General features: G+C 41.8%; 2 protein-coding genes and 1 long non-coding RNA gene across 4 annotated transcripts in view; 2 read left to right on the plus strand and 1 right to left on the minus strand.

Moving 5' to 3' along the window:
- LOC133265202 (uncharacterized) overlaps positions 1-4626 on the plus strand; it is a 7323-nt gene extending 2697 nt beyond the window's left edge. The window contains exon 3 of the long non-coding RNA XR_009741885.1: positions 4452-4626. This is a non-coding gene — a long non-coding RNA (uncharacterized LOC133265202). The remainder of the gene's footprint in view (positions 1-4451) is intronic.
- An 18552-nt stretch (positions 4627-23178) lies between these two features.
- On the plus strand, positions 23179-120935 carry ZDHHC15 (zinc finger DHHC-type palmitoyltransferase 15). 2 transcript variants are annotated; one of them, XM_061445769.1, is made up of 12 exons: positions 23179-23303; positions 110161-110187; positions 111927-112021; positions 113102-113222; positions 114051-114120; positions 114732-114764; positions 115835-115955; positions 116746-116878; positions 117393-117519; positions 118434-118543; positions 119283-119365; positions 120477-120935. In XM_061445769.1, exons 1-11 carry the CDS (start codon positions 23225-23227, stop codon positions 119324-119326), a joined length of 960 nt encoding a protein of 319 aa, XP_061301753.1. In that variant the 5' UTR covers positions 23179-23224; the 3' UTR covers positions 119327-119365; positions 120477-120935. The 2 variants fall into 2 exon arrangements, with proteins under 2 accessions (XP_061301753.1, XP_061301752.1); XM_061445768.1 differs by lacking the exon at positions 23179-23303 and adding an exon at positions 105947-106151.
- Positions 120936-125982: 5047 nt separating this feature from the next.
- The window catches only part of UPRT (uracil phosphoribosyltransferase homolog), an 11640-nt gene continuing 7237 nt past the window's right edge, over positions 125983-130385 (minus strand). The window contains exons 3-7 of the mRNA XM_061445770.1: positions 129647-129716; positions 128909-128971; positions 128030-128191; positions 127160-127258; positions 125983-126395 (exon numbers count right to left, since the gene is read on the minus strand). Of these exons, the coding sequence (XP_061301754.1) occupies positions 126289-126395; positions 127160-127258; positions 128030-128191; positions 128909-128971; positions 129647-129716 (501 nt within the window). The 3' untranslated portion in view covers positions 125983-126288. The remainder of the gene's footprint in view (positions 126396-127159; positions 127259-128029; positions 128192-128908; positions 128972-129646; positions 129717-130385) is intronic.

Below are 130385 nucleotides of genomic sequence, written 5' to 3' on the forward strand. Positions count from 1 at the left end.
ATTCCTAGGGAGAAGCTTGCCAGCTGAACTAGAGAGTCTTGGTTCCTGCTGGTATGGCTCAGCCTTCCTAGGAAGACACTTCAATGTGTGTTTGATTAAGAAGAAAAATGGGCAGAACAAGTGGAAAGTAACAGTACATCTCAAAGAAAATTCCAGTGGGCAAGAGCTGTTAGTTGGCTTCAGATAGAAAGGCTGGGCTGAGCTTTTTAGAGGTAAGTGAAAGGGGTACAAGTGTACACTTCAGGGTAGGAGAAATTAAAGGACGGCACAGCTGCTAAAAAATTAAAGTTGATGTATTTGCCTCTATAAATTCAGCGTGTTTGCCAGAGCTCTGCACTTGGATTAAACTCAAAGCATATGTTCTCTGACTTGAGGATTATCCCACACTGGGCTGCATCCATTCCTTCTGCTCTCTCCTCAGGGAAACAGCTCACGTTCTATAAACTAGCAGAATCCCAGAACTAAAGTCCAGCAATCCTTGCACCACTTTCAGTTTGCTCCTTAAGCTTTCTTTTCCCCTTTGTCCACTTGTTTCCCTATAGAGATGCTTCCTGATTTCTTCCTTTCCGTGGTATCTTCATTTCTAATGTTTCTTCCTTTTTATTTTACCCCTCTTTTGGTGCTGAGATATGAGTGTGTCACTTGTTCAGTGCATTTCCAGGTAAAGTACCTTTATGTTCTCACTTTTGCTCCTTTTATGTTTTAGAGAAGCTTCTTAGAAGCATCCCAGAATAAATCCAGCTTCCGTCTTTCACATGCACAAAAAGTCAACAGCAATAGGCTTCTAGTTTATTGGGCTTGTTTCTGCTTATCGTGGTCAGTACTTTTTCAGTGTTTCCCTGCTATTTTTAATCTTGTTTAGTTCGTAAATAATTTTGCTCAGTGACCTACCTTTTTATTACAATTACTGAAAAACTAGGCTGGTTAGATCCTGGCTCATTCATAAGGCTCCTAATGAATCCTCAGCTGTTGATAACAAAGGAATTCAGCAGAGTGAAATTCTTCTCCCTGTACAGGGTGCTTGCTGCAGTCAGTGTGCACCCCTAGAAAAGATTAATGCTGTCCAATGGAACATATCACATACTGATGACTTCAGGTTGTCCACTAATCTTTGTAATTGGCATGAAATCCAGGGTGGCTGGGAGTCAAAATCCTGTCTTCTTGGCTTTGTGTGTGTTCTGCTGATTACCTGCCTAATGAAGTAAGTAGGCAGAGCAGTGTCTGTGTCATCCTGCAGCCACGTCAAGTAACTCACTAAACCTCTCCCTGGGAAAGCAGTTTGGAAACTTAGGTGAAGATTTTTGTTTCAGTATAAATTTGCTGCTTTGTAGAAACCTAAGGATGTTATGGGAGGAGATCAGTGTCAATGAACTTACTAGCTTTAAAAAAATGTGGAGGGGAAAAAAAGTCCATGATCATTCTAGCTGTTTCCAGAATGAAAGACTCCAGGCTTTTCTCTTGAAAGTGGTATTAGTTGCAGATACCATCTGCAACTCTCCTGAGCATACTTCAGAAAGCCCTTATGGTAAACAGGTTGCATGTCTCAGTTCCGGGAGGGTTTGCTGCCACACAGAAATTCCAGATTGTGTGCTGGTAATTCCAGATCTTCATAATCCAATGATCCAGATACCCTGTGCTGTGTTTAGAGTAGGATGCTGAGTGCTGTTTTACCAGGAACATGACTGGGGTTCGCTCTCATGTGTGTTTGCTCTCAGCATGGGGTTTTTGCCTTTATAAAAGTTACAGTTAATCAGCCCGGAGTCTTGGGAGTTGAGTTCCTTGGGGATTGATGGCCAGGGGCAGGGTGTGAATGGCAGGGTTCTGCCTCCATAAGGTGGAAAGAAACCAGAAAGCAGCAGAATGCTGTGAGAAGAAGTCAAGAGCATGGCCCAGAAAGGTAATGGTAAAAGGAATCAATGAGATGCAGAGCAGAAAGCAAAACTGAAAATCATGCATGATTCATCTACTTGCTGTTTTCTCATTGTGTTTTGGAAACTTGACTTTACAAGCTGAATTGCACCAAACAAATATCTGTTTTGTGTTATCAGTCTTGTCTCCATGTGGAAAAAAGGTCAGATCAAACATCAAGATATTTTATTCTTTTAAGTGCTGTCATGTTTTGCTACATATTTTGATATCCCTCATAACCATTTTCTTTTTATTCATTACAAATGGTTAATTCACTAGGCACTCTGCTTCCCTTGAGCATTGCAGGGTTCTAAATGGCTTGTTTTGCCAAAAAGTGTTTGTTACTGGATCGGAGAAGCTTGATGGCAAGTAAGGAGGGAATGCTTCCTAATAAATATTCCTTTTGGATATAGTGTGCCTCTACATTGGAAGAAGAATATTATGAGAAGTGTTCTAACAGTGTTTGTGCTTACTCTTGAAGTTGGAATTGTAAGAAGCACTTTGCCATTCCAGCCTTGTGAAGATGTTCTAAAGGACAAGAACGAATTTTAATCTGAAGAATATTTATGGGGTCTTTTTTGATAGAGAAGGAAATCTTATAGTGCATGACATTACAGAGAAACTCAGCTCTAGAATTCTCACTTTATACAGATACGATATCAGTGTTGCAGATTGACGGACTTCTGAGGTGTTTCTGGACTGTCATCTCTGCCTAGAGAAAGGGAAAGACTTTCTGTTCTTTGTCGATATAATTATATGGCTCTCAAAGGATTTGCTCCTGTTCTCAGCAGTCAGGAGAGAAGCAGTGGACTCATAATACACCAGAAGTAAATTCCACTTCCTGCCTTCAGATCTCCCAGTCAGATAAATGAAGAAAGACAATGGAGAAAAGCACTTAAACAAAAGAGTGAAAGTCATGTTTGGTCTTTTGGGGGGGGGGGGAATGAGAATGGAGCTGCTCTGATAAGGGCTGTAATAAGAGTCGTTTCAAAGGGGAGGGGTGGCAGGAGGTGGGACCTTCACTCTGCCAGAGCTGGATTGAAACTTGCACACAATGGCAGGGCACCTGTTGGGAGCTGAAAGCTTTTCTAGAGAGCTTGGTGCTAATTGTCGCCTCGCAGCTGGAGGATTATGTGTAACCTGAGCATTTAGCAGCGAAGCTCTTACAGCAGCCTTGACAAGTAGTGAAGGGAAAAGTTCCTCTTTTTTTTCTACAGTTAATACCACAAAATGGTGTTTTATAAAGTTTGTCTTTAATCTTACCTTGCTGTGATGCCCTTTCAAGAAAGAGGACTATAGTCTGCAAATAAAGCCGCTGTAAATGCAAGGATGTTGTTTTAACTTCAAAAGTAACTCTAATGCTACTAAATATTATAACATCTACAGAGCGGAACCAAATCCCCCATTCTCTGTGCAATTGGCTCATATGTTGGGTTTTTTTTTTCCTCTCTGTATTTTAAAAGTACCTTCCATTGTATAAACATCCTTAATCTAAATTGATCCTCAGTTGCCTGGAATATCTGAACTAATAGAACAAATAAGAGTTCATTTTATGCCTATGCAAGACTCCATTTATTTCACGGGCGTACTGGGATCAGTGTATTTGAATATGATGTGAATTCATGCTTTATTTTCTTGTCACAAGAAAATAGAAAGCTGGCTTAATGGTGTCAGCCTTTCATCAGTCATCTGAAGACAAGCAACAGAAAATATCACTGAAGTAATTGTAACTGGATGAGTTGCAGAAAGAAGAGCTGCAAATCGTGGAAATAAACTCTTAAAACCTTGTTCTTCATTTACTCATAACCTGAAGTAACTGTGGAAGTTTCTTGAGGCTTTCATTAAAACGTGGGTGCAGATAACAAATTAATTCAGTGCATACTTGGGGTTCTTATTTTATTATTGCCTAGAGTGTATGACTTTTTATTTAATTAATAAAATCCATTAATTTTAATTATTAATGGCTTTAAATATTTCTTACATGAGCACTGCAGTGTGTTCTTGGAGAACACTAGATGCGAGCTGCTTTATAGGCAAAGCAAGAGTTGCATTCATCAACAGTCCTCCTTTTTCCTAATGTAATCAATCTGTATGAAAATAATTATTGTGGAAGCTCTGAGAAAAATAACTGAAGAATATTGTTGCCTCCAAAGCTCTGTCTTTAAATGCTACTGCACACATATACACTATAAAAATATTTCTTAGGAGTATGCATTGCATTGGACTACCTGGTCTCTGCCTTTGATGCAACTAGATTGTTCTCTAAGGTTGCTTTATTTCCTGTACCGTACCAAGTACTTCACATTTAGATCTGTGACTGGTTCAGCTGCTGTCCAAAACAATCTGAATTTCACTAGTATCTCTGTTCATTTTCTTAAGAAGTACAAGAGGAACTTACAGCATTCTTAAATCAAAGAAACAGCATTGGGTTGCATATATAACTCTTAACTCCTAGCTTGAGCAACCTGCAGTTTTTATTCTTTTCCAAATGGCAATTATCCCAGCCTTTACAGCATTAGCTAATACTGGGTTATCTTATTTAGGTTCAAACCTAGTAACGAAGACACAACTTCTGCAGTGAGAAGCTTGACTTCAGAAAACTTGCTGATGGGAGAAAGTAGCGACACCTGAGAGCAATGAGTACTGAAGAGCTGTGTGTTTCAGCTTCTGCAAAGGTAAGATGTAAAACCCTGATCAGAATTGGAAAAGGAAAGAGCTTATCTTGAGGATTTCAGTGAAAGAACCATAATTTCTGCAACTAATTTAGCAGGGTTTTGTTGTTTGTTCTGTTTGGAAGAGTGGGATGCGTTGCTTGTAATTGTCCTCCAGTAAGCTTTAAACAGCTTCCTTGGCAATGAAAGTTTTCTTGTTTGACTGATTGATCTTATAACTCATGTTTAGTAATTTCCAGAGGGGTTACCTGCAGCTTGCTAAATGGACCCCCATAGTTTCACTGTTCACATCAAACGGAGTATTCTTCAGCGGTACAGTGATAAATCAAAAGGAAAAATCCCATTTCAGTGTGGTAATTGCATTGACTTGTATTATTTTAGCTCAGCACAGTTGCAAATGTAAATCTACTAAAAAGAACCAGACAAAAAGATATATATAGACACGACATTTTTAAAAGGCACAGTCACTTGCTTGTGTTAAAAGCTGCTAACCTATAGGCCTGGAATTACTTAGAACTTTGGTAGTTTTGAGTGACTGACTAACTAAAGAAAGAATAAGAAACGAAAAAGAGTGGTGAAAGGAAATCTTCTTGTTGAAGAAATGTAAAAGCAACATTTTTGGCAGCCCGCTTTGGGTGATGTCATTCTACAGAATGTGCTAAAGTCTGTTATTTTACAGCAGGAACTGATTTCTCAAGGCAGGCAGAGTCTATGGGCACTTAGTGTTGCTCTCAACTTAGGCCAGGCAAGATCTGTGCTTTTTTACACCTCATTTGATGGTAATAAATCATGTAGACTTTTAAATATGGGGCTCAAAGGCTGCTTTTCATATTTATACACATATATGTATCTAGATATGTTTGGAATCCTTTGCACACTTTCTTGTGTGGGTTTATCTCTTGGCTGAAGATACGCTTGTTGCTAGTATTGAGTATTCGTTGCCTTCTGTACTGGGTTCTGGCAGATGAGAACACTGAGAGTGGAACTGCATTTGGGAAGGCAGGGAGAACTCCCCCCGCTCCCTTACTGCCAGTTCACTCCGAGGTGACAATTCCTTGCTGTTTCTCCCCAGTTGCTTGCTAATACTCAGTCTATAGGATATCAGAGTAGCTACAGTTCAGTGTATGTTCGCTTTGTCATGAGTGAAAATAGGTCTCAGCTCTGAACCACAGTAAGTTGAGTGCAGACTTGTGGTAAAATGCAAAGAGCTTTACTGTATTCAAAGCATTAAGTAGTAAAAGGATTAGGTTCTGTTGAAATTATCCAAGAGGGAGCATGAATCAGGTGGTCTTTGGAAGGTTTAAGGATTGTCCTGTTAAGGACCAATAAATGTAGTTCACTTGCTAACATAAGGGAGTATTTGTGTTTGTTACATTTTATGTGGCCCATCAATTTGGACCATGAGCCTAGTCATGTAGTAAAGGTACTTTAAAGCAGAATTGTAAAGATTACTGCTAGAAGCAGAGAATACTCAGGGCCTGATTCTGCAGAAATTTTGTGGACTGCTAATGGAATAACGTGTCACTTGGGATAAATTAGACTGGCCTTATGATTATTACATCTGAAAGAAAAAAATGCTGAATACCTTTCACTTGCATTCCTTTCCTTTCGCATTTTACTTCTAGTGAGACACACCACTGTGACAGAGTTAAAGTTTTGTTTCTAGGTGTATATTAAATAATGCTTGATTAATCAAGATTGCAGTGTCTTCTGTCCTCTGACCAGGGTTATTTCTCCTGCTTGTTTACTTGCATGAAAGTGTTGATTTGGTACTTAGTGATACAGGGACTTTCTACATGCACTAGGGAAAATCTATTTGATTAATGTCTGGAAAGCCTCTGAAGTTTTATGAAGTCTCACTGCTGATAACAAAATGCATATATTTGATCTCAGCTTGGTGGGTACTTCTTACTTTAAAAATGACATCATATGAAGTTGTGTATTCCGAAGATCAGTTGATCCTAATACATACAACAATATTCTGGAAGAGTTTTGTCTGTAGGCAAATTATATTAACTCTTTGACTGTGGAATCTCGAAAGAACAGTAACTTTATTACAGGTGCACCTGGCTCAGCTGCCTATTATTAAGTTTGCCCAACACATACCATCAGAAGATGTTTTCAATTGCTCAAAACATTTCCAAATATGAACCATTTGCATTGAAATTCTCCATGCTAGTTGGAAAGCTGTGCTTGTTGCAGCTCTTAGAATTGATGGACAAGCCTGACAGGGTGCAGAGCGGGGCTCATCTCTTGGTAGCATAGATGAATGCTGTCCTGGAGAAATTAATTCTGTGCTGATGCCTACCTTGGCTATTAGAACCAAAGCAGAAATTTGGAGCTTTGTGCCTGGTGTTGTCCAAATACATTTAAATGTAATGAATTTTGGCAAGTCTGAATTAACAGAATGCCAAAGCGTTGTTTGTTATGTCCATGTTTGTTATGTTATTTGTTATTCTAATAACAAATCCAGGTATGTTTGAAATAGAAAAGGCTTAGCACCTAATTGCAAATGGTAGTAGTTAGTATAATGGTAGCTTCTGTCACTATTTCATATGTTTCTTTTCACATGTGTATGTCCAGCTCTGTTTGCATGTTTAAATGCATTCTTGAAATATACTCTGCCTTCTGCACATGATCTCAGTAGCAGCTGCTGCCTGTCACACAGGCCAGGCATGGTGGGGTAGAGGAGGATTCTTTCCCCTTCTCCACGAGGCATAGCTTGATCAGGCTGTATTGTAAATCATAAGGATGCCTGCTAAGTGTGCTCTGTGGTTATGCTTTTCTTTGGTTATTGCTGCACAGAACTAGGAATTTTTTGCTTTAAAGTTAAAGCTTTCAGAGCTCAACTGTACTGTCTATTAGTATGTGACAAAATGGTAGTCAGAAGGAATATTAGTACTGATTTCCTGAAAATACCTATCAATTGCTATCTAACAAAGACCCAGTTAAACACAGGAGTGTCTCGTGACAGCCTTGTGGGTTTGTAGGTTATTACACTAAAAGCAGGGAAGTGGACACACCTTCATCTGGAGTTAAAGCTAGAATCTACTGCTCAGGGGAATAGTGTGAAAACATCTGAACAGAGTTACTGAGTAAGGCAGCTCATCTTCTGTGGGGAGAAAGCATGCACAGGGACTATTAGGCTAATGCAGCTCTGGGCAGCTCTTACTCCTTGTAGGAGTGTGTCTGTATCTTTATCACATTGTGTAACTCGCATTATCCCTTTCCATTATAGGACTAACTTGGTTCCACAGGATTTAGTCTTTCTGGGAGTCTTGTTTTAATTTTACAATGTCAGGTATTTCAGGGGCAGAGACCGTGTCTTATTTATTACTTTTATGAGTCATTTAGTTCATTTTTGGATGCTTGACAGATAATGTGTTTGATTGCATCATGTGGTACACCAGGTCTGTAGGAAAACAGACTTTCAACTCTGTAATGAAGTCTTAAGTTTGATTTACTGTTTACTCATTCGACAGCAGATGCTAGCCAGAATTCAGTTCATTTAAATTCTATGAACTGACTAAGCCAAAGGCAATATAAAATCAAGTATCATCAGTGTACATCTAATAGTTCACACGATGTAACGCTGTCTAGATTTTCATCATTAATGTTCCTGGACTAAACATGGAGCACTGGGTAGAAGAAAACCTGGACAGATTCCAGCTGGAAAATATTCATAATATCTAAATGTTCTATAGAATAACATGTTAATGGTTGTCATGTTGCAATAGTTCTTGTACAATCCATGTTTCCCAATTGTTGAACCCTACTGTAATTAATCTGAAAAAAACCCAGACCTTCTTTTTCCCCTTTCTCCCACCCCACCCCATGTAATTTGTTCTTCTGTGGGCTTTGGAAACCTGTAGTTGTGGCAACATTAACAAATTAATTCCTAACAGAGCTAATTGAGTTGACAGCTAAAGAGATGCTCACTTTTGCAGGCAGTTAAAAATAATCTTTTTAATTTTTATTCTTCCATTATTAATTTTCCCATTGAGTGAAGCTGAGTCTACTGTGGGAAGTTGGACCCTGCTGGGACGCTCTTGGCCAGACCTGGGGACATGATGTTCCATCTAAAGAGCAGAGGGAGGAGTACTATACTATTTGTCCTCCTTGGGGACCTGACAGTATAGTTCATGCAAAATGTGGTTCTTGGGCACATGCTAAGCCAAGTAAACTTGATCAAGTTGTTGCTTGTCATATGAGAAATGAACTCAATGACGTCCATGGATGTAGAGTGTCAGAAATGCAAGGTATGCAATGCCTTTGGTTAAACTCTTGTGCAAGATCTGTGAGTTAACATTTTGTCTCACTGTTGTAATGGAGTTGCCACAGCTTAATCAACTGAAATAGATGCTTGGAGACTGAAGTCTCCAGTCATTAGTTTCAAACACCAAAAGACCGTCCCACTGCTTACCTTGGTTCCTGTGGACTAATGCTGCAGTGACAAAAGGAAATGTTCAAGTTGGTGCTAACCAGTGCTACTGCTACTTCCGGAAGAAGAGAAGACCAAGGACAGAGCTTCACTCTCTCAGATCAGGAATATAATTGGCTAATGGTAGCTACTAGCCTCCTGTGAGCTGGCTGAGCTGTGGTGAGGGAACATGAGCATGCTCGAAGGGTGTCCAGGTGGACGTTAGAGTGTATGGGGATGGCTCTCAGCAGGAGAGCTTGCTCGTGAAACCAAATGGGAGAAGCAGAGCATTAGAAACCTCCCCTCTAAGCACAGGCCTGGAAAGCAAATGTGTGTGAAATGCAGATGGGGTAGCAGAATGTCATTGTTTGAAGGTGAAAGTGGGAAGAAAGGGGGTGAGAGAAGTGGCGGAAGGGAAACAGCAGTCACAGGAGCTCTGATAGGTGGGAAAGCGGGGAAGGAAGGAGTGCTTGGGAGTCAGTGCTAGCTAGAAAGAGGCTGGAGCTGGTGAACACACAACTACTCTTGATTCCTGCTGCATGTAGGAATATACAACTTTATGAGATCTTTGCGAATGGGAAGGGCGTGCAGTAAAGATACTTGGCTCTATCAACTATTTCCTGTCTTGATTCATTCAGATGTCTGACCCCAAAGTCTGCCAACTTATTTAGGTCACAAAGAAGAAATGATAATCAGGATGCTTGAGCAGCTCAAAAATTTCCAGAAAGTGCTATGACTAAACTGGGAGGGTTCATGAGAAGTGGAATAATGAGTAAAGGTTTCCTAAAAAGGACCAAGGAGTGCTTGTTATAGGGTCTGGGTAGATGGTGAAATGCAGCAGTGTGAAATGCAGGGACAGATCTGTGGTGGCTCTTGTCAGGAAGGAAGTTCAGTGGAACACAGGAGACCAGGGAAGCTCTGAGATCTGAGATGTCTCATCAGAGGTTGGCTGTGGCAGAGGATTGAGGCAGTAAAAGAACTTGAGTGGGATGGAACGTTTATTGAACTTTCTTGGTAATGGGTGAGTTCCAAAGGGAGAGCTCAAATGGGTCAAGTTCAAGTAATGCAAAACCAGCAATGTATATGAGTCTAATCTGTATTGTGTCTCAGCTGGCCACCATCAGCCAAGCAAAGCAATGCTGCATGGAAAGCAAATGTGTGTGAAATGCAGATGGGGTAGCAGAATGTCGTTGTTTGAAGGTGAAAGTGGGAAGAAAGGGGATGAGAGAAGTGGCGGAAGTTTACTCTCTGTAAAAAGGCTTGTGCCAGGAGATGCAGGCACTAGGTATGGGTTTGGGAATCACTCATCAGTTTCAACATAGCTAAATACTAGTGGGAGACCATCTGGTTAGTTCTGATTCAGTATCTTGCAGCTTGAAAACTTCCCATCTCATCACCTACCTTTCCAAGGAATAGGTGTCCAGGTGCTGTTGCTCAGTTGCATTTGGATTTCCAGAGCAAGATCAGGAAAAGGAGACCGAAGGTGCCCCCAGGAGACCATAGCATTTGCTGCCGAATCTTAGGCAGTCCTTGGAGAAAAGAAATGGTCATTAATACCTGAATCGAGCCTATGACACGTGTAAAGATTTGCAGAAACAAGGAAAAATATCAGTGATGCAAACAATGGAGGGGAACAGGTCATTAGGTACTGGTCCTGTGAGGGAAAAATGGATGACTAGAACAAGGACTTCTGCAAGTACAGAGTGAGGCAGAACAAAGTGTCATATGTATGCAGCCCTCTCCCAAGGGCTCAGCAACAGTTACTGGGCTGGGGTATCTGATACAACTAAAGAGAAGTTCCAAAAATGAGTTGTATAATCAGTATCAGATAAGGGCACTGTCTGGAGACTTGTGCCCATCCAAAACTTGAGCTGCTTTCCAAAATGGATTTCTGGAATTTAAAAAGCTATGAAAACGAATAAACGAACTGGTATTTTATTATGACTAATATCTACATTAAAATGCCAGACATATTCAGGCATTAAAATCTTTAATAACGTGTCTCAGATGAAGGAGATGATTTGTAGGTGACTGGGGTTTTGGGTTGTATTTTCTGATAAATTGCTGTGTTTCAAAGGCCACAAGGCAGAATAGCACTAGGGCTGTCACTTTGGAGAGAAGATAAAGGGAATATCTGAAACTTATTTTGAAATCTGGAATCAGAGCTGTGGTAGTTCAAATATTTTCCATTCTAACTGAAAGAACTCAAACTTCCAAATTTCAACTCAGTTCTTGGATCAATATCAGGCAGTAATATTCTGGTTGAGTTATCAGAAGGCTTGTTCCAGAGTTATTTAGTTATATTAGACACAGTCCCAAACTTACAGAAGTAATTTTTCATTCCAGTAAGTACTACTGCTAGTATCCAAAACATTACATGTATGAGAAAAAACTTTTATAGGGTAATCTAGGAAGACTCAGATAACTCTTGCACTTGTCATAATTGTTTATGTCGTGTGTCAAAATTCCCTGGAGACTGCTGGAAACTTTATCCATATATCTGTGTATACACTCAACCTGCTCTTCACTTTTCCTTTCTAACTACTTAAGTATTTCTTGCTGTTACAACAGCATATAGACCTTAGATCATCACAAGCACCAGGATAATGTTCTCCATATGTCAAGATGTTTGTAGAGAAACAGTTTGAGTTAAAGCACGCTGTCAGACCAACAGTTGCTGAAACGTGTTGCATTGCAACCATACAAAATGGCCAGGACACTTCTTGAAGCATTTGGAATAAGTAGTTTCTAAGAAACAAGCCCAGAAAGAGCAGGCAAAATTGTGTTTTGACCAAAGCCTGTGATAGGGTTTACAACTTTTTAAGCAGGGTCGGTATTTCTTCTTGCTTAATGGTAGTATCTTGATTTGTAACTCCTGCCAGGACTTGGTCTCATGTAGTTTCTGACCACATCTGTTCAAAGCCAGAGGTCTAGCTGGCAAAGGAGCAGGAATTCTTTCAACAGCTCTTTCAGTAAGGATCAGCTACTTTTAATTTACCATGGGATGCAAACATTTGCATGGCGTTACCACAGCACAGGTGATGTACCCTAAAGGTTCATAATCCACTTTGCCCTGTGCTAACTTGTTCACATATCCGTGTTGTAATTTTACGGTAGCTGCTTTATTGTGTGAATCAGCTGTAATTAGCATGAACAATATGTTTATGTCATGTCAGGGAAACAAATCCTATTTTAGGAAAATTTTCTTTAGATTAAGTATCATTATGGTGAAACACACAGTTCTGTAACTTCCTCTGAATGCTCAGCAAACAGCATTGCTAATTAAACAAGTTCTGCTTGCCCTGTGTTCCTCTTTGTATTACACAAATGGTTGGAGCAGAAAATGGTTATTAAAGCCAGGAGTGTGCCTAATAACTGCTGTGATAGGAAAGCAAATTGGTAGCTCAGTACCTTTTTAAAACAGTTGTAAAGTTTTTACTTGGTAGCAGAAGTCAATTGATTTTTTCCTTTCTTCCCCACTTTGCTTTTGGTCTGAAGGCTGAGGATATTTTTTTTCCTGCCACAGCTGTCTGCAAAGGAGCCAGGTTCTGCTGCTCACACCTGTGTAAGCATTTGAGGTAGGATGGTGTGAATTAGCCAAAAGTTGCTCAGCTAAAACTGTGATACATGGAGGTGGCTGAGGAGGGAGCTGCTACCAGGAAGGGGTCCTGCCATAGAAACTAAAAGGGTTATTTTAAACCTAGGTCTCTCTTTGACAGCATTGTCAAATGAGAGGGCTTTTTCTAGAGAGACGTGTGGTATTTTTATTATCACATCTAATTAGTTTTGTTGCATTTATATATTCTTGTATTGAACCAGTGCAAGATCATAGAATCATATCGTAGAATGACAGGATAGTTTGGATTGGGAGGGGCTTTAAAGCTCACGCAGTTCCGACCTTCTGCCACAGGCAGGAGCACCTTTCACTAGACCAGAGATCATGAACAACTGTGAACCTGAAATAAGAAATGAACTTTCCAGAATGGGATTGTCCATTCTTATTGTTGCAAGTTTTACTTTCAGGTAGATCCAAAGATGTCTTGACTTTTCACTTGGAAACATTTCTGAAATGCACTGTCTATGCTCACTTAGGGCCACAGAAAATCACGTTTCAATGTCCAACCTGCTCAATCCACAAATTGCATATTGTTATTTCCAGATATTCCGTGTTTTCCTTCTTTAGGGAAGATTATTAAATGGGAACAGAGTGATGATGTTGTAAATGCACAGAAAAAACATCTTGATTCTGTGGCCAGCTTCAGGTTCTATTTGTTATTTATTCATTCCTTGTGTTTGTAGCTATAGGAATAGAACTAGTCTCTTTCTGCTTTGCAGTCCAAGTCATCTACCTTAGGCTTTCCTCTTCCTGCAAAGTTGCTAGAGGCATGGAGCCTACAAGACAAAAATAGCCAGCAAAATCCACCCTATTAGTACAGACTACTCAGTGTATTAATACATTAGTTAAAGGGAAATTCCAAGTGTCTTACTGGTGTTTGTCAAACACCTTTTTCTGAGATCTTTGAAACAGAAGCAAACTCTAGTGATATGAAGACCAAAACCTGTGAGTTAAGGACCCAAAACATAGCTGGAGAGGTTGTCATGTTTATCTAGAGGTTCACAGGAACTTTCTTGAATAGAAGCTATTCTGTATAGTCCACATGAGGAGCATAGAGCGTTACTAGAATATGTAAGATGTAGCTAAACTGGTACATTCATTAAACACTTTAAACCATGGCTGTGCATGTTTTTATATTAGTAGCTATATGTGTATGAGCTCCATTGCATGGAAGTCAATGTCCTCCTCTGGAGAGTAAATTGTTTTGGTTCTTTCCCTGCCTGAATGCATGGGAAGGGGTAGAGTTGAAGCAGGTAGCTGCTGAGAAAGGTGGTTATTACTTACTATATTTGAGCACCACCTTGGCCTCGGAGTGAGAATTGCTGCTGGGGAGAAGGGCTGCTTTGGCAAAAGGAGAAAAACTGTTTCCTGGGATTAATAGCAACTACTGCAGCTACTGTTATCTGGCTTTTGTATTTTTGCTGGCAAAAAGTTACGGTCCTGCTTTATTTAATTCCAGTCGGCCAGTCTCATTTAATTCTGTGCTGTAGTGGAGTCCCGTTATTTAGGGCTGATAATTGTCAAATAGAACAATTCATGAAGCTCCTGTATCAGTGGATTCCTTCTTATTTCCCTTATTTCAGTCTTGTGTGTTCCTTTATTGTTATCTTAAAGATCTCATAACCACCTGCTCATTTTTCTACTACCTTATGTGTTACTGAAGACCTTATTTTTCAGTGTCTGTTTTGGCTGGAAGTTTGAAGCATGGGAGAAAAGTTACTTGGAAAAACCCCGTCTCAATACTAAATGGTTTTAAAGGGATAGGCCATAGTTCAGGAGCACTTCAATTATTGAATGTGACAGCCTGTATTAATACATGATGTTATATTGGTCTTAGGAGTTGGATGTAAATTTTCCTTATTGACATGTGGCTGATTATCTGGGAGTTTGCACTGTCATGGATAACTATAATATTTTATGTTAATAAATCAAGGATGCTCCCAGGTTGGGTCACTAGTCAGCTAAGCTGGGACAGTCACTTGAGTGGGAGAATATTCTGTTTTTACAGTACTTTGACTTAGTCTAGATCAAAAGTTATAGACCCAGTTCAGCAATGTGCACCGTTATTATGGGTCAAAACCAAGCTATATCCTATATAAAGAAAAAAAACACCCCCCCCAACAAAAAAAAAAACAAAATAACCAAAAATAACCAAACCTACAACTACATAATGTAAATACACTCTCAGCAAATATATATCCTCTGCCATATCACTGCCTTTGCTGCAGATGCACAGTGTGACTCAGTAGTGCTGGTTCTAGTGCCTGCAATGATTCAGTCGCTATTTCTTTTCTTTCCTTTCTCTCTTTTTTTGTTTTTTCAGCCTGAATGTGGCACTTGCAGAAGTCAAAGAGAAAAAAACATTTGGCTTTGGCAAGCATAATGTGGGCAGAGTATAAAGTTCCATCCACAGCTGTGCCAGTGTGCTTCAATCCTGACTTACAACATTTCCTGCTATTGCCGAGCTGGCCCTGTCTTAGCGAGGTTGCCAGTCATGACGGTTTTTATGGTGGTTTTGTGCTGTGCACAAATGGGGACTCTTATGAAAGCAGCAGACTAATTTTAGTTCATGATCTGAAGTTTTGAATCCAGGTCTGCAGAAGTGAAAGATTAGTGTGCATTAGCTCACTGAAAATTTGAGCCCATTCTCCAGCTGGACTGTCTTGACCACCTGCTGACTTGTTGATATGGTGAGAGATTAGGTTCTTTGGGTCCAATTCTGACCTCATGTAGCCTGGTGTAACTGAAGTGGCTTTTGTAAAATCCATTTCAATCATCTGAATTAGACTTTAGCAAGGCCTAGAGCTGCCTGCTTTTTATTATTCCAACTAATACTGTAGCACATTTGTTGTTACATAATTTTTTTCCTTCGAGTTTCTCTGCTTCCTAAGCCATTCTTTACCTACTAGTCTTGTTTTCCATTATACCACCCTGAAATAGCCTTCTCAGTTGTCTGCCTGCTGTGGCCCTTTATTCTTTCAGTGTTACAGAAACTATGTAGAATTCCATGCTCATCTTCTTGGTGATCTTTCTCTGCCATGATCAAGTTTCACGGCAATCATTCAGAGACAAGATAGAACATCCTGGTTTGTCCTTGCTTCAGAAAAGGAGAATATCTGTTGTATGAGATACTTTTGAAAAGGGCGCCATGACTCAGGTACCTATTTCAAGTCCTTGATGCTCTGTGTAAGGCCTGACCGGAATTTGCCTGTTACCAGTTTGACACGCACTTTAAGCAAGTCCCAAGACTTGCTGGGAGCAAGAGCGACTGCCTCTGGTAAGTCCCTGACCTGGAATGGCTTCACTTCCTTGCTCTGACATGGATTTCCTCTGTGCTTTTGACCGTATCATTTAATTGCTCAAAGCCTGAATTTTCTTATCGGTGTGCTGTCTAGAGATAACAGTGCCTCCTTGCATCCAAATAGCACTGGAAATAGGTGCATGCCAGCACACAAAGACCTTGTTGATTCAGGATGATTAATCTTTGCATACCATCAACTCCACTGACTTGTCCAGCATTTACAGGGGCACTCAGGTGGATTTTCAGAAATGAATTGCCACGTTTTCTGGGCTGTTTAGTGGCAAGAAGAAAAGAAACATGTCAACGTGATATTTCTCTATAAAGGCTGCTTTTATACTGCTTGCAGTGATGGGATTGCTTATTTCTAATTGGTTTTTAATTTGGAAGAACTAAGATGTGTTCATGTAGAACAGAATAAAGATTGAAATTCCTTTATCTGTAATCTGGTACTATTAAATCAGATGGTATTTCCTAGACACATTCCCATGTAGAGACTTAAAAACCCTCGTTCTTGACCTGAATATAATGCAGGTACCTGTCTTGTTTTCAAGCTTGGGTGAGAAAAGGGCTGTAAAAGCCTCTCAGGCGCTGAATGCGAGGGTGCCATCTAGTGCTTCATTAATCACCACATTCACTGCAACCTCTCCAGCTTCCTCCTGTGTGCCTGGTCTCAAAGGGCTTCCTTGGAAAAGCTTATTGCAAGTTCCAAAGCTAATAAATTGGTGGTGAATGAGCAGCCTTCTGATGACTCAAAGTGCTGAGGAATGGCGCGGAATAGGAAGATGAAACAACTTTCCCCCAGACTTTACATGATTTGAGTGAATTCCTGTGAAATCCTGGACTTGAGTTGCAAGGAGAACGTTACATATATAAAGATGAGAAGTCACAACAGGTTGAACTTAAAGGGTACCTCATGCATGAACATAAAGTATAATAAAGGATAAAAACTAAGAGATTGAGATACATGTACTGATGCAAAGGCAGTGTGAGTAAAAAGAGAATAAAGCTATCAAACCTCAATTAAAATGAGGATCCAGGAGCTTGGGAGCTAATTTAAACTAGAGGAATCTCTCGAGTCTTCAGTGTAATCTGGAATTACAAGTTTTGCAGTCTCTCTGTGTTTTGATTCTGTCCATGGGGAAAGAAAAGAAACCTGCTGAATTGGGAGGGGAAAAAGTAGCGGATTTGTTGTATTTAAACTCTGAGCACATCACAGGTTGATGTGAATTTAGCAGCTCTTTATGTTTGTAAACACTGCTTTTTCTTGGGGGGATGTGGGGAAGTGAGTGGCTAAATATAATTTAATGGTACTACATAAATAGCTGGAGTGAAATACAGAGATGCCAGGTTTGATCTTCGTCACATGTGTTGTCACTGCACTCTGATAATACTGATTATGAAGAACTTTGGACTTTTAAAAATGAGCACTCCTGGGGGTGGTGTTGGATCTGGGGGTGATGATGTGCATTAAAGCAGAATCTTGTAAACAGCTTTATAAATATGGGTACAACCCTTTTGTGCTGTACGATGATGTTGATTGTGTTCTTTTTGAAAGGAAATTAAGATGCAAGAAAGCTCTGTAAGTCCCTGTGACATCTCTGATGTATTTTTACACCTTTTTAACAAACTTAAAGGAATCCAAAACTGCTTTTCCTTCCCCTATTGAACAAGTGGCCTCTGAACTCCAGATTGAAAGCGTCCCTCTGATCCAATATCGCATTTCTGTCTGTTCGCTCTTTGGCTGTGCTGTTCACATGCTAAATTTTCTCCTTCTTATCCTCAAGGAAGTGGTTTCAAATAATGAAGTAAAAGCCCTTGCTTAAGTGAACTGATCATCAGCCCAATTAAAGAGGAGCCTCCCCTACCTCATCCTGGCGAGCAGAGTGTTTTTCTGGCATAGCAGCTCCCCAGTCATGCCAGATAACCACTGTGGGATTTCTATGGGTTTGAAAAAACCCATACAGTATGTGAGCCATTAAAGTACTGGCTCTAGAACTGTTTCCCAAGTAGATCTGTGTGGAAGCAAATGGCATGTGTTACATTTTGACAGCCTTAAAGCCTTTACTTTAATCTCTTGTGCTGCTTAGAAATTTCCTATTACGGGATCTCAAAGTATCTTATAAGCACTAGTGAATTAAGCCCTGTAGCTTGGCAGAATCTCTCTTTGTACTTACTGAGTAGTTACAAGTGAATCACTTTTCACAAATGAAAAATAGGAATTAAAGCACTTGGATGATAATTTATTTGGCACAAGTCTATCTTTTGTTCTATTCTGCAAGAACTAGCACAGCAGGGGCACAAATCTAGACTCGGTCCCTAACTGCTACCACAACCCACTTACTGCACTGAAAGTGGTGCTGCTGCCTTTATCAGCGGTGGAATGGGACTTTGTACTCTGATATCGTGACAGAGAATCATAAAAATTAATTGGAATAGCATAAAATAATGCATATCAGGTAGTTTTGGTTTAAACTTTTACTGTAGAAGATCTTGCATACTTTAAATTGAAGGACGCTTCTGCTCTGTGGTGGTGAATGTATTGCAGATAGTTACGATTTGTTTAACATCCTGTCCCCAACAAATAGGCAGAATTCCTCGTCTGTTTGAATCACTTGTGGCATTGCATAACCCTTGAGAAGTACATGGATACTGTTTTCAGATAACAGTTCTTTTGGAGCAAGTTACTGGAAGTTATGAAACTCAAGGTTGAACCAAGGTTCATTCTCAGGAGTGGAGATTCTCATCATAAGAAGGGAAATGAAGGAGACACTGAATGAGTGAGGACTTTGGAGCACTGCTCAACAATTTGGCTCTTAACTTAGGTCAAAAGGATTTATTTTTTTTAACGTTTAACCTATGTATGAGATTGTCTTCAGTGCCCGTCCCTGTTACATGGAGCACTCACTGTGTAGCTAAGAGATAAGAGGTCTAGTGAAGACTGGGGCATTAAATCTTTCTTCAGTCTGCGTATGACAGAGGAGATCTTGATGTGTAAGAAGAACTTACTAGTTAACTTCATTAAATGTAGTCTTTGAGCTGTATCATCAGGTCATTCACAGCCCTGTGGGGAAGAAGAATGCTATGAAGAAGATGGAGCAACTGAATGTCAAGTGTATTGTGAATGGTTCAAGTCAGGCCAGAGATGATGGTGCAGTAGCTCTCTGTGATAGGGTTTGTGATGTGTTATAAGCCATACAAGCATTTGTATGCTTTGGCCTGGGCTCCTTCTATACATAACGAGAAGCATTTATAGCCTTTCAGTACTTGTTTCAGGATGGGATTGATGAATAGAATATTCCTGCTTACAGGGAATGGAAACCCCATCTGTTTTTTCTTGGAAGTTCGTATGATGCGTTCTGTCCTTCAAGGAAAGACTACTCTTCTATCTTGTCTTCATCTTTGCTCAAACCCAAGACTCTGCTTGTTTAAAATTTCATGATGACAAACACCAAATCTCCTTTCTTTCTCTTTATGAATTCAATTCCTGTGCTAAAAGATTTTCATGGGAGACAGGAAATGGTGAATTTTGGTTTACACAACTTTCTGTTGAAAGTTGCTGTATATATCGACACTTGTTCTTGGTTGTATGTTGCTTTTTTGGAAGAAAAATAATTGCTTTTTTCCATCTCTGGAAAACCACATTCTATGAAAGAGTTATGTGCCTATCAGGGAATACTTTTTACTTTACTCTTGCAGGTGAGACATTATCACCACTAGTTAGAAAGGAAGTGCCCATAGATTTTAAAGAGATAGCATCCAAGTGTGACTAATGTCTTGTAGAGGATTCTGAGAGCAGCTAAACTTAGATGAGATATTGTGTTGCCTCATTTTGGTGGATTAATAAAGAGACAGGGGGGTTAGAAGGAAATCGTATCTCACACAGATTGTTTAATGCTGAAAAATCCCACGGTGCTTTGTGGCAGCTGTTGAACACTCATGAAAACTGCCCAACTTTTAACTGCAAGAATCAAAGATGCCATGAAAGGGAAAAGTTGCCTAATTTGAAATGGTGTGGGGCTTTCACATTTATGGACCTGGGGGTTTGCTCTGCTTATGCATTTTGCTATTGGAGAGAATACTGCTTATTTCAAAGCCTTACTGATGGTGGTAGAGGTGATAAGATGGATGGAGCAAAGAATGCCATCTGCAGATAGCATGAGATTTATTTTTAAGTCTAATGATATTACCTTTAACACCACAGCATTCTTAGAGCTATGCTAGGGCACTGGGTGAGCACTGAGTTGGAAGAGAAACTGCAGGGCATCACATAGATAAAGAAGAGGCTGGAACAACATGAGAGCTGCTCTGGGAAAGGATTTCAGCTAAAGCCAATAACATAAAGCCAGTTCTAGATTATGGCAAGCAGCCCTAGTGTAATAAGATTCAAGCATGGGGGAGATCCCGTATTTTAAACTGCTTAACTCCAGAGGGTACATCAGGAGTGTGTGTCCTTGCAAGAACAACTAAAGTGGTTGAATCAGCAGCAGTGAAGTGATGCCACATTATAACAAAGAATCATCAGTGACCTATTTAGCTTGTCCTGTTCTGAACTTCTGCAGTTTGGTGGGTTCTTCTTTGTGTGTCTTATTTTCTTGAATTGAAAAGAAAGGGTAGATAAGGAAATAATCAGATATACTGTCCTGAGAGTGCTCCCTAATCGCACTTGACTGTATGGTCCCTGCAGCTGCAGACATTACCAAGCTCGGTATTGTCTAGTTGCTCAGAATGGTGTTTTTTCACTGCTAGTACAGTTTACTTTGGCTTGCTGATGAGTTGATATCTATGGAAAGCCACGGTGCCCAGCCAAAGGCCTATTTTTGTCCTGAATCAATATAGCTTTGCAAGTGCAGGTCCAGGATCAACAGAGATTCATGGAAACTTTTGCTGTGTGCTTAGCAGCAAGGGCTTTGTGCTCTCCAGAAATTGCTTTGTCTTTCTAATCTGTGCCCTGTGAGTAAAGCACAAACCAGTAAAGGGGGAAGTGGTGGGGAATGAGACGTTCTGGCACCTACAGTCTAATCCCTATTGAACTTTCCCCCACTTGAGCTCAAGCACAGGTGTGCAGTCAAGACACAGCTGCTACCAGATGGCTTTACATTTTCAGAGCTGTTATAGAAGAATCCAGAAAAACACAGGGAGAAAAGACACCCACCCGCTTTCATAGCTGCAGAGAAAAGACGATGTGTTAGGATTGCAACATTCTTCTGCTTTAATGCACAACTGCTTTAGAATAAAGGTGAAAACTTACCCCACTGGGGAAAGGTAGACATGAAGAACTGGCTTGTCTTGTAAGGCACAGAACCATTGGGATTCACTTGGGAAGGCAACCCAGGCATTCCGTGGCCTTTCTGTAATCACCAGCAGACAACTGTCCAGCCTGATTCTCACAGGCTGATAAAGCAGGCTGGTCCAACCAGTCAGCTGAATCCCAAAGCATCTTCCAGGCTGCTTTGCTGGTTTGTGGATGGAAACAGCATAGGCTGGCACAGGAGGTCTTGCATTTATCTGTCTTGGTACTGACACTGGAATTATTAATTACTCCAGATAAGGTGTAAAGCCTTATAGCATAGGACCTTGTTCTGTCCAGTGAAAAGCAAATGCCTAGGGAAAAACACTGCAATATTATTTTAGGTTTGCTTTCTCAAACGTTCTGGCAAGAATTTGAGGATTCAAGAACTGCTCAGTTCAAGAACTGAGCTCAAGAACAGCAGTTCAAGAACTGCTTCAGACAGATTGTACTTTACAACCCTCTGAATTTCTTAGGTTAACTTGTCTGATCTTCCTTTCAACCGCTGTAAACTTTAAGCACAGACGGTGTCTTGTTGCAGTGTTTGTTTAACTGTAACTGCTTAACTATAGCTTTTGTACTGTTGAAACCAAGGAGCTGTATAAAACTGAGACCTACCAATATTTTTAACAGGAGCCTAAAGTCCTGGTGTTGAGCATGATGGAAGAACTTTCTGGCAAGAAAGCATGAGCTGTCTTGGGAGCCATCAACCAAGTGTTCTGAGATCTTCTTATTTTAACTTATAGCCATGCTGAGAGTACACTTGTAAGAGTTTAACCATGGACAAAATGCTTTGTTAACCCTTGTATCTTCCTAATAAGTAAACCAGGAAAAGCATCTGTTCGTCCCTTTTATGCACGGGATATGGGAAAAGTGAGAGGGCAGCTTCTCACCTGTTGAAGCTGCTCCACTTTGCATAAAAGCTGAAGGTCTTGGTGTTGTGTAAAGGCTGAGTGAGTGAGGCTCTGCTTTGGTCACTGGGCTCTCACGTGAGGCGAGATGGGCATTTCTGCCCCTGCCAGCAGCACCATTTGGGTTTAGTTACAAGGCTGGTTTGACTGCCTCAGGGGTAGGAGAGAGGGATTCAAAACCTTCTGTGACAGCTTCCTGTACAACTATTTGAACAGGAAAAAAAGAGATGTGTGTGTGCAGTGGGAAGGGGAATTGCAAATGACTTTCTTTTGAAATAAAGCAATGAACCTCTGAGGACTCTTGGAAATTTTGTATCAGGATGTGTTTTTCTAGTAGCAAGCAGATTTGAATGTCCTCCTCTAATAATCTTTGGAATAATTCGTTGTAATAACATCCTAAAAATAAACTCAAATGACCCCACATGAAACTGGTCCTTCAAATTCCAAGCCTATGTCACAGTGTATAGGGTTATGTGCCATAATAATTTGTTATGAGAGAGAAAACATGGATTATGACAGATTTAAGAAAGACTTTGAGACTGACCTAGCAATGAAATGTCTGATGCAATTCAGAGTGAATAAATGCTGCATGAAATTATGCATGTGGGGAAATGATAATGCTACCTGCACATATAAAACGGAAGGAAACAGAAAATAGAGGATATTTGGACAGTGGCACCAAGGGGTTCAAGTGTTTATTACCTCTCTTAATACAAGGACTAAGGCATATTTTGTGAAGCTAATAGGGACCCATTCAAATAGGAGAAAAGGATATTCTTTAGATGATGGGTAGCAGACTTGCAAAGGAACCTTGTGGATGGAGGTTATGGAGATTTTGAAAGAGACAGATCAAACTTGTGAAAGAGAAACCTACTGAGGTTTAGTAACTTGGAGTTGAAAACAAGTTGGGGCTGCGTAGAGAAGTGTCCTATACTTACCTTAATTTCATTCCTCATTAGATAGCCAGTTAAGACAATTATTTGAGATCAGCTGGATGGGCCTTTAAGCTGATCAAATGTGCCATTTCACATGTGTTTCTCATCTAGTTTCTTCCTGTGTCATTGTGTACAGCTGTGTAGAATGGATAAAAACCCTGCTTTAGCCTAATCATGATAGTTGTTCTGTCTGGACAGATGCTAAAGCAATGCCCAACTGTCTGCTGCACCACAGGCCACCACGGGCAGGTAGGTAAGTAGAACACATCTAGAAGAGATACCTATAACATAGTCTTCCTATGCCAGATGTTATTTAGATCTGGCTTTTTCAGGATCAGAGGAAAAATGCAGATCTTTGCTGGTTGTTTTTACTCTTAGAGGGATGCTTTCTACACAGCAGAATCTAAAGGCTTACAATGGGGAGGAAACAAGAGCATTTTCTTAACTCTTTGGCCTCCTTGCTCTCTCTGCCATTAGAGATTAACATTATCAATGTTTTCTCAGTAATTCTGTTAAACAGCGTTTCCAACAAAACTCCTACTTGGCATTTCCTACAGATTTTGCCAGAGCTGACTCAATGTGGCTCAGGTTTCGTGCAGTGCAACTTACGGCATGGTGGATTTTTGTTATTTTTTTCCTAGAGAACTTAAAATTAGTCAGGCAAGGGAACACTTACTCTTTTTTGAAAGAAACAGTGATACTTAAAGTTTCTCAGTTGACTGTTTGGGCATGTCATCTGTTCAAAATCGCTTAGTCTGAAGAGGCCTGGTTTGTCTTGGTTGGATGATTCTGTCAGGAACCTTCACTAGTTGGGTCTTCAGCCTGGATTGGTTTCAGTTTTGAGCTTGCTACCTACTTCTGTTATCAAAATGGAGATTATAAACTCAAAGTTGCCATCATGGAGGAAAGAGAGGTGGAGAAGAACACTGAGAAGCAGGGCCAAGCCAGCAGGTGAAGAATGGGCAATCTGGGGCTGTGTTATTTGATAGATTTGTCTATGGGGAGCAGAGCACACTTTGGAGTATCTCAGACTGCCATGGCTGGTGAAGGCTGTCTGGAACTAGCATGTCGGGAGGTGCTTTTTCAGTCAAATCATATTCTCTTTCCAAGTCACCAAAATCAGAAGAGTTCTTCTGGAATGGCTGCTGCTGCTGCAGTTATACATGTGAATATGTATTTGCATGTGTAAGCATACATTCAATATATAGTCACATACATAAACATGGGCATGTGAGTATACAGGGGGTTAGGGAACTTCAAGCAGAAACCCAAAGTTTAAAATAAATTATATCCCTAGAGATGGAGTTGATCTAAAGAGCATAAGATATAAGAACGTACATATTCCAGACTCCTTTGCTGCCCTAGTATGTGAAGCTGGATCTGACTCATTGAAAACCACTACACTTTTCATATTCTTTGTCAAGGCTGTGCTTAGCAGCATCAGCTTCATTTATGTGAAAAATGAAATGGGTTGGCATTTTGGAAGGTTGGTGAGAAACAGACATAGACCAGAAAGTCCTCGCTGTCAGTTATGGTGCATTTTCTTTTCAGCTGGTGCTTGGTTTTGTTTGAGTGGCTTTTCTGTGGTGCTGTTGGGGGAGGTTTTAATTGTTGTTGGCCATTTGGTTTGCTTTGTTTAAATCTCCAGTTGGGAGGTCTGTGCATTTAAAGTCAAAGTTGTTCCAGTGCTTCTGGAGAATGTTTGTTTGTTTTATTGGGGTATTGGAGCATTCACCCCTGTGTTAGTACTTTGACTAAAGTGTTTCTGTGAGCGCTTTGCTGCTTCTCTGGAACTGGCTAGTCTCTGGAATTGAGCTTTACGAGCTGATTGTATTGATTCGCACTGAGCAGGGGAAAACTAGACCCAAGTTTAGAAGTAAAATAAAATAAAATTAGCTTCTGTTGCCTTTTTGTTGTGGCTCTGACAGCTCTTCCAAACCTCTGTAATGGGGGGAAAGCATCTTCAGTTGGACGATACGGGGCGGGGGGGGGGGGAAACCTGAATTCTTATACAATGTAGTTGCTTTCTCCCCCAAACCCCAGTGGGAATGCATCAAATCACTTCTCATATCTGAAATTATTGCTCTTCACCCCTGTTACTGGAGATGAGTAGGAACGTTCTGTTTCTTGGTGCCCAGCTCTCTGGGTTTTCATGGAAAGAGGGCAAATGCTTTCACTTTTCCAATTTATAAAGTTTTTTTGGACATAGGACCTGGCAGAAATTGTCTTTTCATATGAGTATTTGATTTGGCATGGAATGCTCTGGCTGGAATTGCTTTGTATTAGAAGTATTCTTCCAAAGAGATATAAACATGTGATTTATTAATCACTGGTATTTTATTTTAAGAGATAAATTTCTGCCTTTCCTCCTTCTTGTTCAGCATGTGGACAAGCTTTATGTATTGTCACTGTTGAGGCTGGAATTAATATGATTAAATATGGAATTAGCTCAGGCTTGGGTGGATTTTGAAGCTGGACTGATCCAGATGTTAACAGTAACCAGTATTGTAATAGTTCCAAAATTTGGAAGTCAATCCTGTTCATATATAGTTAGATTTTAACTAATTCCTGGAATCCCAATGATGCAGAACTGCAGGAACCAGAGAAAATTCAGCGCTGGTACTAATTCATCACAACTTTAATCTGATGCATATAGTTAACAGATCTGACCACTGTTACACTTCATGGGGGGAACTGGTGCCTGTGGCTTTACGTTAAACATGTAAGCTTGTTCTCCTACCTGATTACTCCTGCCTAATATTCTGTATGCGGGAAAGAGATCCCTCTAAGCTACTACGGATTGGGTTTTTTGTTTGAGATTTTTCTCCTTTCTGGGTCGGTCTGAAAAAGTCAGATTTGTTCCTCTTATTCCATTATGTTTGAAAAGTATGTTATCCAGATATCATGTATCCAGCTAGTTTCAAAGTGTTTGGAAGGAGTTCTTCTGGGATGATTCGCTCACTGCATGTAAAAAGAAATATGTATATGGGGAAATTTTAGGTGTCCCTGGCTTTCTACTGGAGTTACTGATTTCTGGCCCTGCTATAGGTCTTGCATATCTTTGGAATAAGGTTTGGCTTTATCTTAACAATGAAAGCTTAAATGTTATGTTCTTAAATCAGAAAGTTTGGCTTCTTGTAGCACATAGGCCTGATACCTTAGTGGAAGCAAATACTTGCTTTGAGCTCTACCTCATCCTCCTTGTGTTGGGTGAACAGCCCTGGCAGAATGTGGAGGAGCCCTTCTGCTCTTCAGCCAGACATTGGTCTTCTGCTTGTGCGGGGACTGACAGCTTGAAAGCCATCAGAAAGGTGTTTCTTAGTGGCACTTCACAATTAATTTTCTTTAGGAAACTGAGCCAGTGCTCCAAAGCCCTCTCACTAGTCTGAGAATCCCATGGGAAATAACCCGTTCTTCTGTGGACCAGCATCTTGCTGTGTACATCTTGGTGCATTTTACATTAGTTGTATTTGTGGAAAAAAAGGGAGTAAAATGTATCTTTACAATTCGTTAAACATTTCCAAATATACAGTGTGCAGGTAGATAGATACCTTTTAGTGCCCAAGACCAGCACAGATCCTGTTTGAATTCAGGTGTTCCCACCACTCACAAAGAAGGCATCAAAGAGGTGGAAAAAAAGCAAGATACTTACATTTACTGAAGAGATAAAGCAACATAATCCTGATGAGGAGCTTTGGGTAAAGCTTGCCTTCAGTTCAGCTGGAATTTGGGGCCATGAGTTGAGCTTCCCACACTTCCCATTCTTGCCCATCATGTATTTCATCTTACATTTTATGCTTTTACTTGGATCGGTGGGACTTGGGTACCATTTTATGAACTGGCAGGTAAAATGCATCCAAACCTTCCAGCTTTTATTAATGTTCTTTCAGTTTGGTGGCATGGTTTTTTCTTTCTAGCTCTCTTTCCAGAATACCAGCCTTGATGGCAACTTTATGGTAGTTCTTGCTGCGTTAAGCTGTGAGATTGTTACAGAACGCTACCTGCACTGCATGGTGCATCCATGTGACTTCCATAAGGGCTTTGCATTTACAAAATATCCCCTTTTTTTTTTCCTTTCAGTCATTCAACCCTGCTCTGAGACAGGAGGGGTTTTATTGGTAAGAAAATGTAAACAGGAAAGCAAAATAATTCTTGTCCAAGGTGAGAACAGTAGTTTATGATCAAAACCTCACGCTTTTCCAAATCCCATTCTACTGTATTGCACTTTGTTTTGCTTGTGCTGCTGTGGCAGCAACATGTGCTGGGACAGCCTAGTCCTTAATTGATTTCATTCTGAAATGGTCTGTGGTGACATCCTTTTATGGACTGAAAGTATTCCCTGAGTTGGGATGCACTGACTGTCCAACTAACACTGATAATGTATATTATTACTATTAAAAGCCACTGAGTTAAGATAATGGAAGTGACTCATGTGGAATGTTTTTTCTTACTGGCAGAAGCGTGCTGCTGCCTTGGGCCTAAGAAAACTCTTGACCTGGACATTCACTGACCAGCTTTTGAGGCTTCAGTACAGGGTCTTTCATGACATTTTGGGTGTACCTCGCATTCTTGCCAAACCCTTTGGAACGGTTCAAAAGAGCGCTGATTGTGTGCAGTCCTCTGCAGCAAGAGGCGCCAGAAATATAAAGGTCTCTCTTAATATTTTCCACAATGTTACGCAAGTATTAATGTAAATTACAAAAAGATTTTTTGGTTATCAAGGCAAGCTACAAGGAGGGAAAATGTGGTGTAATCCATATAAATCAGTTGACTAAGCCATGCACAATAAATCCAGTGTTGGTGAAGCTGAGTTCCTCGGGCTGGCACCACAGTTTGCTCTTTACAATAAACGTTTACTGCCCTCATTTGACAGTCGGTGTTTGCCGTGGACCCTCTTCACCCTTGCTCACACCCTTGTGATCTGTGGCTGTGCAGCCTTTTGGCTTTGGCATTATAAAAATCCAAACTAAAAAGCAGGAAGCTGCCACAGAAACAGTTAAATATTTGACCCTGTTTACTGCCAGCTTAGATAAAAATCAGATTTATTTCCCTGTGAAGAAAAATTCTTCAGCACATTCTATGTGCCCTGACAGTCGTAGGTTTATTGCAGCCCATTGGAATAAAGGATTTCACATGTGTTGCAGTGGAGGGAACATTTTAACCATTTGCTTCTGTTTGCCATCTGTTTTCTTTACCAACTCGGTGCTCGTGTAAATTTCACAGCTGCAGATGGTATTTCCTAGGCCAGAAAGAACACAGGCATCTCTGCCTCCTTCCATATGTCCAAATTAGTTACAGCAGAGAGATGCAAGGTGTTTGCTCCTGCGCTGGTTGCTCTCCATGGCAAGTGAGAAGGGCTCAGCCCCATCCTTCCTCAAACAGAAGACCGAATTGACTGGGAATGAGGTACCTGGTGTGGCAGTGGGCTGTGTTACTGCTACACCATGGCAGCAGTTGAAATGTCTACTTCTTGTACAGCTTATAGAAACCTTTTGGCTTTTCTTGTAAAAACCTTCTGTTATTACAGATGTACACCTGTCTTTCACTGCCATCTAAGCATATGATTTAGGATTCTCCTAATATAAATACTCTTTAAGACTTAAGGGCTTTATTTATGTGCTCTCTTAGATGGGAATAGGTCAGTTCCTGGGAGTGTTTCTTTGATCCAGTGCTGATTAAGAGTTGGATGGTCATGTCTGCTTTGGTGAAACAGTCCTTCTGCCTATAGGACTGTACTTTGTTCTCTTTCCTCCAGTGGGATAGCTGAGAGAAGAACATAGAGTTCGTAGATGTGATTGAGCACTCTGGGTGCAGTTTGAATTTTAAGAGCTCTAGTGACTTCTGTATTGCTTCAGTTGGGAACTGAAGAATGCAAAACACCAGTTGGAGGCAGGTGTATCCGGTTTACAAGACCAACTCCTGGACTGAAATGGGGACAGATGACTTGTAAATAAGGACCTATGCACTGTGCTAATTAAAGGCATGATTTATTTGATACTTTTATTGAAGAATCTTAGGATAAAAGGTGCTATACAAGTACTACTGTTCTAGTTTGTTGTGTACATGCTTAGCTGTCATTTGTTTGAGATCTTCCCTCTCTGGAAATACTGGTCCTTGAAGCAGCAGCAGAAATGGAGGTGATGTCACTTTGGAATGTACCACTTTCAAGAGACAGCATATGTGAGAGTGTAGAGACAGTGGCCTTTGCCCTTGGGATCACTACAGGTGGATCTGCTGGCTCTTCTGGCCTGCACCTGACTCTTTCTCACTTTGCTACTTATAGCCATCCAGGATTTTGAGTGATGATACTTAAAAACACAGACAGTGCTTAGTGTGTCAAGCTGCCTGGCAGAGAAAAATGAGAGGGTCAGTCTGCGTGTAGAAGGCTCAAAGAATTGCTTTTATTTTCCTTTCAGGGCAGTCCAGGCTCCCCATCCATCCTAAGCTTACCTTGTAACTTCAGAAGTTACCTGCTGATGCCATATACGTAGTTTTGAGCTTGCTCTGTCTCTCACCCCTCATCCCAGCATCAAACCTAACTAACAATAGCTGCGTAGCACTAGTGTGTGTAATTAATAGCTGTTAATATATATATCAGTATAATGAGAAAATTCCTATATTCACATCTATGCAGGAATGTTTTGTTCCCTACCTGTAATGTCCTTAGGAAAACCTGAAACAAATTGAGCACTTGTATAGGATAAATGTGTTATCCTTTCAAGAGTTAGGTATTTTTTTCCCATCTGTTTTCAGTTCTTGAATGTTTCAGCATGATCCCATGCTGTTGATGGAAGAGCAGAGTAAGTTGACTGTTAAAGCTTTATCCTGCACAGTGCTGTTGCTTGACACATGCCACTGCCCTGTGATACCAGCTGAAGGATTTTGGCAGTGAATCAATGCAGTGAAAGTGATTGTAGTTTTCATAGAGGAGGTCTAATGTATCAGTTATGGTTGATTAATGATATTACAAAACATCAGTAGGTGACTCACAGATGCTTCAGAGTTCTGTTTCAGAAAAGTGCTCATAAATCTGACAAAAGATCATAGAAGCATAGAATGGAAGTGGAACACCTTCCACTAGACAATTCAAAGACTGTCCAGGCCTCTTGGAAGTAGAAAACTGGGTTAGGAGGAGAACATTTTTCATATGACTTTGGATTCAGAGTACTGTGAACCTTGCCTGTGGTCACACATAGATAATAGTGAGAAGTCTGCAGGTCATGGTCACCAACAGCCATGGATCCAGAGCAGTGCGGATACATTGTCAGTGGTCTTGATGAGCAAAGCCTCTGCAACCCTATTTTGATGAAAGATGATGCCGACTTGGTTAAAGCTTTCTGGTGGGGATCAAAGGGCACTGTGGTCAGAGCTGTATCTATGACTTAAAATTTGACTTAAGAAAATAAGATTGTCAGAATCTTTATCTGGAGTTGCTGTAATCTCCACTGAGGAAGCAACCTTTAGATGAAGTTATTCGTCATTCTAGCTATAGTATATGTGGGTATTTACAGTCAGGTGTTGCTGTGCAGTGCAGGATATGAATACAACATCTCTTTATGGTTTGGCTTGCATATGCTACAGCACTGATGCTAATTGGTAGTGATTGGTTTAGTTTGTGGCTTAATGAATGGCCTTTTATCTGCTCCCAAAATGCCATGTGACAGAATGCTCTTTAGCATTAATGTACACAGCCCAGGTATGAGGCTTGTGTTTGCATCACCCTGATCAGCCTCTGTTTGCTCTCTGTGCTGTCAGTGAACTGCTGGATGCAGGTGCAAGCTGGTGTTGAATTTTCCAGTTCATTGTCTGATTCCAGAGCCACCTCTCCATCTCGCTCCACAGGCAGCTGCTCTTCAACAGGGGCCCAGGGAAGGAACACCAGCATTTGACAGACAAGAAGTGAGACGTATTGGCAGAGCTGTGCTGGAATTGAAGAGTGTTTACAGATTGAGAGTGAGTGGATTGACATCACTGTGTACAGGGAAAATTGCCCTTTCTCTCTCTGCCTGGCCTTAACTAGTCCATCATTTTTTTATGCTGAGGCTGGTAAAGGCTGTGTGTTTGGTAGTAGAAGAACAAGGGCTGAGACTGACAGCCAGGAGTGTTAATGATTTTAATCCTGTTGCACTGACTCACTCGGTGACCTCAGGTTAATCATTTGACCTTCTCTTGCTAGTTAGCTACAGCTGTGGAAATGGGCAAAAGCAATACTGCTTCAGCCTCCAGATGCTGAACTGGAGCTGAGTGTTCTTGGGGAAGCAGCTCATACGGAATATTCATTTCTATCATAAGTTAAAAGAAAAATGGGCAAAGGTGGCTCATTAACCTGCTGGCAGTTTGGTAGGGACTAGTTTCCATCTGAATATGATATTGATGTCATTGCAATGTATAATTATAAAGTGAATTTTCAACTTGCAGTTTATTTTGCTGACTGTAATGTTTTAAAAAGCACTACTTGAGGTTCCTTACATCCAAACCCTCTCCAAAGTATCTAGAACAAAAACATATAAAGCGCTTGCATTTGACAGCTACATGTATGTCCCCTGTTAGAGCACTTGAACTATAATAGATCCTTGTATGAAAGACTGTGGTTTATTTATAGGTATTTGAAATTAGCTACCCATGTGTTATGGGGGACAAGGAATACTGAGGGCTTCAGGCCAATATAAGAACTTTGTGTAGTGCGAACGAAGGCTGTTTTGTTTTGGTTCCAAAGTATTTTTTGAATAATTGTGGTTTAGAAAAGCAAATACACATTGAGTCCATTGCAGTGTTTCAGCTGTGGACTTGATTTTCAGATGAGAGCACATAAATTGGCACGTGGCCTCTGGCATTTAAATGATTAAGTAGTCCTTTCAGAGAGCTAAGATGCTAGATGAAGGCAACTTGAATGTAGGTTTAAAAGTTAATGTATACATTGGGATGAAGGCATATGCTGAAAACCAGAGTTAAGGTGTAAAATAACCAGCATTCATCGAACCATAGAATGGTTTGGGGGTTGGAACGGACCTTAAAGCTCATCCAGTTCCACCCCCTGCCAGGGGCAGGGACACCTTCCACTAGAGCAGCTTGCTCCAAGCCCCATCCAACCTGGCCCTGAGCACTGCCAGGGATGGGGCAGCCACAGCTTCTCTGGGCACCCTGTGCCAGTGCCTCAGTACCCTCATAGTAAGGAATTTCTTCCTAAGATCTCATCTCCATCTCCCCTGGGTCAGTTCTGTCTATGAAGCTGTACCCAGCGCTGTCCAGTGGTGTGGCTTCTTCTTACAGAGGATTTTTTACCTGGTACGTAATTCTTGTTAAGGGTCACATGATATCCACCCAGTTGTAAGAGTGCAACTCGGGGCTCTCCCCTCAGGCAGCCTTCATTTAAACACTCTGCTTTGTGCCAGATTTTGAGGCATTTTTCTCTTCTAATGAATGCATGTGTTTGAGAGCAGGGACCTTTCCAGCCCTTCTCTCCCCTTCCCCCAGTCATGCACCTCTTTCTGCTGTGTATTTCAGGGGGGTTTTACTCAAATGTTGCTCTGAAGAGTTTCAGAAAACCTGTCAAAATGATTAAGAGTCTGAAATTCTATATTACATTAATGTTTTTAAAGCATTTTATTCAACAGACAATATAATATGAAATCTAGCAAAAAAACCCGCTCCAATGCTGGCTCTTACATAGCACTTCTTGAGGGGCTGCTGTCACTTTGCTGAAAGCAAGTATTTTGAGGAGTGTGTCTATTTGTGCAGTGCGAGGGGGGAAAATTGAAATGGTCTGTGCTGGTGTCAAATCATTTTTTAATAAACTTGAGAGCATTTATAGTTTTCAGCCTCCACCAGGAGCTTTTCTTGGGCAGATTTGCCTGTAAACTCATGCAGTTTATTTCAAAAGGACTTTGGGACCATCTGGGATTTTGAAGTTCGGGGTTTTAAAGTATTTCGTTCCTTGCTCTGATGAGCAAGAAACTTCTTTGGAAGAGCTTCATGTTGGTTAAGCTGGCAAAGCCATGTAGCTCTTAAAGGGAAAGTGATTCATTTAGTGCTTTTTATCCAAGTGGGGAGAAAAAACACAGTACTAGTGAAGTGACAAATGCAGTCCCTGCCTAAATATTTAATGTCTTGGGGGAAGATAGGACAATGATGAATTAAGTTCTGAATAAAGAATATAAGACATGAACCGAGCTGATTTTCAGGACCTATTTATAATTGATTGTTTTCTTCCCATCAGCTTTAGGGTTTTAACCTTTTCATTTGGGGTCAGAGCTAAAGATGTTGAACCCCTGAGAATCCCTGTGGTGAGACCTGTGTTCTTTTTTTCCCCCTTTATGCTTGAATTCACAGTCCACCAGAGGTGACGACAGGGTTTGGTTCATTTTGTTTGGCTCACTGATGATTTTTGCAGATACATTCATGCTATGTCTCGTGGTGGATTTATACTCTGCTTTTCTGTGTATCCTGTTCTCCTAATGCCAACTGCATCTCAGAAAATAAGGATGGATGGGTTCTTAAGGCATCTTGCCCACCAAGTAAGCAGAACCTACACCTGGTTTCCTTCCAGCACTTTCAACTCACCTGTTCTTGAAAGCCCCATGATACCATTCCAACCTTCTATCGGCAATTTAGTTAATTAAGCTGGAAATGTTGGATCATTTCTTACATGTCTAATCTAAATATTTTGTGATGAAATTCATTCCTCTCTCTTCTTGTCTTACTCACTGAAGACTCATCCTTTTTCCAGCAGCCCAGTGATGTATCAGAAGACAGTTTTCCTATCTCCCTCCACCCCTCTCTCTAGACAGGATGATATCATATAGAATCATAGAATAGTTAGGGTTGGAAAGGACCATAAGATCATCTAATTCCGACCCCCTGACATATATTCTCTTTCAGCTTGGTACCTCAAGGGAATTAAGTTTCTGTAAGCTTTGTGGGAAAGAGGAATTGAATAAAGGACAAGATGTGTGAGCTGGTGCTCTTACAAACAGACGTGTAGGCGGAATTCAAATGTTACCCACTCTGAGGCATTATCTTTCCAACTAGCTGGCTCACAATTACTGCCTGATCAGCCAGTATAAATGTCGTACCTGCTGCCTGTTACCCAGACAGATAGGAAAGCAGCATGGCTGGGAGCTGGAGAGCCTGGGAGATGTGAGTGTGGGAAGGAAGGAAAAGGGATGCTGAAACAAGGGCTATCTTAGAGAAAACAAATGCTGAGATTAGTGTGGTGGAGGGAAGAGGACTGAAGGAGAACAGAATTTTCTAGTTTCAATGTTGACTGAACTGCTGATGTTAAAACTTGTTTTGAGCAGGCGTGGGAGTCTGGTACACATCCTAGGACCCAAAATTCCTGAACTTTCCTTAAGGTTATTTTGTAGTCTGAGCCAGTCTGATTATTCTATAATGGGATGTAAATTATTTGGAGAGTGAATTGAACTACGCATTCAGACTCACAAGGTTTGTTCCATGTTCTAGTGCTGGAATGAGAAAAAAGAGAACTTTGTATCACGATTTTCATTATTAAATTGGTGATAATTATCTGCATTTTGAAATATATAAGTGAAGAACGCTATACACATACTGAGTTATCAGTCTGTATCTTTTATCAGAGGAGGGAAAAATGCTGAATATCCTACAGAAGCATTATATAAAGAAAAAATCGGTGCAATTTGCCTAACCAAAAATACCCCATCTCTACAACTGACATCTTGGTACCTTGCTCTTACGTGAGATAACATGCCAATTTATGCATTTTAGCAAGTATATGATTTATACTTGGGGGTTTGTGCTGGAAAAGTATGGTGATCTGCAGAGGAATATCAGGCTCTTATAAACTGATTTCAGCACAACAGTCAGTCAAGATAAAATTAGAGACGTTTCAATAGAACTTCTTCCTAAGTGACTCTAAGCTCCAGTTTGGGTTTAGCTAATGTTACTTAGCATAGAGGTTGTCAGGATGTCACGAGCCATGAGTATTGCCATGCTTTCATGATATCACTGCCTGCACTGTATTTGATGGTCCCTTTCAAAGTTGTCATTTAATCTGTTATAATCTCTCCACTATTTGTGCATGAGGAATAACAGGGGTTGTTGATTTATTACACTAAATCCATGTGAAAGAGCTTGGTACACGGAGACTCTTCTTTCCTCAGTCAAAAGCAGTGCTGTCTTGTCTTTTATTCTTTCACGATTTTGTGGCTTCTGAAGGAGCTGTTCTGAAACTCTAAAATGAAGGCTAACATCATTGGAAAAACAGAACATGCTTGAGATGCTTCTTAACACTCTATCGTTGTCACTTTTTTTGGATTGACCAGATTGGATGCAAAGAGTTTTAATTGGAAGAATGTTCAGGAGTTCTTAAAAGCTGGGAGAAATACAGTGACAGCTAAAAAAAGGCAAGTGTGGCATTTGAGTTGTATGTAGACAGTCTTCAAAGTGATGTTTCAACAAAAGCTTCTGGAAAGATTCTTTTCAATAAAGCAGTCTGCATGACTCCGTGGAAATAATGACACGTAGGCTTGTGCCAGAGCAGATTGATAGTGGAAGGGTGGAAAAAGTTTAGGAAACTTTGTTCTTGTTAAATGCTAAATGAAATTGTGTTGCTTGCCTGTTAAATAGCAGACATACCTGCTGGGAATAGTTCCATGAGGAGGGCCACAGTCAGGAATCACAAGCTCAAAGAGTATTTCCTTCCAAGTTTTTCACAAATGGTTGTGTAAGAAGCCCAGCGCAGCTCAATAATTGACCAAGAGGAACTCACTTTGTGCTGCAACAGCCTTTTCCACCAGTGAATTTAAGCCTTTAGGAGTAGGTAATGCAGCTTCCAAAATCATTATTTTTCACGTTTTTCACAGGCAAGGAAAGAATGTGCAAAATGTGTTTCTAAATGACTTCAGCAAACAATCCCAAGAAACCCTATCCATGGCAATCAGAGACATGGCTGCAGTCAGGAGCCATGCTTCCTTGTTCTGAGTTTTCCCTTTAAAACACTAAACCACACTCCTGCAGAAAGCTAACAAGTAATATGTTAGACTTCTGTATTCTGGATTGTAGGAAGCACAGTGTAAATCCATTTCTGATATAAGGAACAGCAACAGATGAACCAAGCATATTAAATCTGGAATTTTTCCAACGGGGAAACAATTTTCTATGAGGTTTTGGAAAGCTCTAGACCTATTTGAAAGGGGCATATGTGCATGTATAAGAGAGCAAGTGTGTGGCGAGCAGTTTCCTGCCCTAGAGCTTCCCAGTTTAATCTGGGAGTCTGCATGCCAAAACATCTTCCATGTTATTTTAACTAAGCAGGATACTGTCCATCCAGCCCTGTGATCACTGAGATAGTCAGAGCACAGAGATGACACGGACTGCACTGTGCTCATGAAATGATTCAGGAGCTTGTGATCTATTGGAAAGTGAGCACTGGAAAGACTGAGAGTCCTGGGTATAAATACCAGCAGTTACACTGAGAACTTCTGCCATTCTGCTAATCATTCACACACTTGCTCGCTGGTCCCATTCCTGTTTGTTTCTTCCCTTGCCTATCAGTTAGCATCCAGTCTGTACTGGGGTAGGTGAGCTTTTGGTCTGAATGGTTAGAGCTTCCCTCTTTCCCCCCTTCCCCTTTTGTCCTTCACTTTCTGTATGTATCTACTTGCCAACCAGTTGACCATGGTGGCTAAAGACTGATTAGACAGGATTGTTGTGAATGTGAAAAAGTATCTAAAGTGCTAGTAAATAATTCTTACAAGATTTTTGACTCTCAGTGGTATAGCATATATCGTGCTTCATATACAAGCACTCCCTCCAGTAGAAGTCCAGTCTGCAAATCCTATGGCTTCACTCAAATAAATGTACAAATAAAACCCATACGTGGTCTTCGTACTACAAGCTCTGAACATCAGGTATCCTCTGAAATTGCGATTCCATCAGCGTGTTTTGGAGCATCTGCAGGTGGCCTGTGGAAGTAAATTTTTTTGAAAATAAGTTGTGTTTTGAGTAAAAAAACGGAATATTTTTACATGGCAATTCTGGAACCTGATGTCTTTTTCTTGAAAGTGGTTACTAATAACAAAAATCTGAGGCTCTCAGTCTTGTAAGAATGTTGCTCATTAAAAGCAACGTTCAGGTGTTTATGTACCTTGTAGTAAATAGAAGGGCATTGTGTAATTCATGTGTGGGGACTGAGGGAATGCACAAACCCAAATTCAGCTGAATTCTGACGGTATTTGAGAAAACGTGGTGGAGAATCAAAGTGATGCTGTAAACCCCTGACTTTTGGAACTCTGCTAGTCTCTATTAGCTTGCCCAGACATTTCAATACACCAGATACGGATTCCAGGATCTAATTGTAGTGGTTGCTCAAGAAGAAGGTTTGATTCTCACTTTGCCTCTGCAGCTGTGTAATTTCACTCGCTTCACCAGGCTTTGCTACTGGTTAGCAGTTGTTTCTAATGGCAGTTATTTCCAGAACTGAAGTGGAAATTGTGGACTAATGGAAGCTGAAGGAGTAAAGGGGCAATTGTGATAGGAGCTCTCCTGCTGAACAATCTTATTTATGGAGCTGCAAAAAGGCAACAGTGCTCCATTCCCTGTGATGATAAACCTAATGTGACACACCAAAGATAGTGACTGTTCTTTCCTGTTCCTCACAGGGGGAACAAAATGAAACCGAAGCCCTTAAGTCTTAGTGTTAACAGTCTGAACCCAAAAAGGGGAAGAGCAAGCTGTGTCTTACAGATAATTCATCTTTCCAGCAATTCACATTTTTCTTTTAATTTTCCATTTATAAAAGCCTGCTCCTGCTCCACTGTGAGGCTTTTCTCTGAACATTTGGAAATATTTTAATGCCCTTAAACCTGCAGATTTCTATTAACAGGCTGTGCTTTCCTTTTGCTTTGGTATCCTCACACCTGTTTTGCCTTTGGCACTAGGCAGTGGATAATGAGGTTACCTAATATGTTGACTGTTGGCTCCAAGCTCTTTAATAGTCCAGCAGGATGCCTTTCTTACACTTGTTTGGTGGGTTTTTGGTGGGCACAGGGATGAGGTGACATGTCAGGAGTCCTTCCCTCTGGAAGTGTTATTATGTTGGTGTTTTGAGCTAAGTTTCTGATAAATCATGAATTGGTTGAGATGTGTCTGCTTTCAGTAGGAAAAAGTGCATGGCTTGGCTTTGACATGACACAGGACTTTTTTATGGGAGGAGTTGTGCTCCACGTCTCATCAGTTTTCCTACCAATAGCAAACCTTGCTCTTGGAGACAGTTCAGCTCCCTGATGGAAGTGGTCATGGCTGCTTCTATGGTAGCTTGTGAAACTGGCTGCAGAATTAAGTCCTATCATCAGGCTTTCTTAGGTGTTGCACCTGAGGTACAGAAGGAAGTATATGAAAAGACCTGCAAACCAAACGTTGCTATTTTAAAGTTCTTTCTCTCATTCCCACAAATTTGACAGTGGTTTAAATGGCCATCATATGGTCTCGGTCCATTTGCTTCTGGTCACCTGTCCTATATTAAGGTGTTATTTTTTGTCTTACATTGTGAGTACAAAGGGACAACCCACTGTATATGCAGCGCTACAACCGTCTCTGGAATTTACCGTCTTCCTTGATGCACGTTCTAAGACAAATCTGCCTGTGATACACCTCATTGCCATCAACGAAGTAACAGTTGTGTGAATTTGGGCTCTTTGGCAGCATCCTGCCCACTGCAGGTAGACTGACTTCAATCCAGGCTTTTTGTGAGTGTTCTACAAAGGGTACAAGTTAGGGTCATTCTGTTAAGTCTCCACATGATGCATCTTACAGAGCACTTCAGTCCGAGACCTGAAATGCTCACCTCTAACTTGTAGTGCTCACCAAGTGAAATTCACCTTTTGTTTCCATCAGTGTTGATAAACTTGATGCAAATGGAGGAAACCAAAAAATGCCAGTGTGCACATACAGAGGGATATATTGTTCACATACGCATGCTTTAGTGAAGTCTGTGAAAGTATTGGTTTGGTGCTTAGCAGGGCAGTCATCAAAACCACAAATGGCATGTTAACAATTGTGTAAGGAAGAGAGAAAACTGTATGGTTAGAAAGATAAGATATTTAGAATGGGGGGATCCTCCTTGTCGAAGTGCAGAGGTTTCCTGTTGAAGAGTCAAAGTTTTTTGACAAATTATCTCAAAGGTCCAATAAGGGATCAATTTTTAGACTTACAGTCATAGCAGCTTAAATTCTTGAACTTCATTTCACACTTCAACAGCATAACTGGCAGCAGAAGTGGGCTTTATCTATATTTCATAATAAGGGCATGTTCTTCAAATAAAAAGGCTGTTACCTTTTCTAAAGGTTCTGCAATTACGTGAAAAAGCTTGTAAATAAATCAAGCCTATGGAAGGTTTTGCAACTGTTGTTCAACTGTTCTGAATATCTCTCGCCCGTTGCAGCATTCAGAACCCTGATTCTTCTAGGCAAGATTTGGAATTACAGTTTTGTGCCGCCCTATAGCAAAACATTACTGTAGTCCTCAGAATTTGGCATAAAATACAGGGAAAATTAAACCCATATGCTCCCCCCCGAGGCAGACCTATATCCCCCCAGTTACCCTAAGCTCCTGAATTTCATAAACCACTTTTTTTCTTGTTAGAATTAATACCAGATTTAAGTTAGATAAGGTCACATGTTTAGTCCCTAGTGAAGATGTCAGAATTGAAAAGATTTACAGTAGAAATAGAATCATAGTGAGAGAATAACTGGGTTTTATTGCGGAATGGTGAGATGAGGCAGTTGATAACATCGAGATGTAATATAGTGAGTTATGTATAAGGAGATAACCCAGAGCTCTTTGATGTTGTTGATGCTTTATTCTGGATGGGCTCCCTCCTCTTTGAGGCTTTCCTCCTTTTCTGACACTCCTAAAATTATTATTTTACTGAGAAAAGGGTGTAATTGTCTAGAATGAATGAGCTTGGCAGCCAGGAGAGGTGCTTGGTGGATACTATGATCTAAGCTCCAGCAGGATTCCTGCCCAACCTGCCAGCTTGACCTGGGAAGGTCATCTCTAGAGTCAGAGCAGAATTCATGCAAAGGTTTCCTTACTGATGTTATGTATCATTTTAATCATAGGTCTGTTATTAGGAGAGCAGAGTGGGAGCAGAGATACCTGCTCCTTTTAATCAAATCATGAAGAAAGGCTCCTTTCTCACTGTTTTATATTGGATATGGATACATTGTCTAGGTGAAAATGAGCTTTGGGGTTCTTTAAACCTTTGCCTAGGATTTCCAGGCACTCCAAGTGGTGGCTCAGTCTAGGTTGCTGGATGTCTGGGAGTCCTGGATGCGCTCCCCATGCACACAGATCATCTCTACAGCCTACACACAGTGCAGCGCTCCTGGGAGGTACTCGCACTATTCCACATGGGCTAAATGAAAACTGTGCACTTGTCCGCTATGGCTGGTGTATGCTGGACCTCAGATCATGCCGCACATGTGTGTGTTTTGCTTTCGGGGAGCGGAGGGGGAGAAGCTATCCCAACACAACAAAAGCACAAGTAAGAATGTCATCAGCTCAGGATCAGAATCCTTTTATGTCTGACTCACTGGATTTCAACAATGTGGTTTAGACTCCTGTGCTTTTTCCCTTTGTATCTGTAGTCTGTTTACAATCTGGGATCTGGAGAAGGGTCTGTTCCTTCATATTGACACAATGCCTAGCACAAGGAGGGAGGCAGCAGAGAGAAAGTCTTGATCTTGGTTTGGCCCTCTGGGAAATTTTGTACTGTAAATAGAAGTAGTAAAAACTATCAGGTGATGACACTTTTTGGGCTGAATTTTTTTGAACTGGAGACCTAAAGGTGAAATCATCTGTATTGCATTACCCACCACTGTGCTGTCCAGACTCTCGTAACTTTCCATGCATTGACAGATGACTACTTGAGTAGCACATGCTGTATCGTGGAAAGACTGCTGCTTTGCCCGCAAACAAAGCTGAATGTGTTGCTTTGGAAAGCCGTTGTTGGGACACTCTTTTTCATGAGCTGCCACTAATCCTGGAGGATTTCTTAGGCATTTATTTTGGTCAAAAGGAAAAACTCATTCCTTAATTTGGATGCTGTAACATTTGTTACTGTGTTTAATTCCCAAGAAGCAGCAAGAATGCGGAGTAGTGTTTTTCACGGACATAATATTGAAAGCACAAAAAATCAACAGTCCCATGGAGCTGACAGCTGCTCAGAGTCAGCCCAGTGCTTATCTTTGGGAATCATCTAGATCGCTTCTTCTCATTCCTTCTCTTTTTCCTACTGTGTGTTCTCACATTTCCTTCATTCCGACTGTCATCCATTTTGCTTCATGTTGTGCCATCTCCTGTTCTTGTCGTCCTGTCCCTTTTTTGGCAGATATTTCTAGGATAGGATACATTGATAGGATAGCTTCTGTCAATATATCATAAGATGTATTTATAGCATAGCTTCAGCAATGAGTCATTGCTGTGCAGTCCCTACGTGGTAACGTTACTGTACATGTTTGTGATAATGTGCTTTGGCATATAGCATATAGCTCCTAATGTTCATTTAAATCTCAGGTAAGATGAAGCCCCCTTCTCTAGAACAACACTGTATTCTGCTGACTTGTATTGCTCTGGCAGCCTCAGCATTTTAAATCTGCTGCTGTGTCTCATCTCTTAGTTTAACAAATTAAAGCAGCTGTGCTGAGCCTGGTTCTCTTACACGTAGCACAGTCTCAGCAACCTCTTGATGATAATTCCTACATCGTTAAGTCCATGAATCTTTATTCAGATGCACAGCTATTTTAACTGTTTCTAGATACAGGGCTACAGTTAGAGGACACTGTCTGTTTACAATAATTGTAATAATACACACTTGAAAAGCTTGGGAGTTCAAGTTTGCTTATGGACAGGATGACCGATGAGCGATTCCATTTAGCTTCTGAAACATTTTACTCATTATGCAATCAAGAGGTCAAATGATACTTCCTGTGATGGGATTAGGCAGAAGCTCTTCCCTGTGAGGGTGCTGAGGCACTGGCACAGGGTGCCCAGAGAAGCTGTGGCTGCCCCATCCTTGGCAGTGTTCAAGGCCAGGGATTGGAACTGGATGAGATTTAAGGTCCCTTCCATCCCAAACCAGTCTGTGATGATTCTATGATTTTTGAGTGGTTTTGTTCCATTGAAGAGCATAACCAAATGGAAACTTAATGTTCTTTAGGGTTTTTTTCCACATGCATAAATTAAATATTTCATCATTAATTATCTTTCTTTCTGATAATGGTCCTCTAAGATAAAGTCTAGACTCTACTGATGGAAAGATGATGCAAAGAGAGGCGAGGCGATCCCTGAGTTTCTCTCTGCAGACTGAGCTATCTTTTCCATTCTAATAATCCCATGCCCAGGGCCATTGCTTCTGATAAAGTGGAATTTTGATTGGAAAAGCCTGACCCACGGGATGCTCTCAGTTAACTACACCTGTGCAATGCCAGGAGGAGCCAAGTTCTCTTTCCCGTAATTTCCAACTACAAAACACATAAATTCCTTGCCTTGACCTTTTTGTGCATTCCATACAATTTTGGCATAGGAACACAGTTGCCTGAAGCCCAGACTTGCATTGCAGTGTAGCAGACCATGGGCAGAACGATGCAAATGTTCTGTGCACTTGCACATTTATATCCCTTACTTTGGGGACCATAAAGCAGGATTTTGTGTGTTTTAATACACAACTTACCTATTTTCCCGTAAACGTGTAATTTCAAGGCCGTTTGTCTCAGGTGGTTATTCATGTCTCTGAACACGTGTAGTTGAATTGCATCTTGTTAACACTGGCCCTCTCATTTAAAGTCTGGAACCGCTATGCAAAAGGCTTGAACAGCAGCGGATCATGCAGGATATGAGACATATGGAACCTTATTCCTGCATCCTGTTTCTTAGCAATTAAGAGATTTTTGGCTTTTAGTTCATAAAATAATATGAAGATAGTTGAACCTACACATTACCTAAACAAGAATTAAGTTCTTTCCATTGAATAGAATTATACCACTTAAAGACAATTTCAACAATATATGATCAATGCCATTTTAAAATGGTGACTCGCAATATTTGGCCGGATAAGATGCTAATTCTTTAATTGCTTACATTAAAAGCCAAACCCTTCGAAATTCAAATATTAAATAGTAGTTTGGAGTCTTTTTTTCCTTTTCTTTTGAAGGATATAGTTATTTATGAAAATATGCTGCAACACTGATTGGGATAAATGGTTAAAGGAGGCAACTTAAAACTGTAACCCCTTTTAAAGAATTAATGGTGAGGTGGATTTTCTGTATCTTAACCTACTTCCCAACACAGCAGAACTGGCTGTTGAACTATGAACAAAATTGCTACCTGTACATCTGCATCTGTAAGGGTTCCCAAACAAAAGCTCTGAATTAGCATTTTATGAGTGGAGATCCCTGTGGTAGTCCTGCTGCAGTCCAGATGGGGATGTCCTATATAGCATGGTACTGAGTTGGTGTCAAAATTATTACTGTATTGACCCTGAAAATCATCTGGGGAGTGGTTTAGGATAGAAAAATTAGAATCTCCTTAGTAATAATATATCTTTATAAGCAATAGATCCACAGTTTATTCTTAGACAGCTGCATGGCTCTACTAGAGTCAGTGCATGATTTCTGTACTTGATGTGGGATCATATGAAACAAAGGTGAAAAGAATGAATACATCTCCTGGGAGTGGAGGAAAACCTGGCTGTAATTTTTGATCAGATTTCTGACAGGAAATGTGAAGCTGTAAATAAAGATCTGCTATTTTGGATAACCTCTAACCTGATAGTTCTTGGCTAAATAACATCTCATTCCACTTCTTCTAAGTAGTGTTTGCTTCATCTAAGTAACCTTAAAAAAGGCAGCTCAGCAAATCCTTACTGAGCAGATGTGTCATCAGAAGTTAACAGAGAAAATTCATAGCTGTTTGTGCATCTGTGATGTGTTTGTATCTGAAACATTCTTTATCTAAAGTGAGAGGCAAACAGATTTGAGCCTCAACATAATAGACTGATGACAAACTTGAATGACATTCTGTAAGTTCAAATTCTGTTTGGGCGGAAAGTATGGATTAAAATGAGGTGAACAGGAGCCTGTTATAGTCCCACTAAAAGAAACAGCATAAAAATATGTTGGGTTTTTTGTTTGCTTTGTTTTAAGTGCAATTGAAGCCTTCTGATATTATTCAGAATAGGAAATTTCCACTTCCAAAGCCAGAAACAAAACATATAGGGGAAAAAATGTGCAGATATCGGTGCACTTACCTGCATGTTGGTAATCTCTTGATACATGACAGCAGTGCAGATCCACCCTTCACTGCTCTCCAGACAACTGTGCATTGAAATGCACGTCAGCTGTAAAGTTTTGTAGTATCTTGTGATGAAAAAAGCTGCATAAATAGAGGAAAGGATTAGTGGTTTAAGTCTTTGTGGGGAGAAAAAGTAGTTTGGTATCCGATATCTCATGTTGTGGTTAAAAAATGATACCCATTTACTGTCAGCTGAACAGATTCCTTTGTTTGCTGGCAAAGAAAACAGTGCTGGCTTTCATTGGTGTCCTGAGACTCAAGTAAGATGCTGTTGCTTTATGCTGATCGGTGAAGAGGAAAGAGCATACTTGTGTATGGTAATCAGAGCTTCTTAAGTATCTTTAGGGTTTATGTGATCACAGATGTTCCTCAATTAAATTACAAGATCTTAAGGAAAACAAAGAAGACTGTGCAGGTTAAAAGGGTACAGGGAAGCAGCTTTGAAGGTAAAAATATTCTGTTTAATGTCCTGCCTCATGGCATCTATTTCTCTTCAGGGCATCACACCTAGACAGTATAGGTATGTAGGAAAGTTTGGCTTATCGTGCCATGCTCAATTACAAAAATCAGTTTAGTCTTATGTAACCCATTTGGACAGTGTGTGCACAGCACAAGCCACATCTTTCATCTTTTGCAAGTTGTTCAGGTTAGTGTTTTGTCCTCAATTTCTTTGAAATATTTCTCTTTGGATAAAGCTGGTACTTGCTATCAATGAACTCTATTCTTGGGTTTGCTGTCTTAGTTCTGGACTAATGTTAGTTTTAAGGTTTTTACATGTTTTTAAACGTCCTGAGTTCTTTGGTGCTCCTATCTGCCTCATATATATGTGTATTTGCTTTGCATGTACTTGCTTTGAATTTGACTTTTTCCCTGTAGGTATTACTGAAAGCATGATCTCAGTTATTTTGGCTCGTTCTGCTCATAGCATACCTGAATACTTGGCAACCCCCCATCATTCAGTGAATGCTGAACAACTCCAGGTTTCTCTGGGTAGCCAAAGGAAATATAAAATTAATTAGCAACATAATGTAGGTCTTTACCTGCCTTGTGAAAGTGCACAAATGTCTGTACTATTTAGAGGCTCCTGGCTAAGATCCTGTTCTCCTGTTTGTGGGTATCAAGTGATCAACCCTGAAATTCAGCTGAATTGCTGAAAAGTTGACAATTAGTATTGGAGATTCTCCTAAAGTCTTTCACTGTTTCACACATTCATCTGCAAATCAGATTGCTTCTGGAGTGAAGGAGCTACTTAAGAAGGAAAGCTGTTTTATTAAAAATTGCATTTTAATGCCATGAGTGATGTTTTCCTACTTGAGGACCTTGGCTACCTTGGAATTGCATCCGATTTTTTGTACTGGGTTACTTTTTGGCACTGATTTCACTGCAAAAAATGAAGGAGAGAAATCCAGTGGAGTTGCAATGTACTGAAAACACCTTAAAATCCATTTTTTTAAATTAACATAACTATTAGCCATTAATTTATATCAAATTACTCCCCATATAATGTACATGCACAAAAACCTTTTGTGTGAAAAGAAACTGTAACATCTGAGCCATTAATCGACTGTAAATTTGCCATCTAGTTTCAGCAAACACCCTAATTTGTGACAAAGTCTGAGGCTTACAGAAGGAGAAAGGTGTGTTTAGCAGAAGTGGCCATAAGGCAGCATAAGTCAATTGCAAAGCAAAGCCTGAAGTAATATGTAAGTGAAGTGACCACTGTCTTGATATCAAAGCCCCTGATGGGTAACCGCTTCTGTTAGGAGGAACACAGTGTTCACCCTGAGCATGAAATTTCAAGTGATAAATGTTGATACAAACTCTATGTTCTGCCTAAATTACACTTCACAGGGTTTCCTTTGGCTATAAAGAGGACAGTTAATTCCTTCAGCGCTAAATCACTCTGTGCCCTTTGCATCTCTTCAGTGTCGTTGATTTCTTTGTGCTCTCTCCAGAATATGGTTTTTGGAAGTGATGAGAACTCCCATAGGTGTTTGGCTGCTTTTAATAAATGAAGTCTTGACGACAGACACCTCAGCTGAAGGAAGAACTTTATTAGCACCTTTCTAGGCTGAGTAGGTAGCTAGGATTGGTATCTAGCCCTGCTCTTAGCAGTTCCATTTACAAGTGCAGTGTGTATATACAGATAAAACAATTTAGTGAAGCTTGATAAAACCACTGTTGTGAAAATGCACATACAAAGAATCTCATTGATTCATTCATACTTAGCAGACACAATAGAGGTCACTTGCAAATGCAGATTTGCATCCATCTCATATACTTCTACGCTAGTTCTCTGCATGCATTGATTATTTACTTGGAAGTTCTTACTGCAGCTATAAAACAGGTTCAGTCATCTTTTTGCCTTTGTAAGGAAGAAGAGTGAGAGCACAATGTATGATAGTTTGCAGTTGGAACATCATTTTCTGCCTAAATTGTTTCATTGCATATACAATAACTAGCTTTTGTGCATGGTGAAATGCCTCACTTATTCATCTTGGTGATTTGTACAGCTCAATCAGCATTTCTCATTTTATATTAGGCTCTGATTCTTGAATTTTGATGGGAATTTATCCCCTGTTGAAACTGATGAGAGAATCTGATTCTCTGTAGGCCCTTTGTACTTACAAGTCATTTGTCTTTGTTAGCCCAAGTATTATTTCCTGTGTTTTAGCTGATTTTTGTAGTGGTGTATCAAAATGATAGAATGTTTTCTTTCTTTTAAAGTTCCTTAATCCTATTTACAGGAAGAAATAGTTTGGACTTCATTTCATTTCCTTGGCAGGGGACCAGCTTCAAATTGGAATGTGTATCCAGACAGCAGACAGTCCATAAGATGCTGAGCAATAGCTGACTCAAGCCCTGCGTTAGAGTGACACACGCTTTCTCATTCCCATTTTCCTAGGTTGCATGGTAACCAAAAGGTCAGCCTTATTCCCTAAACAGTGGAAATCAAATGTAAGTTCACAATATTTTTCATTCATCAAATCCTTCAGGGCCCATTCATTGCTAGTGTACGTGTTCGGGTGGATCTTTAGTTTTCCATGATTGCTTTGTACAGCTGGATGTATGTGTGGTCTGCGTGCAGTTGAGCCAGAGGAGCATCTAAAGCTCTCCTGATGGTTCATTGTACAATTGCAGCTTCCTCACAAGAGAGTGGAGTCCTCCAATATATGTTTTTTAATTATTATTTTTGTGGAAGCAGAGTAATCAAGGGTACATGGAAATGTGGAAAAAAACCCTTTAAAGGGAGGTAGAACCAGTGGTGTTCTACTATTGCTCATAAGACTACTTATAGGTAGCCTTTGATTATCTGGGAAAATACAAGAGAATGTTTCCTTTTCTAACAAGCATGGCAATTGCTAGGATCAATGGAAATCAAGCTGAAATGCTATAATCTGTAATAAATAGCTCCTTTTATCTGCTTTTACACCAGTGTTTTCATACTGACTCATGTCTTACCCTACTGCAAGTGATCTGATGATCACTTATTCTCCATTGCAAATAGTATCAACAAATACAAGCTGATTATCTTTGTCCTAAAATCTGTCACTTCAGCAGAAGGAAACTCATGATTACACTCCACCAGGTCCAATTCATTCTGCATCTTCAAGGAGATTCTTCCACATTTGAGTGTTGCCATAAATGAGGAACTTGGAGACAGGTCTGATCCCCTGCCTTTTTAGTAGTAAAAATCTGCAGAGTGCTAGTGTGTTCTATATGCTACATAACATAAATGTGCATAAACCAGTGATGTACTCCCAGATGGATTGCCACATTCCCAGATGCTCTTCCAGGTTTCCGCGGCTCCCACCCCTCTGTGGTGGTACTTCACTGTGTGCCACGTGAAACATCCCAGTGTTTCAATTCTGGTTTACATGCTTTATCCCCAGGTAAAGGATCAGTAGTCAGTCTGCAATGATAGAGACTCTTGATGACTTTTTGCTAATCAGCTGCTTCTGATTACTGCTTACTTAAGGCTGCTGTTCCTCTGGTCTAACAGATCTATCTCTCTCCTGTCAGAAGCCTTAGTGTCCTCCGGATGATGGTGTTCTCCCCTTGGTCTCATGAGCAGCAAACAGCAGCACTCTTTCTAAACCATGGTAGCCTCTTCTACGCCAAAGCAACAGTTGCCACCATTTACCTAAAGTTTATTTCACTGCCTTGTAAACTACTTGTTTTAAATAGCTACGGTCTTTCAACACAAGAGCTCAACTTTAACTTTGGTGCAGATGCTCGTCAGAAGTTGGCCTGCTCTTTGTTTTTTATTTGGTCTGAAGGACAAGAGATCAGACTTCCAGAGAAATGTTACACTTGCGTGTATGTGCACACGTGTTTTCTTGCCAAAGTACTAATGATTAAAACGAGCGTTTCTGACAGCAGGAAAGTTTTCTGTTACATTCCTCCCTTTGCACAGAAATATCCTGTTATCTTTTGTATTTGATTTGCAGTTACCTGGAACTTCTAATAGAAACAAACTTCGGTGACAAGATTCTTTAATATGTTTTTCTAATTGTAAGCATCAGGAGACCCTGGCTTGGTGAGATTTCCTGACTTCTGAGGAGAATACAGTGCTGTAAAGGACTGAAAACTGGGGGGCCTTATCACTGGAGAGCAAACAGGGGTAATGGGTATCTCAGGACAAACACGTTACATCTCTGTAACTGAGTTAGGGGATTTTTGCTTGAGTTCTCAAGGGAAATGAAATCTCGCCTATTCCCTGTGCCTTGTTTCCCAGTTTTGATAGAGTCATGACTGTTTGTCACCCTTCTTAAGCTTAGCAACACCAGGTTGATCTCCGTGCTGCTGTTCCATTAATTATTGTTAATCTTCATGTAATGAACATATCTTACGTAAGCGTGTGATGGTTTTTGCAAGCTTTTACAAGGGTGTGAGAATCTGCTTCACCTGGTCTGTACCAATTCACTGCAACCTGAAACACTGCAAGTGCTGGCAATCTTCTGAAAAACTTTCTAAGAGCCATTTCTTTTCTTCTGCTGTAGGCTCAGAACTCTTTCCTTTCTGCTTGCAGGCTGCTGTCTTGTGTCTTAATCATCTTGTGTTCCCTTAGAATGGGAGCTGTATCCAAAACTCAGTCTCAGTGCTTGGACAGGCATTATGTCTGGAGGAAAGCTATATACACTTAAAAGTGGCTGTGGGCTTAGCACCATGTTTTGATCCCAAGATGTAACAGATATTCCTATCTACTTCTCAGCTTCCCAAGATTCTTATTTGCATTCTCATTTTGTAGCTGTTGTGGGTAAAGAAAGGATAGGATTTTTGTAAATATAAATCCAAGATTGTGACTTCTTAATTCCATCAGTATTTACTTGGGCATTGCCAGGCTTTATGCATTAGGTAGTCTTACCTTCTTGAGAACAGGTCAGCTCTTCAGCGTAACAATGTAAGCGATTAACCCACCGGTACTGAATATGCTTAGCTCATCTTCTCATGTTTAAGGCTCATGCTTCTTCACGCTGGTCACAGATGCTTTTGGTGGTGAAGGCTGTGTTTTTCCTAAGTCTTTCTGTCTGTTGGCTTTAAAGAGCAATTATGCTCAAAAGTAACTGAAAAATATACTTTGCAAGGCTTGTAGAGACTTTAAGGAGACAGGTACATCTAACTTTTCTTGTGCTGCCTCTTCTAGCCCTCTCTGCTTCTGTAAGGGTATATCCTTTCCTTGTAAAAGCCTTTTACTGTAAAAGAGGAGATTATGTCCTATAAACATACCTTCTGCTTCCAAGTCACAAAGTCATTAGAAAGTCAATAGGCCTCTTAGGTAACTCCAGCCTAGCTTCCTTTCCCTGACCACTCTCTCTTCTGCTCTGCTCTGTTGAAGCCAACACCCATAGCCAGTGCAGCAGGGTGTGCGCGGTAGCTTGGGGTCCCAGACGCCATGCTCCAGAATGTATTTTTCCAGCAGCTTTGGATTTGCCTGGCTGGCTTCTTAGCTGGCCTCAGCTCAGGCGTTTGGCTGGCTCCACTGCTGGCTGCTGCCTTAACTCCCTATGGGTCTGATAATGGGGTCAGCTTGCTCCTTGAGATACCATCTGCCGTTTTAACTAAGCTCAGATTGAAAATAGTTCGTGCTATTACACCAAACATATGGTCTAGTGAACTGTCTTTAATACCAATAGTTATTATGTACAGGAGAAGGGGAGAGCAAAGCAATAATCTGAGCTCCTTGAAGCTGGTGTGCATGTCAACATGTAGTCATCTTAATGTGTCTGGTTTCTAGACAATGCTGCTTGCTGCTTTAGTCAGGGCTCCTGGGCTTTCACTTAGAATGGCTGGCAGAGCCCTGGGTTTGAATCCTGGTCTCAGCTTTCATCTTGCTCCTGGTGAAAAGAACAACATCAGCAGGAAAAGTTTTTAAGAGGCTGAGAGGAGCCTGTGACTTTGCTGGGTTACTGGCACCACTCTTGCATGTTGGAACCTCAGAAACAGTTCTCATGCTCTGACAAGACTGTGTGATAAACAAACCATTGTCAGCCCCCTGTTCTTTCAGAAGTAGATGGTGCTACGTGCGGGTTCTGTCAAGTTTTCTCTTAGCCAAATGCACCCTGTGTGACACCTGTCACTACACTGCTGTACGGGCAGTTTTATTTTACAAGAAATATAAATTTCTAAGACTGGGCACACGGACTAGATATGAACAAATGCAAGTGCTGACTGAGCCCTCGTGGAGCCCGGAGTGATAGCTGGTTGGGCTGTGCAGTGCCTGACTGGGTCAGTCAGAAAGCCAATGCTGCGTTCTTTGCGATGATGTTCTGAAGTCTGTCAAGAGGCTGTTGCTCTGATGGGGGCATTGTCCTGCCCTGTTTCCCTCTCTCCACCTGGCCTATCCCTTCTTAACAAGTGCCTTGTGAATATTTGCAGGGTCCATGTAGAGACAGATTGCGTAAAGCCATGGATTAAGAATGGATTTTTTCTGGGATCTGGGGAGGCAAGAGTGGGAGAGAGGAAGTGAAGTGTGTTAAGCAGCCATGCTGGCCAAAACCAAAGCAGTTCTAACTGGGGATTTGAAGGGAGCTATCAAAAGCTGCCTGTGAAGTTCTCCTTCTCCTTTGTATATGGGGGAGGAAGGCCATGAGCCAGTGGCTCTTGGAGAATTCAAGGTTCATTGAGTCAGAAGGAGTAAGAGCATGACTTCTCACTCATGCAGTTGTAGCCCTTCCCTAGGAGAGAGGTTAATCACCGAGTAAAATCAGTGAATCAGTTAACCTAGCACACTTTATCACTCGCTCTTCATCCAACTGCTTTATCTTCTTTCAAAACTTTAGAAACAAGTGCCTTTTTTAATGAGGGAGAAGCTCATCTGCAAGAGGAGCCTTGCACTGAAATCATTTTAGTGAATTACAGACCTGGTCAGAAGTTACTCAGTTGCTTTTTAGTGTAGAAATACAAATCAAACTTAGACTCCCTACAGCTACCCTGTTTGTTCAGGGGGGCTGGGGGAGAAGCTTAGTGATAGCATAATACTAAGAATTTAGTATGGTTCTCAGAAAGTAGTCTTATCTCAGAAACACAAAACAGTGAGCAAAGTGACATCAGAAAGCTGCAAATGGTCCTCATACCTTTCTTCAGGTATCCTTTGCAAGAATTTCAACAAGATATATTGATCATAAGCTCTCTGCAAAAGCACTATTAGTAATGTGGTTTTAACCTCAGCTTCTTATGGGTGTGTAACTGCAACAATATTGTGATTTTTGATATCATGTCAGCTTTTAATTTTAATTATTTTAATTTCTTGTCTCCAGAGTATGTGACCTTTAGTTAAAGGGGGCATATATTTCAGAAGGGAGTACACAACAGCTTGATAGTCAGTGATAGTGCACTTCTGGTGTCCTCAACATCAGAAGGACATGGAACTGTTGGAACAAGTCCAGAGGAGGCCACGAGGATGATGAGGGGCTGGAGCACCTCCTGTATGAAGACAGGCTGAGAAAGTTGGGGCTGTTCAGCCTGGAGAAGAGAAGGCTGCATGGAGACCTCAGAGCAGCCTTCCAGTATCTGAAGGGGGCCTATAGGGATGCTGGGGAGGGACTCTTCATTAGGGACTGTAGTGATAGGACAAGGGGTAACGGGTTAAAACTTAAACAGGGGAAGTTTAGATTGGATATAAGGAAGAAATTCTTTCCTGTGAGGGTGGTGAGGCACTGGAATGGGTTGCCCAGGGAGGTTGTGAATGCTCCATCCCTGGCAGTGCTCAAGGCCAGGTTGGACAGAGCCTTGGGTGCCCTGGTTTAGTGTGAGGTGTCCCTGCCCATGGCAGGGGGGTTGGAACTGGATGTTCTTAAGGTCCTTTCCAACCCTAACTATTCTGTGATTCTATAGAACTCCTGCTAAGTCAGGAGTAAACTGCATGCTGTAGTAGTACAGCAAGTTTTTCCTGGTCTTCTCTCTTGGACTTCATATTTGTATGTTTTGAGAAAGACAAATTGACAGAAATTGGGTTTAGAAGAATCTACATCTGAAAAACTGAGGGGCTGAAATTGTGAGGAATTTCTGATTAAAATCAGAACCTTACCGAAGGTCCTGCTTTGAAATCTCCCTCCTTCAGGTGTCATTCCATATTTCCTTACTGTTAGCACTACCTATTTGAACTTCTAAAGGGTTTGTTGTAAATGTGGCTGAGGTTTGCATCTCTCTTAGAGCTGGTTTACTGCTCGACACCAACTTCAAAGTAAATCATGGGATAACGAAATCCAATTGTTTGCCCAAGCTGGATTTCAGGTTAATGAAGGAGCTGCAAGAGAACCCAGAACTCTGGATTTCTTCTACGCTCTTCATTTTGGTCTGCATTATCAATACTGTCATGATTTAAAACAGGGGAGAGGAACTTGTCAGCCAAATTGAGCTATGATGTAAATGGGTAAGATGAATTTGCATAGTATGATGCACTGAGGGAACCGATGGCTCTTAAAACTGAAGAGGGTATGGTAGGGAGAAGTCAATCCCAATTGTTACTCTTTCCGGTACAGTATATGGTTGGAAAATCTGTAATCCCATGAATGAAAGCCTCCTCTGGCACCCTCCCCAGCCAGGGGTGGAGGTGGAACAAAAGGAAACTCCACATTTTATGTATTTGGAGAGCCACAACAAAGGCAGAAAAATATTTTGACTCTGACTAAGAAGGGTCTCTGCACGGCTCAAATGATCTCCCAGGAATTACAAGCTATGCCGGAGAAACCTGGGAAGAACCCTGAAAGGGTCATCATCCTCTTTCAGGCTAACAGTTTCCAACTTATTGCATTGACATTTTTACCTTTATCTAAAGGTCAGAAGAGGTAACGTGTTTGTGAAGATCTCCTACAAACAGACTTCTTTTTCTAATGGCTCGTTTTCCTCTCCTAAACATGGTAAAGTAGTTGGAAACGCCTACTCATATATTGGATAAAACCCCACTTCACAGTCTCAACTCTCTGATCCTTACCGCTTTCAATTTTCAAAGCCCTTCTGGATAAGGTTCTACACTGTGTAAAATCAAAACTCATTAAGATTAAAAAGAACAGCCTTCAAGCAGATTAGCCTTTTTAATATTAAAGTTGCATCTAGAAAGAATGGTTGGAGAGTGGAATTCATTGTCTTGAGCTGCCTAACCCTTTGGGACTGTCTTTGAGGGACTAAGCTGTAAAGAAACCTTCTTTGGAAACTTTTCTATGTGGTCCAGCTGTGGAAAAATGCTGTTGGTTATGGATGGCTTTTCTTTTGTGCTTTTTTTTTTTAGTTATTAGTGCTGTTGACTGGAGACTCATAAATAGAGACTTATCAGTTGCTTGTAATTTATAGCAGGTGAATGATTACTCACCACAAGTGTGTCTAAAGGAATAAACAAGAACATGACTTAAATATCAGTTATTCAAGATACCCATTACGTGCTCAGCCAAGGTCATCTTTTCTTGCCTTGTTTTTCCATCTTTTCTTTTTTCTTTTCCCTCAACTATAGTGTTGTGCTGGGCAAGGGATAGTGGAGTTCCTGAGCATTACACCCTCTGCTGCCTTTTCCTGCCAAGGAACAGCCCCTCCCTATCAAGTGCTGCAGCAGCTTGATCCATCTAATACAGATGCAACATTGTCTAGTGGTTAGAGCACAGCTCAGGCTCATTAATGTATTTTTTTTCCTTATTCATCCTTGATGTTGTTTAAACAACTGTCTTAGTTTTCCCATGATAAGTATTTCCATCTTCTGGTGATGCTATGGAATTCAAGTATCTGAAGGGATTCCCAGAACTGTGAAGAAATTGAAAATCTTAGTAAATGTAGAAAGAATTTTCTTAGATTTCTATACATATCTCACTTTCTTGAGGAACTGCTTTTCTAATCTCATTTGCTAGATGTTACCTAACTGTAGTACTGCAGTCCAGCAGAAGGGTGCTTTGATGGAGTATAGAACACTTCGCTTCTGCAGGACAACCACTGGATGCACGGAGGTCACAGGTACAGTGGAGCCTTGAGGGCAGGACTCTTCTGAATAAAGCCAAATTCCAATCACATCAGCATGGTTGGAGGCAGACTGGGTGGGTCCTCCTCAGAAGGTGTTGAGTGCTGACTCTACCAAGGCTTTTGCCATGATGATGACTCCATGTGTTGCGCTTTGCCGGTCCTACAGCTCTGAGCGCAAGGGCTGATGAGGTTACTTTCAACAGCACTAGGAATAATCTCTTAAAATGTGAAGCTGTTTTTCTGGTTAGCAGACTTGTCAGAGGACTACTGTGTTGCTCAGATATATATATGTGCCTGCTGAGATGTCTGTCGTACCTCGGCTCTCTGATCGAGCTTAGGAACTACATTCATCAAGATGAGTATTCTAGCCAATGGAGCAGTGTGTGAGCTAGACAGGAGCCTGAAGCCAGCTTTCATTTAAAAGCAAGGGTAAATGTGAGACCTTTCTTTTCAAGGAAAAAAAAAACTAATCCCAACCGCCAGATGTCACACCATTGATTATTGTTTAACACTGAAATCCATTCCACTGTTGTTTGACTGACAATGCCACCAGAATTAGCCTTGACAAGACAAAATGAGGCACAGTTTGCAGTATCTGCTGTGTAAGTGCTGGGCAGTACCTGTTTGAGCATGGCATCACTTACTTCATTACTGCAGCTACAAAACAGCAGCTTCACTGTGTCCCACCTGTGACCCAGCTTTACATGTAGGGAATTTCATTTTTTAAAGCAGGAGGATATTTTCTGTACCTGCTATGACAGTGAGGGCAGGATGTTTGCTGTCCACTGTTAGTTATTATCTGGCAGCTCAAGTGGAAAATACTAATAACATTAAAGGCTGTAAAATTATGTTTAAATAGGCCTTACCCTTTTGCAGTGTGACACCCTTTTAACAGTTTGATTTCAAGCAACTTTTCCCACTTATGTTCTGTAAATTACTACAGCCATGGGGCCTTATTTATTCATTTATTGCTCCCATCACTAACAGGTACTAAGTCTATGATCCTATTTTAGATCCTCCAAGTAACCTGATTTAATTTACCTTATGGTCACCACAGCAACTGTAGCACTTGACATTAATAAGGTTAAGGGGGGAATTCCATTGCCTGAAGTGTTCATTCAAGAACTGGGAAAACCTTTCTAATAACAGAAGTGTGTGGGTGCCAACTGACGACCCATAAAACCAAAGGGTAGACAGAGAAGAAGAAAGCAGGCTGGATGGGATGGAAGAGCAGATCTGGAACAGTGAGCAGAATAGGCAAAGTGAAACAAAGCAACAGAAGGGAAATGGGAGCTCTTGTCATGCTTAATCAGATGAAAGTTATAATCAGTGCATGATTTCTATGCTGATAGAGAAACAGGAATAAGAGACATTCCAGCCAGGAGTAAAGCAAACCCACGGGAGAGAAAAGGAAACAAAAAGATTTGGGGAAAGTTTCTAAGTATGCCATGGGCTCAGTTTTGCTTAGACAAGTTTTCTGCTCTTCACCTCCTCCCTTTTCTGTCTGCCTTTCAGAGCTGCAGTATGCTTGGTTACCAGTGAAAGAAGAAAAGATTGCAACAACTTCCGTAAAATTTAATGGAATTGCTCTTTGCTGTTTTGTTCTAAGCTGATTCACAGCTCAGCAGTCTATAGGCTGTCTTCAAATATTCTGTAGCTGATTTCCCATAGGAAACCTGCAAATTGTATAATAGTGACTTGATTCACAGAAAGGAGTATTATGATCTCTTGTGCATAATAAAGCCCTTAGAATTCTACATGTGGTTGAACTGGCCCCTTGTAGAAAGACCTTGTTCCTGTCTGAAGAACCGTGTATGATGGAGACTTTAACCCATTCCTTGGTAACCTGTCTTCTCTTAAACACTTGCATCCTGTTTCTAGTTTGAATATAGCTGACATCCAGCACTTGATCTTGTTATACCTTTACTAATTCTGGCAGGCTACATTCAAATTGTTTCTTCTTTTTTTTAATGCGATAAACTGAATAGATCAGGTTCTTTCAGGTCTCTTATTAGGCATACTTCTCTCAAGTTTTTAGTTATTAAAACTCCATATTAAATGTGGATGCTGGACTAGCTTCTTGCATTTAGCTGCAGTAGACAACATTCTAGCCCATGTATTACTTACAGCAGAACCAAATTTACATTAGGAGCAGACTGTTTAACAGGCAAAGCAGCAATAAATGAGCTGTGTTTGTGGGTCTGGAGAAAGTGAAATTTCACCATGACGTGGTGAAAGACAGGAATGTTTGAACCCGTTTCTGTGAGTGACAGAATTATGTTGATAGCTCACTCAAACACGTGATAGAGTCCTCCCAACAGCTGTTACCTGCCATGGCCAGGCTCCAGGCTCAGCCCCAGGGAGATCATCAACCATTCACATCCCTGTGGAAAATTGAAGGCTCGTGTTCAGTCTAGACCAAAAGAAAACTGTTGGGAAACATAAGCATCTGCAAACATGCTTAAGTACTGCTATGAAGAGGACAGGGACCAATTATTTCGATTAGGCAGGAAGGCCAGAGCAGAGAAGAAGTAGGGAAAAACTGTCAAAGAAGAGTTAGTCAATGTAGGGAGGTTCCAAGGGAGGTGACCAGTCCCATCAGTTGAGGGGAAAAAAAGGTTAAGCTTGAGACCTATCCTTTGGGGATAGTTTAGGGATAGTGAGATCATTCTGCTAGAAAGCAGACTGATGGATTGGGTTAACCCAGATGAAATTCCTTCCTTTTGGAGGAACAGAATCTAGCTTGAGACATTCTGTTTATGTTTCCATTGCTATTTAGGGTTCACCTCAAAGATAGTTTCAACCCTGTGTTTGCCAGCCCCCATTACTGCAAGCCCCTTTGTTCAGCCTGTCTCTACTTATTCCTCCCTGGTTGCCTTCCAGCCAATATTTCTCTGCAGGCTGTTGGGGCTTTATCCAGTTGTAAAGCTCTTGAGCACAGGCAATCTCCCTACAGCAACCCTACAGGGCAGCTTCTGAATTCTAAACCTTTTCTGCTTCTTCCTGGTTTTAAAGCACATAGAGAGGGAAGGACACACAGTTCTCTGGCATAAGTTTTAGAACCATTCCCCAGAGTATAAAGCGTGTTTTGAATGATTTTGGTGCAAACTGCAGTGTATGGTGTGGGCTGGACATAGAATGGTTTGGGTTGGAAGGGACCTTAAAGATCACCTACTTCATGGTTCAGTTGACTAAGGAAAAACAGAAGTTCATCTTTGCATATCTGTATAAGCAAATCCTCTCCTTCAAGCAGTACAGTAATGTTATTTGTTTATTTTATCTTATTCTGTGTTATGACTTCTAAAAGGTGATTTTCTTTTAAAACAGCTTTTGGTCACTTGTCTTTCCAGAAGATACGTAGTCACTTACACCTCAAACTCCCGCATGGTAGAACCTATTGTGTACAAACATTTCATTTCACCTCTCACATTAAGCAGTATTTCCTGGTTTGCCTTGAGTAGCTATTAGGATTTAGTGCTCTTATTATGGGTATTGCAATTTCAGGCAGTGCCAGGAAAAAACTAATAACTCTTCTTTAGCAGAGCTTAGGTTTTAAAAGTTAATGAGGGACACTTGAAAACTGGCAGCTTTTCAGTCTGAGAAGAAAGAATAGGACTAAGTATGATGTAATGAAAAGGGAAAAAAAATAGAAGGCCCTTCCATTTGTCCTGCCCCCCAAATGCTCTTTGCAATTGTGGAGTTGAAGGTGTGATGCTACAGTAGGAGCAGTGGAAGGTCGTTAATGCTCCCAGGTCTGTTTTCAAGTGTCTGACAGGAAAGGCAAGTTTCCAAACTTCTATGCAATAGTAGGAGAGAAAACAAAGGACACACAGGCATCTTCTTTTTTCTTATTTGTTTTTTTGCCATCTCCTAGATATATAGGATGTAGTATTTATGTGTATGGGTGTAACTTAAAATAAAATATAAAAACCTCTGTAGCCTGGAAATGAAAACCAGCAGAGTTAAATCATAAACACTGTTTAGTCACTGCTGGACTGCATGAAAATCACAGAAGTATCATAAAGTCCAATGGGAAAGGATTAGGAATATTAGTGGGAGAATGTCTGTAGGCTATAGAAGCGTTATTGCAGAGTTTTTATCAGGGATTATGAGCATTAATCTGTGGTTACATCTGCAATTTACAGACCCCCTGGGATTTGTTTCAGAATGCGGCTATACACTGATAATAAACCACTGCCATGTGATTATTCAGAGTTGTTCTTCTGGAAAGGATGACGGAGCATTAGTAACCTCATTCAGAGGTTAAGGCCCTTACTTGTTTCTATCTCCATCCTCTACCACCTTTTTTTTGGCTACCTCCAAACAGATTTGTACCTTGTCCAATGCAAACAGCAGTAAACGGAAGTGTATTATTCTGCTGCCATGGTGGTTCTACTGTAGCCCATGCTTAGTGCTATATAACTGGGTTATGGACTTAAGAAAACCTACTGGAATGGCATCTGTCATGACACTATTTGACCTAAGAGCAGGTAGAATTTACATTTTTCCTGTACCAAAGAAAATGAAAAGTCTTAGTGGTCTGTTTTATCCATTTTTTGCTGGACCTGGGCAGAACTGGGTTTCCTTTGCAGTGGATAAATCACATCCTGGTTGTGATCAGCATTCCAGTGATGAGGAAGAAGTAGGGTTGTGTGGGTGAGACAGTTTGTAAATGCTTTGAGACTTCTGGATAAAAACAGAACACGAAAAAAAGTGGCGTTCTGGGTTTGGAACCAGCCATAACGCATTCATATACGTGAAGGTGGGTAATCCTAAATAACAAGGAGGGCTTTAGCTGACTCCCACCGCGGCTGCTTTTCCCAGGGAATACTCACATGAGCTGCACAGCACTTTTATCAAAATGTGTGCTGAAAAATGGTAAAATTTTGCACTGCAATTATCAGAAAATGGCTGGAATTTAAAAATTCTGTCAGTCTTGCAAAAAATCCACCAGCCCATTTTCCTTCACCTCAGCCAAAACATTTTGGCAGAACTTCTTTAATAGCAAAATCTTTCCAGTGCTCAACACGCTGTTGAAAGCCATGTTTGAAAAATTGGAGGGTTTTTTCTTTGGAAATTACGTTGTTCTGTAAGAAATTGCGAGGGGAAAGTTTGATTGTGGAGAAGTAAATGCTCCATTTCGGTTTTGTTATTTTCAGGAAATAGATCCGGGCAACTGCTCCGTTTGATTTCAGTGGATTACCTTTAGGAACGCGGTCAGTCAAAATCAGTGAGGAGGACACAGGGATAAAGAGCAGACTTGGGCAGCTGTAGTTATTTCACTTGAAATCTGGATTTCACCTTCTGGTTTCTGAATCTTTCCCAGCTTGTGATTTACGTGAAAACAGGGTTGTTGGGATGTTTGTGACGTTGCTTTGTAGACACTATGAAAATACTTTCTAGATGCCATGAAAATACAAATAAATAGTAAGAAAGAATAATTAAAATGTGATTTGCTAGCTTTAGAAACGCAGTGGCTGAATAAATGACTGTGCAAAATCTAAAATGGAGAAAAACCCACTTCAAGTGTATTCTTGCCTTTCAAGTGAGCTTTCTTATTTTATTTATTCTTAATTTATCTACCCTGATCCACTTCTCCTTAGATCTGGGTCATTTTGTTGGAATAAATCTTGTCTTTTAACTAGTTAAGGCAAGTTCATGAGCAACCTTCCTATCATAACCAATGATGAAATTAAAGCCAGACACTTCCACAAAAAAAGAATTCTTTTGAGAGCAGCATCTGCATTTTGCAGGTGGAACAATACAAGTATGCCATTTTAATTAAATATTCAGGAGCATCAAAACCACGTAACCATGTGTGAAAAGGTCAAACACACCTACCTTTGTTGCTCAAATTTGCAGGAGGTCTGACTGTGATGGAGCCTGTGGGTGCCTGGCTGTGTTTCAGCTGAATGGTGACTGTAGGACAAACAAGGTTTCAGTATGAAGTAGGATGGTGGGGAGGAAGGGTGTAGACCTTCAGACTGGACTGCTGCAGTTACACGGTACCTACCATTTTAATTCCTCATACAGTAAATAGGAAAAAGACTCCTGTATCTGAAGACTAATTCCTAGAGGAAGTCAGGAAGCATTGTCTGAATAAAGTGGGCTCAGCTGTAAATCATTAGAGCTGCCTTCAAGTCAGTGAAGTTATGTCAATTCATAGCAGCTTGAGAATCTGTTACAAGAAGAACAAGACATAGTAATTGCCACAGTCCTCTTGTAAAGAATCAATGAATAACAGATATTGTATTGACTGCAGGACTGACACTAGTTCTGGGTTTCTTTTAAAGTGCTCCCCAGACTTCCTGGTCAGGCTGTAGCATGATACAAGCGATGTGGAAACTAAGGGTGGTGCAGAGTGCTTGGCTTCCTCAGGGGCATGTCCATATGAGTGACAGTCAGGTATTTACAGATGCCTTCAGGACAGCTTTGTGGTCAGCCAGTTCTGTTTGCTGTCTCCTGCAGGAGTGAGCAGGGGGGTGTTGAAGGACAGCTCGACACCCTCAATGGTTATCTAAACTGCTTTGGGTGGTTGCATGGGCTGTAGGGGGAAAGGGCTGTAGCTACATCCAGTTCCTGCCTGGAGCAGTTTATAGGGTGCAACCTGTATGTACCTGGGAAAACAAAAAGGGATGGTGAACCTATGTGTGCAGTATCAGTTGTAGTCAGGTATGAAATAAGAACTTGGGAGCCACCAAATATTTTCCTAAGCCAACTGAAAATATATATGTGTATTCCTCTGTGCTCTGCTCCCTCTGCACGTGAACTATGTGATATTTGCATAGCCAGCCAAAGGAGCACTTGGGGGAAACAAAACAATTTATTTTTAAGATGCTTTTTATGATATCCAGAACTAGGCTGTTCCAGCTAGATGGAGATTTCGTGTGGCTTTCTTGCATTCTTTGACCCAAGCCAGCTCTCCAGTCTCAACATTGGTGAGAACCTTTTCCCTTGCTCCTTCTCGGGGATGTTCTCCTTGAAGGTAACTCACTGCAGCACTTCAGGAGTGGAAGAACCCAGGCAAGCCATGTCATAAAAAATACAGCATTTGAATTTTTACTTCAGACTTTCTCAGCAGCTCCTGTCATTCCTTTTCCTGCAGCCAACCGACCAGCAGACCAGATTTCCCAACCAGTACCTCAGCAAAGCTATTCTCTGATCATCCAGAGCAGGCTTTCTTATAGAACAGCTTTTAAAGTTTGATTGCTTTTTTACTACCTTCATGCTATTCCTCCTGTGTAAATCATACTAACACCCACCTGTGCATCTGCATCGTGAACAGGGTTCTTGGACAGAATGCTGCTTTGCACATTTTCATGATTCCCAACTCTGTGATTGGAGAAGGTTGCTGTGGGAATTTTCATCTGATGAAAGGTCACTTGGGAAATGTGAGGTCTGACATTTCTGTTTTGCACAGACAGCTATAATTATCTTCATATTTTTTAGCTCCATAGTTATTGAAAACAGATTGAAGGAAAGAAAAAAAGAAAGCAAAACTTTAATTCAAAACTCACGAGAAGAAAATGCAGGCTGTTTCCATGAGCTCTGCAGCCAGAGCTGAGCTTTATGTTAATCCTGCCTATAACCTACTTCTGCCCATCTTGCTTCATAAGGCTGCTTTCTGCAAACTTCGCTCCTGATCGTGACGCACCAGCTACACATTTAAATGAAAACACCAGCATGTAAGAAGCCAGGGCTCCAAGATGTGGCTATGTGACACTAAAGCAATTGAAAGGTGTTCTTTCTGCATGACAGGTGAACCAGATCCCTGCCTGTACAGATGCTGTCACTTTTATCCTGAGGCTGTATATAATATACATATATATATGTATTAATTAGAATGCAAGAATGGCCTCAGTATGTCAGACACAATGCCCAGGAGCCAGAATCATAGAATAGTTAGGGTTGGAAAGGACCTTAAGAACATCCAGTTCCAACCCCCTGCCATGGGCAGGGACACCTCACGCTAAACCATGGCACCCAAGGCTCTGTCCAACCTGGCCTTGAACACTGCCAGGGATGGAGCATTCACAACCTCCCTGGGCAACCCATTCCAGTGCCTCACCACCCTCACAGGAAAGAATTTCCTTCTTATATCCAATCTAAACTTCCCCAGTTTAAGTTTTAACTCGTTGCCTCTTGTCCTATCACTACAGTCCTTAATGAAGAGTCCCTCCACAGCATCCCTATAGCCCCCCTTCAGATACTGGAAGGCTGCTCTGAGGTCTCCACGCAGCCTTCTCTTCTCCAGGCTGAACAGCCCCAACTTCCTCAGCCTGTCTTCATACAGGAGGTGCTCCAGTCCCCTGATCATCCTCATGGCCTCCTCTGGACTTGTTCCAACAGCTCCATGTCCTTTTTATGCTGAGGACACCAGAACTGCACACAATGCTCCAGGTGAGGTCTCACAAGAGCAGAGTAGAGGGGCAGGATCACCTCCTTGGACCTGCTGGTCACGCTCCTTTTGATGCAGCCCAGGATACGGTTGCTTTCTGGGCTGCAAGAGCACACTGAAGCCGGCTCATGTTCATTTTCTCATCAGAAGGCAGTGCCTAGGGAAAAGCATAAAAACAAAAATTGTATTTCTTACTATATCCTCCCAGCACTTCTGTGATTAAATTCCAGCTCTCAAAGAAAAATTCCTCTGCTTCAAAAATAAGGATCATTTTTCTTACTTACCCAATGAATGTTCATTGCCTCAGTGTAAGAAGCTCCTGTTCCATTGTAAATGAGGCTGTGAGTGAAAGGTTCAGGGTGAAGAAAGAAACGTGGCCCCTGACTTCACTGCTGCAGCTTATCCCAAATGGGAGTTTTCTGCATTAGCTTTGTTTGTCAAACAACCTGTGTTGCTGCTAACGCTTCTTAACTCAGACTAAATTCCATAATGTGTGAAATAAGCCTAACTGGTCTCATTACATAGACTGATTCCTTCTGGCTTAATAGATTGTTCTCTTTACAGGAACCATGTGGATGTGAGGAACAATGCTTTGTGGTGGGAAGCACTGCTTTGTTATAGCTTTCTGTTAACTGCTTTCTCTTCTGAGCTGCATTTCCATTCCTGCTTATTTCATTTCCATATAGTGCCAAACACCAAACTAGATGGTTATCAGTTTGGCTTTTCCACTTTGCACTTGCACCATAGCAGGAGGGGTGATCCTGCAGTTGGTTTGGACTTAAAACCTTTGGGAGGAATCATGGGCTGGCTTCCTCCAGCCCTCCTCTCTCCTCTGCTTCAGGTTTTAAGACCTTTATCCTGCATAAAGCCTAGGAATATGTGTGAAAAGAGCAGATTGTAGCTTGAAAAGGGTAATTAAAAGGATGTAAAAGGAGGATGGGCTTTTTTAAACAACCATTCTTGGAAAGCCTCTTTTTGCGACCATCCCTTTTTTGCACCGATTTTCTCCAGTTTGCCAATGTGTGGCTGCTTCTTGCCATCACTTTGCTCACTCAAAGCATTCTCCAAACTCCTGTGAGAGCACAGACAGCCTCAAGGAGTGTTTGGAAGAGAGTGGTGGTTGTCGGCTCATTTGTGTAAGTCTGCAAGGAAGTGCATCTTCCAAACTCTTTTTAGAGAATTTTGAACATATTTTTCTCCTAAAAGTATTTTTGCATCTGTTCTTGCTTTTTCAAGTTGGTTCTGAGTTTAATTCAAGCAGAATGCTTTCATGCTTTCATCTAAAAATAGTTTGCCTACATTTTTTATCCATTAGGCCAAAAGAAGCTGTGGTGCTGTTCTCCCACCTCATCATACTGTTCTTCCTCAGAGGGCAGCAGTGATGCCAAGCTGTAAAGATTCATTCCAGTGCTTGTATCTGGCCTCTTAGAAAAGTCACACATAGTTTTGCTGGCAGTGTAAAAACAGACTCTGTGTCTGTGATGTGGTTAAACCTACTGACAAGTTGCTGAGCTGTCTACTGATGGTGTTTTCAGTTACTCTGTTGTGCCCATTCAAACCACTATAAATGCCATTGCTGTTGCAGTACAGTTTCATGGAAATGCTTGATGATGTTCTGTAAAGGCAGACCATGAAGGACAATGAAGACAGGGAGGCACAGACCCTGAGGAAGGAGAGCAACCGCTTGGAACCAAACATCTTGATGTTTGCATCAAACAGTTATTTCTCAGGAACTTCTTGAGTGGCTACCCAGGGATTCGGAAACCAGGAAATCTGAACAGCAAACAGAACAATGCGTGGAGGAAAACTGGGATAACTTTGATCTAGCACTTAGAGCAGAAAGCAAGGAGGACAAGAGCCAGGTTTGGAAGAATAGCTAACAGAGACCAGCTACCCTAATGTGGTTGGGTGCGTGGTAAATAACAACTGCTAGGTGTGTATTATAATGGAGTAAGCAAGAAGTCAGGTCCACCAATGAGCCTACAGCTCCTGTTTAGTCTGACTCATTTTATTAGGCACCCTGCTGCCTGGGAAGTTGGTAGTGGACAGACTGTATGCAGGCAGAGCCTGACACCAGCTGACTTCCTGAGAGCTCCCCTCTCAGCAGAAATGCTGGTAGCTGATGTTTAGTTGTGATAAAGACACCCAAAATCAATCCGAGGACCATTTACTGTCCATCTCAGATGCTTATTGATCTGGAGACAGTGTAGATATTGCTGGGAAAGTTCTGCTTTTCTGTGAATCCATGCTTGGAGGAGTTACGCTTTTGGAGAACTTTCCCATTCCTTCCCAGTCCAAGCTTGTCATAGGCTTATGTGAGAATGTAGCCCATGGCTGTTGCATTTGGGCAGCTGGAGTCTTTGAATACTTGAGGGGGGATGTTTCTTCTGTTATAACCAAGTTTTCAGATTATTCTGCTGTTGCCATCACTAATGTCTTGAGACAATATTCAGTTAATTGGATGCACTCATTTCGGTGCTGCTCTACAGGACCTGACTGCCAAAGTTGTAACACTTCTTAATTTGAGTTTATGTGAGCTTGGAGTGAATTGTAAAAAGTATCAGTAACTTACTTAATGTTTTCAGACCTTGAGACATGAAAGCTGAGGTAGTGTGGAGGGTAATTACAGTACAGAAGTGCCTAAACATCTCTGGGTCTTGCCATACCATTTGGTGTTTCATTGACTAAGAGGCAGCATCGGAGATATTTACCAAATCTGAGTGTAAACTGACATTTAAATGACCAGAGAGGCAAATGCTACCATCAGTAGCAGCAAAGGAATGTCCTGGATGATGCTGAGACAAGGGAGGAAAAACTTGCACTAGCCATTGCTGCATCTGATCCATGGCTAGGTTTCATGTGGCTCTGGTCAGTAGAATTAAGCAATCATAACTGTGGTCTTGCTAAACATGTTCATGCACTTGGTTGGCTTTGTTATGACTTACTCTTTTTTTGTCACAGCATTGCAAAGCGCCTCACCCTAATTTAAACCATATGGACTGGGATCATGTCATACTTGGAAAGAAACCAATCAAACAAGACATAAGAGGGTGGGCAGACCTTACTTGTTTTAACAAACTTAAAGAAAACATTTCGAAGGGGATATTCCAGGAAAACATGCTTACCAAAAGGCCTTGGACCTGATGGTTCAGCTCGCCAATTATGCTGCTTCTCAGTTACTGTTGTAGATCTCTCATAGGTACCGCTGACTTAGAATTACAGTGAACTTTGTGGATCCTCGTTTTCTGGTTAAGAACATACCCACAGGTGTAAGGACGAACATGTAATCATCACACACCTTTTACAAATGATTTCAGAGATGTTGCTGTTTTTATCAGTGCCTATGATCGTGTGCCCAGCTGGCTCATAAAATCCTACAGGAAGCCTCAGTGTTTCTCTGCTTAAGTTGTTGAAGTAAATAGAAGCATAAAGAAGGAAACTGGTGGCAGAGGGTGTTAAGAGAACTGATAATCCCACCAGCAAAAGTAGTGACAAAGGAAATAGTCTTGTGTTGTATTTACTAGGCTTTAAATCATTATTTCTAGAGAAATTTCTTGTGCATGTATTACAGATCTGTTCCTGAGCTCCTGCCATTATTCAGCCCTTAAAACAGCTGTTTCACCTTTTCTCAGTATTTTTTCTGGATTTGTTCTCATATCAACTTACTCCTTATAAAGGAATAAAACAGTTTCCAAGGTACTGTAAGTTCATTTGTATAAGATTCAGCAACTGGTTACCATTTACATGTAAATACGTATATATATATATATATATATATTTATAGGACATGTTACTTTCTGTTTAGTCAAACAAGAAACAATTAACTCCTAGGAAGGACAGCAGAGAAACGAAGCAGGAGAAATAGATTCTCTTCTTTGTAGGATTTTGACTTTTACATTTTTAATAAAGTCTATCTAGTTTGATAATAACGTTCTATAAATTCAGTAAAATGCAGAGGTAGCATTGCCATGAATTATCTGTTAATTAAGCTCCCATCATACAAGCGAACCACAAGGTAGATATTACATCATGAGGAATATTTCTCTCTTGCAAATTATCAACTTTCCAATGTGGTTTTCCAGGTCTCTTACTTCTAATATCGAGATTTTTAACCCTTATAAATCGATCATCTCATCTCTTTATTTATCCACTGCCAGTTGCATCTCTTATTACATGCTGGGTGTTTTGTGGTTACTTTTTCACCACTTCGAGTATTTTGAGCTGGATCTGTTGCTGTTGTCTGTGTTCCTATAGTTTTGTTGGTTTACTGTGTCAACTTGCTACACTGTAATTCTTGTGTCTTGCTTTATAGGAGTTACCTCATTCAAATAAGTACCTATACCTTGATTTATATTGAAAACTCTCCTGATTTTAGCTACAGAAAACACACCTTTTAGCCAGCATGTGTTTAATTCCTAGGCTAGTGTGTCTAAAGTCTTGAACTGATTAGAAAATTTAGATAGAATTTTCTCTCATTGGGTTTTCAGACACAAATTTCTGTTTATTCCTTAACTGTCATCTTCATCATTGCTGTTCACTTACATGTGGGCTCTTATCAAAACCCTTGGCCACCACAGCTTGCTCAGTAGTAAGCCTGCAAATGGGTGGGGGAATGTGCTTCTCTCAGGTTATCGGGTCTCTGAGGGTCTGCTGTAACCTGCTCTTGTGCCATTCAGAGTTGCTAAATATATTTGATTTTCTGAAAAACCAAAGCAAAACACATATAAGACTGCTGGTAACACCCCATTTAGTATCAGGAGACTCGAGTTTTCCAGTTCTAACAGCTCTTTGAGGTAATCAACAGAACTCCAGAAGGGATGATCCCTCCCTAGAAAGTGGCAAATTAGCTTGAAGCATTGTCTTTTGGTGGAAAGTGAAGCTTATTTTGACTTGTTTAAATTGATGCAGACAAGGAAGAATTCCACTGATGTCACTGGGTTTCTGTCATCCTAAGCAAGCTCAGAAGGAGGCCCGTTGCACTCTAAAACTGTCATGAGCACAAGACATGGCACTGCAGTGCTCCTTCTGCCAAATTCTAATAGCGTTTCTTGGCAACTGGGTGAAACTGCAAAACACTGAAGCTCCAGGAGGGACGTTGTAATGGCTTTAAATGTTGTTTATATTTGATATCTTCAGCAGACACCAGTTTCCCCAAAGAAACATTTTTGGCCATGGTTTTCTCTCCTGTTCAGGCCTCATCATCATAGAGCCCATATGTGCAGAGCAGGAGGACAATAGCTCAGAGTGAGAAGTCACAGCCCTTCTGCAAAGTGTTAGCAGCTGTAAAAAGCAGCAGCTCCAGCACAATACCAGCACATATGGAAAACTAGTGATCGTGTTTCCTGGAGTCTGTTTGGTTTTTGTTTATGCTTCTTTGCGACCAAGTAGAGATAATTATTCAACATTATTCGTTCCAACGGAACGTGCATTAGGAAGATCTTAGGATTTTTACTTGGTGAGTATTCATTCCTCCTTTCCATATTCACCAAAAGGCTTTGTGGCAGGTTTTTTTTCTAGCTAAAAGGAGCTAAAAGTATTAGCTACAGATGTGCTCCTCAATAACCGGATTTGACTCCACTAAGCGCAATGGGTGGAATGATCGAATAGAAGGATTGAATTCTTGGGCATCTCAGGTTGTTTTGCAATACACTTGCAATAAATTCTGCTAAATTCTTAAGTGACTTAATCTGTTTTATGTCAAGCTCAAAGCAAAAGTATATTTGACAATAAAAAGTCAAAATACTTGAATTTTGCCCTGCCGCTCCCTCGTCCTCTCCTTGAAAGACGTGACTTTCAGCCAAGTTACTATTTGTTTTTAAATATCTTTCCAGATTCAGGTTATAGAATAATTAAATACTTGGATTAATTTTCAAATGGAAAGTTTGTATTTTTACTTATGTATGCACTTGAGTGTGCAATTTCTATTGACTTATGTCAGAGCTTTGTCCAAAATGGTGATTGTGCACAACTGCGTTAGCACTTACATTCACATCAGTGAACAAGGAACAACTTTGTAATTTCCACCTCTCTCTGGGTGAAATCCTGCTGGCAGCTAAGCAAAAGTTGAGAGAATACTTTTAGTTCCTCCTCAACTTTATGTGTAGCAGCTGGGCTTAACAGTGAATGGGAGAAGATCATGTGTGAGTTGAGTATTATTCAGTTTGCTCTAAGGAAAGAGTGCTTGGTTAGGATGAGGGTGAAGAAGAAAATTAAAGATACAATCTTGAGGTCTTGTCTCTGCTTTATGTAGCTGAAACTACATAAATTGAAAGTATTTGCTTGTACTCGAGATGCTCTTGAAATTTCCCAGAGCAATTTTCACAGGAGTGGAGATTTGACATCATCATCTTTGCCAACATTTTATTTCCCTCAGCCGTTATGCGATGTGGTTTCAGTTGCCACTGTCTGCTGCAGAAGTGGTTCTGTTTCAGTGGCACTACAGTCATTTGTGAGTGTTGGAATGAGATGCTTGGTAGAAAACCAGGATTTTGACACCAGTCAAATTAGTCATCTACTTGTTTGGGAGCATGGTTATTGCCAGTTCACGCTCACTCATGGTAACTGCAAAGGCATTTCTATGCCTCTGTCATTTATAATGTTTCAGCAACACGAAGCAATTAGTCTTCTGGGCTTTGACTGTGTGGAACTAGGATTTTTGTGTCTGTTTTGACAATCTGAGTTTTAGCAAAGCATTACTTATGCCACCAGACATAAAGACAACAGCATTTTCTTTATTCTATTGCAATTATTTCTAAAGAAGTCTGCAGAAAGGTTTGTACGTTACACACACATCAATTGCTAAAGGCATTTAATGCAGGAAATGGTGGGCTTTAAGTATTTATTTGAGTTGGGAGGGAGTTATCAAGATGTTATAAGAGAACTTGGTCATGGTAGTGCCTCTTTGTGTGTGTCCTTATCATATCATCCTTCAAATTGCACAATTTCACTAAGCCATTGTATGTGAGTGGCTCTTCCCCTTTGGGTTAGCTGTAGATCAGAAACACATGTTTCAGTGTTCTTGTTGACTGGTGCAATGAACTTCCTCGGCCCACCAGGCAGCCTCTCACTCTTTAACTTTGGGCTTTGACTTTCACAGTGTACTTTGAATAAAGCAGAAAGAAGGGAAGGAATGCTCAGAGATGTTGAAGCTTTGTGTCATTTGTTGAGGTGCTTGTATGTCTGATTAATTATTGCCTAATTATAAACCCTCGGGATCACGCTTTTCACCAGTGAGAAGAAAATGTTACACAGACTGCCAAGAAATATCAGAGTTTCCATCCCAGCTGTTTTCTGATTAAATGGCTACACCAGGAGTTTAGAAGAGCTGATCAGCTGCACTTTGGGATGTTTTGCCTTTTGTTTATTCAATTCTCTTTGGCCATGCCAAAGAGAACCTCCACTTCTCTCTCTCAACAGAGGATTGTTTGATATCTAGCAGCAGTGGATAGGTACAGCTAAAATGACATGCTTGGTTTTCCCTTTTGTACCTCAGGGTGCTGTTGGGACAGAAATAATGCTCACACTGTGTAGCCAGGCAAAGGAACAGGGGAATTCTTTCTTCTTTTTTTTCTTCTTTTTCCCCCCTCATTTAAAGATAGAACAACACTGTTCAGAGAGTTTTGGAAGTGGTTTAGATGGCTGAACTAGACAGTAGTAGACAGGAAATGAAGACTGATTAGATCTGTGCTGCATCCATTAGGGAGTATTGGCCTGTGTCACTAATCTATGTAATTTAAACTATGCAACAGGAGTGGGTATCTTACTGATGACAAAACCAAAAAAAATCTGAATTAGTAAGCAAAATAAAGTTGTTTCTAGCAAATATCTGATATTCTCTGACTATAGCTAGAGGGGAATTTTGACCTTTGCAGGGTATGATGAATACATGTGTGCCAAGTGGTGTTTCAAGCAACTGAAACTTCTTGTTTGGAGGACTTAATGCAGAGCTGCATTTGAGTTCAGGTTAACTCCACTATCAAAGCATCATCGACAGCCTGGATCTTCTGGGAGGGAAACCAAACCATCACAGCAGCCTGCTAGTCTGGCAGATTGTTCTATCAATAAAAGTCAGTAAATCCCAGCAGAAATGCTTCAATCACTTACATGACTCCCTGACATTTGTGCAGGTGTAAGAGGCTCCATAGCATCAAAGTCAGCAAAATTACCAAAGCCTTGTATTTCTGTGGCTTTTTTTTTAATTATTTATTTTAATAAAAAGCTTTTCCTGCTCTTTTTCCCTTTCACAGACATCTTGGCTATAAAGGGCAGAAGCTATCAAGTTGACTGAACCAATTTCATACAGTGCTCTGGAAGTAGTACTTACTAGTGTAACTACTACTTCATATTTCTTAGCAGGCAGTTTTTTCCCAGAATTACTCTCTTCTTTAGGCAGGGAAGCTCTATGAGGAAATGGGGAATGATTTTAAACTGGCAGAGGGGAGGTTTAGATTAGATGTTAGGAAGAAATTCTTTACTATGAGGGTGGTGAGGCACTGGCACAGGGGGCCCAGAGAAGCTGTGGATGCCCCATCCCTGGCAGTGTTCAAGACCAGGTTGGATGGGGCTTGGAGCAAGCTGCTCTAGTGGAAGGTGTCCCTGCCTGCAGGGGGTTGGAACTGGATGAGCTTTAAGGTACCTTCCAACCCAAACCAATCTGGGATTCTATGGTATGACTTTAGTCTTCAGAAGTAAAATGTTTCTTTTGCATGTTTTAGGCCATGTCATTCGTGTTTCATTCCAGAAGTTAATTTGGTACCAGACTCCAACTCTGTGATGTTGCTTTAAAAAAATATCAGGTATTGGCACGATGGTGACCAGTTTAAAGGAGATTATAATGGGGCTGATAAATTTGTTCATGATTTGATTATGTCTGAGTCCTACAGAGGAGGTGAGAGAAAGCAAATAAGGCTGCTGCATCCGCAACAGTGTATGAGAGACTGCAGCCTTTCCCCTTTTCAGCTGAAAGGTGAGGGAGTTTCATTTATTTGTTCAGTTTCCCTACTCCCTGAAATAGGTGCTGGTTTAGTGGAATGGCAGAGGGTTTAGATCCCAGATTTTTGCTGATATTCGGCAGAGAATTCTTGTTCCAAATGTAGTCACTTTGTCAGTAGTTCTAACACTAGCATAGGAACTAATGGAATATACTTGTATTTACCAGTGTAGGGGGTTGTTATTCCTGGCTGGAGACCAAATATGGATAAATTAAGTGCTTGATTTCAAAATCAGTGCAAAGGAAAATGAATCCTTAAAATGAGCTCTGGCATAGCTAGGTTAGGTTGTTGTTGTTTTGACTGCTGTGTTTAGTACAGACTGCAACTTGACTGATTTTATAACAAGATCCTTTACTTCTGTTTACTTCTTTAGTATTTCACTGAAGTATTTTCTTCTTGAAAAGAGCATTATTTCTGTGTTAGAGCATTTTAAATTGACCTGCTCCCCCAAATGTCTGAGCATAGTTTCTTCCCCAAGAATTTGATACCACAAGTACAGCTCACATGGAGCAAGTCCTTATTCACAGAACAGTCTATTTTGACAGTCCTAAATGATCCATACAAATCACCCTTGCTGTACAAGAATTAAGTAATGTCTTTATGTCAACACTTTGTAAAGACTATGCTGAAGCAAATTTGCACCCCAGGTCAGAGCACAGATTCTTTCAAAAGAGTGACACTCAGCATAAGTTTCTGGATTTCTGTAGACCGTGGCTAAGATCTGTATTAAGGTCTTGGCAGCCTATGACATGCTCACTGCATGTGAGTGTCCTATGCAAGATCAGTGAGAAATCATAGCAGCTTGCTGTTCACAGACTTGGGGGTTTGACTCATAACTAGCCACAGAAATTGTCCAAACTCATTTTATTGCCATACCCATCAACAAGGTCTTCTAAGTTACCTATAGTGATTGCCATCACTTGTATTTAAATTAAAGTCCTTACCTGGAACTTCGTTCTCTTCATTGTGCTACGTGTGTCAAAGGAGATCTACGTTTATTCCCACACTTCTCTGGTTTTGCTGCCAAACTCATCAGAACTCACATAATGGAGTGACAATTCTGTGCAGAGTAAAAATAATGACAAACATCGTTACTGTAACCTTAGCTTAGTTTTCCTGTCGTTCCCCTTCAGAATGATGCTTAGAACTAATATGCGAGTAACTGTTATCTAAAAAGGAGAATATAATTGTGCAGAGTCAGATCTTGCTTTTTGTATATGAATCATCCTTAATTGCCTGCACTCAACAGAGGACAATCCAGTCTGTATGGGAACACCATATTTCAAAGGGAGAATAGTGTTAACTGTACAAACCTCCTTCTTGACAAAGCATTTCTTGCTGGAGCCATGATGGACCAGTATCTGCAGGTTGTTTCAAATTTATCTAGGCAAAACATTAAAATTCTGAATTAATACTGTTATAGTCTCTTCTCTTGGGCTTTATCTGTCTTTGAGTTCAGTGACTAAAACTGGACTCTTTCCCAGCTGCGGATTCACCAGTGCAAAACAGAGCAGAGTAGTGACCTTCCATGTGATACCTATGACCAAAACCAGTCCCACTCTATGGTGCAGTGTTTGCAATCACGCCTTTGAGTCATGATAACTTTATGACCACCCTGCATCCCAGTGCACTTTGTAGGTATACACATGAATTTATTCCCTCCTGCAGGCACCACTGTGAACTTACCTTGGTTGGATCTCATGCTTTGAATTTGGATCATCTTTCCAACATGTTGATGCTGAATTTGCCTTCTGTCCTCAGTAGTATTTGCAGTCTTGGTGCTGCCTGTTTCAGGAACACAAAGTGTGTTTCCCAAGGCCATCTGGTTTAGTCCACTCCACGACACAGAAGCTCATCAAGACTTTTGTTGTTTCAGAAATCCTGTTTAGCTTTCCTTGCGCTCTACTTATAATTGTTGTGAGCATAAAATAATACCACTGTGGAATGGGAGTAGCTTTAAAAATATTGGAAACTGTGCCTGAAAAAAGGGAGTATGGGACAATATCCCATGGTGTGGGACACCATCTTTTTGCCTTTGACCCTAAGAAGCAGCAAGGCAAACACCACCACTTGCTAGGAGGAGTAGGTGGGCTGTTGTACTTTTCTTCCATGAACGTCCATAGAGCTTTAATTACCAGGGGAAAGAGCAGGCTTTGTTTTGAGAAGCAATCACAGAGACTCACTTTTTCCAAAAGGTACATTGTACTTGCTCTCAGATTGTTACACTGTGGTGGTGATGAATAACACTTGGAAGCAGATGTCAAAGGCATCAGTGCTCAGTGGAAATAGTACATTTTTTCCATTTTATGTCTAGTTTAGACTATATTAAAGAGGAGGGGAAAAATTTAAAAGCTGAAAACATGTTGAAACATGTTATGGTTGTGACAGAATTGACGACAGCCAGGAAATTCCAAGCTAGGGTCCTCACTCCATCCTTTCTGGGCAATCAGACTAGGAGTTCAACATCCAAGCTCTCGAATTAGTATTGGTCACAAAAGTTTTATCCTTGTTATTTGTTATTATGTGTGTGTCTGTCTGATGCTGGCTGTTTTCCTCTCTTCTTTTGATCTTTCTTATAAAGTCCATGTTCTGCATCACGTGCCTTCATACCAGCTCAAAGCTGTTAGGTAACCATGAACATTTAAAAAACCAATTTAAAATGGTCTTCATCCCAGAAAGGTCATAGAAGACTTGTTCTACAGACAAGAATTAATACAAGTATGAACTTCTGTCGCTGTTTATAAAAGCATAGATAGTCACATAAATGTCACTTTGCAGTGTTTTGGTTGCACATGTTAGTAATAACAACATTTTGTACTGTTAAAAACTGAATATTTAAATCATGTAACGTTATTTTCTCTTGAAGGTAATACTAAATTATATTTTCCATCTGACTGGGTACGTTTTGATGCTCCTATAGGAGATGCCTGAATGGCTCTGTAGACACATCAATGCACAAACCAGATAACATATTAGTAAATACAGTACGGCCGTGCCAAGCTTGATGCCTGTTTACCCGGCTTCTCTCATGTGGCTAAATCATGCATTTCTTTCATTTGTTAGTTTTGGGAAGGTGATATGTTCTGGTGATTTATAGATCATAAAGATTATAGTCAAAAATGAGCTTCTGTGGTCATGTAGAACAGTTACAGATCACAGGGATTAATCCCTGTTGAACTAGAAAAATCCTGATCTTACAATTTCCACTCATTCATCAGTCTGTCTTCACTTCTTGCAACAGTTGGTAACCAGAGTGTTTAAATTTGCTCCTTAGTCCCTAGTCAGTATTTGTGCACCTTTTACTCTCTAGACTTGAAAGCATTCTTGTCTCTAGACTTAAAATTCTTAGATTTCTCTTCGTCTTTTAGGTACTTACAAAGTTAGCACAGAACCCTCTGCTTAATAAATTAAATCAATGTAGCTCATAGACACCATTGCCTAGAACATACTTAGTTATTAATTCTGAACCAGACTGAGCAAGATCAAGTCAGAATTTGTAGATATCAAACGTGTAACAGTGTTGGGGTAGTAGCTGCACTAGTACCATAAGCAGAGATGATGTAACCACACTTCCCATATTGGATATTCCACATCTGGTTGTGCCATTGCATGTGGGAGTTCTTGTTAAACTGCTTATCCACTCTGATCCCTGCAAAGGAGTTGGAGTCACTGTTGAGCAGACAATACAAGCCCCTGTAGTAACATTCTACTTGGCTATACTGAAGCTGACACTGTTGGGCAGGTTACCATGTGATGGAGGTCACACTTTATCAGTGACAAAGCTCTTTCTCCTTTCTGTTTCCACAATATTCTATACAATCATCCTTGATCAATATTGATTTTTGTGTTTCTTGCTGTTCATATTTTAATGCAGTCTTACAATCACTTTGTGGTTATCAGTAGGCAAGTACATTTCTGGCTCCCCATTTAAATGCAGAGAACTGCATTTAAACACATTTAGTTAATTTTTAATCCTCTTAATATCTCTCATGTTGATTTTGTATCTTTCTGGCTTTTCAGTGAACACCTCTTGATGAAGATCAGCCAGAAGGGTTTTTTGTGAACCTGTATTGATTTGTATTAAGTATAAATGCTCTTGAGTTGAGTTGCATGGGTGGAATCACTGCGCTTGGTATTGAGTTGAGTTGCATGGGTGGAATCACTGTGCTTGCTATTATTGCTATAGTTTCTTGTCTAGGAAGTGAAGCTGACCAGGCTGTATTTGGCCAGGCTGTCCAACTTACCCTTTTTAGAAAACTGGCACACCATCAGCTTTCTTTTAGCGCTCTGGAAATTCCACTGTCTTTCAAGAATTCCAAGTATTCCAAGACTTATGATGTCGTGCAATGTTGAATCCAAACTCCCCACCACATTTCCCTTCGCAAAAATAACTATGAACTTTCTAAATTCAATTTATTTCTTTAAAGCATTTCCAATGGTTATAATGTTTTATACAATGTCTTTTATTGCAAAACCTAAATTTGAAGCTGAAAAGCTAGTTGGCTTTACCTTTAAAAACATGTTTTTAGAAGATTCTTATTGTTCTACCCAAGCCATTCCAGTCTGTGGGATAAATAATTGTTACAGTGTCTATTAAGCTTAAACATACTGTGTGAAAAAAGTGAAATTCTAGCTAGACATGTGTAGACAATAAATTTTAGGGCAATTTCTATCTCAAGTCTACAGGGTTTGAATCTGATTGAATTTTCTGTTTGAAGTAAAACCATTCTTTATCTAAACACAAAGCACTAATGTGAGGTTGTTGGAGGAATCTGATCAAAGACACACTGCAGAAGTGGCTAGCTGTAAAAATAGAGATGTTGAGCACGCATGGGGTGTTTTGAGTAACAGAAAGCTACAAGTCATTGTCCCGGGCACTCCAGAATGCATAGGGAAAAAGAAAAATCAGAAAGAGCAAGTGTCAGAAGAGCCCTTGGAGTTATTTGTTAGACTGAGAGTGAGGTTATGGCTGTTCTAAGATTTGAAGGTTAATAGGAGGGGATTACAGGTAGAACAGAGTTCCCATGTAAGGACATCCTGGGGTTGCAGTCCTGTGCTCCCAGTCATAGGAAAGGATGATCGTAGCTATAATGGGTTTTGAAGGCATCTTTCCTGGAGCTGATCCTCTTCTGTTGCCCTCTTGATATGAATGAAATATATTTTAGCCCTTGGTCAGGCCTTTCAAAGGTCTTTCAGAAGCAGTAGCTGCAAACAGGACACGGGTGGTCACTGTCTGAACAAGCTGAAGGATCTGTATGCATTTTAGCCATGCAACAATGTTGTCTTGTGCTTGATAAAACTGTGTGTTCTCAAATAAAAGTATTTTAATGATGTAGGAGAGGCCAGATGCTTATTCCTAACACCACTGGTTCATGCTATAAGTTTTTAGTTATTTTCCAAAGCTTCAGTGGTTTGTTTTTTCTAAAATACTGATATAAATTGTCACACATTAAACTAATGTCAGTTTTTGTCTACTTTAAAAATGAAGTTGCAGCAGTGGTGTGTGTATATGGCTTACATGTTTAAAGCATTTTACAAACAGACATCTATTAAATACAGATGCTTCATGGCATGAGGACCACTTTCTCTGTTTCACAGCTGAGGGAAACCGATGTATAAAGTATGCCAGTGGAAGAGGCAATGGGAAAACTCTGGAACATGGAACATCAGGGTACCTTCACATACCCTGATCTTTCCCTCAGCTCATATGGCTTCTGTTATTTCCACTATTTGACTTTTTTTTATCGCTAGGTTTAATATTAAACAAAATACTATGGTTTTTGTGAACTTCTGTTTAGCAAATGCGCATTCTGCCTTCAATCTTTCACATGCAACCCAGAGCTCACAAGATCATGGCCAAGTTATAAAACCCCACAAAAATGGCCAAAACAACCACCACCAAGCAAAACGATAGCCAAGTTGAATCTTCCTTGCCCCAGTTTTGTTGTCAGGGACTGATCTGGCCTAATGGAATATTTGGAAATGCTGCCATGTATGGAGCGCAACTAATCTCCACTATCCTTGCCAGATCATGCTGCTGGCTATGTGTGGCATTTGTGGCTGAGAAAGAGTTTTTGATGCTACCTTTTATTAAACTGGGAAAAAAAAAATAGCTTGAGACTAATGGAAACCACTTCCCATCCCATTATATGTGAGTGGGCAGTGAAATGGGATATTTGGGATGGGTGTTGGGGATGATGAGGGTTAATGTCTTGCTCATCCAAACTATTTGGCATTCACCTGAGTTTAAGATTTGCTCCTGGGTGTGATTGCAGCCCTGATTCATCAGGCTCACAGGAGCTATAGAGAAACTAGCAGTTGGCTCTGGTAGTTTTTTAGGTCAGGGGTCTAATCACATTTTGGTATTCTGAAACTCAATGAATTATAAATAATCATAATAATAATAACAACCCGGATAAAAATTTATGATCTTGACTCATATCTGCTTTAGGTTTCAGGCTGCGTTCAACCTTTGCAAATTAAAATGTGTGTACTGGTCTGCAGAGCTCCCACTGCTTATCTCAGGCTGAAATCCTCACTACCAGAGCACCCCAGAGCTCTGCAGCATGGTCTGCAGCATCACTCCCAGCCATCCTCCAGCCCTCAGTATTCCACGCTGGGCAAGAGCAGAAATGCACCATTAAACCTCAGGAAATCTTGCTACTGGCACGACTAGCCCAGTAGTTGTGAGGATTCTGGCTAGCACTCCTGAATGTTTTGGTTTCCAGTATTGTTTGTAAACCTTCATTCTGCCAATGTGCTTCTTATGCAGCCTGATAGCAAGTGTTCCCGCTTCTTAAAAGGCCTTTGTAGATGGAGGATGAATTTATTGTCTCTTAAAATTGGATGCTTTCAATTTGACCACCTTAGAATAGTTCATAGAGTAATTAATGCACTGAATTAACAAGGCTTTGTTCCCAAAATGACTTTACTCCCTACTGGAGCAATAAGTCTTCCTGTGTGCTGCTGTAAACATCTGCAGTTCCCCACGAGAACACCCTGCACAATGACAGTGCTGCATTTTTCCAGGAAATAAGTGGAAATTCTGTCAGTCAATCAATAAACAAGCCTCTTTCTTTGTTTTTCTCTTTGGTTCTTGCAAATGCTACAGTCAAAGCACTGCCTCGATTGGAAACTTCTTTTACAAGTGCTGTAAGAGTTTGGGAAATCTGTCAAACATCCTGAGCAGCTGCTGAGCAGAGCCCTCCAATCCGTGTGTGCTTTGGCATCGGAGGGATGCAGAGGAGCAAAGAGTGAGTGCAGGAACTGGGCTTTGAAGTCTGCTTGGTGATGTTATATTATTCTTGGCTCTTTGCGCTTTGGAAAATACACTGCATCAAGTTCTCATCGTTGCTGTAGTGCAGTTTTTCTTGAGGCTGTGGAAGGGTGGTTTTAGCATTACATTTGCCTATGAAACACCTCAGTCATTTTGCTGCTGAGATTGTTGTTTTATTAAATTCTTGTTAGGTTTTTCCTTTGTATGAGTGGAGCGGTTCCCCAGGTTCTTTTTTGGGGTGTTTCGTGCTTTCACCACAACGCTGATGAGTGCCCTCAGCTGCATTTGCAATAGGGTTTTAAATGACTAAGTCACAACTGAATTTTCTGCTTTGTGACTGGATTCACCTGCACCCAACCCTTGAAAATTATAATCATTTCACCTTCTGTTGCATCTTCCATCCACCTTTACAATCTTTAAGGTACTTTAGCTCAAAAAAAAACCCAAAACACAGTTCTGGGGTACTTCAGAACTGGAACGGGGGATGTTTTCTTGGATATATCTGATGCTACCCTCAGAAAGATGGACAGGAGCTGAAGTCTGGGTGAGAAGTGTGTGATGATACCAGTAATGTTCCTCCATCATCTGAGGAGCATCAACCTGTGCTTTTGAAACAGAAGGGTCTGAAAGACCCTGCCAGTCTGAATGCCTTAGTGTCCTTAGTGCCAACAACAGGGATAAACTGTTATGTTTAATGTACACCAGTTTTTTCCTTTATTTAAGATCAGAATAACTGTAGTCAAGATTCATTAACCCAGGGTGGGAGGATACATGAGACGATTTAAGCTACAGGAGAAAGTGTTTTTTTCAAGGCAGACTTAAAAACTCATATGGCTGTTGAAGAGATTATTACTCCCTCCAGCTGCATCCAGAAGATTCATCCTTCTTGGGCATAAATAGTATAGTTTGCACTTTTAACTAGAAAAGCATGTTGATCCCAAAGTGCCAAATTCTACTTGCCAAATTGCTACAGATCTAGAGCTTTTCTCTTCTTCTGTTTCAAGTGTTTTGTTGGCTATTCCCTGGCATGGGAATGCTTTCCTCCATGCAAACTTGCATGAAAATTTGTAGAAATGCAGGTCTTTGGTATCATCATCTAGAACCTCAGCTTTGATAGTGCTTTAAGACTAGTAGAAATAATACGGGACAAAGAAATTCTCAGGGAGTTATAAATCCATGGTAAGTCTTTCTGGTGTGCGTGTAACATACAGCTTAATGTAAAATTTGTAGCAAACCCCAAAAGATGTTTGCAAAGCTTCAAACCTTTTTAAAAGGCTTTATAATCTGACTGCTTAACCATGTAAACTGGTCTTGCAAGCGAGCCTTAGCTCTTGTGAGCAAAGGATGTCAAAGCAGGCTCTAAAATACTGCTTTTCTCTCTCATTTGGATGGTTTCATTTTGTCACACACGTTAAAGTGATGGGAGGCTTTGTTTTTTACTGGAATACTGTAAATATAAGATGTTGTTATTGATAACATGCATGAAGATTGTGAAATAGCTCATTGGCTCTCGGTGTGGGTATTCATCATCATCAGAGTGGAGGTTTAGCACATGATGATTTGACTTGTGATCTCCTAGCAGCAGACTAGTTTGAGGAGTCGCTGTACTTCTGCCTTTCTACAGCTCATGGAAGCTTGCTCAGATGAGTTTAAATAATGGGCAGTGGCAGACCTATGTGTAGCTGATAGATGAGGAGAAAGCAAAAGAAAAGAGGAAAGCCAGCATGAATGAACGTGTTAGAGAAATTACAGCACATTGAGTTTCTAAGGAAAGCATTTCTTCAATTCACTGATGTCCAATTATTGTTTGCTTTTCCAGAAGTAGGGGCAGGGCAGCACTGGAGAGGGATTCCTGGGCCTTTAGAAAGAAGGGAGTTAGCGGGGGGAAGAGAAGCAGGAATACACTGAGGCCAGGGAGGTGCCAATGGCTGCAGCTGGCTGTGAGCATCTTGGTGCTGCCACCAACAATATGGCAGTGGCAGTGGAGGGAGGATGGTCGGATGCATGGATGGATGGAAGAAACAGAGTTCTCATGTTACCTCTGTCTGGGGCAGTCTCCAAACGCCCTCAGAAGCACAATAATTATTTATGTGTTAATTAGTTATTAAATGTGCCTTCCCATAGTATTCCACTTGTACTGATTTTTAACTAAAACGGCTAAATCACTTTCATGTCTTTCTAGCACTGCAGTGTAATTGTGGTGCTCAGCAGTTGTCTGTAGCTCGTTGTGACACACAAGTGAGATTACACTGATGGTGTTTTGCAGGTCCACTGTGTATGATTTTACACGCAGATTTTAGAAGAAAGAGTCAGCGTAGACAACAGAAAATCTCTGAGCCAGCACTCACACTAAGAAAACAAGTTTGAGTGCATCACAAGCATCAACAAAACTGTTTTGTGCACTGCAGCATCTGCTCTTGTGCCATCCTGTGCCAACCTTCCACTGTGCACTTCTTTAATCTGGCTTGGTATGTATTAGAGACAGCCTCATTCCATTCTGCATCCCACTCAGAAATGGTCCTGTATGCTCCCAGCTCCTATTACAGTCTAGACCGTAATGCTCCTAGAAAACACTGCATCTCACTAAAGGCTGTGGTTATTTCTGAAGGATCTTTTCTGGGACTTAATGCACCTAATTGCACAGAAACTCAGCAGATGGGTTTTGCTGCTTAAGGCAGTGAGACCATTTAACTGACCGTGCAGTAGCACCTCTCTGCAAGCACGTGCCAGACAGCCAAAGCCCCAGAGACTAGATGCTCCATGTGAGGAACACAATGTTCACCTGGTCCTTGTTGCCAAGATTGAACCATGATACTCAAGACCAGGGCAGCCTGTAACCCAGCACATTAGGCTGAGTCACTATTCTGGCAGCATAGGTCTAATTTTTCTTCATATAAACTTATCTGCAAAGTACTTTATCATCCTGAAACTACTCTAACCCAGCAGCCTCTGAATGACTGAACATTGCAGAAGCAATTATTTACAGCAGGTAGGGGAAACAACTCTGTGGTAGGTCCTTCAAAGAAATGAAACAAAAACAAATTAGATATTTTATTTTTGTGCTTTGTCTTAATACTCAACTCCCCTTTGGATCATTAAGATCTTTCAGTTTTCCACACCAATTTGTCTTATCCTTCCCAAGAGCATTGGGTCAGTTCATGTAGCCTTTATTAAAGACTCCATCTCTTACATAAACACACATGTACTGACACAACTCAGAAATCACCACTGGTAAACAAGAATGTTAACTGCAGGGTAATTATAGGCTACAAGAAGGAGGGAAGAGTTTAAATGAAGCTGCAAGCTTTTCAAGACAACAATTTGTAGTTGGATTAAGCTGGAATAAACCCAGGTCCCAGAAGTGAAAGGGCAGTGTTTCTAAGCCTAAAGCAACACTTCTTTGCCAGTTAGCTTGAAGTGTGCACTGCCCACTTGGAGTTCCAGGCTCTCTGGAAACACTTAACACTTCAACGTGAAGTGGACAGAAGCTTAACCCTTACATTCTGCAGGCCTGAATTGTTTTTTAACATGTATATACAGGTCTAGAAAGGGTTTAAGTATTTTTTGTTTTAACCTAAAGACAGCCAAAATGTGTTTTACTGTTCTGTCTCACAAGTATCACTTGCTAAAAAAGCCACTTTTAACAGTTAAAACAATTAAGCTGAAGTTCTTGGATTTCACTGGAAGGGCATCCAGCCCCTATCCATCAAAGTCTTGGTCTGTGGCAGTTTTGCCAGAGATTTTGTTCTGCAGAATGATGGATGGGCAAATGTTGGTAAAACTGTTTAGTGTAGATTTTTCTAACTGAAAGAGCATGTTGGCTGCAATGCTTATCTTGAAAGATGTCGGAGAATGGCCATACGCTGACAGGTATATTGTCATTTTGAAAGTGTGAATTCTTTGCAGCACTGTTCTCTCCTGGAGTGTTTGTATTTCCAGATCTATAGAGGACTGCCAGAGGTCAGAGTTTCAAAGAAATTAGTACCTGTTTTGACCTATCCAAGAGTCTTTATGAGAAGCAGCACAGAGTTTTTGTAGGCAGGGTTTGTGCAGTTGGGTAGCCATGCCTTTTTCCCTTTTTTCTGCCTATGAATGTAACTAGCATATGCAAATCTGAGGTTTTACAGAAAAGAGCTCACAGGAAAGAAATTGTCCTCACAAAACCTGGGCAAACTTTTGAGGGAACTGGAAAATTATTGGCTTCATTGGCACAACTCACAATGTTGTATGAATGTACACAGCAAAAGTGTATTTAAATTAAACACTATTTCTCCCTCCTGCTACAGAGCCTTTTGCAGGTGTCCCTTTGCAGGAGCTGACACCATCAGGGGTTCTGGAAGGCGAATACTCTGATCCGGATTAGTCCTTAGCAGAGACCCTAAGAACTTGGTGCTTCAGAGCATCATTCCACAAACATAATCTCCACTCAAATATAGTGCCAGGCTACCCCATCCCCTCAGACCACTGCCTGAGCTTATGGATCAGCCCTGTAGACAATTGTCAGCACCTCCAAGACTCAGGGGGACTGCAGAACAAGGGCACACACAAGGTATAAAGGTGTGGAGGGCATCAGAAGCACCCTCAGTTTTTACTTGTAAGCTACTAGTGAATTCTTTAGGAAGATGCAAACAGGTGAAAGACTTGGCAGAGTCTTTATATAATATTCCTAGATCTACAAGGCGTATTTTGGGTCTTTGTAAAATTATTTATTTTCCAAGAAAATACATGCAACAGAACAAATAAATTCAGTCTTAATGTAATTTGGGTTGGTTTTCAGTTGTTGCCATGAAATTTTCTGAAGTTCTCCTTTAAAAATGGCAAGCTGCTTAGTCCAGCTAGGCTGGTTGTTCTCCCAGCCTAGCAGCCTCTTCCAGGGTTAAAACAAAGAGCAACAATTCCCAGATCTTTTAATTTCTGGGCCTCACTGAATGTAATGCCTGTTAACCCCTAAGGACTGCTGAAACATTTGTACTCCGCAGGCCCTTAGCCAAGCTTAGTATGCCACAGATGAAGTAATGCCATACCTGTCCATCTGTTTGGCCTATTGCTTTACAATATTTGGGATAAAAAATCAATTTTATCTAATTTTCTGTGACATTGTTTAGAAATAGACCATTCCGACGTGTCAGAATGAAATGCAAATCACCCCTTTAGCAAACGACAGTGTGATTTCTGACTGATATTTTGTAAGGCCTGATTGTTATGATTGCTACCCACTTGTATATCCTCCCCGTCCTCCAGAAGAAAATGTAATGGAAAACGTAACCTTAACAATTACATACAGATGGCACCGTCCCATGATTTCAGCTCTGTGTGGTGGTAGTGGCTTATATTTCTATGCTACAACTGGTGTAAATTAAATTGCAGTCATCTTCTGCACATGTATTATATTGTGTCTTCACTAGCAATAAGAGCAAGAACTGCACATCTGTTGGGTGAGAGGACGTGTTGGCAATATTCTGTTTATTTGGCTATTACACGTTGCTAGTGCCAATGAGAACCCAGGGATCTAGTTGAATTTGTTGGAAACCATATTAAATGTCTCGGATCACCCCATCCACGATTTATTGTCTCTGCATTCTGAGGGAGCAGGCTGTGGTGTAATTTTTTCTTCATCTTCTCACATGCTGGCAACAACAGCCTTTTCCAATTGGAGTTATGGGTTCTGTTATGGGATTGTTATGTTCAGGAGAGAAAGATTAGGTCTGTCAAAAGCAGAGGAGGAGGAAAGGGAAGACAAGATTTTCTGCGCTTTACCTACCCTTGAAAATGAAAATCAAGTTTCTCTTTAGTTTTTCTGTCTCACAAAGGCTGCCTACTTCATTCAGTCACTCTTCCTTCAGTGTCCCAATTAATGTGAGTTAATGTGATTCAGTAAACAGGACCCTTCCTTTTCAGTTCTTAAGCAGTGTCAACAGCCAGAGGCACCAGTGCTGAAGATGGGTCTGTGTTGGTAGGTGCACACACGAGCTCTTCTCTCTATGCTTTGAGCCGGTGACACACAAGCCTGCTCCAAGGTTGATTACATGGTGATTGGCCAGCACAGCTAGTTGGGTTGTGAGGTTGAAGCAGACTTGCCTGCAGCCAGCCTGACAAGCAGGCAGAGCCCTCATCTGTCCACTCCTGCCTGTGTAGATGTACTCTAGAACTGCCACTGCTCCCCTGGGCAGGAATCATCTTTCTGGTTAGACTGCACCATGCCAGAGCGCAGCCATGGCACCCCGCAGCCACAGTTGGGATGTGGCTAATAGCTATGGTAAACACTGTAGTTGCCAGATGCCATACTGTTGTCATTCACCCTTGTTTAAATCTGGCATGATTCTACAGCTTTAGTAGACCTAGGTCTTAATTTAAGCTGAGGTAAGTGAGAACATGTTTTAGAGGCAAGATGAAATGATTTGGGGGCTTGTCAGAAGAGTCAAAACATTAGTGGTGGAATCTTACCTGCTTTATTCATCGGCATTCCCAGGGCTCTGGCTGCAGTGATTGAGCTAATTAAAATTCTTTATACCTACATTTTCCTTTACAGCTTCAGCTGGTTATAAGAACCTTCATTTCATGTCCTAAACTATTATGATGTGTAAACCAGATGCTGTGCTCCACTCTGAAGTGGCAGCATTTCAACAGTAGATCAAGCTATCCTCCTGCATAATATCTATTACTGGCTTGTGCCTTCTAAGATTGTAGTGAGAATTTTAATCAAATGTCTAAAAAGAAGGTGACATTTTCAGATGAAAAGCCCTTGTGAAGTATAAAGTGCTCGTTTTAGTTGATTTTACCTTCTTTCCATTCCGTGTATGCATGTTTCTGTGTGTGTATAGATCAACAGATTAAATTAGGAGCTCTCTCTATATATCTGGCTGGTTGATTCACGCATGAAAAACAGACAATACTGAACATGAGTCGTTAGTTACCGTAAGGTTATGAGCCCAGCCTTATTCCCAGGGAAGGCAGTTTAAAGCAGGGCCTTAGTCCTTAATGTTTTCTACAGAAAGCCTGAGACAGTAACCTTAGGAGAATGAAATGTGAAACCCCCGTGGCAGTTTAAGTAGGGCCATAGTTGAAAAGCAGCAAGAACAGGTTCCCTTTGTACTTCCCTGAGCTACACTTGGCATCCCTTGGGGCACATTGGGAGGATTTCAGCCTTCAGCGTCCACACAATCCCTCATTTTTCAGGAGCAGAGGTTTGTTACAGAAGAATGCTCTCTGTTCCTTGTAAGCCTAAGTAAGGAGATCACTGATTAAAGCAGAGTCTTTTGACTAAATGATGAGGCTACTCTCAGTGATTAAACACAAAAAGGTATTTTGAGGGCCATGTTCTGCAGAAGCTTAAAGCGCATTAAAAAGCAAGCAGGTCAATAGTCATTTTGGAGGTTGGGAAGGTGCATAGCATGGAAGGGGAAATAACAATTTCAGGATTATGCTAGTATTCACCTGTAATTGGATCTCTCCTTATTTTTGTTTCTTGAGATGCTGTCACAGGCATGTATTATATTTACCTTTCCAATTCAAGACACACAATGCCGTGTCACTCAACACAGGTAAAAGGCTTCAGTGTCCTCAGATAATTACAGAAGTTTTACTGGCTGTGATGAAACAACAGGTATCAGGGCTTTGATTGCATCTTTTGGAAGGGATCCTAGTTTTCAGTCCATATTTTCTGTTTCTTGGAATGATTTTAAAAGTGCTGGTGATCTTTTGAGAGAATCAAACTACCCATTTCTATACAGCTTCTACCTATGTCCCCAAGGCTTTGGCTGCTGTAATTGTAATACTCAGTATCCCACACAGCCCCACTGTTGCAGAATGATTCATTAGCAGGCCAGGACTGAAATCTGTTCCTTCATCATAGTCCATGGCATCACAGTGTGTTGGTTCATATGTAACTGTGCTCTGCATGTGAGATCCCAGGTCTGTGGAATTCCGATGAAAATATGGGAAAGGCTGTTCCGTGAGCATTTGTTTCTGTGTATTTCACAGAGTTGCTATGCTTGCGTTTTTTAGTGTTTACATGCTGCAGTCATGTAAAAAGCATAAAGTTATGGGGAAAAGGGCAGGGCTTGCTGCACATTATCATTAGAAGAACTAAAATGCGGAGAATTGTCAGGAGATCTTGATGACCATGTTTCTGCGGGACCTGGAAAAGAGACCAAGCCACAGAATAAAGAACTAGATCCAGATTCCATATCCTTCGGCCTCACCCCTAAGGGGATGAAAGAGTCAGAACTGAAATACCACAAGTTTGGATTAAGGTTTTTTAATTTCAACCCATCTCCCCATAGCCTGGTTATACTGACAATCCCTCAAGAAATGTTAATATGAGCAACACCTGTATCTGATTGTTATACCTGGGCATAACAATAGCATTTGCAGTCAGACTATGCATAAATACAATTTCTTCCTTTTGTTCCCCCCATTATTTTAATGCATTGTTTGAAACTGGGAGCTCTGCTAAATCTTACTGAGCTGCCTAACAGAAACACTGTGAGTTGTTTCCTGCTTTAAATGAGATCTAAGTAAATCATTGAACTTGCTTTCACTCTGGCCCTTAAACTGATAAACCTGAAATCTTGGTTGTGAGAGATGGCAAACATGCCAACTTTGGAACTGAAACTTAGAGGGTGTTTAGTTTGAAAACCTCACTTAATTCCAAACCAAGCCAACCACAAGATAATACCAGAAGCTGCATTTAACTAAATAATCCAACCCTTTATCTCTACTATTTGGATTTCCAAAACAATACTTATGTCAGAAACTACTGCTTTTTATTTCTAAATACCATAATGGTATTAGGTGAGAGAAAGTTGTAACGTCTCTCTGGGTACCGCAGTATTTCCCCTTCCCGCATACCAACATTTAAGATAAACCCCCCCAAAAATCTTCACATGAATTGTAAGATTCACATTAGTATTGTTATCATAATGAAATCAAAGCGGGTTTTGGTGATAACATATCCTGTCTGTCTTCAGTTTGCAAGGAGTATATGCTCTATATAAGAAAATGTGCTTATGCCAGAGGTATTCATTCAGGATACAACAGCAGTTACCTGCTGTGATTTAAGTAGTGTGATTAGAACACAGATTTACACAATCTTCTCCTTCATTATTAGTGTGAGCAAAATTGCCTGCCACCAAGCACTTAATGTTCTGCTGGGTCACCTTTTAACTGAGACTTTCAAAAGCTTTAGCCATTTAATTTATTATGTAAAACAACTAATTATCTTCTAATTCAGAATAGTCTTCTTCCTATCTTCTTTCTCCTGGCAAAATATCTCTGATAAAATAGAAGTTGTCCATCAATTTAAACTATATGATGATGGGAAAGAGGAGCCACATTGTTACTGTAAATGCAGCCAAGATATAAAGGATGAGATAAAAAGACTCATGCAGAAGAATATATCACATGAACCTGAACTGGCTTTCCGTCCCGGGCCTTTTATTCTCACTCCTTTATCACATTGGTACCCTGCTTGTCTCTCCTTATCCTTTTTAAGTCGGAAGTATTAAATCATTGTTCTTCTGCCAGGTCAGCTGTGATGAAAGATAGCCGTGTAGAGAAAGTAGCTGTTGAGCAGGCAAAATCACATCTTATAGAAAACTAAGTATTCTATAGAGTATTTTGTTAAGCATTGTGTGTTGGTTCCTACACTAGTTTAGTTGCTTCAACCATACCTAGGCTGGTAAGTGGCTTTCAAGAACAAGTAATTATTTCCAATTAAAATAAATCCTAGTTCATCACCTTGACATAGGTCAATTAGTTTATTGATTAGGACTAAGAATATTACAACCCTTGAGAACAAGACTCACAATGTTTTTACTCTGTTCCAGGTTTTCGATGCTTTTAAAAAGACCAAGGCATCATCTAGTAGATGAGGGTGATATTTAGGTAAATTTAACCTGATTCAAGTTATGCACAACAACCTTGTCCTGATTTGTCAATCTCAAAAGCAGGGATACAAAACTGCCATTGCATCTAAAACCAGCAGCAGCTGAATTCTGAAACACATGAGGGAGTTCATTACCTTCAGCCTCTTCCTACAGATCATCTGTACTCAAGACACTGTCAAAATACAGGCAATCTGTATGTGTTATGTATGTAAATGATATCTGAATCTTAAAGGATGTTGGTTTATTTTTTGTTTTGTGTTCTATTTGAATTGGCCGATAAGATAGTGGAAGTGTGCACTTTTGTGTTCAGACATTAAGGTAGAACATCAGAGATCATAGGATCACAGGATACCAGGGTGGAGGGACCTCAAGGACCATCCCATTCAACCTTGGCAAAGCATGTCCTGGACTAGATGTCCCAGCACCCTGTCCAGCCAAATCTAAAGTGTCCAGTGTTGATGAATCCACCACTTCATTGGGGAAATTATTCCAATGGCTGATTATTCTTAGTGTGAGAAATTGCCCTTTGATGTCCAGCTGGAATCTCCCCAGGAGAAAATTGTCCATTACCCATCTTTTCCTTCTGAAAAGGAGTCTCCATCTTCTTTGTAGCCACATAGTGGAACAAATGTAGGCTACAGGCTCCGTGCAGGAAGAAGTAGGTGCAGTAAACTGGGTGTAGGCAGGAGGAGGGGAAGCTGGAGAGGCGAGGAGGGAGAGGGTCAGAGCAGATGGGCTTGCCTCTCTTAACAGCAGCCAAGAGAGAAGAGCGAGATCCAGTTGGTGGGGCACAGGAAGGGAAACAGCTAAAGGTGTTCGGAGAGTTAAATCATCACAGCTGCCTTTTTCCATCCGTTTTTGTTTTGCCTCTTCTGAATTCCGACACCTACACAAGACTCTGTCTTTTCAAAACAATGTTGGAGTTCCCGACATTGAACTCTGCAAACAAGTGTGTTCTCAATTAAGTGAAGAACTTCTCCTGCCCCCCCTCACTTGATACGAGCGCTTGGCTCAGACGTGCTGGCCTCTGGAGGAATCACACCAGCACATTTTTCAGAAGGTTTCCCCCTCCCAAAATCCCATCGAATGGCTGTTTCTTATAAACCAATGGAGACAATTTCATGGCTTTTCCCTTTCACGGCCACCCACCTCCTCTTCCCAGCTAGCTTTGATATAAAAAGACAAATCCTTTCCCATTCACATCAAAAGCAGGAGGGTCGCTCTGTGTCACCTACCCTGGGATTTTGACTTCAGCTATTCGGAAAAAAAATAATGGAAAGAGCAGCTTGGTTTTAGCTCAACCACAGTGTGTGTCAGAGAGTTTTCAGGGTCAGTGACAGATCAGTTTCATAGCCCAAACAGATAAATGGGCACAAGTTATTCTTTATTATTATTGTTCATAATTTGTTCATGCCATAAGTGTGCTGAGTGCACTACAGAGGATACCAGCCCTTCCTCGGGGAGCACAGGGTCCAAGTTAGACATATGTTTTGTGTATTTTCCATGTGTATTCAAGCACCTCCAGCACTGGATAGGCACTTTTAAAAACAAATTTCAAGTAATAACAATAACATGCTGAGTGATAACAACAGGCACGGGGGTGAGAGGAGGACGAGGGTTACAAAAATAAAGATCATGTGAATTGTTTTCTTTATGTCACACACGAGGCTTGGGATTTCTTTGTTTTTCTTTTTCTTTGAATGCTTTTGTCATTCCTTTCTCTTTGGCAAGAAAAGATGACAGACTTCAGAGGCAGAGGAATTGCTGCTGGAGTGAAGGAGAAACGAAGCAGAGGAAAGGGGCTGTTCCTGTTAGTGCATGAGAAACCTCTGGCCTGTTAGGGAGAAGCATTACTGCAGGCTGAGGGGCTGCCTTAGAGAAGAGGAAGAAGAAAGTCTGTCCCAAGTGAGCAAAATTTCTACCACCTCTGGTGTATGAGGTTGTCCCTACTGGAAGGCTTAACCCTCATGTTCTGAGGGTTAAATCTGGAAAGATTCTTGTTCCAGCTCTCTCTAACAAGAGTGGAATAGCAGAAGTTTGTGAAAACAGGAGGAAAATGGAGTGAAGTGCCCAGGACTCAGCACTTGGTGAAATGATGTTTCTCTTCAGTTTAGAGTTCATTCTCCTATCACATTTACCTGGTTCTAACTGCACCTGGTGCCTTTCATTTAACCCTCTCAGTGGACTCCTCAGTGCTCAGAGCAATCACTGCATGTGGTGGAAGTTTCTTCAACACCTTTAGCCACAAACAACTGCTTGAGCTTCCTGCTCTTCTGTATAGTTGGTTTGACTTTTATCAGATATACTCTTGAGCATCCTTTCCGGTGCATCATGCTGGAGCCATTGTGACAGCTCTTGGTTGTTACTGCATGCATTGTTGATTGGAAAGCTGCTGAAGGGGAGCTACAGTAGGCTTGCTGCAACATCGGGGCTCGGGTGATGTCTCAATATTACACAGCAAATGGACTTCTAAAATTCAGCAAGGAACTTGATTTTGGTGCATTGCAAAGAAGTAGGTTTCTGAAAGTGCTCCAGATTCAAGGCAGTGCTTAGGAAAGCTCAATTTACAGTGCTTGAAAACTTACTCTTCTAGGGAGAACCCAAGGATTTTTTAGACTCTTTCACCCTGTATTGCAGACAGGGTCAGGAGGCTCATAAGAACTCCCTACAAACTGGGGATCTTCTGAGTAGCATGAATCTGTCCCAGCCAGCTTCACACCACCAGCCTTCCTGCTAGTGACAGAGGGGAAAGCCCAACATGAGCACAAATTTGTGCTTGGGTTGACATTTGTCCTGGCTGCTGGACCAGCCCTTTGGTGATAACACTGCCTGTTTAGGTTTAGAAGAACCAGTAGCTGGACTCTATGGGAAGAGTCGCTGGCCCTTGTCTTGTTTCAAGAAGTGCAGTGCAACTTTACTACTTTCTTTGACCTTAAACACAGAGCAGTGAATAGTTTGTCTGAAGGTATGCATGTGGCCTCATCTGTGGTGTTAGTGCATCTTGTAGCAGCCCAATAACAAGGTTTCCATTAGCACAAGAGCCATTTCACATCCTGCAAATCCCTTCGACATATTTCTACCACTGCATTTCCAGCGCCAAGTTCTGTGCCTGCCAGGAGATGTGGTCTATATGTGCTTTTGTTTCCAGTTAAGTCTTTTTCTTTCCTGGTAAGCACTTGAGAAATGCTGTGGCCTGTAGCGATAGAGCAGATTTCTGCATTTTCTCCATTGTGTGAAAAAGTTAGTTGTTAATAAAGCCAATTCTTTTATCAAATGCTGTTTGCAAAAATATTTGTTTCACATGCTGGAACTAATTTTTCATCAGTTATTTACTTCATGTGGGGATTACAATGGGCTGCATTTCATCTGATAACTTTTGCAGCTTAGTAGATGTGAATTTACTAGCTGTGAACAGTTGAATAATATGAAACTCAAGAGAAACAAGCTGCACCATCCATAGTATAATGATCTTTCTAGATTAGCTCTGGCCAAAGTTCGTATTTCACAATCCTCTAAATAGCTTTCTTATGGATCATAAGATGAACATACACTGAGTGAGGCAACTGAGTTTATAATATCTTTGGTATAAGGTGAACACTTTCTAACAGATCATGACACTATCAAAGTGCTATTTGAAATTAGCTCCATATGCTGTAGCAATGCTGTAAGATTTCACCCTGAATTTCATTTTCAAATGTTTTCCATTCAAGTTCACTGAGGGTAAATTTGAAACACTTGGGTATATCCCACTTAGGGATCTGTTAAGACCCACTTAATTTTAACATGTGAATGTGTGGAGAGAGAGGAAGGAGAGGAGAGTTGTGGGATGGGTTGAGTAGGAATAACTCCATCTACTCATGTCTTTTGAAAACCTGAGCAGTGTCTGTTTGCTAGTGATTGCACAAATACTGCTGTGCAACCCACAGTCACCAGTTCAGGACTTGTGAAAGACAAGATTTCCATATCAAGACAGTGAGAGCCTTTCTGCTGCCTGGCTGTAGCAGAGGGTTAACCAAAGGAGTTCAGCCTCTGCTCTGCCATGGCGATGGGAGCCAGCTGGCAGAAGAAGAGGAGCCACAGAAGAAGGGCCAATCTAGAAATGCACTGGTTCTGTACTTCTGCTGGCGAGGCTCCTGGCTTGTTTTAAACCTGCCTTGCCAAAGCAGAGTTGTGTTCAGGATGGCTTGGAAGCACTTTACTTTATCAGTCTCCACAAGGCAAATGTGGTGATCTTTTTTTTATTATTTTAATTTATTATTGGGTAATAAATGCATCAGAAATTCTAATTGGCTTTAAATTATTTCCTCTCTTTAAAAGAAACTGTATGAGGGAACCGTATGTTGCAATGAGGGATTCATGTTTCTTACTTCACCAACTTGATGAGCTGGGTAAGGGATCAAAAACTGCTTCAGCAGTCACTGGCTGTAGAGATGAGGAGGATTCCAGGAGCTTTGTTACACTTCCAGGCAAATAGTATTCCTTATGTGAACATACTGCATCTGCTACTAGGAATGTATAAAAAAAGAGGTTAGCTGCAGTACTAAATAGTTTTTCTTAGCTATTTGTATAAGGTACTATAAAATACTTTAATTTGGATTGTGATAATTAATCCAGATTAACAGGACATTATAATAACGTTCGAAGGGAAGAAAAAAAACCTATTAGTGCTGGTTCAGTTCTGCATTTACATTTATCTGTAGTATTTAATTATGGGCCGAAACACTGACTATTATTTGTGTTGTCTTGGTACTGTTCTGGTCCTATTAAATATACTCAACGTCAGAGGTGCTGAGAGTATTTTTGTAGGTTAACCAAGTTCTCAGAAATTGTGGCTTTTATCATGCTATTTCTAGCAGGTTTTCTGTGCTAGACAGATTATCTTTCCCCTAAGGGGAAAATGCAGAAGAGAGCTAGCTGTGGTTAGGAAGCCCCAGGAAATGGTATACCACAGCTATTGTAGCTCCAACAACACATCAGCTGGCAGAAACACGGGTGTCAGGGGAGCTCGTTGCATAGATTATCCGCGTCTACAAGGATATGGTTTTAATTTTGATAAAGTTATTCATCTAAAATCTCAAACTCATACCCACAGCATGAGCGTTTCTGAGTTTTGCATCCGAGCCGGGAGTTAAGCACACGTGCACACCTTTACATCTGGTGCTTTTATGAATCGTTTGGAGGAACTGTTACTAAGCAGCAGCTATATCAGGGCTCCATTTTATAAAAAGGAAGGGCTGTGTTACTCATTTTGCTTCCAAAAATTTCATTTGTTTTGCATTCCCAGAAGGTCCTTTTATTCTCCCAGAAAGGTCAAGCAGAAACATTGATGTAAGTCCTGTTTATGGCAATTTTGTTAGGTTTCCAGCTATTGCAATGGAACATATTTATAACAAGTATGTTTCTCTCTAGGGTGATACCATTAGTCAAAATATGCTTTCTCATATTTCCACTACATAAACACAGATACATTTTAAGATTCAAACTCACTGGTCTTGAGGATTCCCACAGCCACGTCTCATTAGCAGTTCAGAAGGCTACAATAGCCATGGTTTCAATCTGGGATGAAAAGATTTTGTTAGGAGAAAACTTTAACCAAGCTAGAAGGTTGAGAAACAGGATAATATTCCATGTGTGGGCAACCATGAGAAGTCTGATACTTTAAATGTACAGCTTGTGATTCCACGTGCTAAGGATCCAGACAGGTCTGTGTTTGGCGGCCAGGTCTCAGCTGTGATAGTGTGCCATGGCACAAACTTAATTATGCTCAATGTGCTCCTAAGGTATCTGTCATCCTTGATGCAGTATAGCTACTGACTGTATATATGGTTCTCTACAAGTATTCCAAAATATGTAGGTATCCTAGCAGAGACTGTCCACTGATACAAACATCAAGAACAGACTTGGCAAATAAAACTGCATTCCTGGGGAAACAGCAGACCAGAAGTTGTAAGTAACGTAGCCATGGTGGTAAATGACTTCTATATCCCCACTTTCATTTCTTCATTCGCAAGACTTCTCTTGAAATTAAGTGCCAGTGTTGATGTAGAGAGTGACCAGATAAAGAGGCAAATACAAATGGAGTTGAAATGACATTTTAGATCTCAACATGGTAATGAACTGGCTGTGAACTAATTACTGAAAGAAAAGCAACAAGCTTCTAGCCTCATGTGTAGTCTTAGGAGGATCTGTATTTCAGCTGTTGTCTTCCACATACATCTCAGTATGAGCAGAGCTTGTTACAGACACAAAACCTTTTTATAAGGTTTTATAAGGATTTTAGAAATAGGATACCTTAAACGCTACCTTTAAATGAAAGTCTCGCATAGACATGGAACAAAAGTGAATAAAACTCGTTAGTACAAAAATTACTTTTCTTCCTCCTGCTCCAGTTGAAACGCAGCTGTTTGAAATGCAGAGTCCCCCTTCTTGAGCTCTATCAGCAAATTCATCACCTATACTTTGGCAGCAATATTGCTAGCTGATCTACATGTCCTAGGACCTAAGTGAGTTGAAACAGAATTCCAGGACGAAGTTCCAAGGAATAGCATTAAGGGCGTTGTTATGTATTGCTATGTTAAAAACACTAACTACAGTTTAGCAGGAAAAAAACTGGCAAAATACTGCCTACTTCACGCTGCCAATATTTATGAGCACTCTGGGGGCTCATCGGCATTACAAGAGTGAGTCTAGTGGTTAGATTATGTTCCGAAAAACTGGGGCCAAAACTTGTTTTTCACACAGCATTTCAAGAAAAGTATTTTGTTTTTCCCACAGATTATAATGGACAATTGACAATAAATTACATTTTTCTCAGGGTCATCAGCTATAATTCACAATACCCGTTACATCCTTAGCAGGCAGAATCCAGACTAGCTGAAGCTTGTGTAAGGCCAGAGAAAATGGATGTGGACTGTCAAAGGCAGGTTTAACCAGCAGCAGACATACACTAGTGCTATTTTTATCATACATTGAAGACTAAAGGTGACAATTTCAGGTATTGTAAAGTGTCCTAGTTTTAAATGAAATGGATTTACTAGAGATTGTAACAATGTGAACAGAACATTCATCACCTGATGGACTCGGTTGTATCCCAGTGAATAGAATTTGCTGTTGTTAGGGGTGAAGCTAAAATAAATTATGTGTCAGATTAGAAGAGAGAAATAGTCTCTGCTAGGAAGGGAGAATTATTTGAATTCCGCAGTGCCCACAAATTCTTCTTTACTACCTGACTAATGATTATCAACAGGAAAAAAATGATGAAGAAACAGAAGTGAAGGATTAAATAAGGATTTTGGAAATCAGTGTCAGTGCAACCAGACTTTCACCAACATTTTGGCAGTTGAAAATAAGATTAGGAATAAAGCCTGGTGGATAATATGGTCTTTTCTTCCAATTGCTTTAATTACAACTCATCAGTTACAGACTTCTCTATACCCCCAGCTTCTCTACCTGAAAGTCTCTATCAGATAATGAAAGCAAAGGAAATGTACACTGGAATTGAAGGGAAAATAATAGTGAAGAAAATGGACATTATCTCTAAAACATGGTAAAACTAACCATTTTATCCATTAGAATGCCATGCAGAGAACAATGCCGTGAACTGACGGAGTCTGTTCAGAACAGTTGAGAAGACCCATCTCTAGACGATTACTGCTAAAAAAGGATTCCCTGCATGTACCACAATTATGCTGGAGTCTGTCTGTCACTGCTGAGGTGGCTGCACATGGGGAAAAGAGAACAGTAGTGAAAAGCTTGTGATTGACTTTTGCAAAGAGATTAAAGGATTAAATCATTATAACTTGGATTAATGACAATTAAGGATGAGAAAACCTTCTAAAAGTAATTGAAGGTGAGCTCAGGGGAGGAAGTTGAACTATTCAGTATTTTCTATGGGGCCACAGGTAGGAAACTGAGAAAAGTACCTGAGTGTAAAAGCTGAAATTTGGTCCAGTCATCCTCGTTATGTTGGTGCAAGCTTCATCGCTGAGTCCTTTATATTTCAACATTATATATTTTTAATGCTGTAGAGGATGATCGATAACTCAGTCGTACAAGCTGTATCTGAGAGAGTTAATAATTGTCTTCCGTGCGTACAATGCTTTCTGTGTATGTGCAGCCCTGGCTATAGAGGAAAAAGATCATGGAAGTAAACATTCATGAGTTATAATATGCTTCTTTTTAGGAATATATCTGATAGATATAATAGCTACTTATGAGGTTTTCCTTATGTTTTCTGAGGCAAGAGTTAATATACTACTAATATATGAAAGTACCAAGAATTGTTCATAGGACCAACTAAACTTTTGTATGTCTTGGATGTGTAACTTTAGAAAGGCAAACATTTTAAATACATCTTTTTTTTTCTTTTTTTCCCCCAAAAATAAATGATTCCAGTCTCCTAGCAACAGTTCCATAGCTGATTACAAATAGCAGACTTCCCAGGGTATGATGGAATTCATTGTAGCAATCCAATGTAATTAATTCTGCCTTCAGACTAATTACCAGGCTGACACAGGTTCGGAAGTTTGGAAGAAACATCAGATGTAAACGAGACTGGAGCATCCTCCAGGAGATGGGTATGCATCAGTGGAGAAAAGTGTCAAAAAAAGGCATCAAGTCAGTTATTATGGTTCTGATTTTAAAAAATACCTAAAAATGAAGCTCATTTTTCTTACCCAAGCCTCTCTTGGCAGTTTGTGGAGGAGGTAGCGGTATGTTTAAGAGCTCTGGTATTTATCATGTATTTGAATGCAGTGGGTGATTTGAGGCAGTTAGCAGAAGGATCATGTACATCATGTACAGGACTGCTCAAGAGGACTCTGTCTTAGTGCAAAGCCTGATAAATCTTTCTAGCTCAGAAGGTTCAGTTTGTGTTTTACTGTCAGAGGTTGAATACCAGTGCACTGCTGGGGTCACACCAGATCTGGTCTGTGGGATATGCAAGGGTTTTATCAGTATGAAACCATTTAGAAGGAAAAAAAGAAAAGCAAAACCTCCAGTAAGAGAGACAAAATTACATTAATAGGAAGAGACAGTTGCTTTTTCCATATGAGTGGCTCTCTAGGCAAGAGAACATTGACTTGAATGTTGAAAGTGCCTCCCCCTCAGTTCATTAAAGACTGCTCCTTGAGGTGATTACTCTAAATCAGTGTGTGTTCTGTGCCAGTGATCCTTAATGGGTGCTCATCAGAAAGACCAGCACTGTTGGGTTTCTGGTATCTTGATCCTGTGCAAGTGACAGGCTCTTCTTCAAGCACTGGCTGGTAAATAGAGTGCTCTGTATGATCTTGCTTTCAGCAAGAGAGTGCAGGTACTCCTGACTGAAACAAAGTTATGTTCCGTTATTTTGTGAAGGAAAATACTGCAAGGACCATGAAGGGTGTTCTCAAGTCTATACCTTCAGTAGGAACTAAAATCACAGTCCTGCTGTTCTCCCCGTTTCCTTGAGCTTTGTCCTCTTTAAGTGCCTCGGGGATGGAACCAGTAATTTGAAATTTGCATCCATATTATCTGTTGCTTTCCCCATCCATATGCACCATCTCCAAGAGCCCAGGGCAAAGATGCCGTTATACTCCGTCACTAACCAGCCAGGTGCAGTGAAGAGATCTAACAGAATGTTAATAATGAAGATGAAGAACAAAAAATAAACAACCCTGCTGTTGTGCCTTCAAGAACTGCTGCTACCAGGAAATGAAAGAATTACACATGGTGTATGCTGCCTGCCCACACTCAGCACTGCTACTCAGCTCTGGAATCATCTCCACCAGGTACAATAAGAATGCAGTAAGTTGATTTGCAAAACTTCGAACTGCAGAATGTGGCGAGGTTACCAGAATGTCCTCCTCTATGCGCATCTCTGAGCCTACATACTTGGTTTTATGGTTTAAAACAAAACTCTGACGAATCACATAATTGTGTGCATCTCACTCGTGAAAGGTGGCATAGACTGAAATTAAAACCCCTGACTTTTGGGGAAGCTTCTCCATGGTCAGAGGACTCAAAGCTTCGTGCAGTTGTTTTAAACGATAAGGGAATAATGAGTTGGCTAGAAGTGTGTTTAGCTGGTTTCAAAGGTAATTAGCGTGAAGGGGAAAGGCATAGTGACCATTGATTGTAAAAGACATAGATTTAAATAAATAACCACAGAATACAGCTATTGTAGAAACCAGAAACTGTGTATCCACATGGGACAAGGACTCTGTTTGCTGAAAAGATACAGAGATTTAAGACGTCACAGGAGCATCTCCCTGGGTGTAGTATGTTTCTGTCCCTATCTATCCTCCTCTAAGGGTGTTACGTGAGGAAGGTCCTTGCAGAGGCAAGAGAAAAAGGTCCATCCATTAGGTTACTAGACTTAATTACTGCCAAATAATATAACTAGTCCAGTGCCAAATAACAAATGTCTCTGACAAAAGTTCAGGATTCACTTGATAATTGCAGGAAAGGAAGAGGGATGGGGAAGACTGGTTTTCTCTATGTATATAGAATGGTATTTGGTTTAATGTTTTGCCTTTAAAAGATATGACAAGATAAATATCAACTGTCTAATTAAAAGGATGTTATTTAAGGTGCAAAATGAAGAACTCAGAAAATGTCACATTGTGATATTTTGTGTGACTTCCTATCTAAACCTTTATTGCGTATTTGATCAGCTTCCAGTCTCCCTGGAGTATAGAAAGACAATAGGTGTGAAGAAATAGATTGAATGACGTTTGGACAAGGCTATAAATGTGACAAAACAAGGTTATGATGGGTTTTATTCCCAGTGACTTCTCATTCCGTTGTTACCAGCGCCGCGCTGGCACAGGGCAGGCTCCGATGAGGAGCTCTTGAGCAGGCTGGACCCGAAGGCAGGTCAGTATTGTGTGGACTCCAGCACCCTCTAATGGTACAAGCGCTCGCTCACCATATGTTCTTTTATATTCAAACCCACATGACTGCGTTTGTAATAATGAGACAAATTTCGCTGCAAATGGCCACTTTTTCACTTGGTGGCAATTGAGAGTTTTTCAAACACCTGTAGTTGCGATCTGTGCTGACAGACCTTGCTGCATACCCCATATACCCTGCCCATATTTCCACATTAAGTTAGGATCCAATTTTAAACTGGGGGATGGGAGAGAGCAGGAAGCAAGTGATGACTTGGAGCACTACCACCATGCATGCAGCTTACAGTCAAAGGCGAGGCAGGGATCACTGTGCAGGACAAAGGAAGCTGGGAAGGCTGTGAGGGGAAAAGTCAATCCGCTTTGGCTTCAGTGTCAGTGGTAGGGTAACTGTCTAAATCCTAACTTCTGTCCCAGAGCTGTAGAGAGACATCTCAAAGCTGGCATGCACGAACCCAGCTCTGCTCACTTCGTTAGAGCTCTGCTGATTTGCATCAAGTGAGTATGTTCTAGCAGTTTCCTTAATTTGTTTTATCCATTGCAAGACTGTATCGTGCTGTTGTATGCAGACTACGTGGATAAATGTGCAATGGGACCTTCGTACACAGGCACAAACTCATGTAAAATGAAGAAGTCCCAGTACAGAGCTGCAAAAAAGTATCAAAAATGAGGTTTTCCTGGGGTTCCTGGGAAGATGGCAGCTTACCACCCAGAGTGGAGAGTCCTTAATGTAACAAGATACAGCTTGCTCATAGGTTAGTACCAGTGAAGCCTCATTATGCTTCACCATCTCCCAGTACATAGCTGGGAAAATGGGGCAAAGAAGGAAAAGCTGTTATAAAACATGACTCTCTCTGAGATGTCACCAGTAAAAATAAAAGGATCTTTTGTGAAGTCTGAAGATGATCAGTGGCATCTACTTCTAAAAGTATTCCCTAATCCTCTTTGGCTCATTAGTCCTTTGGACCCTCTGATACAACAGCAAACAGAGAAAACTGCTGAATCCCAGCCTGTTTGAAACTAGCCATGAAGGCTACTGGAAAACTCCAGCTACAGCAAGAGCTGACACTGAAAAGTTCATGCTGTATTAACACGCAACGATCTATATGATGGCCAAGGTGTTAATCAGTAGTTAGAGCTCTGCATGGCCACCCTCTGAACCAGCTCTCTTATTTTCCTCTGCAATCAATCAGCTGTCTAATTTCCATTTTTCTGGAAAAGCTTGTTCTAACTCCTCTGCATGAGCTGGGGCGCAGCGTTTTTGATACAAAGCCCAAATCTGATATGATTAGGTTTAGCATGTGTTGTGATGTGTTATCTACTTACCTACAAGTATGGTATGTGATAGTCCTGTCAACATAGGATCAAGGTAGGGAGGGGTGCTGTGTTTTCCTACAATAAATGACAAAACAGGCCAGCCTTGAGGCCCACAAGCCTTTTTCAGATCAAAAAGGGCTCTCAGCCACCAGTCAAGGTTGGCTTTGGTTCCCTTTTTAGATCATGGATTATCACATTTCTTTGCCAATCTCTGTCACTGATAAGCAAACCCATGTGTAACCTACCCAGATATAAATAGATCTGACAATTAAAGAAGGCTACACCTTTATTTTACACACACTAGGTTAAAAGCAGTTTGAAAGTTCCATCTTCACAAGGTTTGGCTCATTACTGTTGACGACTGCTTTGTAGCTATCTTTCCACACACCTTCAGGGCTTGCATGTATTACAAGCTTAAGCAAGATTTTGAAATGAACAGTGGGGAAAGTAGCTTGCACAGCTTTGATTTTCTGGATTAGAATGTGATTGTGAAATGCACACTGTGATCTGTGCACGGTTTCATGTTCAGCACGGGAAATACAAGCGGCATTTTCCACTTGTGTGGTTTTTACAGGACAATACAAAGAAGCATTTCCTACCATGTGTCATTTTTAAAGAGCTTTTTCTCATATGAAAGACAGCATTTTGGTGAAAGTGGTACACGTGGTCCTTTGGGGTTTTCTGCAATAGGTAAAGTGTCAAAACTGGCATTTGTTTCCTGAGCTTATCTTGTTTCCTGATGCTTTTTAGCTATTTCTTTGGTCCAGTGAGCCAGTGCCATCTTAGCTGGTGTCAGTCTTACTCTAGTCTTCAGACTACAGCTGTTAGTATGATGTGCTTCTTGATGCCCAGTCTCTGTGGCACTGGAAGCCACCACCATCTTCTTCTCTTTGAGCATCCAAAGAGTTGGGGTTTGATAAAAAGCCTATGAGCATGAGCCTTGTTTAAATCACCCTGAAGCTGCAAGTGCTTGGTTTTCTTACTTGCCTTCCTTAGAGCTGCAGCCTTAGTCCTTTTAAACAGTCTGGTCCCACGTATGGGTGAAATCGCAGCTTTCTGGACTCTGCTGAAGTTTGCTGCTTTGTTTCAAGAGTTGTGTGTGATGTGCATTAGCAGGAAACTGCAAATGGCAGAATGAAACTCAAAGGTACAGATATCACTTAGGATAATCCCACTGCTTCCTAAACCACCCTCTTGAATCAGGCTACTTGCAACTGCTGTCGTTGCTGTGGATCCCAGTGAGGCTGCACATCCAGAGAGGACTTCACTTTGTAGAATGGGCTCAAGTTCAACTTTAGATTCAACATTTCTTTGGAATAACATCTGTAGTGCTGATGTCTGAAAAGGGCACAAAGTGCTTTATACCAGTTCTGACTCCAGCTGGCAGTTTCAAATGGGGAGCTCACACTTGAACCACAAGTGCAAAAAATACCCTATAAGAATCACAAGATTTCAAGGTTGCATGATTCTTGTTGTTTTAAAGAGCTGTACTTGGGAATCTCTTACCTCAGATGAGCTCATGTTTATATGACTAAGTCTCCCCTGGAAGCCCATGAAACAAAAGAGGTTTGAAGATAATCCATGTGGATCTTTGAACACATTAAACTGGCTGTTGAACAAAAACGTCTTAACTTTATTGACAGAGGCATTATGTGAAAACAGCTGCTCACTTCTGCGGAGCTCCATGGCTGCCTGACAGGGAGGTTGCCTTCCAGCTTTATATACACACACACAGGAACTGTGCATCATGGATGTGCCACATCCCATCTATACGATGAGCAGATCTGAGGTTCTGGAAGAGGAGATTCTCTGACTTGGTTCCTGTAGTGATGTTTGTAAAACATAACATACTGCAGGTAAAAATGTTGGTTTCCCAGGTCTATGCAGTGTGGGAAGGAGGAGAAAGCAAGCAGGAATTCTTGCTCTTCCAAAGCCTCAAAGTATTGAGTGTACGTGTCCTGAATCCTCTCCCTCAGTGCCCCAGAGGGAGCATATCTCTTTCTGGCAAATATATATATATAAAGACTGTGAATTATATGTATGTAGACTGTGGATTTCACAATCTAATTTGCTGTCTGAGGTTTCATGTTTAGGGTTACACACAGCTCAGGCCAACATATGGTTAAACTGTCCCACACACAGAAAACTAAAACAAGTGCCAAAAAGTTGAGGGTTTGTATTAAAGAAGTTTAGTAGCCCAAAGGAGAGAATAGTGACCATATAAACTGTGGGCAGGGCAGAGGAGAGGTTAAGATACATCACCTCATTACTGAACAAATCAGGAGTTGGAGATCATCTCCACTTAAAGTATTGGAAGAACTGAATATGGAATTAGCAAGTGCGGTCTGAGGAGGAGAATGGCAAATGTGGTACCTGTCCTCAAAGAGAAGGTTGCTAGAGGCAGCACAGCCTGCAAGTTTGATACCAACAATAAGGGAAGTTTTCTGAGGGGGAAAAACCTGATGAACAAAGGGAGTGACTGAAAGTGGTGAATTACACCAGGGCTTTATCACAAGTGCAATCTGTTAGATAAGACACTCTCTTGATTAGAAAACTAATTTCCTTAACAGAGGCAATGTAGTGGATTTAATTAACTGAAGCCTTAACTCAAAACACATCACTGAATGTGGAAATGAGGGGGATTCCTACAGGAATTCCAAGGGGGTTGTGGAGCAGACTGGGTGGGTGGCATGGTCTTTTTTCTTCCTTTTTTACATTAACTGCTATGTTACTGGGTTGTTGGAGGGGATGCTCCTTTCCTTTCACAGATTGTCGAGTCTGATCTTCCCATGTGCATCACTAGTAACCAAGGTTTATGCTTAGGAACTTTGAGAGCAACACGAAGCTGGTAGTGTCAGAACAGAAGGACAGGATCATCCTCCAGGAGAAGCAAGATAAGCTTTACAGAACAAGGTACAAAATTGTATGATTACTGATAAAAAGAGCTTTTGGTACAAAATGTAGTAAGTGTCAGGTCCTGCACACATAATCTAATAGTACAGCCCAGGCTGGGATCTACCCAGCTGAGAGCAGCTCTGTGGAGGGGCACCTGGGGTCCTGGTGGACACAAGCTCAATAGGAGAGAGCAGGGAGCTGCTGCAGCAAAGAAAGCCAACAGGTTGCTGGGGAACATCAAGGGCATCACCAGCAGAGATAAAGAAATCATCATCCCACTTGGTCCTTCTCTGGCCACACCTGGAATACTGTGTTTAGTTTGGGTCCCTACTGTGCAAAAAAGATGTGAAGAGGCTGGAGAAGGTGCAGAGAAGGACCACAAAGATGATCCAAGGACTGAGAAGGCCATTGTGTGAGGAAAGGCTGAGATAGAGCTGGGCTTGTTCAGCCAGAAGAAAAGAAGGCTCAGGGAAGACCTTATCCCCATGTTCCAGATTTCAAAGGGTGGCTGCAAAGATGGAGACTCTTTTTTACAGTGATTCACATGGAAAAGATGAGGGGTGATGGGTGCAAGTTACTCCTGGGGAGATTCTGACTGGACACAGAGGAGAATTGTCCACAATGAGAACAAATATTCATTGGAATAATCTCCCCAGGGTATTGGTGGGTTCCCCAACGTTGGACACTTTTAAGATCCAGCTGGACACAGAACCACAGAATCAGCCAGGTTGGAACAGACCTTTACGATCAAGTCAAACCATTCTCTCAGCACTGCCAAGGCCACCACTAAACCATCTCATCTATACAGTGTGTGAACACTTCCAGGGGTGGTGATTCCACCACTGCACTGGGCAGCCCGTTCTAATGCCTGATTATTCTCTTGGTGAAGAAATTTGTCCAAATATCCAATCTAAACCTCCCCTGGTGCAGCTTGAGGCCGTTTCCTCTTGTCCTATCATTTGTTACTTGGGAGAAGAGACCAGCCACCTCTTTGCTCCATCTTCCTTTCAGGTAGCTGTAGAGAGACATGGTGCTGGGACATTTAGTCTAGATCATAGAACCATAGAGTGGTTTGGGTTGAAAAGGACTTTAAGATCATCTAGTTCCAAATCCCCTGCCCATGAACAGGGACAGATCTCATGCTGTGTCGAGAGAGGTTGGAGCAGATGATCCTTGGGGTCCCTCCAACCTGGGATCCGATGATGATGATCAAAGATTCAGCAGTCAGAGGAAGGACATCAGAGCCATCAGACACGTGAAACACCACAGGGTTGCTACTGTGGAAGGAAGGGCCGGTGTGTTTCCAGCTGGGAAGGGAACACCTTACCGCGGCGTGCCACGGAACTCAGAGCACCGCGCACCGCGCACATCAACTTCAACCGGGACGAACCGGGAGGCACTGCCCCGCGCCTCCTCGCCCCGCCAGGGGGCGCCGAAGCGCCGCGCCGCACCCAATCCAGCGCCACCGCTGGCCTCCAGGCTGCTCAACCGAGCGCCGAGCGTCCCGCTCCCCGCTCAGCCCGAGCCGCCGACGGCCGATGCGGCCCCGCCGCGGTGGAAGATGGCTGTGTCGCGGGGGCTGCGGTGCTGCCAGCGCGCCTTCGCCTGGCTGCCCGTCCTCATCATCGCCCTCGTCGTGCTCTGGTCCTATTACGCCTATGTCTGCGAGCTGTGCCTGGGTGAGCGCTCGGCGGGACGGGGAGGGTGCGTGCGTGAGGCCGGGATTGGGCCGGGGGCAGCGGGGCCCTGTCCTTCCCCGGGGCCGGACGGTGCTGAAGCGGGTCCGGAGCACGACAGAGCCCCGCTGCCCCTGGCCTGTGGTAAGGGCGAGTGTCCGGAGGTGGGAGCAGTGTCCGCGCTGAGATACACCGAGGCCAGGTTGGACACAGGGGCTTGGAGCAAGCTGCTCTAGTGGAAGGGGTCCCTGCCTGTGGCAGGGGTTGGAACTGGATGAGCTTTAAGGTCCCTGCCAACACAAACCAGGCTGGGATTCTATTATACGTGACCCTGGTTGGGTGGTAATGAGGTGATGGCGTGGGTGGGAGGAAACACGCCTTGAAACAGATCAAGGCCATTGTGGGATTACTTAGTGGGGTTTCTATAGTGTGCTGCCTTGGCTTTCCATAGGATTTATATCCTGGCAGGGCTGGACAGGTCTGTGGGTTCCTTAGTCATGAGTCCATGTATTGTGTGTTCTCATGTCAGCCGGGGGAAGTGACGTTCGTGAAGACTGGGAGGCTTATACCACAGTGACCGTCCCTGTTGTTGCCGCGTGATGTGATTTTTGGTTTAATCAGTAACAAAAATCAGTGTATTCCCAGAGCTGAAGTCACTTTGTCGTGTTCGGAAAAGGAAATAAAGAGGCTGTGCTAAATCACAGTCCCGAGTCAAAGAACCTCGTACAGCAGTGTGAAAACCACTGAACTTTAGAAGGGAAGGTTTTGGTACAGGCTAGCAATTGCATAGTTGAACAATTTAATTGTATAGCAGGGACAAACTTTCTTGTGTTTGTCATATTCTGGTGTAATGTGCGTGCAGAAACCTGTTACTAGAATAAAGGGCTGCAAGGTCTGGTGGAGGTGGAGAGGACAGCTGCTGGTAGCTTGGACTTTTGCAGTGGTGAGGAGGAGCGTGGTGCTCTTCCTCCTCAGGACAGGGTAAGCTAGAGACAGGAAGACAGAGCTCTCCAGGCAGTTTGAGAGGTTGCTATGAAAGAGCTGGTCTCTGGTGCTGCGCAGCAAGTTTAAATCAGGCTTTGTTAGGGTTGCCAGTGCAGTGAGACCTGTTGTTTCTTAATGGGGACTAAAATGCAGTGCATCTTCTTTGATCTGTTTTAATTGGCAGCTAGGCAAACCTCCCAAATATTTCATGACATTTTATTCCATCTCTGAGGTTGTGAGCTGTGTTATGGGATCACAGAGTAGCTTGGGTTGAAAGGGCCCTTAACCATCATCTGGGCTTTTAGTCTCAATTTAAAATCCCTTTTCCTTGCCCATTTCCCGGGTAGGTGGTGCTGAGCTCTGGCTGTTGGCCCCAAGGCTGCTCACCTCGCACATGGGGCTAATCTGCATTAATTAGCCTCGGTGGCCCTCACTGGCTGCACCTGTGGGTACCACCCACACCCCTCCCATGCTCGCCAGTGCCAGAGCTGCAGCAGGGCTGTTCTGCAGCTCACATTGGTTTCCTGGCTTGACTTTGGACTTGAGGTTTCATCTGCATGAACTTGGGTGGTTTCTTCCAGTAATTCACATGGAATGATAACTCCAAGGTGCACGTAGCTGTCAGAACATGTGACAGAAACAGAGGGTATGTTCCTGAGCTGCTGCCAGTCTTTTGTGCTCTGTTTGCAGTGCTGTGCGAGTGCAGTAACATTTAACACCTGCTAACTCCAAGTCTCAGTGTACCTGTCAGAAAAGACTCAGCTGAGCGTGTGGTTTGGGCCTGTGTTGTTCTGTAAGCGCTGCTTGAGCTGGCAGGAGCTCATCTCCCTGCCTGGAATCACAGCTCAGAATCACTCCCTTGCCCACACCCGTCTGTTTCTTTGCCCCATCTTTCTCTCTCGTGCATTTTCTTTGCGTCTGGAGGAGGTTTTCTGCACAGAAGTGAAATGACGACGTTATTTTAGGCTTTGAACAGTAACTCTTGGCATATGCAGTTATACAGACTCAGTCAGAGATCAATATGATCAGACAAAAGCCGTTTATTACAAAGCCATAACCCCTTAAATGCTGTTTCTTACACGCACTTACAGTGATTTGGCATATTATGATTGGATGCATGTCCTGAAGACCCTTTGCAACTAGCATATAGTTGGTTAAGCACAGGTGTGGGAACTTGACCTCGAAAGCTTGCCAACAGTCCACAGTTCTCATTAACTCGGTGAAATCCAGCTGCTTCTTATCTTGCTTCTTTAGGCTTCCTCGGGCCTCTCATGGCCTTGCTGTATCTTTCAGGATTTTCAGTTTATGTGCCAGTTATCCATTCTCCTGAGGGAACACTGTCCCCACACAGTTACTTGAAAACTATCTCTGAGGACATTCTCTCTCTTTCACATTTCTAGCATGGGAAGGCTTCCTTGTATTGGCTTCCTTTGTTACAGGTTTCTATTGTGTTTTGCCAGTTCATTGCATATTCCCGTTGCAAGGGCGTAAATAGATTGTGTTTGGATTCTTGATTTTCATCTTCAGTTGTGCAGGCTGCTGAGGCCTGAGAGTACTGTGGAAGTGAAGTCCTGGAGATAGTGGGGTTTGAACTTTGAGTGGTATGGTCAGCAAGCGACACTCCAGAGGAGGCTGTGATTTTACATCTGGTTGGTGGTTGCTGCCACAGTGAGAAACCATGACCCAGAGTCCTGCAGTAAAACCTTTTGTATACTCTCTGTTTAGGGGTTTGCTCTTTTCTCATGTAAAATCCTTGGAAAGGCCATGCTGCAAGGGTGACATGTACTTCAGGAGGGGACCAGGCAATGTTTGTGAAGAGTTGTTGTACTCTTCACAGTTTGATTTGCAGCAAACCGAAGGAAATCTAAATGCTTCCTAACAGCCTCCATCTGAAGTTGAGCGTGCAGAGACATGGCAAATGTTCGGTCTCTCTTTTCACATGCGTTGTTGTGTATCATAGAAGTCGCAGAGCAAAACGGTTTGTTAGCAGGGTTAAAAGAAAAGCTAGTTTCATTAGCAAGAGCAGGGCCGCTTGGGTCCTGCTCTGATTTACATTTTCCAAGCTTGTTGTTCAAGTAAGGCGATAAAGTCTTAAAGAACAAAGTCTCCTCCCAGGCACTGGCTGTACACTGGAAGTGAAAGGCTGTGCAGCCTCACAGAGCTGCTGGTGGGGTCACCACTGCTGTGTGCAGTCTCACACATCTTTTAAGTCTTATTTTTGTCGGATTACTCTGTCTCTGGTTCAGTTACAACCGTTACATTCAAGGCTTGATATAAGGGGCTCCCATCCTGAGAACAGTCTTTGTCTTCCAAGCAGTATTCTGTCAAGAAACCACAGAACTGCTCCATTTTCAGTTCAAGATGTCTTTTTGTTGTCAGTTAAACCCGCATGATGGCTTTTAGAATAAGGGGTGGCTTTTAAAATAATCAGTAGCAGCAAGCTGAGCAATGTATCCTTTGGGGTTGCTCTAAGTGGTTCTGTTAGTAGGGACTGTTCCTATGATTACGGTAAAGTTGGGAGGGGTTGTAAAAACTCCATTAGTAGGAAGTGTAAAACTAATGGAGTTATTAGAGTGGATCCTTTGTTGCTGACTAAGAGCCTTTGTAATTTATGCTGATGCAGAAATGCATCGGGGCACTGCTGCTGCGGAGGATCAAGCTACAGGTATGTGCTTGTAAGTACATGCACAGAGACAGTTGCTAGAGGAGCCCTGGTAATGGTGCCACAGTGGATTGTCTTTGTCTTATTTCCAGTGTACAAATAGAAGAAAATCTATTTTGTAACAAGGCAAAATACATCATAAGCAGCAGTTACGGAACATCTTGTGGGTGTCATTTGCATGGGCAGAGGAATTGTAACAGATGCTTTTTATTTGGTGCTAAACTTTGGGCTTTCTTCTTGTCTGTTGAATTTGAAGGGTTTGTTCCTCGAAATGGCTGTATTTCAGATAGAAATGTTATTTACTTGTCACAGGCTTTTGTGGGAATCCTCTTTGCTCTGTTTACATGTGGGTTTTTTCTCTTACAGTGACTCTGAGCAACCCAGTAGAAAAAGGTATGTGCATTCAGTTTACTGCTGACATTCAGTGCTTGGGTAAAAAGATTCACAAATGTTCCAGGTAAAACAGCAAAAGCACTTTCTGTCAATTTCTTTTATACCTACATACCCTTTCAGCGTTTCCTTCCTGTAATTTCACACTCATGCAGCACACAGCATGCACTGTCAGACATGCTGTAACTTCTGGGTGTATTTGAAATGCCCCAGTTTAGTCTCGGTATAAGAGAAGAACTCAAAAAGGCCTTGATCCCTTTTTCAGGAAAAGCTATGTATGTCTGTGTACACCCATGCACCACCAGCAATGCCACATTGCTGCGTCAGGTAAATTCTCTTTCCACTATAGAGCTGTCCTAATAGTTGAAACTGCTACAGAGGAACTGTAGGAAGCATGCTATTAATGATTGCTCAGCAGAAGGAAGTTATTAGCTGCCTAATCTATCAGTGCATCTCCAGGTCAGCTTCCTCTGACATGCTGCTGTGTTGCTTTATGAACAAAATTAAACCTTTTGCAGGATTTATCTCCTTGCATATTGATTTAGGAATGACTGAGCTCCACCTACATGTGGGATAGGGATAGCATCTCAAACTTGAGAGCACACTAATGAACTACCATTGAATCACAAGTCGTTCACACAACCCCTTGCATTTCTTGAGGCGTATCAGATCATCGTCCATCTCTCTCGAAGGTCTCAAAGCTTACCAGTTACATTTCACACAGGCACTCTTGCCTGAGAAGTTGCTTGGATTTCAGACTTCTCTTCCCACTAGTAGTAGTTACTTTAATCTTCATTTCTAGAATTTGAAACTTAAATGAAATGGGTGGGGAACTGTGTTGTTATTGCCATTAAATGGTGTTTGAATAAAACTGTGGTAGCTGTTTGATAATGTCTTAGTGAGTTGAGTATTAAAGAGAGAATAATCACATGGTCTGTGTGGCTGTAGGATTGCTGTCCTTTGGCTTTCTAAACTTCAGTATGCCTGCTTATGGCCAAAGGCTTTGAAATAAAGTCTGCACTTTGAAATAAGGTGACTCTGATGCACGCTGGGTTTCATGTGATAATCTTGTGTCTGATGGATTACAGCTCTTCCTCAGTAGTCACAAGACCCATTTGGCTCAATTTGAGGGATGTTTTCCTGGTTTGTTTTATGATATCGACTGTGGTAAATCTAAAAGATGATTAAGAAGAGATGTGATTATTTTTCTGGTGATGTAAAGCTGTCCTGGAGCGTTTCTCAGCTCTCAAGTAGTGAAGAATGCACTGCACGAGTGGGCAATACCCTAATGATACAGAACTGTGCTTGTAGGTGCATTTAGTAGCAACTGAACCCCAAATTTAGAGACACTGGAGTATAGCAGTATTAACCTGTATGCTGCTCAGCAGCAGCCAGTTCGGCTTTGCTTGTGCCTGGGAGGCAGGAATCCTGTCTTTCCCAGTGAAGTCTCTTACAGCTGTATTCTTACCCATGGACTCAGATCAGGTGGAGAAGGGGAAGGCTTGTGAGGTAGGTGACCCCTAACTGCAGCCACAGAGCTCTGAAATGCCACTGGCCCCATCACCACAGGGTTTAGCTCTGTTCTAGTACTGGTCAGTGCTGTAGAACTTCTATATTTTTTGGTCATTGTTATGAAAGATTGGAATGATGCCCATCATGAATGAAACTTTTGCTTAAGAAATCATTGTTCTGTTTCTGTTTTTGTTTTGTTTGTTGTTTGTTTTGTTTTTGTTTCTTTTTAGTGGCCTATCTTATAATATTCCATATTCTCTTTGTGCTCTTTGTGTGGACATACTGGAAGTCTATTTTTACTCTCCCGGTGCAGCCAGGTAAAAAGGTAAGAGCCCAAGCACTTGTCATTCACTGCAGAATGAAGCAGTTGTTCTAGTTGATCTGAACAACTGGTTGGATTTCCTAAAGAGATGGAAAGTGACCTGGAGTTGTCCATAAAACTGAGTAACTTACTGTTCTGAGAATCCCGTAATGCCCCGAAGAGCGTGATTTAAATCAGGGACAGTGTTGGCTTCTAAAGCTGCCTTTCCAGGTGTTTCAGGAGCTGGTAGGAGTTTTCACATTGAGAATAACAGGATTGATGATGATTTAACTTACATATTTATAGTCATTGATCTCTAAGCATTTACCAAGTTGCAAGCCAAATCCTGAGCACCTTCCCTCAGCTGGCCTTACTGCAGCTCCTGAGTAAGGACCTTCAGTTCGGTTGTCACTCTTCATGGTGTTCAGAGTGTTTAATGATTAATAGTGTAGTGAAGGGTTTGCTGTTGTTTTCTAACACAGGTGGCTTATTTTGGGACAAGAGTATGAGTTAGTGGTTTGAGCACAGGCAGACGTTTGTTTCAGTTCTTTTTCTACTGACTAGTTACTTTTTCATGTTGAGATTGGTGGATTTTTTTGCATTTAGTTTTACCTCCCTCTGAAATGCTGATAGAACACTGTGTTGGAGCAGTGGAGCTGGTGTTTGTGTGGCACTCCAGATGTACTTGCCTGTAATCACATCTTAATTACAAGAATGTAAATTTAGACAAAACAAGTAATCCCAGTTTTAGAAATACAGAATTATGGCTGGAGACAGGTGCTTGCTCACAAGGGAGGTGCCTGAAGTGACCTTGTCATGGTTAGCAGTGTTCTTCATGAGAAATAGTAATCTAAGGCAGCGGTAGTAGCACTTCTAGTATGTTGTTTGGTGATGCTTAATTTCCCTTTCCTGTTTCTTACTGATGCATCACATCGTATTCTGGCTGTCCAGCACTTAACTGTCTCTTCATCTTCTTGAAAACCTTTTCACATTAGATTAACCTCTTTAGGAGGAGTGGGAGGGAAAATGTTGCCAAATCCACCTGTGTTTGAAACCCTCTCTCTGCTGCCCATGGGTAACTGCTCCTCTCATTCCTCCTTCCAGTACCACATGTCCTACGCTGACCAAGAGCGTTACGAAAATGAAGAAAGGCCGGAGGTGCAGAGGCAGATTCTGGCTGAAATCGCGAGGAAGCTGCCGGTGTACACGAGGACGGGGAGCGGAGGTGAGCGGAGCAGCGGCTCTGTTCTCTGATCACGCAGGCTGCAGCGGCCTGCGCTGGCACTTCACATGACACTGCTGACATACAGGGTGTTCCTGACACCGCTGCATGTGCTGCGTAACTCTTGGGTAACTAATTGTAAAGCCTTTTCTCTCAGGTTTTATGTTTGGGAAAACAAAAAGCCCTGAATGCTTCCGTTCATGCGCAGTGGAGCACCAAGTGCTGCCTTGGAGAAGCAATGTGTTCTCCTTGGTATTTACCATTCAAACGCCTACGTGTGTTGTCTGCCTTTAGTAATACAGTGACTAAATTGGCAGTTGTTTTTCCTTGCAGTGGAGTCCAGGTAAGGGCTGCAGGACAGAATTCTGTGGGCAGATTTCTGGGTCCTGTTGGGTGATTAAATGCACACTCTGCTCCTTTCAAAGCTTAACAGAAACCCGTGTTCATATTGGAGGTGCTGCCCTATTCGTTTCTGTTGCCAAGCCAAAGAATTTTGAAGTAAAGAACTGCTGTACAGGCAATTATCCAAATGGAATGTAGTGAAGTCTTGGTACATGTAGAAGCCAGAGAGAAGTGTACAGTTCTGCTTTATCACTTTGAACCTGTTGTATGCTTTGCAGTGAGGATTGTTCTTCACATTTGCAGGCCTCCAGAAGAATTATGAGCTTTGCTTCTCTGATTGCAACCTGGCAGCACAAATCAGCTGCAAATGCGCTGATCTTTTGAAATGATAGAGGAAAGAATATGAATGGTTAGGAAATGAGGGGAATATTAACTAATGTGGGAAAAGAACAGCTCTGTTACTCGGTATTAATACGTTTCTAATTTCAGGTATTCGGTTCTGTGATCGGTGCCAGCTGATAAAGCCTGATCGTTGTCACCACTGTACTGTTTGTGCCATGTGAGTTACTGGGTGGTTTGTCACTGAAGTGAATAGTCAGCACTAAGTTATGTGAATGGGCTGGGCCTCTACACATACAAGTGCCCTTGTACCTCTGGGCCAGCTGCAGTCTGCAGAGCAGTGACAGTGTGTGACAGCACTAGCAATGACATTTCTGTCTGTGGCCCTGAAGTGTTTGCGGTTTCCACACCTTGCGAGTGCATCAGTGTTAAATTGCTAGAAAGCAATGCCAGTAAAAGAAAATCCACTGATTAACCCGGGCAGGTTAAAATAAAGTATGATCTGACTTTTTTTAATATATATATTTAATTTGGTTTAATATTCCAGACCTTTACCTGTGGTGTTTTCTGAAGATTATAGGGCTTACACAGCAGAAATCATTTTCATGTTGTATTATCTTGCAGAGTACCAAGGACATTGGTTGATCTTGAGAAAGTAATAAATATTCCATCTTAAAATGATACCTACCTTAAAAAATGCCCAGAGACTGCATCACCCTGAGTTTGTGTCATGTAGGAATCTCAAGAACCTGAGGCTTTCACAGTTGATCTGCAGTTGGCACTGAAGTACCACACAAAAACCTTCAATTTTTCTTTTTTATCCCTTTGCAGATGTGTGCTAAAAATGGATCATCACTGCCCATGGTATGTCCTGGATACTGGCTTGTCGTTTGCTGAAAAGAGAGGCTGTTTTAATGTATTTCTTCCAGAAAATAGTGTCTTTGTGCCCCTTTCACTTCAGACCATGCACCTCTTGATGCTGGGAAAGTTAGAAAATAGCTGCACTCTGAAATAGCCTGAAAGTGTTTGATATTCTGAAAGCCAAATCATTCATGGTTGTTCCATGTGTGAACAAACACTGCTATGTTGACAGAATTTAAAACCCACCTGCTAATCCACTCTTTCACTGTTATTCCCATTTTAAAGGGACTTCAGTATAGCTTTTGACTTTGGGTCTGTAATGGTTTCAGCATGCAGTTGGTGGCTGCTTTCAGCAGTACCGTTTGCCACCTGCACCCATGCGTGTTCAGAGACAGCGTGTGTAGAACGGTGCACAGGTCAATGAAGCTTTATACTTTGGAGAATCCCTGCTGCTAGATTTCTTAAACCTCTCCCTTTCTTTGGGGAGGAAGATTTCAGAAATCAGAAGCAACACAAACCAGTCCCCCCACAACCTCCCTGAGCATCCTCAATTGCAGAGGGGCTTTCAAATCCAGGTTTTGAGACAAACACCTGCTATTACTTCCTGCATTCCCTTGTTGGCCTGGGGAGTTATCCTATGCGTGGAGAAGCATAAATCAAACGTGGGGTTGGTTGCTCTGTGCGTGAGCAAATCAGCAGTGGGGAATCTGACTGCTGAGATTTGCAAATGAATGAAGTAACAGAGAAACCCCCAGATCTGATTAACCTTGCAGACAAGAAACAGCCGTGAGTAACTGGAGCTGCCTCTGTGACAGATTTACCGGTGGCACCAACTTCAGAACAATTCCAAAACACAAACTGTGCTTTTTCCTTGGCACAGCAAGAAGTCTGCAAGTGGGAAGCAGAGACTTCGGTTCTGTTGCACACTGACCACTAAGGGGAGCTCTTCAGTGATGAGATTGTGTTGCGTGAATAAGAGGCTTTGATAACCAACCCCCCCAAATTGTAGTCCTCATTGTGTTACAAGTGTGTGCTGTACATATCCTGATTGCAACTTTGCTTTTGTTCTCTAGGGTGAATAACTGCATTGGATTTTCTAACTACAAATTCTTTCTACTCTTCTTAGCCTACTCTTTGTTGTATTGCTTGTATATTGCTGCCACAGTCTTCAAGTATTTCATTAAGTACTGGACAGTAAGTCACAAACTTCGGTTACTTTTTTGTATTCTGTGCATCTTGTGGGGTTTAGTCGTTCTTGCTACCTTTTTGGTGTCAGTTTGTGGAGGTTATTTATTCTCTAAGGCATTTTCCAGGGCCCTTTTTTGAGTTTAACTCCCATTGTATGTGTGAAATGCACAAAGTGAAAAGCAAATAGACTTCAGGAGTTTCAGGTTTTAGAGTTAGCTCTAGCCAGGAAGTTGACATCCTTTTCCTCTACTTGCATTTGCATGGATGGATCTCTGAGTCTTTGGTATCCAAGCAAAACATCCTGGCACTGATCTGTGCATATTCCCTGAATAATATCAAAACACCTTGTTCATTTCCTAATCCCTGTATGACTCCTTTCTCAATTTAAAAGTCGACTGAAATGAAGCACACTTCTCATTCAGTTATCCGTTATTGTTCGTACACAAGCAGTGTCAACAGACAGCCCCAGTAAGAGTGTGGCCTTTGGGCTGTAGTTTTTTGTGTCCTCTCTGCTGCTAACTCTGTGTGACTGTGCTGAAGTAACTTTGCTGTGCATTAGCTTATTAATACTCTGTTGCTTTACTGGGTAGTCACTCAAAAACCGCACTGCTTTGGCTACAGGAGGGGAAATGAGCCAGATCATTTCTTTGTCTCTTGTGGCTTTCCTCTGTAAGGTGTGACATTTGTGCATGCAAGGTTGAGAACTCCACACAGGACTTTTAGAGGATCTCTTTCTCTCTAGGAACTAAGACTCCAGCTTTTATTTGTTCCTGTCACTTGTTGTTTTTCTTTCCAGGGTGAGCTGACTAATGGACGTTCCAAATTTCACGTCCTTTTCCTTCTCTTTGTGGCGGTCATGTTCTTCGTAAGCCTTATGTTTCTGTTTGGCTACCACTGCTGGCTCGTTAGTAGAAACAGATCCACTCTAGGTAAGGCTCTTGGGTCTTACTTTCTGAAGTCAGACACACCAAAAGTCCCATTGGTTTTGAGGGGAGGAAGATTTGAGATCTTGGCAGAATGCTACAGAAATTTGTCACTTCAAGTGAGGTGGTTCATAGGTGGTGTGATAAAGGCTTCCTTAGGGAAATGACAGCCTTCAGTGTAAAGTGTAATTATAACAAGGTTATGCATTTGTACAACTGCGTTCGCTGTGAGGTGACTGGAGCTCATTTTTACCTCTGCTCCCTGGATTAAACACACTGTGGGTCGGTTTGGCTGTTCCATGTGGCTCAGTTGCAAGACCAAACTCGTCCCTTCAGTGTGAAAGTCTTCGTAGACTTGCAAAATGAAGAAGGGTTATTGTCAAACTTTGTATCTTCGTCGTGCTAGTTCATAACCTGTTAGACCATGTTGTCTGTACATGGCTACGGCATGCACAATCCTGTTTCACAGTGTTTGCCACTGAGTTTTGTTGTTTTCACTGATAACTGTGTCTGTGTGCAGAGGCTTTCTCAGCTCCTGTGTTTCAAAACGGCCCAGATAAAAATGGGTTCAATCTTGGCTTCGTAAAGAACCTTCAGCAAGTGTTTGGAGAAGAAAAGAAGCTCTGGTTGATACCGATTGCCTCTAGGTAAGTAATGATCAAGCTAATACCGAGTTCTAAATGTTCACTGCTGCCTGTTTTCCACTTTTAAGTGTAGTTAAGGGGAAAGGATCAGCACAAAATCCTTTCTGTTCATGAGAGGCAGTGCTCAAGTACTTTCAGAAGCACGTTACAGTGTGCGTAGTCATGACAGGAGGAACACTTAAAGCATCAGAGGAAAAACGCCCTTCACTTTGTTCAGAGTTCCTCTGTCTGTGCTGCAGGGTGTTAGGGAATGCAGTGGGCACACATCAAGCTCCAACAGCTGGGGTTGAACTTTGTTACTTGTTATTGTGCATTTGAACATGCTCTCGGACTCTTGTTTGATACTCGGATACACGTTTCTATTTGGCAGAGTGTACAGTTTAAGTCAGAGGGAAGTGGCTCTTTTGTCGTTCAGTAACATCTAACTAAGATTGGGGCCACTTTCTGTTGGGTGTCATTCAAACGCAGAGTGCAGTTTCTGCCCTCAAGAGTCTATGGTATAAATCGGTAAGATTTATAACTTAGAATTTATACCTTAAATTGCTCCTTCCACATAAATGCTTTCCTTAGTTCCCCCCTCACTACTTTTTTCCCTGTATTTTTTTTCCCTGTATCCGAATGACTGGATCAAGTTGGGCACATTTAAGTTCTGCTGAAACTTAATTCCAGGCTATTGGTTTGAACTTCTATTCTCCAGAGAGCCTGAAGGAATTGAGGGCCACAACTCCTCACCAGTAAACCTTGGTATCTGAGCTGCCACAAAATAGAAACCCAGCACTAGTCAAAACTTCATTTTAAGTAAACATGGGAAATAGAGGTGACAGAAAACACTGACTGAGATAAGATGTGTAGACACTGTCATCCCTCAGAGCCCCTGGCTGCTTTTCACAGTGTCTTCCTCTGCCTTTTGCATGCAGCCAGGGCGATGGGCATTTTTTCCCCATGAGAGCTTTGTGTGAAGCTCAGAATCCTCTCCTAGCAAATGAAGAGCAGTGGGAAGATGATGGAATGGATGAAGAGCCTCATGGTAAGCTACCAGTGAAGGGAGTTGGTTATATCTCGACCTGCAGTGACAAATGCATGCATTACAAGAGCTAATCAAAAACTTGTGCTGGCTTAATCAGCTCTAACTTGACCAAGAAACACTGACTAGAAATGACCCCTCCTTCCTTCCGTAGAAGAATTACTGTGCTGTGAGCAATTCCAGGTGAACCAGCATGTTTGTACATTAGGTTTGATTAGCTTCTGAAATGTAAAACACACCTTTTATGCCGTGGGGCATATGTCCTGTTAGTAAAAACCTTTCTATGTATATCCATTCACTGATGATTTTTGTTAGGTGGAGCCAAGCTTAGTTCAATGACTCTTTACTGTTACATCTCTCTGTGCTTTTACCGTTTCATGTAAGGAGCAAAATATTGTGGGGAGGTTTTTGTTCCATTTGTTAGCCAGAGACTGGAAACATTTGCTTCCACATTCATGGTAATTTGGATATTTTTCAGATTTATTAATGCTCATCCTATTTAAGGTCTGAAATGTTCCATTAAAACAGAAGGATCTTGTCTTTGTGGCTTTAAAGCTTGGTATGAATAGGTGAAGCCAGTAATGGAGTAATCTCAGTTTACCAACTGCTCTTCAGGTATCTCTGACGAACAGTTGTCTTTATTTGGAATAATGCTTAAAAACACACTCCCACACTTGGTGGAAAATATGTTCTCAGTGAGGAAACAGATTTACTTACCTCTACTTTGATTTCTGTCCTATAGATTCTTGTGAAGCTTCCTCCCTTGCCATAGAAAGGGAGACATAGCAGTCTGAACATGCAGCGGTACAAAGCTTGTCCAGGAAGGTCAGTATTCCTTTCTTCATCACCTTTAAACAGCCGCTCTGCAGGGAATGGGCAGGTGATGCTGGGCAGGGTTTGACTCTTAACTGCAGCATACCAGACAATGCACTGGCAGAGCCCCTGTGAGCATGCTGAAGGCTGCTCACCCCAGTATGGTGTTGCTGCACCAGTATTTCTGCTTGTCCCAGAAATACGTTGTCTAAGAGAACCTGAAAGAAAACAGTGTCTCTCCTGGAGGCCTGTGCTGGCTGTTGACACAGTGAACACAAGAGCCAGCAGCTCTGTTTGCAGGGGAGGATGCAAGCCTGGCAGCTGCTCTGGTAAACATGGCAGGAGCGACTCTTGCCACTTGGAAATCTGTTCATGAATTCTGTTCATGAAGAGTGTGGGAAGTTGCAGATACAGTCCTGAAAGAAACCGAAGCTGTGAACAGCCAACAGTTAGGAAGAAATGGCAGTAACTTGTAATGCTACTCTTATAATTAATGTATTTATTTATTCACTGAGGAGAAGCTTTGGTACAGGAACAGATGACACGGTTTGGGAAAGATGCTCTACCAGAGTGTTCACTGCTCTGTAATCGGTCCTGGCTTTCCTAACAGCGGGGTGATGCCCTGCACACATGCTGGGCAGTGAGCCACAGGCTGTGTCCACCTCACTCTCCAGGAAATGTTTTCCTGGTGCAGTGTGACTGGAAGTTTCAGTCCCAGTGGAGGTTCAGGGAGTTTCCTCTGCTGCTCTGCTCGCAGGAGATGGAACAGTCAGGGAATCTTCCCCTCTCCTTCCTGGGGCTGTTGAATAACTGCACTGTGTGGCAGTGTGCTGTACTCCACTGCCCAGCCCGGCACACCAATTGGGCAACCCCACATTTTTCCTAATGGGCTTCTTGCATATTGTAGATGTGATTCCATTTTCTTCCACTGGGAGAAAAAAAACAAAGTATTTTTAATGTAGGTAGTGGGGATTGAACGGTGCCATTCTGTGGAGGGACTGAAACCCCAGCAGTTTCCCTGTCATTCCACATGGCATGGAAATGTCCCAGTATAGATGAGACATCTTCCAGTGCCCATCGGGTCAGCGCTTACAGCTGCACATTTTCTGTATGTATGTTCCAGCTTCCCTCTCAGGAGTCAGCATCTCTTCTCTTGGCCGGGACTTCAGTTCTGAGGGGCAGAAAACAAGTGAATCTTCAGGATGAGAAAACATCATGGAGCATCATCCGATTGGAATCTGCATTCCAGAGTGCTTCTCCAGGAATCCTGCCATCCAGATGTCTCAAGGCTTTCTAAGTTTTAAGTTACGGAGTGAACAGAACACTTTTATAGAGTGATTGTGGCCGATCAGCTTTGGCCTGCTCTTTATTTTATAAATACTCTATATTTTTTATTCACAATAGGTGTACAAATACTGACGTGAGCGCAGTTCAAAGGCCTTTCCGTTTTGCAGACATCAGGGACTCGAGTTCTTGAGGTTCTTTGAAGCCATAATATTCTTGGGGATGGTGTTTATCGTGAGACTGATTCTCCAGCCTGCTCTGACAAGTGGCATTTTCTGACACGTTTAAAGTTCTGAGTCAGTTCAGCTCCGTGAGAGACAGACCCACTGAAACTTGGCACTAAATTGACAGTTGGATCTAAGGGTGTTGAAAGACAAAGTGCTGAACATGCATTATACATGTGCAGCTGTGCATGAAAATAGAGCACATTGCCAGGATCGAGATTCAAGAATACTGTGGCCATAGGAGGGTGTAATTGTCTTGGAGTTAGAGTTCTAGCGTCCTTTGCGCCCAGTCCTACTTGCAGGCACCTAAAATGCAAAAGGGAACTGTGGACAGTAGAGTTGGTGTTAATTCCTAGGGCTGCAATACCAGCTCATCCCTGGACCAGTGTCTGATGGACATTTGTGTGTTTATGGAGTCAGGGGAAGGTGTAAATTCTAAACGTGTGAGTTAGAAATGCACTGAGAGCTTCGCCCCAGCAGCAGAGTCTGGAGTTTACGCCTCACGAGGGTGGTTTTAGTCCCGTACTGCCAAAGAGCCAATGGTTACATTGAATGTTTTCCAACTTCTCCCTACGTCCATGGGCTGGTTGGTGGTTTGAAGGGGTTTTAACACTGAGGTTGTTGGGTTTTTTCCTCCTTTGGCTCCATTTGCAGTCAGGGATGTACCATTGGGTTTAGTCTGTGGACTGGAACTGAAGATTTGCTGCAGGATTACCCACGTTTCTCTACACCTGAGGTTTTTTTATTTGCATGACTCAGAGCTGGCAGCTCCATCACTCCTGTGAATTAGGTGCATGCTTAAAGTATCAGTAGACTGCCTTTAGGATCATTTGTTCCCATTTTCTATCTAGGTTTTGTGTTTATCAGCTCATTGTGTTGACAGTGACTGCAGCAGTGGTTGTGCATGTCAGGAGAAATTACCTGATAAGTATCTGTTTGGTGACAAAGGTACTGAGCCCTTTTCCTGTTTGCTACTGCTACTGGGGGAAGTGTGTTTATGAGGCAGGAGAGTCTTGCAGGTTTTCTGTCCATAGGAGTGGATGTTTAACTACCTGGTGTAAACCATGCCCTGAACCACAGGTATTTTGCACATCAGCCTCTGTAATTGGGTATAGGGCAGGCAGCGACCTCAGTACATCAGTTCAGGACAGGCTCACCCAGGCTGAGTGTAGGTGATGCTGACTTCTCAGAGCCACAGGGAGCAATCTGGATGTTCCTGTTTCAGCCCCTCTAACCACATCTGATGGGTGTTTCTGTCAAATGGCTGTTGAGTGCTGAAACTGCTTTTCCCATCAGACTAAACCTGCATTTCTAACGTTAATTTCATGGAGTACTCTAAGCTGTGTTTGATGAAAGGTGCAGTAAAAATAATCACCTCATTGCTAGCAAAACATGTTCTGGAGGGGGCTGGTGAGAGGAGGATGGCAGCTAAACACAGTAGGAAATGTGTAGGAATTTAGCACCCACAGAGGTGCCATTTGTGCCTTTTAAAACTCAGTTCCTCGTATACAGAAACAGGAAGATGATCTGGTGACCTCCCGTTTCATTCTGTCAGCTGAAGTGCGATTTTAAGGTAGGAGTATGAGCTGTGTCTGAAGCCATGTGGATTCTCTGAGCAGGTTCTTGTGCCCTGGCTGGATTTGGTTCTGGTCACGGCCATGTCATTGTTCCAGTGCTGTGTCTCTGCCAGGCAGCAGCAGCACAAGAGCTGCCTAGAAGATGTGCAGGCAGCATCCCTGCCTGCTGGCTGCAGCACTGCTCAGCAGGTAGTAGAGGATCCGTTTTTGTCTTATTAAAGCAGATGTCTTTATGATAACACAGCTCTCCTGCTCAGAGTTAGAAACAGCTTTAAAGGTTTCCAAGTGACTTAGAAACATTATTTGCAATTGGTTATGGCTGATTTTCCCCTTCCTTAACAGCAGCTCCGTCTCACTTGGTCCAGGTAGAAACAATAAATAGTTTGAGAGCTTCAGAACTGCTTCACATCAACAGTCACACATCGGGGTTTGAAAGCTTCAGAATGAACCAGGAAACAAATACAAATGTGGTGTAAAAATGAGGCAGAAGAACATGTGGGAAACCTGCTGATGCCATAGACACAATTGCGGGTGGCCTGTGCCTCTTGCAGTTGGTGTTTCTAACCTTTGAAAAGGCTGTAAACAGGGATGTGGGCAGTGTACAGGCAGCAGCTACCCGTGCTTTTAAAGCTGGACTGCCTTTTACTTTGTAAATGGAGTTTTTTGTTTCCTTGGCTTCTGAAAGAAAGCTGCTTACAAAGCATGTGATAAATGCAGGATGTGTAAAGTTCTGTCAGTTATGCCTGGTAAATGCACTGGAAAACAGGAATTCCTCAGGCTGGCTGTAGTCACTGCTGCAGGTAATGAATGAATACACATTGGAGTTGGAGTTCAGGCCAAGTGCAGACGGTTCTGCCTTGCCTGTGGCCTGTTTGGGTTGTATTGCAGCATTTTACAAATCCATTTTGTGTCCTTTGTGTGAGGACTTGCTGTGAGCAGCTCTTCTGCAGGGATGTGTCTGAGTGAGGAACAAACGCTCTCGCTGGGTTTTGCTGTGCTGCCACCATCCCATCCCTGTACTCCAGAATAATGCTCCCAAGTGACCAACCCCCAGTGACCACCTCCTGCCCTCCCCCTTCTCACCCATGTACATTCAGGTACACTGAACTCTTAAATAAGCACAAAACATCACATTGATGTTTCCATGGATAGTATTGGGTGGGTAAGTCCCCTTCTTGGCCAGCGAGTCCTGTCCAGGGAATGAGGAGGTCCATAAGCTGCACTGCACTGCTGTTCTGCGTTATCTCTTGCTGGGTTGGTACAGTGTGGTTTTGGAGTAGAATATCCTTATATTCCATTACAGAGGAAGCAGTCTTGTGTGGTTTTAGTGGGCTGTACCTAGTGCAGGTAACCATGAGAACCAGGAAGCTTCCCAGCAGCACTGCAGGGATGAATGTTTACTTCCTGGAGCAAACCAGCAGACTCTGTAGGCTAGCAGTAGTTGTTAGCTCCGTGTGCTGATGTGGACTGAAAGCACAACCTAGTGGTAGTTACCAAACCTGCTACATGAAGTCTGAAGCATAATATGAATGTAAGTGTTGGGGGGGGTGGGGGGGGTGTTAAAAAGAATTTACTGTTTCTTCCCCAAAGTCAGAACTAAGGGGCAATGCACTGAGGTGGGTTCAGGGACCTGCTGCCTCCACACAGTCCTCGTGCCAGCAGAGCACATTCACTGTTTGCAGAGCTGGCTCCATCACAGGAACCTTCCATCAGCAGGTGAAGGAGGCGCTGCTGACCTTAGTAAGCCACAATTAAGTAACTCAAAGGGTCACATTCTTTGTTTGGTGACTTGTGTGGTACCAGGTGTTGAAGTTCATCCATAGTACTTGAAAATACCTTGATTCTGAGATCTTTGCAGTTCTGTCAGGTTGGGGTTTGTTACAGAAACTTACAAACTCATTCTGAAGCCACCAGTTAACAGTGTTTCCCTGCAGAGTGGGGTTCATTAGAGGCACTGGTCTGTTGGAGCTCCGCAAGAGCACTGCTGGTGCTGTTCCTGCTAAATGCTTGATTTCCTTTCTTAGTGATGAACTCCCAGATCATACCCGCTGTCACGCAGCTTTATTCTTGTTCTTCTGTCCTTCTCTGAGTCCTTCCTCTTCCTCCTGAATGTATCAGCTAAAATATTGCCAGTTTTCAGCTATCTGAGGTGGTTTTGGACCCTGTGCAGGTGAGTGGCTGTCACTTCGAGCACTTGTGCCCTGTATGTTATTTGTACCTAACCTGAATGGCAGGTGTGGGTCTGCAGTTCTCCTTGCTCAGGCTCGGCTTTGCACATGGCAGCGGGATCCATCTGCCCATGTTGCTTTTCTCTCTTCCCTAAAAAGGTTACTTTTTCCTTTCCTAACTCCCGTTTGGAATGTCAGCCTTGTGAGAGAAACCCTACGTTTACATTTCAGAGACCAGCCCGCAAGGTGGTGATGCTTTCCTGCTGCTTAAAATAGTGTTATTTATTTTTCTGTGTGAGGTTTTCAGAGGTGCAGCAGCCCGGGATGTGCCACTCTCAGCCGTGCTGTTTCATACCAATTCCTCGCTCTGATTTACTGGGAAGTGTCACAACGGCTCCGCTGCTGACATGAGTTGGGTTCAGTTTAATGCTGCTGCCGACATTGAGACTTTTGATATCAAATGGGTTTTTACAAAAGCTTTGGATACTCGTTTTTACTGTCTGACAAACATTGCTGTTGTTATGCTTTGTGTGTGTTCCACTTGTGTTCTCCTGGTGTTCGTATGGTTTCTACAGGTGAATATCCTCTGTGGTCTGCCGTCATTTTCTATTACGGTTTATACAAGAGAGCCTGCACGCTTTGTGCTGCACTGCAGGCAAGGGCTGCATTAAACCCACTTTTGGCCAATTTATTATACTTGTGTGTGGTTGTTTCTCTTACACAGCTCTGATTAACTCAAATCACTGCTTGGAGTGGGGAAGGTTCTTTATTTGTGTCTAAACCAGGATTCACCAAGTGCTGCCCCTGGTCCTACAAGGTGTTGGCTGGGGCAGCCCAACCCATTGCATTCCACTCTCCTGGCAAGGTATGAAGTACTCTGGTGGTGGTGATGTTCTGCATTCCTGCACTTCCTACCCTATGGCTGTATTTCAAATCTATGAATGGATTATATTATCTTGATACATAAAGTGTAAGTTATAGTAAGGTAAGACATGAGCCAGTTGTGTCCTCAGTGCCAGGGGATTTAAAGCCAAGACACAATTTGGCTGCAGGTTCCTGTTTAATCTGATCCATATGATTACTACACTGAGTCTTTCTGAAGGGCACAGAGCCACCAGCACCCTATCTGCCTGTTGGCTGTAAGCCCTAAGCCCTGTTGTCTGCAAACGGAGCTAAAAGCTGAGTTCCAGAGCATAATTCAGAGTCCTCTCTTGAGTTCTGGGCCATCATCTCAAGACAAGATTCTGCCTAAGCTTTGGTGTGGCTGCTAAGAATGCCATGGAGTTCCCAGCACACCCTGTTCTGGAAGCGTTGGGAACAGCCACACCAGCTGACCCGGAGTGATCTAACTGTGAGCACTAGAAATGAAGCACACACCCTGATTGAGTTGTTTTATTTTGCTTGTGCAAGCAGCCACAAGACAGGCTATAGAATAAATAAGTTAAAGCAGAGAGTGTAGCACTTTATACAACCCCAGTGTTGAGATGCTTGACTTTGTCATGACAGAGTGCTTTGTTACTGAACCTGACTCCGTGTTCAGGCAGTAAACCAGAACTGACCTAAGTCAAATATTTCCCCCTTTGGCCAAAAACATTTTAAAACATGCCCTCAACCAATAACAAAATGTAGAAAAAAAAACCTGTTGTAACATCATAGAGTCACATCCGTGTGTTCCAAGTGCGTCAGTCTGTTCCAAAATACTTCTGTCCAAAGTGTGTTGGTGCAACGGGATGAACTTCTGTCGTTAGAATGGTGATCTCTGGGAATTCCTGGATGATGGATTTGGCACCTTTTGAGAGAGGACAGAGGCAATAATTAATGCAGCACTGTGGCCACAAGTTAAATCGTGATTAGCAGACCTCCTGCACAGGTAAGTCGGGCTCTGTTCCTCCACCTCCACTGCGTGTTTCTGCCTTAGCTGACTGTCTATGAGGAAAAACTTCCTGAAGTTACTGCATTGCTTTTTGGGGGGTTTCTGACTTTTTATTTCATTACCACACCCTTATACTCCCAATGCAATCACCACAGTGGTGACAGGAGAATAACTCTGCAGTTCGGTGGCGTTTTTGACAGTGAATTCTGCCCTGGCCTATGCTTAAAACAACACATCTATTTTTCTATTTCACAGACACAGGGGTTCCCCTTTGGGGATCCCCTTTACACGTTAAGACCTTTAGCACACTGACACAGCTCTGTAGTTTCATATACACACCAACTCAGCACCACCCGTGGCTGCCAGTCCTGAGGCTAGCAGGACAGGCATTGCTCAGGCAGCCATTGAAGCATTCCATGCCCTGGCAGCACTGCATGTTCCTGCTCCGAGGAATACTTTACCATCTGCAGTTTTGCCATTAGGTGTAACGGGCTTTTCCCTTCCCGCCCCACACGCTTCACTGCTTGCTCTTAAACTCGGCCAAAACGAGGTGAGCAACAAAGCGCTGCCGCTGCCAGCAAAGGAGCAGCTCTGCACCGCTGCCCCAAGCACTCGCTGAGCTGACTCCCCATTACAGGTACCTGTGCCTGCTCCTGTCCCACTCACAGCCCTCAACTCACCATGAGGTGTGGAGAACAGGCTGAGCAGGATAATGACACTTGGTTGTACGCCATGTTCTACAAGAACTTTGACAGCCTCAATGACAGTATTGCCAGTACCTGAAAGGGGAAACAATGATCTGTTTAATATCTCCCCTCTCCCCTTGTTGGAGAACTTGTCCTCAGCCACCCAAGGACATCCGTGCTCATACTGGGGCGTGACTGAATGACAACACCGTCCTTTCCCCCTGCAGAACTATCGCCTCTGCATGTATTAACTGTAGAAGGCTTTGGTATCCTGAAGAAGGAACTTCCTCCCTGCTCTGAAACAGCTCTGCTGGGTTTGAGCACTGAAGTCAGTGGATTTGATTAAAGCCCCGAGGCAAGAAAGCTCATCTAAAATAGTAAAATAGCAATTAAGAGCTCCATGTGTAGAACCAGAATTAAATCTTACCCTGGAAAAGTTACTTCATCCTGACGAACTCCTCACCACACTTACCAGATTATGGGTTTTTTGGTAGTATTAACTGTATTTAATTCTAAAGTAATTTACTTCTAGGATTCTAATACTAATCCAAAAATGTCTTTTAACAGCATGAGAAAAATACGGTTTGAGTCTTTTCTCATGGCACATATTAAGAAGTTAAATTGATAGCAAGTCTTAATGCTGCAGCCTTTCTCACAAACACAGGCGTGCCCAGGTGATCTGCTCTGCATTCATGCTGGTGCAGGCTGGCTAACACGTATTCTGGCACAGCCTGACCAATTCCCTGCTATGGCACCTAAACCAAGGGAAAAACCTAATCAAAGCCCCTGAAATTTGGCAATTTCCCTTTCAATTCCACATCCTCCCTGTCCGGATGCGTCGAACTGCACGAAACAGACACTCACTGAGTATCGGGTACATGAGCAGAACCTTTCTCCTGTAGATGTCTGGTGGGAACTTGGCGTAGTACACTTTGGCTCTCTGCGTCTCCTCGTCGCTCTGTATCAGGATCTTCCCAATGCGGATCGATCTGCAGCAGTCTCGTAATCCTTGTTCCATTGCCTCTCCTAAGAGGAGCAGCACCAAAAGCCAACAACAAATTGTTACACGCTAAGAAAGGGCACAATTGCATGAGGCTACGATTGAGCAGACCCTGCAGTGCTGTACTGCTCACAACAGAGATTCTCCCCCTCCCATTCCAGGTGTCGGAACCACCTGAAGCTCTTTTCTCTCTGTCTGGGCGGAGACAGACTCTGCTCGGTGTCACTCCTCTCGTGGGTGTCAGTGTTCACACACAGCAGCACTGAGCCCTCAAAGGAAACGTCAGAACAAACGTGGGGTTTGGAGAACATCTTTGAGCTCTGCCCAGAGATGCCCCGGTGCAGGATGCAGTGCAGGAAGCTGTGGGGCCACTGGATTTTACATCCCAGACACAAAGGACTCTGCAGCATTGGGCAGAATAACCCTGAGCATGGTTCATTTGGAGCCCTGTCCCTGAGCTGCAGTGGTTGGAGCACACAGGACACTTGGCCTGGCCTCTCACAGTGAGCAGCTGATAGAGAAGAGGCCAGATTAGATCTGTGGCAGCTGTTTCTCTCCTAAGAAGTTAATGACAGACACTGCTTGATGCTCTGGGATCAAGGATACCTAAGAAGCAGGAACTGCTGGTGGGTTTGGGTAGACCCTTGCTGTAGAGAAGTGCTGTTGCACGGTTTTGAAAGGAAGTTGCTTACAGGCTTCCAAAACATTTAATTCATCTCATTAAGCAACCAGAAGCTGCCTACCACTTCTCATTATGCTGACTCCACAGTTTCCCTTTTCAAATCTGACTCCTTCATACTTGTGTCCTGTGAGAAGAAAGAAAGAAAAGCAGATGTTAATGGCAGCAATTGCTCCTTCTGCCCCATCTCAATGCCCCTCTGCAGGATGCTGTTTTACGTGACCGTGATGGGAATGGAACCGAGCTCCTCTGAATGCCCGCGGGACAGCAGCGAGCTCCCTAGGTGGGATGAAGCGATCTCCATCCTGCAGCCCACGCAGGCAATGGAACAGAGCCCATACTGGAACTGGTAAAGAACTTGTGCTATTTTTATCTTTAAAAGTCACACTAGAAAGGTGGCACAGAAGTGTTGCCTTCCAGGGGTGTGGTTTATAACTCAGGTGTTCGGTATTTATTTTAAATGATGCTATGCCAAATAAAGGAAAACAGAAAGTCCCTTAAGAAGCCTGGTAAGTGCTTTTAAAATACCAGGAGGGACCTTAACTCTGTTCTCTACCCTGGATGTTAAACTGTTTCAGCCTCAGGCTCCACAGGGAAGTGCTCAGGGCACCAAGCCTGGCTGAGTTCAAGGAGTGTCAGGATGATGCTCTTACATAGTTCAGTTTTAGGAGCAGGGAGTTGGACTTTTGGGACCCTTCCAACTCAAGATATTGTATGATTCTTGTAATGGTCCCATATGGTTTTATATTAGTTAAGTTTCCACTTACAGTGCTACCCATGGGAAGGGTAATCCCCCACATACCTGTTGGAGTGGTCACGGTGCATTCTGTGTAAGGCAGTTGATTCAGTCCCTCTTCAACCACAAGTCTGATCTGTAGAATCAAAGAGATCATTCACCTTAAAGGGATTTGTTATCAATGGAGATAAGATGCTAAATGTTAGTGAGTGTTACATAGTACTAGGTGAACCCCTAACAGCCTGAAGGGTTTCTTGAATTAATAGTTACGGGCTGAATTTAGAGACCTTTTTGGGGTGATGCCTGTTTTGACCACAAATCCAAAGAAGGCATTACAAAACAGAACCAAGGGAAGGGGGTGGCTCATCACCAGGCACAAAACTGACTTTATTTCTGTCTGGCAGGCACAGGCATCACAGGCAGGTTTCTCTCAACAAAAGAGTGAAGCACCAATGCAGCTTCACTTTGCCGACACAAAACACTAGTGGAAAAAAGGGAAAATGCACCCTGCCCCAGCTCCCATCAGCGAGGCCCTCAGGTCTGTCTTCACATCCCCATTTCTGTGAGCTGCAGTGGGGCTGCCAGAACAGCCACAGAACCTGCAGCAATGTAAACGCACCACTGAGTGCCCAAAGAGAAGTTCAGCAGATCTTAGAAATCTCTTTAGCACCTTCTTCTTCTGGCGTCCGGCAGCTGTGGTTATTATGGGATGCTCTGCCAAGCACCTGCACCCTCACAAGGTGCAGATCAGAAGGGGCGGGGGGGAAGTGGAAAAGCTGCCAAGATAAAAAGCACTGCATGCACA

This window comes from Pezoporus flaviventris, unplaced genomic scaffold (assembly GCF_033815535.1).
Source record: "Pezoporus flaviventris isolate CSIRO_AGI_PZ_B2104156 unplaced genomic scaffold, CSIRO_AGI_Pfla_v1 ptg000005l, whole genome shotgun sequence".
NCBI classification, from domain to species: domain Eukaryota; kingdom Metazoa; phylum Chordata; class Aves; order Psittaciformes; family Psittacidae; genus Pezoporus; species Pezoporus flaviventris.

What these genes read in the sequence shown, in the direction of transcription:
- ZDHHC15 (XM_061445768.1), top strand. Translation starts at nt 106,034, where the DNA reads ATGGCTGTGTCGCGGGGGCTGCGGTGCTGCCAGCGCGCCTTCGCCTGG. An exon ending in TGTCTGCGAGCTGTGCCTGG is followed by an intron (nt 106,152 to 110,160) that starts GTGAGCGCTCGG and finishes TTTCTCTTACAG; the next exon opens with TGACTCTGAGCAACCCAGTA. An exon ending in ATTTCATTAAGTACTGGACA is followed by an intron (nt 115,956 to 116,745) that starts GTAAGTCACAAA and finishes TTTTCTTTCCAG; the next exon opens with GGTGAGCTGACTAATGGACG.